This window comes from Oreochromis aureus, linkage group 8 (assembly GCF_013358895.1).
Source record: "Oreochromis aureus strain Israel breed Guangdong linkage group 8, ZZ_aureus, whole genome shotgun sequence".
Classification (NCBI taxonomy): domain Eukaryota; kingdom Metazoa; phylum Chordata; class Actinopteri; order Cichliformes; family Cichlidae; genus Oreochromis; species Oreochromis aureus.
This window is the reverse complement of record NC_052949.1, coordinates 22,668,543-22,790,438: the sequence shown is the minus strand read 5'-3', so window position 1 is coordinate 22,790,438 and position 121,896 is coordinate 22,668,543. Positions and strand designations below refer to the sequence as shown.

At 40.8% G+C, this 121,896-nt stretch overlaps 5 protein-coding genes across 6 annotated transcripts; all 5 read right to left on the bottom strand.

The window, feature by feature from the left end:
- Positions 1-4,161: 4,161 nt before the first annotated feature.
- Positions 4,162-44,295, bottom strand: antxr1c (ANTXR cell adhesion molecule 1c). Its single transcript, XM_031748878.2, has 18 exons — positions 43,664-44,295; positions 32,590-32,661; positions 31,277-31,348; positions 29,197-29,278; positions 29,040-29,070; positions 28,878-28,951; positions 28,662-28,730; positions 28,108-28,188; positions 25,494-25,554; positions 24,170-24,268; positions 23,938-24,007; positions 20,498-20,576; positions 18,284-18,379; positions 18,075-18,113; positions 17,863-17,961; positions 17,589-17,756; positions 16,398-16,478; positions 4,162-7,738 (listed from the first exon to the last, which is right to left on the bottom strand). The coding sequence occupies exons 1-18, from the start codon at positions 43,822-43,824 to the stop codon at positions 7,475-7,477; spliced, it is 1,698 nt and encodes a 565-aa protein (XP_031604738.1). The 5' UTR covers positions 43,825-44,295; the 3' UTR covers positions 4,162-7,474.
- Positions 44,296-46,095: 1,800 nt separating this feature from the next.
- rbp3 (retinol binding protein 3) lies at positions 46,096-49,455 on the bottom strand. The gene is made up of 4 exons (XM_031748813.2): positions 48,201-49,455; positions 47,852-48,042; positions 47,412-47,554; positions 46,096-46,917 (listed from the first exon to the last, which is right to left on the bottom strand). The coding sequence occupies exons 1-4, from the start codon at positions 49,392-49,394 to the stop codon at positions 46,583-46,585; spliced, it is 1,863 nt and encodes a 620-aa protein (XP_031604673.2). The 5' UTR covers positions 49,395-49,455; the 3' UTR covers positions 46,096-46,582.
- Positions 49,456-51,731: 2,276 nt separating this feature from the next.
- On the bottom strand, positions 51,732-54,497 carry LOC120441407 (retinol-binding protein 3-like). The gene is made up of 2 exons (XM_039616253.1): positions 53,516-54,497; positions 51,732-52,630 (listed from the first exon to the last, which is right to left on the bottom strand). Exons 1-2 carry the CDS (start codon positions 54,495-54,497, stop codon positions 51,732-51,734), a joined length of 1,881 nt encoding a protein of 626 aa, XP_039472187.1.
- A 2,363-nt stretch (positions 54,498-56,860) lies between these two features.
- On the bottom strand, positions 56,861-60,265 carry gdf2 (growth differentiation factor 2). 2 transcript variants are annotated; one of them, XM_039616196.1, is made up of 3 exons: positions 59,791-60,265; positions 58,993-59,029; positions 56,861-58,905 (listed from the first exon to the last, which is right to left on the bottom strand). In XM_039616196.1, the coding sequence occupies exons 1-3, from the start codon at positions 60,137-60,139 to the stop codon at positions 58,110-58,112; spliced, it is 1,182 nt and encodes a 393-aa protein (XP_039472130.1). In that variant the 5' UTR covers positions 60,140-60,265; the 3' UTR covers positions 56,861-58,109. The 2 variants fall into 2 exon arrangements, with proteins under 2 accessions (XP_039472130.1, XP_031604698.2); XM_031748838.2 differs by having other exon boundaries at positions 56,861-59,029.
- A 2,885-nt stretch (positions 60,266-63,150) lies between these two features.
- gdf10b (growth differentiation factor 10b) lies at positions 63,151-67,425 on the bottom strand. Its single transcript, XM_031748906.2, has 3 exons — positions 66,958-67,425; positions 64,697-65,607; positions 63,151-64,500 (listed from the first exon to the last, which is right to left on the bottom strand). Exons 1-3 carry the CDS (start codon positions 67,217-67,219, stop codon positions 64,309-64,311), a joined length of 1,365 nt encoding a protein of 454 aa, XP_031604766.1. The 5' UTR covers positions 67,220-67,425; the 3' UTR covers positions 63,151-64,308.
- Between the last annotated feature and the right edge of the window lie 54,471 nt (positions 67,426-121,896).

Genomic DNA, 121,896 nt, shown 5'->3' with positions numbered 1-121,896 from the left:
TAAAGTTGAACGGGTGTAGCTAAGTGGCCAGTGGGTATATATGATTTGGTTGACATAGATTCAGACACTGGCAGTTGTTACTGTGGGGCATGATTAGGGGTTAGTGATAATACAGTAAGTTATCAATACAGTGATCAATCTAAAGTCTAAATTTGCCAGTAAATGAAAAGAGTTGAATGAAAGCCTGAAATCAAATTGAAAGCCAAACACACACACACACACACAGTTTGCAGCTGTATGAGTCAGCAGTAGCCTCCAGTGGAGGACTGGAGCGGGCTTCTGTGACACTTGGGGTTTTCCAAAGTCCACAACATCACCAGTGCTGGAAAACTCCTTCAGAGTTGACGGCCAGGTGGTCTTTATTCAACCGATCTGCTGGATGGCTGTCGCAACCTTCAATCTCAGACTGAAAGCACAGATACTATCACCCCAGTGACATGCACATTTGATACATCTAAATGATTCATCCATCCATCCTTATCCTTTTAAGGGTCACGGGGGGTGCTGGAGCCTATCCCAGCTGTCATAGGGCAAGAGGCGGGGTACACCCTGGACAGGTCACCAGTCTGTCACAGGGCTAACAAATAGAGACAGACAACCATTTGCACTCACATTCACACCTATTAATCAATTAACCTATCCCCACAAGCTGCATGTCTTTGGACGGTGGGAGGAAGCCGGAGTACCCGGAGGGAACCCACGCAAACACGGGGAGAACATGCAAACTCCACACAGAAAGCCTGATGGTGGAACTGAACTCAGGACGTTCTTGCTGTGCGGCAACAGTGCTAACCACCGTGCTACCGTGCTGCCTATATGATTCATATTTCCAAAATTATGCAGCAAATCCCAAATTTTGCTTTCTTTCCTCTTTACGATGCAACCCAAGTTTTCAATGCTGAGTAAAAAAAGCGACATTAGAAATAAGCTATGGCTAGATCTTTGTAACAAACTTATCCCCACATGCCAGCAAGAATTGTGATTTAATCGGAAAAAATAGATTCTTGTGTTGCATTAACATTTTCAAGTGACTGTGCAGAAATTTTAATAAAGTTAAAATTAACTTTCATCCATCATAGTCGTGTGTGGAGGTTCAGAAATAGCGAATATGGTCACAACAAACCGCCGCAGTGCTAACGGGACAGCTTTCTATCTTTCCAGCCTGCTGTTTGCACTAACACCAGTTACCATGGATACTAAGGGCATCAAAATACAGGCACAATGACAAATACCAGTGTGTGTGTGTGTGTGCGTGCATGCTGGGTCAGTGAGGTTCAGTCTTGGTGGTAATGTGAGACCAAGATGAAACCCTCAGCCATCAGCACATTCCTATGGGCCTCGGTTTTCTTCTGCCTCGAGAGAGAAAGAGGGAGGGAGGGAAAGAAACAGCTGTAAACATGTCTCGGACTATAAATGATGCAGCTGCCATTTAGTCACAATCATAATCATATGGCAATAACTCATCCACCTCTCATTACTCTGTATGTTGCTTTACATTTTACATAAAGAAATGTTTCGCGGCAGCTTTACGCAGATACATTGTGGTGTTTTCGGGTGGGTGGGTTGCCGAATTTACTTGCCACAAATATCGTCTGAATATCTGTGAGCCAGACTATAAACAGAGAGCTATCTTGAAAATGATTGTTGTGGTGTGGCTGCAGGGCCGCTTAATTCCCACTTGTAACCCTGTGCAGCTTTGTTAAGAGTAAATTAGGATGCAGAGAAGTTTTTAGCTGTCAGCTGTAGGTTTGAGAAGACTGTGGGGAAAAATATGTTTCTTTTAATCAAGGCCACAAAGTTTAGTTAGAGCACTGCTATAAACCTGAGATATACTCAAACTGTGCTTTGATAGAGCATTGTGGCTGAGCTAATCTCTCAATGTGTGTCCCATTATCCAGACGGGATTTACGGTTTATTATTTTGAACAAAAACAAAAAAAGCAAAGACATAAACATTTAAGCAAATGTGAAGGATGACAAGGACGGAGGATCGAGAAGGTGATGCGACAGGAAGGGAGAGTCCCACCTGCTGTTATTCTCGCTTTTCTGCTTTCTTCATCTCCCTCAAGTCTGTTTGAGGACCGACTGCCTCATTTTCTCCATTCTTTTCTCCATTTTTTCTCATTCAGCCCTCCCCTTTCAACATCCCACATCCTTCTCTCCTCTGCATGCAGAGGGGAAAAAACGCAGACTCCACAGTAATTATCCAGCTGGATCTGCTCATGGGGACTGTTCAGGCTGTATTAAACTCATTACCAACCAAAGACAAAGAGATTCTGAGTATGCTCTGAGCGCACATTGTGTCTTCATTAATACTAATTTATCAGTGTGACATGCAGGGTTGTTGGCAATTTACAGAGCAGGAAGGTGATGCTCTGATACACTTGAATTCAGGTCTTCCTGTGACATTATTTCCTGATGTTTAGGGAGGCAGAGGTTGACAGGCTAGCAATAAGCTTATGACCAGGAAGTTGCCAATGGTGTATTCAGGAAAATTAAAGGGAAATCACTCCATCTGCAAAGCCACAGGAGAATGAAGGCATGTGGAAAATCCTCTAACACGAGTCTACTTTTCTGCTTCTGTCTTCCACAAACAGATAGTAGAGAACATGTGAATGAAAGTCATTAAGTGCAGGCTAATTAGATATATGGGTAACTTTATATGCAAAAGAAATTATTTTTTTTATCCTTAGTTACACAGCTTAGCTTGTTGTGGGTTACTTTGTAGACTCCTAAACCAATTTACAGTAATAACCTATAGAATAGAATGTTTTCGCTCTGATTTTGGTCTCCATCAACCTCTGAGAGTAATGATGAGGGTTTTTAGCATTGCTTAAGTTAGTGCTAGCTAGCATTTTTTCTGGCATTTAGTGCTGGGCAGATAGGGTAATGTTACATTGTTAAAGAGGTTTTGCTAGCACTACAACTCAAGCGACAATTGTGACTATGAGACAAGCTCCAGGCTGTAAAAACCAAAACAGTGGGCCTATGAGGAGCAAAGGTGAGTATAAAGGCACATTTTTACATCATATATGTATGGCCTTATAGTTTAATTAAATATAGTGTTTTTACAATTACATGTTGTAAAAGCTTAGGGCCATCCAAAAGGGCATGGAGACTGGTTGGTGACCTTCTGGGAACCACTGGTTGATAGGAAAAAATTGATATTTCCATACAGGTTGTGAATGCTTGCTGGCTGCTGCTGAGTGAAATTGACTGCTTAAGCTTAGACACTGGTTAGTGACCCCGTCTACCTCCCCCTGGAGCACTTGGTAATCGCCAGTTGGTAGTTGGCAACTGGTTTTCAGAGGTTGCTGGTAGTCACTAGGTGAAATTGGTTTCACTGAAAGACTCCTTGTCATTGGTGGGGCGATCGTGGCTCAAGAGTTGGGAGTTCGCCTTGTAATCGGAAGGTTGCCGGTTCGAGTCCCCGGCTTGGACAGTCTTGGTCGTTGTGTCCTTGGGCAAGACACTTCACCCGTTGCCTACTGGTGGTGGTCAGAGGGCCCGGTGGCACCAGTGTCCGGCAGCCTCGCCTCTGTCAGTGCGCCCCAGGGTGGCTGTGGCTACAATGTAGCTTGCCATCACCAGTGTGTGAATGTTTGTGTGGATGACTGGATATGTAAAGCGCTTTGGAGTCCTTAGGGACTAGTAAAGCGCTATATAAATACAGGCCATTTACCATTTGCTTTGGTTGCTATAGTTGCCAATAGTTCTCATGATAGATGCCGACCTGTCTGCAAACACTTTCCAACTGCCGACCAAATGATAAAGAAACTGTTCGAAAAGTGCAAACGGAGAAAGGAGAAACAGATAAAAGTTGTGCCTTTTACAACACGTTGGTTTCAGTGGTAATGCATTAAATTTTATTTTGAGGGGAAACATACTGTTTACATAGAGGCGCAAACTACAGGTGAACTCGTCCATCTGCAAATGACCAAAGCAATCACAAGGAATAGCCAGCGACCACGTGCCAACCGATCGGCAAATAAACGTTTTTCCCTAGTGACTGGAAATAGTACATCTTGGGCCTCTGAGTGAAGTCAAAATGTATGTGAAGTCTGAAAAGTCTGAAAGTATGAAACTGTCCAAATCAACACTGCAAAGAAAATAAGTAACACAGGCATTTATATGAATCCAACAAAGATCACAAAGATGAAACTTTCCTTAGAAGCTTAGGAGTCAACCTTTATTGATACTGTTAAAAAAATCACATCAAACAATAGAAAATCATATACGTCTTTCATATTTGCTTCAGTACTGCTGTTAATACTCGTATGCTGCATTTCTTATTTATCATTAAAGTTGAACTCAATTAGCAGAATATAAAAAAATATACCCAGTCTGCAAGACGTAAAAAAAATCTGTAATTTAATGACGCTCCAGCTGTTAATAAAGCACAAGGTTTGGGAGTCTGAATACAATTAACATTTCTAAGGCAGAATCTTATTTTTTGCAGTGGCACATAAAAACAAAAAGGTAATAGAGCTCCAATTTTAGAAGACATTAACATTAATAAAATTATGCTGGTGTTTAACAGTAATTTATAGCAGGATATCAAACGGAGCCATAGAAAAGAGGGAAGCTGGTGGTATAATCTCCATTTTCATCTGATGCATATACTGACACCTTGTAGGGCCATACAAGCCCTCCAAGCTACAGGCAATGCAGCCAAATGTGACGCTAGAAACTGCTGGCAAAGCATGTGTTTGTCTTGCTAATGTCACATTTTGTTTATGGACATTACAACAAACCAACTGGTTAGCACGTTGACATCAAAGGTATGAACTACAATGAGCTAACTGGAGTTTTTCAGCTGTTACCAATGCATGTAGCAACACAACGGTACAGGACATAAGTGAATGACGTACATTGAAATTGTAAGTATAAAAAAAAAAGATGAAGAAGAAGAAAACTTGAAAGGGCATTGGATATAGGAGGAATACCAGCAGTTTCAACCTCTTTCCTAAACCAAGAAATCTAAATGTTTTTGCTAATTTTTGGCAGGTTTTATCTCAATTATGTGAGTTAATGCTAAGCTAAAAAAATTGTCTTTTTATCTGCTAGCTAGAACCATTTTCTAATGTAGACAAAATCTTTTTAGTGTAGCTAAGGGGTTGATAAATGCTGGTAAGCCTAAAATGACCTTTAAATGGTTATCTGTTGTGTTTCCTAACTGTGCACACAGTGTTCATCTCGGTGATTGGACACCTTGTCAATATTCAAGTACTCTCCTCTATTTCTGTCGGGGAGTAAAATAAATTAGATGCGCTTTGAACTGCCCTGCAGTTGCAATGTGACCGGTGATGATATAACTGAAGACATACAATACACATAATAATGGTATTAAAGTACAGTATCAGCATTGTGTATAAAAATGTGAGGAGAGACATGAACCTGATTTTTGAATGCTCGATTTCATCAGTTTCACTGCTAAAAAAAGCAAATACACATTGTAATTTCCCAGCAGTCTATGTGCGCAGGTACAATAAACCAAAACCAAAACAAACCAAAAAACATAAATTGCTGTAACCTAAAATCGACTACATGAAAATGTGGTTAAGGACAAATTCCGAAGCCTCAAGATATCAACCAACAAAGTATTTAAAACATATCTCAAACATATATTGTAAAAACACACCTTCCACATAACCTCCGTACACTTCCCTGTCACAATAGGTACAAAAACCTGACCACAAATTATATAACTGGATCATCTCTGGACTATATAGTCGGGATTTGTTACTTTGGTACATTGTTGTTGGATAACAAAACATCACCAAATTGCAAATCTTTTTGAAGAAATTTAAAAAAACATATGTTTCTTATCAGTTACGTAACACCATTAAAAATACGATCAGCTAAGATTACTTGGAAATCCAGTTCTTAAAAACCCTTCATTGGTCACACAGCAATGGAAAAACAAGCCAATTGATTCTACCTAGCGCTTAACACAGTTACTTTGATTTTAACTTACATCGCACTTTTCACCTTATTACTCGTTAACAAAGGCCTAACTCAGTAGTTGATAGAGACAACAAAGAACTTTCATCCACTGCAGTAATCTTTTTTTGGACTTTTCCATTCCCACATGCTTTGCTGTCCAGCAACAATCCTCCCTGATTTCACAAATGCAAAGTAGAATGCTTTCCCAGATAGCCCCATTCACTTTATATGAGGCAGAATATTAAGTTGAACTGCTATGCAAAACAATTTTTTTGCTTATCAGCAAATAGTCACATAGTCTTTTTCACAGCCATATGAAAAAGAAAGGTTTACCAGGACTCTAATCAGCTCTGTTAAAAACTCCTTACATCCTTACTGGAGTTCATAAAGTAAGTAGAAGCAAGTCGCATCATCACAGCAAAGTCACACTAATGCCAGACCATGCAATGCTCAGAGAAACAGCAAAAATCTCAAGAGCTACATCTCAGACTCAACAGGCCTCGGTTAATATGTTAAGTACTAAAGTTCATGACAGTAAAATAACAAAAAGACTGAACCAGTATGGCTTGACATGACAGCATGACAGCAGGGCTTAGGTTTGTAACGTTGCATCTGAACAAATCACAAGTCTTCTGGAAGAACAATGGCCTTTGGACAGATAAAACCAAAGTGGAGTATATAAAGCATATAAACATAAACTTCCTAATACCAACTGTCAAGCACGGTGGTGGAGGGGTGATGATTTCAACTTGTTTTGTAGTTAAAGGACCTGGACAGCTTGTAGTCACTGAGTCAACCATGAATTCCTCTCTATACCAAAGTGCTCTAGCTTTGGTATACTGCCAACAGCTAAATCTTGGTCGAAATTGGATCATACAACAGACCAATGATCTCAAGCACAGCAGCAAATCTACAACAGAATGGCTAAAAAAGAACATAATGAAGGTGCTGCACTGGCTGAGTCAAAGTCCAGACTTCAATTTGATTGAAATGCTGCGGCAGGACCTCAAAGAACTGAACATAAATGAATGTCTGCAAACTTCAATGAACTTAAGCAATGCCATAAACATCCATCCATCCATCCATCCATCCATCCATCTTTTCATGTTATTGCTGCTAATGGTGGTTCTACAACCCTGGGTTGCACTTTGTTTTTCACAGAACTGCACAGAGGCCTGTGAAAACGTTCTTTTTCATGTGACTAAACATTTTCAATTTTTTGGAGGTTCGATCTTAGATTGCCACATAAAAAAAAACATACATACAGAGCTCAGTTAGATATCCTGTATTATGGCTTAAATGGCTTAATTGTCAGCTAACAGTTTCACTTGATATGCTATCCCATACCAGATGTGGCACACAGAACAACTGGCATTCAATATACTGCTGATCTTTGGGTTATAGTAGGAGTACCTTTGGCAGTGAGGACCACAACCTTCAAAGTGAAAGAACTAGTCAACAGGACGGTAATATCAATGTGATATCAAAGCAGGTGCATTGGTAAGGTGGGAGGAGTTTGTCTGTGTGATTTAGGGTCGAAGGCTTGGGGGAGGACGTGATGGCGGTGGACAGGGAAGCCCTGGGGGAGTGCGCGATGGCGGTGGTCCTGGGAGCACCTGGCCTGATGGTGGAGATCTGGCAGGGGGGCTGGTGGCAGTGGTAGATGGTGGAGTGGTGCAAGTCATGGGGCGGTAGTCTGGTGGTGGTGGCGAAGGGGTGTGGATAGGGGCACGAGGTGGGGCCTTGGCTGCCGCTGACTCCTCTTTCACTCTCGTGAAGTTGATGCATCGACCCTAAAGGAAAAGAAAGAAAAGTGGGATTAAAAAAGCTTTAAAATAATTTTTAAAATAAACATAAAATAATTAAATAATCCTGTTTTCAGGTCATTCATGTTGGTTGGACCCCAAATTTATTCCAGACTGAAGTATTAACAGATAGTCACGGTGATGAATGATATCTAATGGCGCCTAGCATTAGCAACCACCATGCTAATGTTTATAATGAATTATCTAACCAGCTGTTATAAGGCTTGTCTTGAAATGCCCTCTTTGTCTGATACAAAAATACTTTGCAAATGGAGTCATGCAGAGAATAAATGTAATTTTTTTCTACCTGCTAGCATGCTAACAGGGCTTTGAATGTAAACCAAACATCTACAAATCAGCACAGTCAGCATATTAGCATGCTAACTAAAACCACCACATGACCATCCTCACAGAACCTTTTGCTGCAGACTCCGACCCCTTCCTAAAATCACACAAATTGTATAATTTACCCTTCTATGCGTTCACACTGAAAAGCACAGCTGCATGAAATAAAGAGTAAAAATAGGACAGCAACCTCTTTGTGACTTGGAAAAGTTGGTGGTGGCGTTTTGTTTTGCTCTCTGAGACTGACTGCAAGTTGTTGTGGTGACCAACAGATCGCACAGAGGTTAGGGATGGAACGCCCTAAACTTCTGAGACATTTTGATTACAAGGCAACTGATCAGGTTACCTTGAGGAGATAATCCATCTCCAAACAATCACAGTTAAACTCAGATTCACTGCAATCGTTCTCAGACATACTGCCAACATGGTTACAATCAATCTCTGTCAGTCTGTCTGTACCAATGAGCTCAACTCATCTGCATCTCTTTGCAACTGGTAACAAAGGACCTGTGTCATTTTGCTGTTATTTTAGGGTAAATATGATCTTGGAGCAGTCTCCATCAGTAGGATCACTGCAGCATAGCAACAGCAGTAGTTTTCAGTCAGTGATGGTACGTGAGGTGGGTTTTTTTGTGTTTATGCATGTTACGTTCTCATCTTCAGGATAGAAAAATATAATATTACTTATGTTCAGCAAATGCAGCAGCTGCATGGCATTTATGATCCAATGCTGCTGTACTCATTTCCAGTAATCACACTACCTTGCCAAAATTCAAGCACTGCACAAATAAGTTAATAGAGTATTACATGGAAAAGTACTAAATGAAACATCTGAATTGAGACACAGAGTATGTGTTGTTAAAAGTGATATTTTTTTATGATAACATGGAAAATACTAAAGATAAAAAGAATCTGATGCAATATATAATACATAATCTATACATGAGAGTTGTTTTAGATTAAAAAAAAATCTGGAGGAAAAAAAATGCCCAAGTGTCTAATCTAAAGTAGGCTACATCTGGGCTAAGAAGGCATCCGAGCTCAGGTCATGGTACAGTCACTGCTCTTTGTATGCTTGTGTGTGCCAGTCTGTGTGTGGGGCCAGCTGGTGTTCCAGATTATGCTTAAATCCCCGCTTTTACGCCCCCACTCCAAATTATCCCTGCTAGTCCAATGTTCTGTACCGAGAACTGCAGGTCCGATTGCCGACGGTCCATATGGGGAGAGAAGATTAGGGTTAGAGGCTGGGGCTGAACTGTGCCAGAGGTGGTAAAAGTTAGCAGTGAGGCTGGAATACTTTAACAGGTTGACTTATCAGGCCGTAAAAGCAACAAATTTATTTTGACAGAAGTCACATTTTGCTTTTGAGCTACTCATAAAATGTTACACCAACCACTGGTTTCAGCGAGTTCACAGAGGTCACTGTTACCAATGAAACTCTACCCGCTGCATAGCTGCATGCGGTTGGCAGTCAGGGTGGAATGAAGTAATGTTAATCTGCTAATAAGCAGTATCAGCGACTTGAGCCGCAGGTCCCTGGTTTTACATAGTGGAAAATGAAGGAATGGGAAATGATGTCACTTGTAAAACTCTAATGAAAAAGACCTTAGGCATAAGGGAAGATGGATTTTGATCTTTAATGATAATATAATGTGACAGTGTTGCAGATAAAGCATGACAGTGAGTAAAAGTGAGACACAGATAGAGAAAAATAGCCAGAAAAGAAGAGACAGACAGAATAATCCAAACTGAACTGAGAGAATTTCCCATTCTAAAGTTTTTCCCTTTATTCAAGCCAACCAACCTCTCCTGCCTTCTTCCATTTAGCAAGAACATCTCTGGATCTACAACAGACTCCACTCTGGCACTGATGTTGACGTTCATCAGCGTAAATTAAAGCTAAGGGATACTTTAGATGTTATACAAAATAAGGTAAATATATTAAAAATGCATGATGCAGATTAAGCAGTGTCTTTTTCAGCAACACATACATACACTCATCAGCCACTTTGTTAGGTACACCTGTTCAGCTGGTTGTTATCGCAAATATGTAATCAGCCAATCTCATTGCAACAACTTAGTGCAGACATGTAGTTATGGTCAAGACTACCATTAGGGTTTGATCCACCATGCCATACCAAGAAAGTGTTTGATTGGCAATGGATTTTTTTTTCAGCACGATGATGATCTCAAATACTCCACCAATGCAATGAAAGCACATCTGGATAGAAATAAAAACACAATGGAGAACTATCAGTCGTGGATTGACCTCCCCAGAGCCCAGACCTCAATGAAGCAATCTGGCATCGTCTTAACAGAGAACAGAAAAAAAACGCAGCCAACATCCAAAGAAGAGTGTCTTTCAAGAAGCCTACTAATTACACTGTGGGAGGTTAAGATTTGTATTTAACTAAGAAACATTGACATTAATTGTATGTGAATTTTGTTTCAGTTTCTTCATCCTTAATCCAACTTTGCTTCTTGAACATCATTGTGTTAGCAGCCAGCTGCGGTTTGAACCTCTCAACATTTTCCTGGATTAAAGAAAGCCACACTCGCTTGGTCTTTTTCACTGACCTCCACCACTGTCTACAGTCTTACCAAGGTCATTAAATTGTCTAGCACAACGTGTGTGTGTGTGGGAGAGAGATTTGTTCGGTTGGCTTCTGAAGACGGGCCTGGCAGACATCTGCCAAAGGTATTACCTCATGTCCTTCAGCCAGCTCCCTGTGGAGCTCCGTGTTTATGTCAGTGAAAGACAAAGCGGGGAGGCAGTGTGGACTAGCTCTGCTTCATACTGTACACTCTGACGTCAGTGTAATGGATGTGGTTTGGTGACACACATTCGCATAATGGCTAACTCCGTTCTCCAGTTTAGAAACTTTTACTGTAACTCTTCAAGTACACACACACATTCTCACACACTGCCGCTGCAGTAATTTTCCATGGTTAAAAACAGGCCTTTAGGGATGAAAACTCACATATGGCAAAGAGTCAATGCTACTGCATTCGACACCAAGTCATATTTCTGTTATTTCTGATCATTCGAGAAACATAAATGTCTGTTATACTTGAAAAAAATAAAATACCAATTGAATAAAATGCTTAAAAACAGAGTGATTTATTATCACGCTGGAGATTTAGCTATGCTGCCGTCTCTGGCTGAAACCTCTTTGGGAGCACCAAAAATTCCTCAAACATCCCTTTGATGAGCAAAGTAAAGAAGCAGCGATGTTAGTAGGTTCATTGCTGAGCGAGAAACAGAGGACGGTAAACATCTGTCTGTGCAGTCTACAGCGTACAGGTTTAGACTTTGTGTCTTAATGACAGAAAATAAACTGAGGAGCAACCAAGCGAACTGTGAGTTTTCTGACAACAAATAGGAAACAGCTTGTGTACTGCTTGGTCATTAAAATATTTTGGGTTTTTTATCATCACAAAAAAATCAGGAAGTTGCATAACCGCAAAAAAATGAGTTCACTGTACAGGACTGCCGCTGAAGTCGGTCCCGAGGGTGACAGTCATGCTGTTGCAATCAGCATAAAGAAACATGCATGCAGGAATGCAGATTGAACTCATTTAGAGAGTTTTCTTATGGATTTGAATGTGTGCCAGCTTTGCAGTGTGAGACTATGGATCTGAAAACCTCAGGCCTTTCAGGTAACATAAAAAGAAATAAGGTGTCTCACTCTTGTTTCCGCTGTTTCCTCCTTAATAACAACACATTATTCTGCCTGGAAACGAACCGGCATGCTGGCCTGTAGGCCTGCTTCTTTTGTTACAAACCACAAATGACTGGTGGAGGCGACATCGTTGGAAAGAGAGGATTTCTTCGACAAAATAGGCATTGCGTCATGTTGAGCTTGCCTGAGCAATCATCATTAAAAAAGCTTTTCTGAGTAAGAGAAATTTGTCATTAAGGAAATCTCTTTTTATCCGAGTGCCAGGTTGTCTTTGGTGAAGATGGAATTCTAAGCTGAGGGTGACTTCTTTAGGTCTTAGGGAATCTGAATGTTTATCTGGCTGCAAATTCTATCTCTGCACCTGTTCGTGGTGCCAAGAAAACAGTCATAAATGTGGAATTCCTGCTAAAGGAGATCACTGGAAATTTTCTGCTAATAAGGCTGGATTTTAACTAGTGCTTTGGACGGGTCCCGATCAGCAGGAGAGTCAGCTATGGAAAGGAAAGAAAAGAAACAGGGAGGAAACAACTGGCAAAAGGAAAAAGGTGGAGAAGAATCAAGGGAGGGGGAAAAACTAATGTTAACAACTGTATAAGTCATCAAAATGGCTTTGAGTAAAACCATAGAGAATTTGAGGCTAGTGCACATTTAGGATCTATCATTGAATTACAAAGTGGCCCTTAAGACCAACAGAGTTGAAAATAATATGCAACACATTTAAACATTAAAACGGTCTTTGCTAAGATTGTCTGAGGGATTTAAAGCATCCCTAGAGAGCTTCCTCTCCCAACATTCAGCCCAAACTCTTATCTAAGGCTTTTTGATAGAATGGCCCCAGGCGTTAAAACTAAACCATGTGGCTGATCTGCGCTGAAGAAGAGAGAATTTTTACCAGCTTACACGCACGAACACATCACAAAACTCTCCCGTTGAACTACAAGGATGTGAGCTGCGGTTCGGTTTAACATCCGATTTATGGCGTATAATGTGAAGCAGGTGTGAGATCGAGGCTAGCTCAACAGCATGGAATGGGCTAGCTGAGGTGTCAGCCAGCACAGCCACACCAGGAGTGAATGAAGCGCGCTCCCAGATGGTGGAAGGGAGGGCAGGGTGAGCAAACAGCACAGATGAGCTGGACACTTTTGAAACTGCACCACTTCTCAGCCTATACAGGGAGTGCAGAATTATTAGGCAAATGAGTATTTTGTCCACATCATCCTCTTCATCCATGTTGTCTTACTCCAAGCTGTATAGGCTCGAAAGCCTACTACCAATTAAGCATATTAGGTGATGTGCATCTCTGTAATGAGAAGGGGTGTGGTCTAATGACATCAACACCCTGTATCAGGTGTGCATAATTATTAGGCAACTTCCTTTCCTTTGGCAAAATGGGTCAAAAGAAGGACTTGACAGGCTCAGAAAAGTCAAAAATAGTGAGATATCTTGCAGAGGGATGCAGCAGTCTTAAAATTGCAAAGCTTCTGAAGCGTGATCATCGAACAATCAAGCGTTTCATTCAAAATAGTCAACAGGGTCGCAAGAAGCGTGTGGAAAAACCAAGGCGCAAAATAACTGCCCATGAACTGAGAAAAGTCAAGCGTGCAGCTGCCAAGATGCCACTTGCCACCAGTTTGGCCATATTTCAGAGCTGCAACATCACTGGAGTGCCCAAAAGCACAAGGTGTGCAATACTCAGAGACATGGCCAAGGTAAGAAAGGCTGAAAGACGACCACCACTGAACAAGACACACAAGCTGAAACGTCAAGACTGGGCCAAGAAATATCTCAAGACTGATTTTTCTAAGGTTATATGGACTGATGAAATGAGAGTGAGTCTTGATGGGCCAGATGGATGGGCCCGTGGCTGGATTGGTAAAGGGCAGAGAGCTCCAGTCCGACTCAGACGCCAGCAAGGTGGAGGTGGAGTACTGGTTTGGGCTGGTATCATCAAAGATGAGCTTGTGGGGCCTTTTTCGGGTTGAGGATGGAGTCAAGCTCAACTCCCAGTTCTACTGCCAGTTTCTGGAAGACACCTTCTTCAAGCAGTGGTACAGGAAGAAGTCTGCATCCTTCAAGAAAAACATGATTTTCATGCAGGACAATGCTCCATCACACGCCGTCCAAGTACTCCACAGCGTGGCTGGCAAGAAAGGGTATAAAAGAAGAAAAACTAATGACATGGCCTCCTTGTTCACCTGATCTGAACCCCATTGAGAACCTGTGGTCCATCATCAAATGTGAGATTTACAAGGAGGGAAAACAGTACACCTCTCTGAACAGTGTCTGGGAGGCTGTGGTTGCTGCTGCACTAATGTTGATGGTGAACAGATCAAAACACTGACAGAATCCATGGATGGCAGGCTTTTGAGTGTCCTTGCAAAGAAAGGTGGCTATATTGGTCGCTGATTTGTTTTTGTTTTGTTTTGAATGTCAGAAATGTATATTTGTGAATGTGGAGATGTTATATTGGTTTCACTAGTAAAATAAATAATTGAAATGGGTATATATTTGTTTTTGTTGTTGCCTAATAATTATGCACAGTAATAGTCACCTGCACACACAGATATCCCCTAAAATAGCTAAAACTAAAACAAACTAAAAACTACTTCCAAAACATTCAGCTTTGATATTAATGAGTTTTTTGGGTTCATTGAGAACATGGTTGTTGTTCAATAATAAAATTATTCCTCAAAAATATAACTTGCCTAATAATTCTGCACTCCCTGTAGTGGGTCACTGCTCAACTTAGACACTCAATATGCACTTGGTAAAAAATGTGCAAGTAAATGGATACATGCAACATTACTGAGTTAGATTTGTTCCTACTTCATATAAGTGTTGCACTTTTATTGCAGCTGACCAGTCACAATGTTGTGATGTCATAATTTTGCAACAATTGGCGTGTCCAAATTCATGGGCTGCATCCTCCTGAGGACGCATTTGTAGGCCGATTACGTCACAGCGACACGACGAAGGCTGTCCAAATTCGTAGACTCCTCCGAATGCAGCTGACAAATGCGTCCTCCTTTTCCCCGAATTTGAAGGATGGGTCGGGTGTATCCTTCGTGGCCCACCATGTCCCAGAATTCATAGCGCGGCCCAGCCAAACTCCAGTTTTCAACAATGGCGGCCGCTACTAAGTTTTAAAATTACTTTTATTAATCTTTCTGGGTCACAAAATAAACTTTTAACATATTTTCAGGCGAGAAAGTAGCTGTGTAAACTTCAAATATCTGCTCGGTTTATCAAGACATCGCATATTTGCAAAAGTGCTCCGACGTTTTCGGAGACGTCTGTTACCCACCAGCTCGATAGCTAGCCGGGAGCTTGAGGGTCACTGGAGCCGCCGAGAACGGCACAACTCCCGGCACATCATTTTCAGATCACCGCGGTCTTTCGCTACTCAGGTTAAACGTAATATATATGTCACTTAGATAACATAAACATGTTCCTGTTCGGCTTTTTTCAGTGTTTTATTTGTTTGTGAGTAAATCGGTTTGGCTGAGATTAAAGTTATTAGATTAGATTAGATAAAATAAAACTTTATTAATCCCCCGGGTGGTTTTCACACAGCTGAATAAACGTCAAACAGAAAACTGATTAAACAGAAGTGTGAGATGGTCGAGAATTTGCACCAGTGTCCTGTTATATTTCAGATAGCAAGGAGCAGACAGCTGAGTTTATTAAACTCCACCGAGACAGCGGTGACGCAAATCTGAAGGCTGGACCGTCCAATTTCACTGCCGTTTACTTCCGGCCTACCCGACCTTCTGAGGCCGGGTCCTCAGGAGGATGCAGCCCATGAATTTGGACACGTCCAATCAATTCCAGTTTCTTTATATAGTACCAAATCACAAGACAGCAACAATCGCTTCAAGGTGCTTCATATTGTAAGATAAAGAGCCTACAATAATAGAGAGAAAACACAACAATTAAATGCAAGCACTTGGCAACAGTGGGAAAGAAAACAGGAAGAAGAAACTTCCAGCAGAACGATGCTCAGGGAGGGGCAGCCATCTGCCATGACTGGGTGGAGGTGATGGAATGGGATGATTTGTTCAGTCTACAAATCCAACAGGCAAACTTCATATGAGCCGTGCTAAACAAGGCTACTTCTGACTGCCCACTGATCTGCAAGCAACTTTGCAACCCAACTTCACCATAGCTCCTCCTTTTAAGCTGTATCTGCTTAATGAACGGTGTAGCTGTTGTCATTGATGCCTGCTCTCTATGCTAGGGTGCTGCTCTTCCACCTCTGGCTTTGCATGTGCGTTTAGTTGCCTTGGTAACTAGTGATGATTAAATCTATCAGCAAGGGTTTCAGTCGATTTACAGTTTTGAATTGAAACGCTTGAAAACCAAGGCTCTGAAATCAGGGGCTCATTATTCCTGAAAAACTGCCATGATTTATAATATCACTCCTCTTATTATTGGATGAAAAGTAAATCCTTTGTACTTTTGAATCCTCGCTGTCCAGTGGGAAAAAAAAATTCAACAAGATGACATATTTGAAAAGAACAGAAAAACATGACATATAATTCAAGATGGAGAGAACGCAGTGAAGGAGGGATGACCTTGCAGGTGAATTCTTAGACATCTAATGAAACAGAGACACTTACATGATCACCGGGCTGGGGTCTCATCAGAGAGACCTGGTCATACCCACGGCGGAACAGAGCCCAGATGGCATCCAGTTTCCCCTGAAAATGAAGGAGAGGAGCGAGATGTCAAACAGCTGGCCAGATGTGAATTGCACACTTCTCCACACTGCAATCTATCACCTAATAAAAGACTGCTCATACTGACTTTTCTATATCAGCAAACATTTGGTCTGTGGTTCTTTTTCAAGGCCGAGACCAGGTTTTAATCCCAAACAAACACCACTGCAGCTGATTTGACTGATTAGTTCCTTCCCCTCTGGATAAAGCTGCTGAATCACTGATTAGTCACAAAGACTGCTGGATATATTTTAGTTAACTCCGGTCATGAACGCTTTAACCTTTAGCAACATAAAGCAATTAATAAAGCATGATCTGCCAAGAATCTGAGCATGGGCTTACTTTTCAGAGACAGGAAAGAGCTGATCCCAGCTAAAACAACTTTAGGAATCCAGCGTGTATTTAACTGTAGACAGTATTTAACATTTGACAGAGCTGAAGGCAAATGTTTTGAGATAAAATCTTCTGGATTAACATGGATCCATGGATCCTAATCAGAAGTGCACTCACACATAAAAACAAAGTTTTAGAAAGATGGGGCCAGCCACAGCCCAATTTCCACATTCAGTGATCAATTTACAGTATTTACCCCACAGTGTTCACATTCACCTTCTGTACATGCTGTTACGCTGCTGTGAATGAATTATGAATGCAGCAGTGTGTACAGATAACAGTACGCTTACTGTATGAAAGGCGTCACACCGAGTGGTTTTATTTTAGGAGTAATATTTATGCTGTGCTGGCAGTCTCACTATGGGCATGTGTTGGTGCTATGGCACTATCAACTAATTACATGTATATAGTTTTAACTTCTGGCTATATACATGTGTGCTATGTGCTGGGAAATTTCTGCTGCCCTCACGTCTTTAAAAAAATCGGTGGGTGAAAACTCAAAAATGCAAAGTGGTCTGAGTGTAAACAAAGCACATTTTTGACTTTCTAAAAAAGGAGGGTTTTTATGTAAGAGCGGTGAGCGTGAATTCCTGAACTAAATGCAAACACTACAAGCATCTATACGGGATAACAGAGGGTGTAGGTATAGTTTACATTACAGTGTCCCATTGTGTGCTGATTCTGTGAAACTGTGTTTACCCGGATGGGCGTGTACCACTTCCGGCTCTGAGGTGGCTTCTTGCTCTGAGGTTTCTTAGGTTTTGGCTCATAGGGTTCGTACTCCTGCTCCGGCATTTTCACCACAGCGTTCTTTGGCTTTTCCAGCTTAGCCCCCTCCTCAGTTGAACCCTTCCCTCCCCAGCGCACCTACAAGACGGTAGACCATACAAAAACAGAAAAGGTCACTGCAATCTGTTGTCTACAGATTTAATCGTGACTTTATTTAAGCACCGTAAATGCATCATATTGACACCTCCATCCTCTTGATGCCCCCAATTCCTCTTCCTCCATAATATGAGGCATCCACAGTGGGCCATTTCTTTTTGGGGAGACCGTCGTCGTCATCGGACTCCTAAACACAGGTACACAAAAGAGTTTGTCTTTCACAGAGGAAATAGTCTTGAAGTATTACTGACTTAATCTGTATTTATGTGCATGAGTGTGTGTGTGTGTTTTTTGACTCACAGGCTCAGGAGGAGGTGGAGGAGGAGGCTCTTTGATCACCTTTAGACAAATAAGAGACATGCCATGATTTTAAAAAGCTCATCCATAACATTAATGCTCCCTTTTAGAGTTAATATATACATAGGAGTTGCTTACGGGCTATGCAGGAAAACCCTTTCAAAGCTAATTGTCATGCAAGTGTTTATTATTTGTGAAACAGTATTTCTTACCACGGTGCAGCAGAGCGGCCAGAACCACCAGAGGAAGAGCAGAGCGAGGAGGAGGAACAACGCCAGCAAGGTGATCAGGAGAATGGTGCCATCGAACTGGAGGGCAGACACAAGCACACGACGCTAGAACATTATGACAAGTGCAGCGTGCACAGGCACTCGCCTTTCGCAGGCTGGACATAGATGCTAGCTAAACAAAATGCTGCACTAGAAGAAGGAAGTTGGCAACTGACACAAGAACTGATAAAAGTAGTAGTAGAAGTAAGAAGTAAGGCATTTACCGCTGACAATTTTGAGGTACTTGTAAATTATTTTACAAGTCAACTACCAAATTTGTGGCATGTATAGGAATAGAATAGAATAGAATGCCTTTATTGTCACTATACAGTTGTACAATGAGATACAGAGCATCTCCTACTCAGTGCAAACATGCTGGGGGGGCTGTGTTATTGGTGCATGTGTGATCCATAGCTCTGATCTGGGACCTCGCTGCCCTTCTTCACTCATGCATAAGGTGCTAGCCTTCTATGTATGCGCATAGAAATCTTGACTTTGTGCTTGATTTACTTGTTATGTATAGTGTGATTGACAATACATATATAATAAAAACAGAAATAATAAGAATAAGTGCTTCAACTTTTGGCACTAGCTGGAAGATTTTTGCTTTTTGTTTTCAACTACAACTAATATTAGTACCAGCAACAGCAACTGTGACAGGAGTAGTGGTAGAACCAGATGTAGTGACTGAATGCTCGTATTATCCACAGTGGTAGTGCTGACAAGAAGAAGTAGTACAGTATTTTCAGCCCTAATAGCAGTAGCGACAACAGATTAATCATAGCTGTGGTATGACTGATTTGAAAGAAAATAGTAAAAGCATATAGGCTCTAATATTCATGTTTTTCTTTCTCGAGGACAGTGGTTAATGTGAGCTTTTGCCATCCCTGAGTGAATCCTTATGTTGACACTGCTCGCTTTAAGCTAGGCAGACGTCCGCTGGCCAAACATGGTTCTCATTAGAGACCGCAGATGAGGATCATATGTGGTTAGACTTTCCCCTATCTATCTATCTATCTTGTGGCAAAGCTGTGGAGGATTTATCTGAACTCAGCAGTGGGGCCCGCTGCAGAAAGCATGTCAGCGGAGCCAAATTATTATTTATTAAAAATCACCCAGGTTATGATTTCCTGTGACAACAACTTAATTTGCAGACAAGTTAAAACACTAGATGGTGGGGTGGGGGGGACGGGGCAGGGTTACTGCTAGCAAACAATGCTGAAAATTTTAATAGTGGCCACATCTGCATTTTGCTGCTTTTTCACATGTGAAGTGTGCGTTTTCTCCCATGCAATATGGGTGTTTTTTGTGGGCTAAGTACAAAGGCTGAAACCCCTCAGTGTGACACTTTGACAGATTCTGGGGAAGGGATGCAGGGGGTCAGTGGGTTTGTGGCTTTTGCTTTCAGCTTTGATTCAGAGACTCCAACTTGCATGTTGTTTATTGCACCAGGCCTTCCAATCTCCAGCTGACAACTTTCCGTGCCTTCTCGAGCCTGGTGAGACTTCAGTCTATATGTTTTAGTTTAGTGCCATGAGGCAGCTAATTGCAATGGTATGTCTAATTGAGCTCTCTATCGTGAACCACAACACAGTGATTTAAATTTGCAGCGTCTTCGTGGATATGATGCTGCATGGATCGAGGCGGTGCAGCTTCAAAGACTGCATATCTTTTCGGGTTTTTTTCGGCCTGTTTGATATGTTCCAACATACAAACTTCATTTAGTTAAACTGCTTTAAATTGCATTTGTTAACTTCTTTTCATGGACTAAAATGCTGCTCCGTTTCACACATGCACCACCTCTAAATAGTGGTACCAAGAGTGCATCTGTCACAGATGTTTCACCCACAAAACTAAAATATTAAACCCGGGAACTTCAAGGTCACCAAGCAGCTTCTTTAACCTTTTTTTGTGCCCAACACAAGGAGGTTCATAAGGTCTTTGTTGGGTGGCTCACTGCTACCAAAAAAGAAGGAGAAAAACAAAACTGAGAGTGGAGAAAGCGAGACAACAGACTAATAAGAAAAGAGAGAAATGTTGGAGAAAGCAGAAGAAGCACAAGAAGAGTAGAAACTACACAAACTTTTTTTCTTTCCATTTTTTCACAATTAAAATCTTTGCAGTGTCCCTGCGTGGATACATGAAGCTTCCACTTACACACTCTGTGGTGGTGATATGAACGTTGCTGCTGATGAAGGACAGACCGTCATTCATGCTCACTTGGAGATAAATCACCCTGAAACAACACACATGCACACAGATGAAGGAAAGGAGAGTAGATCAGTGTTTGGGTATAACATTACAATCCACACTAAGCGAATTTAGATCGGTTTATTTAGTCTGTCTGAAGTTTTTCCAGCTCAAGCTTGACTTTGTTTGATGGGAATGATGTCATTTAAACTTGGGTTCATGCCAAATAACGTCACCGAACTGTCTGCGAAAGGCGAGGTGGTTCGTTACATGTGAGAGCGAAATCTGAACCAAAAGGGAACGACCACAAGAGCAAAGGATTATGAGCTGAAAGTGACAGATTTTTAGCTTAGGAGAAAACTGAAATCTGAGCAATTTCTTTTCTGCAGTAACTCGAAAGAGGTTGCTTTCGACTGTTTCCAGCTGCGAAAATCTCAACCCAGCAGGAGGAAATGTTATTAAAAACTCTTCCTAATAGATGAGGTATGCGCTGAGTCGTGTGACTGGTGTTTACGAGCCCCGTATCGCTTGCAAATTGTGCAATCTGACTCCAAATAAACCAAACTTTTGGAAAAAAAGAAAAGAATCGGCAAGGGTTAATAAACAAAGAAAGTTTAGAGTGTTTTCATGTGACTGATTGTGCAACACAGCAGGCACGGCAGCCAATACAGGGAAGAACTGAAAACACAACCTGCTAGTTTGGGCTATTTTTCATGGTTCTGGACAGGTTGTGTGTTTTTTTGTTTTTTCCAAGAAATGACAACATGCTAAAAGCATCACGAGGAGTAACAACAACAACCACTTCTACTCTTTAAAGGCAGTTCATCATATCTACTTGGAACTACAAAATAATTTGTTCAACAGATCTCAAGTAAATATTTTTCTCACTTCAAAAATGGATAAAGTTGCCAAAAAGAGTACAGAGTACGATTTGCGTCTGTATTCCAGTGAAAACCATGTAGGTTTTCCTGAAGGCCTGAAATCCTTCTCCCTTTGAGAGGTGAAAAACAATTCAAGTGACCCCCAGAGACCTCTCCGAAGCCTGTTGTTATTCACTTCATAAAAACATGGATGAAAGGCATGCCTGGATGTGAAAGAGGTCTGACAGATGGAAAGAAGGGGGGTGCGGACAGAGAGGTGAGCTGGGTTAGTGGGTGAAGTTCATGATCAACAGCATATGGATTGTGCTGATGACAGACATCTGGACACGAGTGGATTGAAACCTAAAGATAGCCTAGACACCAGCATGCTTTTGATCACTTCTGCGTGGATGCCGACTCCGTCTCCTTAGTTCAGGTCTGGACATCTGTAGACAGAGTGTGGTATTAATAGAATCAGTCCACGTATGCATCCTAGCTGATCTCAGTGGCTAACTGACGGCATTTTAGTTTCCATATTACCAATAAAACCAATAAAAAATTCATTTATATAGCACCAAATCATAATGCTAACTAGAGCATTTGTTGAGGGCTAAATAGAGATTTAGTCCTTTTGATATGTGGTCATATCATCAAGTTTACTGCAGCAAAAAATGCTAATGGGAGTAAAAGACCAATGACCATCACTAATCATAGTGATCTGTATGATGTAGTTTATTATAATAGGAAACTATTACGAGAATAAAAAGCTAGAGAAAACCTGGGGAGGAAATGTAGGCTACTGTAGTAGACAGCTGTTAAGTACATACACAAACAATTTTAGATGTCCACAGAATATGCAGTATAGAAACGATAGGTCGAGTTTCAAAACCTCACTAAGAGGTTTTTACACTCTGCTGAGAATCAGGCTGCACAGAAACACACATGGCAAGGCCAGGGTAGGCGCTACATAGCTTTGATCAGTTGAGGCTGGATAAGCAGACAGCGCAGAGGAGCGATGATGGGATCAAATAAGGAGTTAATGATAAAAGACAGAAAAGAGACAGAAAAATAAACAGACGGGCAGGCAGAAGCTGTGGTGAGGTTTCACAGAAACTAGCAAATAGGTCAAAAAGAGCCTGCCTGGCACTAAAAGCTGCAGAAGTGGAGTGAAAGAGAGCGTCTGGAGGTGAAGTGTTTAGATTTGAAAGGACTTGAAAGTTTACAAGTGCTAAGGTAAGATCAGAACAACACACAAAGATCCAAATGAATCTGATCAACGCGAAATTGTGGGGATGTAATGCCACCACATCTGCTTTACAGTCCTTCTACCTTCGACTGAAGTTTCAGCGTCTGAGCCATCACTCCAGGTTTCCTAAATCTTTCTCCAAGGAAGCAAATCAACTTCTCTGTGCTACCGTACCACAGCCAGCACAAATACTCCCTCCAAATGTGATTTGCAACTGCTATTGTAGAGTTAAATGAAGGAATTTGTAAACAATTATAGAAATACAAGAAGGACCCTAAAAAAAAGTCAAGAAAGAAAGCGTGAGAAGAGAACTTCTGGTATTAGCTGACAAGGTCTCGTCTGCCTACTTTGTGTGTTTAAAGTCTTTACCACCATCCACTCAACCTTGTATTCTGTGGCCCAGTGTACTTTTCTTCCCATAAAGACTTAGGTTAGAGAGGTTTGTGGATTGTTGATGTTGGAGCATAGTTGGGCTCTAAAAGGAGAATACAGCTAGCTGATGAGAAGCAATTCTGGCCCCTTCTTGGGTTACACCGAAAACTTGTGTGACCGTCATGTGGTCAAAGTTCGAGAAGGCTAACCTCAGTTGTCTTAGTTTTCACAGCCCTTCATTGGCCTTTGAACACGGACAGAAACACTTCTTTTTAATGCCTTGTGATCCTGAACTTTAAAATGCAGCTCATTTTTTCTATTGTAATGTTAATCAGCTTCATGAAACCTCAACAAGCACAGAGGCCTGATTTGAATCTCATATAAACTTGGACTACAATGTTTTGAAAGTCATTATACCAGAACTGATTCATTTTCGGACACTTTAGAGCAAACCTTAAACTATTGACGTGGTATCGATTTACATGCAGATATGGAACGGTGTTAGCTTTCATTAGGTTTTTCTTCTTGAGGTAGTACTTTCTATCTGTGTCTACCAAGAATTTGCTTTAGTTTTCACTGCTCTGTTCTAATTTACGATAGAACTAAGACGTATTTATGAAGGGTTTACCACTGAATATGCCGCCACAGTGAGAGAGCCTCTTTTATTTTGGTAAGCTCTACTGGGATAAAGAACGGAGGAATCTGGCCTCAGATGGGGATCATAAACAGCTAATGTACAGCAGGCGTCTTATGGTCTGTGCACATATACACGCGAATATATTTATGTGTTTCTTGTCCCAGAGGCAAAGAATGTGGTCAAAGATGCACATGGACGACATTGAAGTATACGCACTTTCTCTTGAAAGGGTGATGACAGGGGATCTGCGTGACTAAATGAAGTCATGAAGTTATAAAGAAGAGGGACTTACTTTCCAACTTCATCGATAACAGGAGCTGAACACAGTAAGAATGTGTCTTCTACACCAGCTGGCTTTTCATCTACAAATTAAACAAAACATTTTGATCACGAAAGTCACTCTGAGCTATGTAGCATGTACAGACAACATACACGAGTGAAAAGTGAAATAGCTTGAGTTTGAGGATCTATTTTTTTTCTCTTGTTCGATTTATATTAAGGAAACAAAGCGTAGGTGTACTCACTGATGGTGATGGTGTCATTGATTTTGAAGCTGCAGAGCACCTGGTCGATGTTTCTTGCATGGAGAAACCCATTTCCTTTCACCACCACTTGAAAAGACTCTGGTTACACAAGGTATTTTTACATTTTAGACACTTGGCAAACAGTCTTTGCTAAGAAAAATCTGACACTTTATTACTTTATCCTACACGAAGCTCACTTTCCTGTTTAATGTGGCACAGTTGCACACCAGCATGGTGTGATGTCTCTCTAATAATGTAGCATTATTTCAGAAAAGCCAAGAAGCCTCCAGCTCAGCTTATCAGTCTCACACCGGTCGTTCTATTTAAACCTCCCCACAGTTTCTGCACGTCTGCAAGCTGCCTTGCAACCCACCCTTATTGCAGCTCCTGCTTTTCTTGCTGTTTCTTACTAAATCAGTGCCACATCTCCTGTTATTAATGTCCTCCCTGGGTTGCACTTATGCACCTTTGCAAATACAAGGGTTTTCTACATCTTATCCATGTCATAAGGTGGATGAGAAAATAACAATATCTTGACTGTAGTGGAACTGAGTGAAACTGAGCTTATTTTGCCACCATTGTCACGGAGAGAAAATAGCATGGGCCTTAGTCTCCTTACATTGCTTTAAAATACAATAAAAATTAACTAATGTCTCTGCTAGACCTTAAATAGTTACAATGTTTCCTGTCACAAATTGAAACTACTGTTGTATATCAGCCATATATGTATATAATAAGGTTAAATCTGTGAGGCAGCTTGCTCTAGCAGTAGGCCATGGTATAATATTCAGTGTGAAGTTAAATAATTTCCCTCTTTATGGGTGCAAGTAATTCATTGCTTCATAAAAGGCCAAGGCAGATGTGAAAAACAGTCAAAGTCCTTCTGCTATTGCCAAAAACTTTTAATCCAACCCTGCTTTTATCTGTTCATTTGTGGCTTTTAATGTCCATTTATTGTTGCTTTAACTGTCATAATCTTTCTCTTGGCAGGAGAGTAAAGGATGTTGTCTACTTTACATCATATCTGCAGGAAATCTCACCCCTGCCCCCCGTCTCACGGTCCCTCCTTTTAATGAGACTCTGTAATATTATTCCCTCCGTGTTACCCTGTCCCAGCAGATTTCCTGTAAGTGACCTGGATGGCCATAAATGGTCATTTCTTTCAGTCTGGGATTGTCATAATTCAAAGAAGCCGAGACCAGGCACCCACTAATGAAAATGACACAGTGGAAGGAGCAGTGGTTTGCTGGCAGATGTGTCGATGACTCAGGAGGGACTGAGTTCAAGCTGTAATTGTGAATGTGTGAGTTTTATAGCTCCTCACCTCCTGCACAAACACTGGAAGGCTCAGCTGCCAAAATTTCAATGCAGGATTTCTTGATGATCTGGGGGAGAAAAGACAGCAGTGATTTTTCCACATTTATTTTGATACTATCCTTGTTCATCAGCCAAGAGCTCAATTAATATGTTTTGGGTATATTTGGGAGTCATCTGATGTAAAATAATCCTTAATAATATTTATCAGTGTGTGTCTTAAAAACTTAAAAACAAGTTTGGGTTGGTTAAACCTCTTCCCAGAATACTCAAAACTCTCACTGCTTTGCAAATACAGCTGAATACTTTCATGTTTTGATTTTCTTATTATTTTAGTACAATAATAAGTTTTTTTCCTGGTGATGTTATTATTGAGTCTCTAATTTCTGTTTTTTCTTGATGACTGTTTTGTTCTGAGTTTCGGTTTTGCAATCCTGTGTCGTGGTTCATGTCTTGATTTTTATCTATGACAGTTACAGTTCCCACACTTTGTCTCATTTCTGTGTTTTTGTGTTGGTTCCTCTTTGTCCCCTTGTCTGAGATCTTGCTAAGTATAAGTAATTATGTCAGTAGTAGTGCTCTTTTAGTTATTTCCGGTTTCCTTTGAAAGATCTTATGTCTTGATTAGCTCCATCAGCCTCTAGTTCCCCATTCTGTTTCCAATCCCCAGTTAGTCATGTGCATATAAATAATCCTGTTTTATTTTTGTCACATGATCTGTAATGTTTGCGATTCATTCGCCTCTTTGCAACCCTTTGGGATCTTCAGTTCTCTTTATCGATTTTTTTTTTTTTTTACATCGATATACCTTTTATCCTAGTTTTTAGCAATTAAAGCTTTTAGCTGTTGGATCCTCCGACTTCTGAATCCTGCGTTTTATGACTCTGACTCTACGCTCTGCACATCTCATTGTGACAACATTATCTTAAATGATCAAAGTGAAGGGACTAGTATAACTTACTTTTCGATGGTTATGTTCTCCAATCTTAATACTTTTACATCAGAGATGTTCAAAGCATTAATAAAAGCAATACTTAAAAGTGATCAATCCTTTTAATAGGAAGTGAAAATCTTTTAAAAGAAATTCCAGCCTTAGATATTTTTCACAGGTTTTTTCCTTTTTATATAGCCTGCGTAATAAAACACAGTGAGAACACACGATGCATTCCATTAAGTTCAAGGAAAAATGATTGGGTAATTACATAAGCTAATGGTTTTAGCTATTTGACCATAATCAAACTCTTGGAGCGACACTTAGGTTTATGAGCTTGCTAGCTACAATGGATTAAATGTTCAAATGACAATCATTTCAGCTGGAAATGATCTGGTCACTGGCTAACGACTATGAGCCTAGTTTTGTTTATTACTCGCTGAAAGGACGACTGTAGCTGAGAACATTGGGCTTTAGAAAATTGTGATTTAGCTGAGTATATTGAGATTTCTCATGTGATGTCATTGCCTAAAATTGGATGTGATACAGCCACAGATTTCAAGGGAAAATTACATTTTCCCAGACTGATTGGCAGCCATTCCTGGATTTTGCTGGCTGTTGGTGTGTGAGAAAGAAGAGGGTGATAAACCAAAAATCTCCTAGTGACAGCTTTGTCTCGGATTATCATGAGTGCCTATAGATACACATCTGTCTGCAAACACTTCCAACTACTAGCTGAGTGGTATTCAACAGAAATGGAGGTTTGTCTCAGAGCTTCAGCCAACATGTTTCAAAAGAAACAACTTTCACAATGAAGGTCTCCAATTTCGGTTTGTATTGCAGTTCTTACATTTTCACTTCAGCTCAGAGAGCAGCTGGCCAGTGTTTGTAGACAAGTCCATCACTTCCATGCAAACCACAGGAGACTGCAACAATATCCTGCGACCAAAGCAATCACAAGAATGTTTCTGCCAACCAGCTGAAGAATACACATTTTTCCCAACTGACAGGTAGGTTGCTAGGGAAAATGGGGGTCACTGATCAGTCAACAGGACCATGTGACTATAGCTTTATCAGTCATTCTCCCAGTGACTGCCATCAACCTCAACCAACCACTCTCCACCAGTTGATGAATACTAATTTCACCCTCATGACCAGTGGTTGCCAGATGTTCATGAACAAGTCTCAAACCTGCATGACTGGTCCTTGATCCTACACTGTCACCGTGATTGTCACAGATCCAAAACTGAAAAAGCAAACTATTGCCCAGTGAGCTGATAAAAGCTTTTTTTTCACCATGTTAGCTGTAGGAGAGAACGCAAGTTGAAGTAGCTTACCCTGCTTGAACTGAACTCTGTGTGTGTTTCAGGCAGTATACACAAAGAGTTACAGTTCTGCGTGTTGCATGACAGAATACTGAGCAGAGAGTTGAAACCTAGAGAAAGTCAGTGCTCCTTTTAAAAGCTTAAAATTCGTTGTATTAACTGGTCTGAGAGAAAATAAAATCTTAAAGATATTCAGTCGTTATAAAATTGTACAATAGTGTTTTCAAAAGTCAGGTTTCGCTTTCAAATAAACAACTGTTTAAAATGACATTGCAGTGAAAAGGGATCTTATGTTGTATATGTAAATACGGATGTCTGAACGGAGCCTGTATGGGCTAGTTTCTCTGCAAGGAAAAGTGTTTATTTACCGAATCAATGACACCCCGCAGGGCGTGGAAGCCTCCCAAAACAGGAAACACATGTTCAATGGTGTCTGCAATGGTGGCCAGCTACAGTGGGAAAGAGTTCAGACAGAGGTACACAAACAGAAGAGAACAGAAGAAGGATTAACAAACTAAATAATCAAAGGAGGCTAAATAAACGTCAACAATGAAAGATGAGGCCGTGACAGGGGGAAAGCTGCCTCAAATGCACTCATACTCATGTGAAGCAATTTCAGATGGTTTAAAGGTAAAGAACTGTACAGTAAGAGAACACTTGAAGAGATCAGAGTTAAAAATCATTGGAGTTGGTTCACAGGGAAAATGATGGGTTAGCCAATATGCACAAGGGTCTCTGAATACACAGTAGTGAAAGCATTTTTTTTGTAATATTTCTTCATTTACAGAATAATGAGCACATGTGGTAGAGTACATGTCCTGTGGAGAATTTTTGCTTTTTTTCCTAATCAAATGTCTTATATTTGGGGGATTAAAGGGAATAAATTTCCATATACTGCACAAATTTGTCACATCTGAATTACCTGTGTCTCGTTGAAGTCTTTGACACCAACACAGTACACAATAGCTCCCAGAGATCTGGCTTCATTTGCCTGTTTGAACAACAAAGGCAAAAAGTTGAGCAAACTCCAGAAAACTGTCAGTGAAGCCAATGAGAGCAATTCTGCTTCCAGTTTAGCCCTGTTACTGAGCTCTAACCAGAGTCATCTGGAAAATCAGTGTTAGTGTGAATTTGTTACCTGATGTTGTGCATCTCTAAGCTGATGCTCATGTAGCTCTCCATCAGTCAGAGCAATAATCACGCTGGCAGTACCTGCAAATCATATACGCCTGTGTTGTAAATTCACCATGTGCTCCATTGTTGCCCAACAAATTAGATAATTATGTTTATTAATGCTTACCAAAGTTCTCCTTCTTTATCTGCTGATTTGCCTTTAAATAAAGTCACAGCACATTTCAGACTTAAACAGGTAATAGAAGGAGCCTTGAGTAGGTCTGTACTTAGCAGATTGATTTTGCAGTGTAAAAATGTATGGACACATTACAGCACACACTCACAAGCTGTAATCCGAGGTGCATGAAGGTATCTCCACCGGGAACCTCTCTGTTCAGTGCGTTCAAACCCTTTGTGATGTCGACTCTGCAGAAAGTAACAAAGCAAAATTGGATTCCTGTCCTACCTGAGCATTTCTGGAAGCTTACCTACGGTATTGATTAAACTTTTTTTAGTTATAGAAATACAGTATATAAAGCAAATACAGAGTTTGTACAGTTCTAATGAGCTTGAAAGTCAATATTTGGTATGAGCACCTTTATTCTTCAACACAAACTCAACTCTTATATTCAAGCTTTCTTATAATTTCTTTAAATATTCAGAAATAATTCTCCAGGGTCCTTCAAGGACATTCAATAATGTTGAAGTCTGGGCTCTGGGGAGGCCAATCCATGACTGACAGTGTTCCATTGTGTGTTTTTCTACCCAGTTATGCTTTTACTCCATTGGCAGTGCGTTTGGGATCATTGTCAAGCTGAAGAATGAAGCCGCTGCCAGTCAGATGCTTTCCTGATACTGCATTGTGGACTAAACTCTGACACTACTTTTCTGCATTCATAACTCCATCAATTTTTACAAGATTACCACCACTGACTGAAATGCAGCCCCAAACCATGACAGATCATTCACCATATTTTATAGATGGTTCTAGATGCTCATTGTTATACTTCTCAGCTGACCTCCTTCATATATATGTAGGGTGATATATAAATTTTTAAATTTCATCATTCCACAAAGACCTGTTGCCACTAATTTTCAGTCAAGTTCGTGTATAATTTGGCATACCTCAGCTTTTTTTTTCCCTGTTTCCTCTTTAAGAGAGGCTTATTGACTACCACCTTTCCACTGGGACCATTTCTGAAGAAGTTCACTGATTCAGTGAACAGCAGGTGGAAGTGCCAGATGCATCTCTCAGGTCTTTGTTGAACCAGCAATTAGCTGAATCACCTTGGCATATCACTGCAGAGTATGCCAAGGTGATCCAGCTAATCGGTATCCCAGTCTTGGTGCAAAAATACTATTTTATATACTATTTATCCACTAAACTATGTTATCTTTGCCATTTTTTTTGTAGATTCAACTAAGGAAATGAGAACAAATAATAAGATGCTAATAACAAAGTTATGTGTTATGTGTACACACAAAACTGGTTCAGAACTTTTTCTCAAAAATACTTTTAAAACACAACAAGACACTTGCACACCAAGCCAAAGGAAATAGTGCTTTGGGGATTCTCAGGGCACCAGTATTTTGCATCAGTCGCTGTTTACATTTTTGCTTATTAATTACTGACTCACTTGGGACTTCCTAGCACTCCTGTTTTCAGTTTTGTCTTTATTAGTTTAATTTACTAATATTAGGTTCTGGGGGATCCCATCTTGCTTATATGTATTCTGGGCTGCTTTTCCTCATAACAACCATCCCCCAAGATTTTCTCCATCTAAAGCAATGCATGGTCAGGGATTGTAACATCTAGTCCTTTTACTGAATCATTATTTGCATTTAAGTATTTTTTTTTAACTGCATTAAAATCGTTGCTTCTTATGTGTTGTGTTCCTTTGAGCTGTGAATTTATTGATGATGACATATTTGGGGGCTTGTCCGGGATTTTGACCTATTGCACCCAACGAGAGAAACGTACCTCTAATTGATGCAAAATTTTGAACTTCTTGGCTTATTATCCGTGAAGGACACAAAACACATTTATAATGTATTCACATGTTTAACGAAGCAAAATATCTGAACACTTTCACTACTTAAGGATCCAAGCTATAGCTACTTCTGTTAGAAATGAAACTTGTTTTACACAATAGCGGTTATCAGTGCTCTCATTATCATTCTTGTCTCTTATTCAACAAATGTTATTCTGTGACAGTTTCACAGTGACATGGGCTAATTTCCAGTTTTATCTCCATTGATTCTGATGCAGTGGATTAAATTTACTGTCGCATGAGATCACTTCGTCCTACAAAAACTTGCACATGAAAACACTCAGGAATGTTAGCTGTGTTTAAATACTGACATTAAAGGGTTGTATTAAATGACTGTATTCATTGTAAGGTTATATAAGAGAAATTAATTCACCTGTTTTCCGTCAGTTTCAAAATGATGGACGCTCTTGAGGAAAATGTTATGAAGGACATCCTCAGCATAGGACTATAAAAGGTAAAAAGAAAGAGCAAATAAAGCATCACACATATTATTAATGGTTCACCCAAAAAAGTGACCAGGAAGTAAAGATATTAGTATTCGTCCACTAAGTACAACAGCCTGTGTAAGCAATACAAACACTTCTATGTCATGTGAGATTAATCAGAAACAGTTATTCTAACTAATAACAATAAAACACAAACAATATAACAATTTTCCTAGAAAACATAAAATAACTCTTTGTATTCATGCCTTTTCTTTCTTCTCTTTTTTCAACAGATATCTTACTGGACAAATGACTTAACTGATTCACTCCAGCAATCTGTGTTTCTAGCTTGAGATTGATTATTTGTTTAGAGCACACAAAGAAGCCATATGACATGAAGTTGTTTCAGTGTGCAGGATTTGAACCCTTTGTTGCGTGACACAAATGTTGATATTGAGGCTGCATTGCTGAATCTTCAGATGTGGAAAAGTTCTGTTTACTGGTGAAAGGAATTACACACACTTCAACTTTTTGAAGCAAGAATGTGTGTTGCTTGTGTGACACAGTAAGTTAGGGCAGATTTGGATTGTTTAAAACTTTTTGCATAGTTGTTAAAAAAACTACAGCTTTGAGGAGGAGCTGTTCTTTGCTATGACTAGGTCTCATAAGCTCCAGGTGTTGTGACCTTCAAATCGTGTGGGGGAAAAGCCTTTCAGTCTAGCTGAAAGCTGGTTATTTATTGAAACTTCTTGCTTTCAAATATATGCCATACTTTAAGAATGATATTTCAATTTTGAAATTATAGATGCAATATCTGCATCTTAGAGAGATGAGAGAGATCTTAGAGACATTTGGAGGAAAAGGAACCTTAAACTAAAGACAGTCCATCAAACCAAGCCAGCTAACATACATAAAGACATTTGTGCCTGTAGCCACTGACACAACTACTGGAGACTGAGTGAATCATCAGCCCGGATACTGAGTGACTTAGCATGTGGCAAGCTGTAGCTGTAAGGACAGATTTTTTCACTTTACCAGAGTGACTGCTCTATAAAATGTGCTTTTCTCTTCAGTAATTTATATCTCTGGGCTCCAGGAAGTCGAATACGAGGCAACATGCTGTTTGGAGACTGACAATGTTGGTTCCAAATGTTGATCTTGCACTATACAGTGTATATCACCTATATTATCCCATTTATCTATGCAAATCTGTTGGCTTAATTGTGTCTGTTCACACACATATTCACTAAGTGTCTCTTACCTTTTAAATTTTTCTGCTAAGTTCTTCACAAACTCATAGATTTCATTCCAGTGATCCTTCACACTGCCAGATCTAGAAAACAGAAAAAGGGAAAAGCTCAACGGATGGCACATTTTTTTAAAAAAAGGTTATATCAAGAAAAATGTGAGAAATATGACTCTGTTTGATATCATAGTAAGTGACTGTAGCAGTTCAAATAAAAATAGAAAATTAAAACATAAAAAATAACCTCATAAGGTATGTACTGTATCAGTTAGACTCTAACCTTCATATGTTAGAGTACTCATACAAGAGGGTTAGAGCTTTGCTAGCCAAAAATGACAGGGGGTCTAGTCATTAGCTCCACAACATGAAGAACAAGCTGTGTATATGCCAGGCAAAACACAACTGCTCAACCTGTTAGCAGTGCCTTTACTGTGTGTCATTTACTTGCAATAAAAGTACCGTTTTAATTTATTTAATTAAAGTCATTCAATATGACTTTCATTCCTGAGCTGCCAAACATAACTATCATCCTATCGTACTCTTTAGCAAGAAATAGTTAATTTAATATGCCGTTTGTTAGTGTTCCTCAGAGGGGAAAATGCAAAACTTAATTTTGTTATGAATATGGATTATTTTGTAACAAAAATATGTGTGGTAATAGTCACTTGTGGCAGGATCGGGAGTATGATTTAGCACACTCCTGTATCATTAATGTGGCCCTTGAGGATGAGGAAACAGACCATGGTCTCCCTAGGTGATCCTCCATAAAAGTGAACTATCATAAAATGATACCCTGTGGAGCTGCCTTCATTTCCTCTAGCCAGACAGCATGCGTGTTGTGGGGCGATTTTATTAAGAGTGATCATTAGTGGAGAGAGCTTTGGGTATAAAGTAACCAGTCAGTAGGTCATCCATTAGTTAGGGAAGAAGCCAGACAGATAACACCTGGTAAATGTGCCAACTGATGGTGGTAATATTGGAAGAGGATGAAGCAGGAATTATTCAGTATTATTTCTAGCACTGATATGAGTACGTTTTGTTTGTTTGTTTGTTTCAATCTTTGTATGGGACAGAACAGCAACACCATTTTTAATTCAGCTTCTTCACTTGCATTTATCCATGCAGTTCTCTAAGAAAGAGACCAAACACAAAGCCATGCCATATGCTTAAAGTGGAAGTTTGTATCCTTGTGATGGGAGAAAATGGGAAACAGACTAAACATCCACGCTGTTATCCTACTTTCTAGATGAATTAGTTCCTTGCAAACTAATGGTCCAAATAGCTGTCTGAGACCTCTAGACATAACAAGGTGAATCGACCATTCCTTGCAAGCAGGTTTCTCATGCTTTAAGTTGATAATACTCATGTGTATTTGTATTTGTATTTGTATTACATGGATAGCTAAACTTGCAGGAACCAACTTAGCCTTTCTCATGTGAGCTGTTTTGGAAAACAGCACCAGTTGCATGGCCAATGGTTGAAATGGAAATGAATTGTGGCTCATGTTATTTTCCTGCAATAGCATGTCAAAGAGATTATAACCCCTGGTGTTTTTGTATTATTGCTTTGAAGCAGAGGGGTAATTACTGAATTTGGCCAGGATTTGGGGGAAGATAGAGCCAGGGAATACCAGGGAGTTTCCCATCATGCCTCAGTCATTCAAGGCTTTTTAGCCTGCCAAACCAGACCGTAAACCTTGATTAAATGCTTTGTTAGATGTATTTGTTTCATATGATTTCTGTTTAAAGTAGGAAATAATACTTCCACTGCTCGTTTAATATATCCAAGAGATCAGTACAGCTGCTCACGAGCAACACTGACGTGTCTGACTTACAAAGCTCAAGACTTATTTTCCAGCTACAGCACAGAAATTTCAAATAGTGTTGGCGTGGTTTATCAGTACTTCTTTGACTCATACAAAAACCTTATCAACAGCAAATTCTAGAAAAACAAACTGATTGATTGCTCAGATGAAGGCAAAACGCCTCCACAATATTATATACATGTTATGTAACTCTGAGTGGTTTTACCCTTTAACTCGGAATGGTTACAAATGCTGGTCAACTGGAAAAAAAAGCCTCTTCTAAGCATTTTCTCTGTGTTTTTACAGTTCTGATGACATGACTTGCTCCCCCCACATCAAGGCTTACATTCCTGGGAGGCTGACTGAGCAGAGAAAGAGGACAAGACCTTACAAGCTAAACAAAATTCTCCCAAAATAATAAGAAAAAAAAGGTCTGAGGTAGACTGTAGCGTTTAGTTCAATAAAAAGTGCAGCGCAAACAGAAAGAGCCCCACATACACATGCAGACGGGTTCAAACCTGAAGGGAAGGCAGCAGCCAGTTTCTTGTGCAAATTGTTCCATTATAGCAACAGAGGAGGGGAGAAAGAATAAAAAGTCTGGTGAAATTTGCAGCTAATAGTTGTGACGAAGTGTGGGGATCATTCTTGAGTTTACTTAACACGAGGGTGAATCTGAGGACACCCACGTTTGGTTTTTAGCTACTTCTGGACCACGGTGGCTCTTGTTTGCCTTGGAGCAGTTGTGATTGTCTGAGGTGGCTACAGTCGTGGGATTGAGGCCTAGCTTGCAGTTTCACTCACCTGTCCAAACAGTGCTGGCAGAGGAAGTGGTCGTTTTTATTCTGATTCTTGATGACACCATTTTATACGGTGTCTTATTCCCACCACAATCCCTTGATCTAATTTTAATGACCTGAGTTGAACACCGAAGTTTAGCGGTGTGCGGTCTGGGCTCAGAAAGCAAAAGTTCAGAAAGGTGAGGGGCGGCCACAGTTTGCCAACTAAGAGATGAAGCCCAACATCGGTGTGAAGTTGTGTCATAGCAACTTGTCATAGCCGAGCGACAGTGTTTTCTCTGTACTAATGAGATGAAAACCATGTGTCTGATTGTAAGCCATCTGAGAGCCGAGAAACAAAGAAGCAAAAGAAAAGGAAGGAAAGATGAAGAGGTTTATCTGTCAATTGAACTGTGGGAGTGAGATAATGGGAAAAACCTGTTGGCTCATATCGAAGTGCAAGAGAAAACATGCCAGTGATTCAGTGATTTAGTTCAACTTCAACGCCAAGTTTCGGACCTGCTTTGGTCTGTCTGAGCCAGCATGGCCACTAGAAGACCGAAGCAACAAGTAAACATTCTGTTTAGTCACTGTGCGGTTCACATAGTCTCTGTTTTACAGAGACTGTAGATCTTAATGTGCCTGTGTCGCTAAATAGCTAGTTTTCAACTGCTTTGCCAGATTTAAGACTACTCCTGGAAAAACACTGTAATCCATTAAAAAAAAAAAAAAAAGAGTATGCACTGCTTAGCTTAACATGAAAAAATACTGTGGCAGCCAATTACATAACACAGTATAATTTGCCATTAAAAGGACACTGAATGTACTATAAACTGATGAACATATTGCAGATAAATCAAGTGAAGGAAATGGTGTTTAATGTAGGTTTTGCGTAGGTTTATAATGAAAATACAGCTAAAAGGTGTCTGCCATATCACAGTGAGTTTGCAGCGTTGCTCTCAAGTGTAACGATGGTTGCCTTTAGGTTGTCCTGTAGGGAACCTGTAGGAGTTTTCTTGAATTTTTTGTCTAACAATTTTAGATGCAAGGACAGGAAATGAAGAAGAAGAATGTTGGGTAAGAGACGCCTTTAAGCTCTTTGTCCAAACTTACGTGAGATCTCAAGGATCTCACTTTCGATCTCTGAAGCAGTGCTTCAAACACGCTGGAATGAAGCATTCCAACAAACATCCAAATTACTTGTGGTGCATTTCCATCTGATTTTTAGGAGAAGTAAACTCCATTCCTTGTTAATACAGAAGATCAAATGTGTCAATATCTATTAAGACTTTTTCTAATGTTTTAAGACGTATAGTTTCAGGTTAGATTGCTGAATTTACAATCACTCGGTCCTACTTTCTTTTGTCACTGCAGCTGAGTCACTTCATAGGTGCTAAATTCAGGTTTTCAACAGTCTGAGGTTACATTCAGCCCTTAGACCAAGCCATTGTGCATTATACAGTATTGGAAATCTTATCTTCTGCAACATTATGCACATATAGCATTCTTTGTAGTGACCTTGAGTTTCCAAAATTGCTAAAAGCACAAAGGGAGGTAGTATGCATCATTACTGTTGACTGATGCTAAACATACTGTGACTTGTGGCTTGAAGTCCCCCATGGGTTTGAGTAGCCCTGAAGAATAAAAACATCTTTAATCATTCTCAGTAATGTCTTTTTCTGCTGACTGGGTAGATTTCGCACTGAGTGGACCTGCAGAAAATTACTCAGAGACTGTGTGTATGTCTGGAAAGCACAAAGTTCAGCGGGAGGGGAGGGGACAGAAGAACATTGTAGAGGAGACAGAACAAGAGGGTAGGGCAACAACAGCACAAAGAACTTGAAAGGTTTATGACCTTCTATGTTCACTGGCTTTCTTTCTAGTTCCATACAGTTTTAAAAACCACTGAACAGTCTTGACACGCATGATTTTTTACTCTTCATTCATCTCTTTGTAAGAGATACTTGCCATTTCAGTTTAGAATTTTAGTAATAGACTGCTAATATTTGCCAATTAGTATTAATGAGCTGAAAAGCTCAGAGCTTTAAGTGGGATAAATGACACACTGCAACACGATTAGCATTACGTAACAAAATACCAGTTTAAAGCTGCTTTGGAGAATATTTCAGGTTTTCACCAAACCCAGATAACTAACACACAGCTCTGCACTTTATTAACTTTATTAAGTGTTTTAGCATCTCTCAGCTCACCTCTCTGGTTGTACGGCTATTTTGCTTCACTGCTCTCATCAGCCATGTGAAGTAAGCAATAAGCCAATAAGCCTAACTATATAGCACCAGATGACACAAAGATTTAGTGACGAGTTTGACGATTAGCTTTGGAGCTGGTGGAAACCGACACAGACCTTAACAGCTACTTGACCATAAACATACATGATCTAGAAAAGGTATTTATTTTCTAAGAACAAATTAAATTAAGGGAAAAAAGTTAAAATTCTGTCATTGTTGCATCTCTTGGTTGTTATCTTACCTCCTGTTGGCTAGGTAATAATAAAACTGCTTAACGTTGCAGTCACAGTGGAGAAAACAGTGGTTGCAGACCACAGCATGACCAAAATTATTAAGACCATGTGCAATAAACTTTGCAATCTCATCTTCTATCAGTTTGCTAATGAATTGGGGTCGAGTACGGAATTCTTTGTGATAACACTGTGACATTGGAGAAAACCACAAATCTGTTCCCGTCTGTTGCAAATATGTTGCCATCTGCTTCGACAGAAATTCACATTAAACAGAAAATTCACATTAACTATTTACACTCAAATTCTAAAACACAAATTCCATTGCAAACACTGACGCAGCTACTTAAATATTCTGCATGCAACCAGCTGGAATGGGAAGTACAGCTGTGTGGTGGTTAGCATCGTTACCTCACGGCAAGAAGGTCCTGGATTTAAAACCAGGATGGGACTTTTCTGTGTGGAGTTTGCATATTTTCACTGTCTAGTGTGGGTTCTCTGGCTTACTCCCACAGTTGTTGGCAATCTCCCCATGTTTAGAAATTAATTGGCAATTATATAAACCTCCAATCTGCTTGAGAGTGATTGCAGCCAGTCTTATATGAGCCATGATTAATTTGTAAACGGGTTGCCTCCTATCAGCTGGTCTGTGCCTTGTGATGGAAAGTGGTCACTGGTTGCTGCAACAACTTGCAGTCTGTTGCCAAATGCAAAAAATAGAAAAATAAAAATGAAATGCAATCACCAGGTAACCACATGTTTTTTCCTAGTCTCAAGGAGGATGCCGTCCTATTTCATATAATAAAGTTAAGGTTATGAGATTTGTCATTTTGGAAGTTTTTAAACCGCGGAACCCTTTAAAGATATAGTGGGTCCAGAGTGTGGTGGTTTACAGATCCCCAGCGTGATCCTCGGAGGAGACACAAAGCCGTTCGGGGTTGTGTCTGGAAGGCCAGCAGTTGTAAAAATCTGAGAAATCAGGCATGTGGAGCCTCTTGTGAATAAGGGAGCAGCTGAAAGTCACTTTTACAACATGTTTGTTTAACATCAAACCTTTTCAACTGATTCTCCTTAAAGGAGTGTTTTTTTGTTCTTCATTAATTTCCCAGTCGTGTTGCCTTCTAATCAGCCGGCATTTTTCTCCCAGGGGGCAGCATGCATGTGGGAAAAAGCTCCCTACATCTTAAAGCTTAGTGGTGCAACGTTCTTCTCATGGTTCAGTGTCGAAGATGAAAAAACAACCCCAAAAAAACCAAACAACAAAAAAAAACTCCACTAAGGAGTCCATCTACCATTCCAACTGGGCCTACCCACACCACCCCAGCCTGCAGCCAATGATGCCGCACCAACTTAACTGAGTGGGAACAAGGATTTGTTTGTTTAAAACCACTAACCTACTTTTACAGCCACTGCAGAAGTCAGTCTTTACTGCGTGATTGCTGAGCTAATGCTGCGTGTCTATTCCAAAACCGAGAGGAATCGTTAGGTTTGAAACTACTAAATAACAAGCTGATGAATATTATGTACTCTACACAAAGCATGCTCTTCTTTCTGTCACTGAATCAATGAGTCCTGCATCAAATATTAGAGCTAAACTGAGCTATATCTACTTTTTATTCCCCCAGTCTTGCTTTTGCGACCCAAATTCTTGAATGACAGATAACACGATATCATGTCAAGAGGCATTTCTCCTTGCTGTTAACGTCAAAGCAACATGTTGTAAAAAGCCCCAGACAGCAAAACACAGAGCGGGTGTCATTCCACAGCGAGAACGTATTCAGACATTCAAAATGTATTCACAGACTGCAGCTGCACTTAAGGTTTTCCACTGACTCGTCTGGATTCCGGAAGCATGACCCAACGCCCAGCCGGAGCGCTAACTTGTGACTACATTAAAAACAAGAGAAACATTTTGCAAAAACAACGACAAGACTGAAATGAACAAATCACAGATAAATTTATTTTTCAACACCATTACTAAACTGAATAGTGTGTTTCGCCATCTGTAATCAATAAAAGTAATACTGTACAAGACTAACAAGAATACTGAAGAGTGCGGTAACAGAAGAGAAAATGGAAAGAGGATGTAGAAAAAATGACTAGTACTGCATATCACTATTGCAATGCATTTACTTTTGTGTAAATTCTATCACAGGATACTGTGGATTTACGATATTTGAATCTGCACCCAACCAAATGCCAACTTCATTTTGGGGTTGAACATTAACATGTACTCTATATGTGAATTCCTTTATCTGCTATGAACACACCCAAAACCATTCCTGAGGCAATGTGTTCCATATAAAACAGCAAGCTGCGTCCCACCCGGTCTGAATCAGCAAATGCACATAGTATGCAAACCTGCAGCTATATAGGACTTAAAGATATGCAGCATATTATCACTGAGGTTAAAAGGCTTCATGATTTTAGGAACATCATGCACAGCGCACCAAACTAACTTAAATTTTTAATTCAGAACATCATGTTTGGGAAGTCGGGACATCATCTGTTGGCTAGTTTAGTTTAGTTTGCATGCTGTTTGTAAGCCTGTAGGTCAGGGCATGTCATTATTGGTCTCTTTGCACATACGTATAATAAAAGTCTAAATCCTTTATTATTATCCAACACACCTCCAGGATGTATACGGGCTATTTGACCAAGAAGGAGAGTTACGGAGTGCTGCACCAGATGGCCTGGCCTCCAGAGTCACCTGACCTAAACCCAATCGAGATGGTTTGGGATGAGATGGATCGCAGAGTGAAGGCAAAAGGACCAACAAGTGCTCAGCATCTCTGGGAACTCCTTCAAGACTGTTGGAAAACCATTTCAGGTGACGACCTCATGAAGCTCATCAAGAGAATGCCAAGAGTGTGCAAAGCAGTAATCAAAGCAAACGGTGGCTATTTTGAAGAATCTAAAATATAAAACATGTTTTGAGTTATTTCACACTTTTGTGTTTACTACATAATTCCATATGTGTTCATTCATAGCTTTGATCCCTTCAGTGAGAATCTACAATGTAAATAGTCATGAAAATAAAGAAAGACCATGACTGGTAGTGTACATGTGCTGTTTACTTAGAAAATGACAGTCCCCAGTATGGGGCCCAGTATGGAGACGAACTAAGTTTTGATTTCTGTGGAATTGGCACAAGTTTGATGATGCCATTTCGCTGACCTTTATTTCACTAAACTTCTTCTTTTTTTTTTGCTAATAACAGATAAAAAATTGTTGAGTTTTGTCAGCATGTCAGCATGCTTACAGTGACATGTTAGCAATGTTTCTCAGCACAGCCTCGCAGAGCTGCTCGCACACGTCTTAGTCTTGTTTCTGTGTCAACTTGAGGACCATAAACCATACACCACAACAAAGGGATATGATGTCACATTATTAGTTATGGATGGTTACTGTGCCTAAAGCCCTTTTTTGAAACTTTTATTTACTAATAAAATTTTTATTTTTTGTCAGCGAGTACTCTTCTTTCATAACATTTCATCTGGACACCCTTTGTTTTCTACATATGTATACTGTAAATCTTACCATCATATATGTTGGAAGGCATCCATTTAAACAACCATCTGTATTATATTAGATAAAATGGCCTGTGTATTAAAGTAGAACTTAGACACTTGTGTGGTTTGGGGGCTTAAAATGAGACCCAACATCTATATTTACTGGATTTCAGGCTGTGACTGAATGCTCCAAGAAAATTTCACATATAGATCTTCACGGCACATATCATTTTAAAATAAGGTATCTTGCTACAGCAACCACTTTTTCCAAACACTGTCCCAGATGTTTCAAATTCAGCTGGCTGCCATGCAGCCATTAGCCACCTTGTCATCAGAATGCAACTACCCAGATGTCTACACAAGCAACGTCTCACAACTTTGAGCCATGACATGACATCATATGCTCAAGTCTGCAATAAATACTTTGGGAGTCCATTTTCATGATCCAACTCCTTCATTACTCCATTCTTCCTTCATTACTAACTTTCAATGCTTTTCTCCACTTACAGCACGCATTTCCTTTTTCTATATTTAAACTGATCCATCGTAATTTTCTACAAACTACCAATTTGATCTGCAGTCGATCGATCAGGTGGTTAGTCTGTCCATCACAGTGGTGAGGACTGAAACAGAGGAACCTAAGCTGTACTGTGTGTTTAGTATGAATTGGAAAATGAGCCAGTATCTGACTGATCTGAGGGTATAAACATTAACATTTACTTGCTAAACACCAACATGTCTTTGTGAGGATTTAACTCAACGTATGGCTCTGCTTAACTAGAGCCTCAGCGTTCCACTAGCACAGCTTTAGGTTTTAAAACTGATCTTTAAAAAGTGAAAAACAACAGAATTGAAATCTGTGAATCTGGCTTAAGCTTACTGTAAAGGAACTCAATACTTTAAAAAGAATGAGACACACAACATTGCACCCAGTGTTGCCTCACATATTTTAAAATGTGGGAATGACTACAGAACTTAACTATGTATTAATAAGCTAAACGATCTTTACACCTTTCATAAAGATAAACCAGGGTGCAGAGTTGAGACTATGTCTCATAAAGCAAGCTGAGGCCTGAGGGATCCAGGGTGAGCGACGGCTGTAGGAGGCCGACACCGGCCTCTAATGAGCTTCCTCTCGTTTGAAGTCCGCAAATGATGACTTGTTAGTCAACCTCGGAGTGGGCACCGCAGCACGCAAGAGCGCTAACAATAGCATCAGACACACAGAAAAAAATGAGCAGATTCTTTATTTGCAGCATGTGTCAGTGTTTACCTCACAGCACAAGACGAACGCAGCCGTCCACATCTGTGAAGCAGTCCTGTGTTTTGCGTGTGTGTGTATGTGTGTGTGTGTCTTTGCATGTGTTTTCTTGGGACTGAGTTCCAGGAAATAAACTACTAAGATTCTGTAAACTTCAATGGACATAGGAAGACCCTTTTACTGACTTTACATATGGAGTCTTTTTTTTTTCCTCGGAAAAAGCCAATGGCCACAGAGATGCTAAAAATCCCCCATGATGCACGCCCCCCCCCCAAAAAAGGTGCTGTGTGCAACATTTCCTTCACCAAATTAATACCACATTCTCCATAAATGTTGTTGTTTCCCGTCTCCTCTTCTTTCCCCTCCCATTTCTGGCACTGGTTCATGTTCGCAAATTAGACTGTAGGTGTTGATTAAATGTTTTTTAATCAAAGTAAGATTATCTCAAGATAACTGCTGGCAGTCAAAACATGAGAGCAACATCACTGCTTTAAACAAATTCTCCACAACATTTGTCCCATTTGTGCTCTATAATAAACTGAATATAACTGAATCACAGTCATGTTCATGTCTTCAAAGTAAATGCAGAAAAAAAGTCATGTTAGAAAACAGAGAGCAAGAGAGAGGGCAGGCACTCCAGAAGTTTCTCTGACATTTTATTTTCTCCCCAGCTGCTGAAGTCCAGTTCAAAGATGTCACTTAACCACAACATTTTTCCTATGTGGGCGTACAGAGTGGAAATGAAAGAGCGAACGGTGAGCAGTCACATAAAAAAAATCCCTTCAGAGTGGGTGGGAATAAAGGAAACCGCTTAAAAAGTTTTATCTCTTTATAAAAACGAATTGCCAGATATAGAAGACGAGGGTTAAATAATTTAAGCCGACATATATCGCGGGATTTGCTTCCAAAACCCCGCTCCGTGTTTTTGCTTATTCAGCAGCCTGAACTCTGACAGTCAGCCTCCTCTCCAACGTCATCACGCACGCGCGCACAGACACGCGCAGATGCTAATCTGCTAATGCAAGCTCTCTGGCTGGACTTTTTCTAACTTTATTTTTGTTTTCAGTCTTTTTTATGTTAAAAGTTAAACTTTTCTATCATTCCCATTCTCTTAAAACAGGGGCGACTGGTTTGTTCACACTTAGAGAATGACACGCTTCAAAAGAATATTAAAATAAAATAATAATAATAAAAAAAACTCTGACAACAAGAAAAAGTTAGCTTATTTATGGTGTATTGCTAACAACCTCCACTTACTTATCAAGCACGAAATACAGGTCAAAAGCACCCTGGCAGGAGCTCTCCTCCTCCTCCTCTTCATCCAGCAACCCCGGCTCGGCTCTTGCAGATGGAAAAGAGAGCAAAAATAATCCGAACAAAACCAAAACGAGACTCATGTTCAGCAAAAATCTTGCCATAATCTCTCCTCCCGGCGAAACAGCGTAATTCCTTTATGGAGAGGAAAAAAATGCCAAAACAAGCCAAAGTACTTCAGTGGGTCTTTGCATCCCACAGACAATACTGTAAGTGGAGAGGCAGGGATGCTACCGAGACAAAAGAAAGGATGCCGGTGATCATTCAACTATTTTGAGATCAGTGTACAATCAGGACCACACGCATCCCGGCCTGATTGCAGCAGGAGAAGTGTTTTGACTCAGAGAGGTTTATTATTTGTTTTAAATGCTGGTGGTCCTCAGGCTCTTTTTCGGATAGTTTTGAATCCACATGCAACTGACAGGCTAAAAAAAAAGAAAGAAAAGAAAAAAAACTGCAAAAAAAAAAAAAACTTAATTGAATGGGTGGTTCGTAAAAACGGATAATATTTTCCTGTCAGTGTGTCAGAAGTGATTTAGTTCTAAAAAAGCCAAATGGAGCTGGGTGATGCAGAGCTGTGTTTGAAGCCGGAGGAACTGAGAGCCCGGGGGACAGACTTGGCTGAAATGGCCCAGGTTTCAAATTTCATCTTGAGGAGGAGAGAGGAAGGGAGGCAAAAAAGAAAAAAGAAAAAAAATGGGTCAAGATCCCATTTTGCGCCTCCCTCACGTGGCAGACCGGCGCACGGGTGACAACAATTTATATCATTACAATTACACAAGGTATATGAACTTTATTGTGGCACTGCGTCCTTAAGCCACACCAGCGCGTTTATTTATCGACCCTAGCATTTTAGCACTTTGTCCTCATTTGTTTGTTTACTTTCAGCATGCTGCTGATGGTTAACTATAAGCTTCAATATCCACTGTAATTACAACTCAGTGAAGCAAAGACTGTAATGAGTGTGGCAGATATGGTGAAGGACACATTTAAAGGGTAAAGCAAACTCTCACATGAAGTGTGAGTGCTGCCATACATCAAGCACATGGGGTAATCTCCTTCTAAAAAATGTTTTTAGAAATAAATATGATTATTTTGAACAGCCATAAATACACTTAAATGATGACTTAATTAGAAATAATGGTGTCTTTTATATATGAGTGTTTTGCTTTGTTTTGTTTTTAATAAATCACCTGTTTAGCTTTTCTTTAAGTTTTAGAGCTTGAATGCATTTTGCCATCTGAGCTTTCATTAGTTAATAGGTAATTGCTCCACTCTATGATCAAATATGGTCATTTGTGGCTCCAAAATACCAATATGACCAAAGGTTTTTTGACACTTTTGAATCAGGCTGTGGGGAAATGAGGCATGGCTAAAGATGACACTTTCTTAAAGTAGCACAGATGCTACTTTTAACAGTGAATCAGAATAGTGTATAACAGAAAAAGAAAGGAGAAATGACAGTTAATAGAAACAGGATAGAAAACAGGAACAGAGATGTAACCATGAATATGAAAGGAGTAGAGTTAGTGAAGGTATATGAGTGTAAATACCTGGGGTCAACCATCCAAATCAACTGACAGTGCAGGAGAGAAGTGAAGAAGAGCGTGCAGGCAAGGTGGAGTGGGTAAAAACAAGTGTCAGGAGTGATTTGTGACTGGAGGATAGCAGCAAGAGTAAAAGGGAAGATTTACAAAATGGTAGTGACACCTGCTGTGATGTATGGTTTGGTGATGGTGGTACTGACCAAAATACAGGAGGCCGAGCTGGAGATACTAAGAGTGACCAGAATGGACTGAGTTAGAAATGAGTACATCAGAAGGACAGCTCAGGCCGAGTGGTTTGTAGCTAACAAAATCTGACAAAATCTAATCTAGTTGTTTTGTTCTTTCAGCTTATTTTTCCACTGATTTTTTTGTAGTAATTGCCAGGAAAAAGTCCTAGTTTTCTGGCTCTTTTCATATTTCCTCTTCGAGAGCCATATTTTCTGTGATCTATTATGCTGTCACTTGTACAAAAACCAGGCAGAAAAATAGATTCCTGAAAAGTAAACAGCAGCCTTGTTGCATCACTCGGACACTCTTGCTGTTCCCATTAATACCATGGCCCCAGGCTCAAAACATGTGCTCACTAGTTCTGCAGTTTCTCACATAACATGGTGTAATCTTCCCAACTGAATTATCACTGACAAAGAAACCCCACCATCTGAAAAACTGCACATCATCCTTTAAACCAAATGCGCATTGCTCTGCAGAGCTAAACATCATGTAATGTATAGTTTATTGATCCTCGTGGGGAAATTCCTCTCTGCAGTTAACCCATTCACTCAGTAAAGCAGTGGGTAAAAATGAGCACAACACTCCACGTCATATATTTCAGTTTGTTTTTTATTGTGTCTGATAAAACCCAGGAATGTTCACCTGGAATGAAGTTCGCTACATAGTGGACAAACGATGCATTTTGTATCCACAGTAAGAACATCACATGTGATGGTTTCTTCACCAGAGTAACAAATTGATTATTATACAGAGCTCCTAATTATAATTTTGCAAAGTAATTTTGATATTTTTTCCAGACATCTTTGACAAACATTCACTTCACAAAAGAACAGCATTGGCTTTTGAGAGCCATTCATTCTCAACCGCCTCAGCACACTTATATTTGACAGAAATGAAAACTACAGAAATCCCATTTAACCTTTGCTCTACATTAAGAACAGACTAAAAAGGTTTAGTTATGAGCAACAGATTATACTTTATTTTTTACATAAAAACTACATTGTTCACTTCTTAAACAAGCCTAGACTCTTGAGATTATTTGGCTGCCAAAACAAAGTGGCGATTGTGTCCCCCATGACTTTGTTCAGGACGTGGTCTCCTTAACTGCAAGGTGCTTGTTGAAGATGCCTTTGGCAGTGTCGAGGGCACCATCAGCTGGGACGGGAATGTGAGGTGCAATGCCGGCTCCCTCCCAGGCTGGCCCTGCAGAATTGTCGGAGTGAACAGTGGGGATGCTGAGGAAGATATCGGTCTCGCCGACCTGGAAGGTCTTGGGTGGGTGGGATGCCCCAGCTGTAGTTTCGCCAATGATCATGGCGCGGCCCAGCTTCTTCATGATGTAAACAAACTCTTCTGCAGCACCAGCAGTAGCTCCACTGGTCAGGATGATTACGCTTTTCTTGGAGCCATACCGTACACCTGAATAGGAGAAAGGTAGATAGAGATATGGCTGAAAGTCAAGTAAACAAGGCAAGTAATTTATTTCTGGACAATGGAAAGGATTAAGTTTGAGCATGATAACAAGCTGGTAGAAAAGGGATATGGATAAATGTATGCCAGAGAGGCTGGATTATATGGTGGGGTTCCAGGTGAGGGTACAGATGAGCAAATAGTTTGATACTTTCTAACCACAGCTGCCCTGCAGATAACTCTGAAAGACTGGTATTAAATTCAGACAGCTTTACAGCCTCCAGCACAGGGCCAGTTGGTCTGTTCGTCTTAAAAAGCAAAGGTGCCTTTTTGTCTGTTCATAAACCTTTGTATCACTGTTTTATCAGACTTGCAAATATACATAGAAATGAAGCAATGGGAACAATTTGGAGAATTGTAATCTATTGAGATTGAATCTATTGAATTGAAATCTATTGCACACATTCAAAAAAATGCACAGACTGGATTTTTTTTTTAATTACCGGTGAGTTCTGGCAGAGTTTGGAGCTCTGTGATGGTTCCAGATGATCTGTCGTACAGCTTGTCCAACACAATCTGCTTGTCCGCATCAAAGAAGTAAGAGCAGAAGCCTGCGATAGCTGTTGTTGGGCCCCCGAGATTGTTCCTGCAAATTCATTCATAGAATAATCATGGAAAGGTTTGATTCTTAATTACATTTAATGGTCATTTGTGATTTTTTTTATTGGTGGATGTCATCCCACATTAGGCTATCTCTGGACATCAACCTGACTTTTTTGTGGTGTATGTTTAAAGGAAAAAGCATTCTACATTCTTCAATAATGATCAAATCCACTTTATTAAGAGCTAGACTGTTGAGCTATAGCAGCTTTAGTGAGTGATTTAGACTCAAGGAACGTTTTTAATAGAAACTTGGACTGTCATGTCGAGTAATATTACTCACCTGAGGTCAACGATCAAAGCATCAGTGTTGAGAACTTTGTTCCAGACATGTTCAACAATAACCTGGGCAATAGGCTTCACCTCCTCAAAGTCTCCAAACATGTCAAAACGCAGATAGCCGATGTTGTTTTCAAATACATCAGTATGGAAGGAGACTTTGATCAGTTCAATGTACATTTCTGGGGTATAATCCTGTGGAAAGCAACAGGCACCAGCTTAACATGTATCATAATTGTGACCAATATTTCTATGCATTATTTTTTTAAAAAGCTCACGAGTTCATTTGCTTAACAGGAACTTTTGTCCATCAAACTGAAACAAAATAACAAACTCAAGTCCGAGTGTCTTACCATAGGTGGTAGGGCTGGAGTGTTGCTGGTGGTCTTCAGGGTCTTGTCCCCAGAAAGGGTCTGCAGATCAGCAGACAACTTCGATTCCAAACTCTGCTTGGAGACAACCATGTTGTACGTGCCACTTGCCAGCTGCTCTTTGAGCTTTGCTGCAACATCTGCCCCAATATTTTCAAACGCATAGTTGTCAGCAATCAGGGTTGCTGATCCCTCAATGATTGCTGGAACTTTGGCACGGAGGTTGATGATCTTGATAGCGGTAGCAAGGGCATCCTCAGCATTTACCTCCACATCTGGGGTGACACCTGTGATCTCCCAAGTGGAGCCAGTAATGGGGTTGATAGACTTAGCAGTTGGTACAGTGACATAGAAGTCAGAATCACCAACTTTGAATTTATCAATTTTCACCGAGCCTCCGGCTGTCTTCTCACCAACAATGGTGGCCCTTTTCAGATTCTGAAGACAGTAGGCAACGTCTTCGGCAATGCCCTTGGTGTTTTTGCTGGTGAGGACAATGATGGATTTAGTTGCACCATATCTCTGCCCAAGCAGATCCGGCATAGTAAAAAACGGAGTGGTGGTGTTCGAGGGACGGTCATAAATGCTGTCAATGTGAATCAGAGGCTCGGCTTCGGTGAAGTAAGACACAATGTAGGGGATCCCAGTGACTTCCCCACTGCCAGTGTAGCGCAAGTCAAAGATCAGGGCAGATGTAGGCAAAATTTTACTCCAGACAAGGTCTAGAAGCAAAGGACCAACCTTTTCAGCTGCCTCTTCACCAAGGATGTGATCAATCCTCAGATAGCCAATGTTGCCCTCCAGGATATCAAGCTTCATGGAGTTCTGGATGACTGCGATGAGCTGCTCAGGAGGCAGGGGAGGCAACTTTGGGGGAACTGCAGGAACATAGTTTGGCTGATAGGAGACCTTCAGGCGTGGGTCACTGACTGTATGCTGAACCCCGCTGCTGAGGACATTCGCCAGAGTTTCGGCATCTGGCATGTTGAGAATACCTGTGTTGCTGCTGGCTGCTTCGATTGCCTCCTTCATCCCCACCAGCTTCTCTGGTGAGCAGTAATTGTTCAAGATGATTGTTGCTATGTCTACGATGACACTGGGGGGAAAGGAGGCATGGCTAAAGAAAACATTTCCCAAAATTAGCAGAGATGCCACCAGAATGAGAGTCTTTGCCATTTTCTTGCCAGTTCAGCCTGACAAAAAAGCGAGCAGACACAAAATGCACGTTGTTGAACCAAACCTCTTTCCCCAAAGAGGTCTTCTGTCAAATGGCACTGTTTTGGCTGCAAGGTTTTTGTTAGTACACTCATAAGAGGATTTATTCCACATTAAACCTCTAATCGTATTATCCTGAGTGCTTCTGCAAGGTAATAACAATCTAGCTAAGTAGATGTAGTAATACAAGGTGCTGCTAAAGATACTGGTGCTACAGTTATGCAAGGTATCCTGGAGTGAAAGGTTCCTGTGTCAAATAAGGTCAGTTTTATAATTGATAAAGATCAAGAAAGGCATTAAGAGTAATGAAGATATATGACCTGGGAAAGTCACTTACCTGCAAAGGCAATATACAAATGGGGTCAACATTATAACTTGAATCTTACATAATATTTGAAGAAGGAAAACAATGGAAATGATAGAATAACTTTAAAAAGGTTAAAACTTAGCAAATGCCGAGTACACCATCAATAATGTTCCATCAATAACTGAGAAACACCTAAGTCTTTATTGTTTTTAGAAATTATACACATTTAACAGCAAAGCAGCACAACTGAAAACTAAAGAGGGAGATCTAGTTTAGGTTTGTTTGTTTGGTACTTGCTCCCTCTGCTGGACTGTTCTTTTGTTAAAGACCAAAAAAAACCACTTGAGCATTATTACACTAAACTGAGGAAGAGTACACTAAAACAAACAGGCAATCACAAACAAAAAACAAACAGGGATTTCACGTGACATGGTCGAAAGAATATCCACATTATTTTACATATAATTTAAAATGTGATAATTTTAAAGAGTATCACAGGAAAAAACAAGTAAAGAAGAAAGAAACAATAAGAAAACCTTTCCTACATTATGAATAACTGGAAGTTGTTTTACTTACACAATATACACACTTAAATGGGGCAAATGTATTGTAAAGGAATCATCAGCCATCACATGCTTTTCCCAGTTAAAATATCCACAGCTTATACATTCCCTTCTGTAATAAGATCAAATACTAATTCATGCTACTTAGTTACTCAAAGTCTCTCTAAATGGAATAACAAGCAAGTGCGCTTGGAGCTTAAAATTTCATATTGAAGTGAAGTTGAGTTCTTGTAGAAAGGCCTTCGAAAAAAGTAAAAAGACTGGATTACGTGAAGCCTAATGACAAAAAAGATATAAAACAAACCAACAACTAATGACAGTTTGGTATATTAGTTAAACTACTTAAAAAGACTGCCTTTAAATCAAGGTGTCAAACATGCCATTTGCTCAGTTCTGTCCCAGTGAATATCTTTGCAACTTGTGAAAATAGCAGAGAATTCATTAAAGTTTCTATTTTTTAAATAAAATCTTCTTGTGATTAAGCAAGCTTAACTGAACAGCAGTGAAAATGTATGGAAAATGTAAAAATATAAAAAGTTTAAAAATTATTGTAGTGGACTGTAATATTATTTTGAGGGCTGGATCTTTAAAAATCCAGTGATTTTCAATGAATGTAATTAAAGTGAACTGAAGAAATGTCGAGAAACTGAGACAAATTATGTTTATCAGTTTTGTAAATGAATGGTGTGCTAAATGTGAAGATTTCCAGCATATACCTGTGCTTCTTTACCCGTTACATACTGTTCATTTATGCTTTCATGGTATGGTCCAGGTCAGTAAATCTTTTTTATTTTTAAGCTGTTTAGTTACATTGCAGTTGCTTGTTCTTGCAGGATCTGGCCTCTGTATGACCTAAAGTGCCAGGAACACAGACAGTTCACAATGCAGGAACTCCAGCTTTTTCTCTTCCCTTAAGTGTTGCTGGAGTTCCTGCATTGTGAATTGTTTCATCCTCTCCATGCACCTTGGAAGTAGGTGAAGTTGTGCCAGAAATTTTTGCTGGAAAGTATCAAGGTCCCCATGAGTTTCAAGATTCTCTAAAACCACTGTCTTCCTTGAGTTGACCCAAAATTTTGGATCTAAAATCAATCTGAGAAAAGTACCCATTGACTAAAATGAGTTTGACACCCATGACTTAAAATAAAAATACTTTAGGTGCCAGTTTAGCTCAGGCAAAAACATATCACAAAAGCGTCCACTGAAAGCAGGGACCTTTGCTGCATGTCTTTCCCACTGTCTCTCGGCTTTCCTGTCTACCTTCACTATCTCTATCCAATGAAGGTAAAATGCCAAGAAAAAATTAAATGAAAAAAACAAACAAACCCGAAACATCTAATTGCAAGGCCACACATGCTACACATAGAAACATTTACATTGAAGTGATGCCTAGGCAGAAAAACTAATTAACTAGTCATTTTATTTGCATTTTTATTGTTTTCCTTGCACTCTCTTCAGCAACCTTGACTCTAGGATTTTCTGAGCTACAGATAGAGCCTCGTTTGCCTGGACAGCAATATGGGGCTCAACCCCCGAAAAGCTCCACATTTTTCCAGTGATGGCACTAAAAACAGCTTGGTTAGGAATGGACGCATACAGGACAGTGTCTCCGATCTGATGCGTTCTACTTGATAAAGACCCACCAGTTGTTGGCTCGCCAACAATTGTGGCCCGATTTAGGTCCTTCATTGTGCGAGTGAATACTTCGGCTGCTGATCCAGTCATATGACTGGTCAAGATGAATAGTTCCTTGGAGGATCCATATCTTTGACCCCTCACCTGTGGAATTGTCATGACTTCTGTCATTGTGTTTGTCGTTCGGTCAAAAACAGAGTAAAGATGGTGTAAAGGTTCTGCATCAAAGAAATAGCTACACAAAAGTGGAATAGCGGTTGAATAACCACCAGTGTTGTACCTCATATCAATTATGAGGGCATCTGTGTTCATTATCTTGCTCCAAACAGATTTTATAAGATGGGGCCCGATGGCTTTTACCACTTCTATGTCTGCCATCATATCAAACCTTAAATAGCCAATGTTACCTGGCAGAAGCTCAATTTTAAAAAGAGCATCAATTATATAGCCCACTTCCTCTGCTGTAGGAATCTTTGGAAGTTCATGAAGTGACTCAGGCTCAACATCACAGTGGAAAACATGCAGTCGGTGATCACCTGAAGTCTCTTGGAGATCTGCTGTCAGCTGTGATGCCAAAGACTCAAAGTCAACCACCGATCGGTATAATCCGTCAGCCCATTTACTTACCAGCACCTTGCTAACCTTTAGCGCGACTTCATGGATTGCGTAGTGATCTTCTAACAAATCTCCAGCTCCTTGTATAAGGGAATTTAGTCCTTTGTGAAATTCAGCAATCTCATGAACATGGTCCACTGCTTCTTCAGCAAGCACAATGGCATCAGGGACCACCCCACCTCCCAGCCAGAATTCTCCATTGTTGTCGATAAAGTTTATGAAAGGAACAGTGATGGCAATATTGGTCCCCTCTATTTTAAAGGTCTTTGAGTGCATTAGGGTACCAGACGTAATTTCCCCAATGACTGTGCCACGATGTAATGACTGTATCAGATATGCAAACTCTTCGCCAACACTTGCTGTGTAATAACTGGTTAACACGTAAATCTCCCGCTTTGAGCCATACACTGGTCCTGTAATTTTAGGCAAAGTGTTGTGTTCTGTTGTACTGTTCTGAATTCGGTCATATATTGTAAAAAAGTGTTGCTTCTGTGAAGTGTCCTGTAGATAAGACAAAATAATGGCTAGAGAGGTAGAGGACCCACCGGTGTTATAGCGCAAATCGATAATCAAGTTAGCAGTATCTTTGAGGGCTACCCATACCTTTTTAGCCATGGCCTCTTCTAATTTAGCAGATGACTTGACAAACTTGTCAAAGCGGACATAACCAGTGTTGCCTGGGAGAATTTCCACTTTGAGCAATGTATCAATGTATTCCATTAATAGTCCAGGATCATCTGGAACTCTGTCATCTTCAGGGCCTTCCTCTACATTGGCTGCATATTCTGGCATGTATTTGATTGTCAGTCTGGGATCTTCAGACACAGTCTGGAGCACTTGGTTGAGTCTGATTGCTAGATCCTCTTCAGATACGACAGACACGAAGTCTGTAGATTCCAAGAGTTGAAGAAGAGCTGGAACTCTTTCAGTAAACGTGTAGAACCGGTTGATTTTGTCAGAGATACTTTGGACAACCTTTGGAATAGAATTCCTTATAGCCAGAAGTGATTTGGCTTTTGCAACAGCTTCCTTGGCAATGACGTGGACATTTGGGGAAACACCAGTCACCTCCCAGCTCTGACCTGTAATTGGGCTGACAGATCTTGCCACAGGAACTGTTATGTAGAACTTTGACTGAGCAATCCTAATTTTTTGGACTTTCACCGACCCACCAGCAGACCTTTCTCCAACTGTGATGGCCCTCCTAAGTTTTTTTAGAGCATATGCCACTGCCTCAGCAGCCCCGGTTGTGTGTCTACTGGTCAAAATAATGACATCTTTTTCCTTTCCATACCTTTCCCCCACTATAGATGGGATGGTCCATAGCTCCTTGGTTGAATTTGAAGGCCTGTCATATACAGTGTCAATATGAATAAGGGACTCGGGGTCTGAGAAATAGGAGATAATAAAAGGAACTCCAGAGAGCTCTCCAGCTGTGCTGTACCTTAGGTCAAAGATTAGTGAGGATGTGTGAGCAATTTTATCCCAGATACTTTCCATGAGCTGAGAGCCAAACTTTACTGCTGTTTCCTCTCCAATGATCCGATCTATCCGTAGATAGCCAACATTGTTTTCCAAGATATCCGACTTGACAGAGTTTTTCACCAGCCGGATCAGCTGTTCTTTTGGAAGAGATGACAGAGCTGGTGGCATCACTGGGACAAAATTAGGCTCATAGGAAATGGTCAACCGAGGATCATTCAGTGCTCCTTGTACTCCAGCTGTGAGCACAGTTGCCAGGGTCTTCCTATCTGAAATCTGTAGGATTTCTCCACTGTTGATAGCTTGTTGGATGGCCTCTTGCATCCCAACCAGGTTCTCAGGGAAGCAGTAGTTTTCCAAAAGAATCTTGGCCATTTCTAATACTAGAGCAGGCTGGAATGACGAGTTGCTGGATAGAGTACATAGAAAAAGCATCATTAGAAGTGGCACTGTCGAATGCGCCATCTCTAATATCTTCATCAATGCCGATAGAAAGAGAACCACCTCCGTCTTTGCTTTTTCTAGGTTGTGTTAGTTGATTTGTGTTCAGAGACTGTGGATTTCACTGGAAGGAATATGTCATTGTCAAAGGTTTTTTGGGCAGCAACATCAACATAAGAGGCTTTTGTCTACAATAAACCTTTAATCGCATTATATGTAGTGCTTCAGCCTGCAGACAATAGCAGACAGAATGAAAAATGATAAATGGGAGGTGCAGTTTCTCACTGTTTTTGACACAAATGTAATATAGGTTTGGATTCTGGTACCTCTAGTTTGAACACTTGTAACTGAAAGACAGTTTACTGTTTATTAGAATTATTTTTCTATTTATTTTTCTATTACAGTCTGCTTCATTTACCAAATTCTCCCTGTGGAATACTCAGTACTAAAAAGGTGATAAATGAGGCTGCACTGATTTGTGCCAAAGCACCAATTGAAACACTCCCACTCCTTGTTCCATCTCTCTTCCTTGTCCTTTTACGAAAGCTTATGGTGGTGTATTTTGGTGCTGTTGGTAGCTTTAGTGGGTCATGTCTGGGTCATTCCACTGGTGACATGATTACACAGTTTACAGACAAAGCCTTCTTAAAACACATCCAGGATCAGAACTGGGTAACAAATATAGGCACGCCCACACTTTGAATAAAGGAACAAACAGTTGAGCAGAAAGTTTTTATGTCTATTATTTTCCCAACAAGGAAAAGTTTGGCTATAACGAATATAATAGAAAATTGATAGCTGGTAACTTTCCATCGTTTACACTGATTTAAACAGCAAGACATCATAAGACCAGCTCACAACTAATAGAGCCAGACATCAGCTTATTCCAAATACTAGACTTGCTAATCTTAACGTCTTAGCCTTTATTATGGCCTCATACCTTACATAACAAATTCCAGTCTCAGTCAATTCCCAGGGTGCTTATCGAGAACTTTGAAACACTGAATACTTCCTGATGTTGTCACTCTGTGTCAAATAAAAGAACAGATTATATCATTTTTGCTGATAATAAAATACCTAAGGGTTAACATTCTTGAATTATTGATTCAAAAAGTAGAACTGAAGCGGCGTAAGAGTTCAGATGTTAGCTGTGAGAGTCATGCAACAAAAACGTATTAATCTCAGCAAGATTTAGAGCTGAGCTCCCAACACACATTCAGGACTTAACAAATACATGAATCATCAGTGTCCATTTTATTTTGCCTTTCATGGCTGTTCTAATCACTGTTCGTAAATGATAATATTAAACAGTAGAAGCAGAGACTTAAAGGCTCTGTTGTCCCACGTTGTTGGTGATTGAAGGAACACAGTGTTATGAGGCAAAAAGTGATGGAACTTTTTCCTTGGTTCTCAGAAAACAGGAATTCTGACCCAGACACTGATGCTATTTTAAAACAAGATCAATTTAGTGCTACAGGACATGGAAGTGTTTGCACAAACTTGTCCCCTCATTGATTTCAACATGGTGGGTCGAACTCAGATAAGACTATGTCACTGACATTTAATATTTACACAGCTGACAGTATAGATTACTGTATGATGAGTGTGTGTAAGGGGATAGCTAATTGTTTTTTCCACAGTCTTTATCTTATACAGTCATTTTTCCACAATTACATTACAATGTATAACCTCACTTTCTCTTTGTGTTCTATAATGTGAGGACTTTTGGAAAATAGCATTCATCGAGACATTATACAGGCTTTTTTTGTCACGCTATTACTCTGTGCATTAAAAAGTCAGTATTTCACAATGTGAATAACTGTGATATTTCTTATTTCATCACCTGCTTCTAATCATCTTATTAGTCTTCCACTGTATAGCAGCAGTTCAGAGTTTCAGTACTTTATGCCTAATTGTCTTTGTGGATCAGCCAGTCTCCCCAACTGTATCTTGTGTTTTGAGTCCAATTGATATCGGATTTTTGAGACCGATGGTGATATCTGGTGATTAAAAATCGGATATTTTGGCTGTTTTTTCCTTTCATATGCATGTAAAAGACAGATTTCCCTGACATTTGTTATATGTATTTCTTTACAGTTGTTTTAGGAACATATTAATTAATTCATGCGCTGGACAGCTATGGTCACGTCAGCTGGTTGATGTGCTTGTGGTTTTCCAGACTTAGGGATGTTGCCAACAGGGAAGTGGCAGAGTGCCCTCTAGTGGACAAACTGTGCGCTGTTGACCCTCACAGCATTTCATTTATCGGCCATAAATATCAATGACAATAGACTGGCTAATAGCTAATATGCTAAATAAAATAAATGCAGTAATGAAGGATGAGGCGAGTAAGTAAAAAAGGAGACTTCTGGCTGAGAAGAGCCCAAGAATTTTTATTAATTTCAGCGTTGGAATGCCTTAGACACAAAATTATGACATCATGCTACATATAGGAGAGTAAAAACCTGCACACTGAGGGCAAATATTATTATTAATAATTATTTCTTTTAAATAAACATTTTTCTGTAATTTCTTTCTCTCAGGGATCATAAGTACAGATACACACCTATCAACTGCTGACTTTTTTTCTTCTGTCCCTCTGTAGTAGCCCATGGTGGGCATGTTTATGCTGCCCATGAATGCAATGTTAATAATTTACAGACTAATACTAGATATATATCAATATAAATAATCTATACATACAATATCAATATACAGATATGTTATATCAGCAGATAAGCAGTGATTATATGTGAATTTATGTTTCACCAGCTTATTACAAATAAATTCCATTTTTTAACTGTAATAGTAAACCTGTTTAACTTTGCTTTTTACATGCTTTTTATTATGTACTCCACACATACAGAGAAAACCTTTAATGTACAAATGATGAGAATTAAATATAATAAATGCAAAATCTGTCTCCTTCCTTTGTTCTTCCACTATTCTGTTCGTCTGACAAACTGTCACGCACATCTTACAATGAACTCTAGAAAGCAGCAAGTCTGTGATGCTGTTAGCATTGGGGTATTAATTTAAATGATTGCCACTTTTTTCATCTATTATGCATAGGACCTTACTTCCGACAACATATATGTATAGTTTATAGAACTTCTTTATTTGAATTTGATAGAAAACTTATTGTCTTAAAGTTTAGCTTCTTCTTAGCTTAACTTAAAACTGAACCTAGGGATGGGACATGTTTTGAGCATCATCAACAGACTCCTGCACCTTGTTTGAGATCTATTTTCACACTGTAGAAAGTTCTAGACACAGTTTTTCACAGCTTTTTTCACGGTAAGAATAAAATAATATGGAGAACTTAAAGCTAAATACAGGTGGTGCGCGTTTATTATGAACTTCCACGAGGGAGGGTGGCGTTCAACTCCCACTTGAAGCCATAGTTTGGCATAATTCTTTCTGCATATAAATCATATGCATACATCAGATCAATAAAAAAATCAGTAGAATTAATAGAAAAGACTGTTTTTTAAAAAACTCTGGAATATTTTACAACCTTTTGGACCAATACAGGGCATTAAAGTTGCCATATGACCTGTTATCCTTGAACATTGAAGTAAATGGAATAAAATTCAAATTTAGGATAATCATTACCTTTGCTAGGGTAAGGGCAAACTACCTGCAGCCACATTCTGCTACCTTCATCTCTTCATACAGATATCTTATAGTGATGCGCCCATTCTCCTGATACATGACTGTGATGGGGTCAAGTTTGATTGGGACGCAGCATGCCATGTTGGCCTTCTTGGGGTCCCTGATGTTCATCAGCGTCTGGATAAGGGCGTGTTTTGATGGCGATGACTCGTCCGTCAGTGGATGGTAACACTGGCCGCGACATTCAAAGGCATCATATTCCCGAGGCGCCACGATCCAGCTGTCCCAGCCAATGTCTTTAAAGTTGACCTTGAGCGAGGTCCGCCGGCAGTATTCCCTCGGTGCTCGTCTTTTTGTTCTCTGTGGGTGCTGAGAATCGGGGATCTCGTTTGGCAGCTGATATCCTCTGTTCCAGTCAGCCCCTGAATGCAGGATGGTTTCTTCTTCATGAAGGATCATCTCTCTTAGTTCCTTCTTCATCTCCCGCCTCCTATTACTGAGGTCATTTGAGAAGACAATCAAAGCCGCAGAAGTATTATCACCAACGGACACGCTCATGTTTAAACAGCTGGCCCCTGCCACTCCGCTTCCAGAATCCCCGCAATCTTTCATATCCACCGCTACGTCAAAAACAGTTGGTGCAGGGCCTGACTTGATCCAGCTCTGAATAGCCGTGGTCACATCAAACGTTGTCCATGTGCTCTGAGAGCCTGCCACCTCTTTGCCCACCAGCAGTTGGGCCGAGGATGTGAAATTGTTCGTATCGACTTCATAGACTTTAACGATGGTCTTGAAACTGTGGGAGGTGACTCTTGGCCTGGAGTTTGGGAAGAAGAAAAGCTGCAGTTCAGCAGTTGTGATCTTTTCATGGCTGGGGATGCTGATGTTGAAGTGCAGCCTGTACTTTGACTTTGTCCCATTCGTCATGGTTAGAGTAACATCTGTCAAAGAGAAAAAACACCCAGATCACTGATACATCTGAAACAGCAGCAGGGATTGTCATGGTCGGCCACAGACTGTGTACCTATTACAGTCAGAAGTGAAATCCAAGTCTTATTTCACTTTCTGCTGCAATAGTACCCTAACATTGATAATATTATGATATTTGATAGATTCAATATCTGTCTCAGGAGATACCAAAGATAGTTCATGAACACTAGAGATCCAAAGACCACACAGGCGGTAACCATAATACAGAAACTGACATGTAGTTCTCATTGGCTAATCAATCAAAGGAAATTATCTGAGGATACTTTCATCAGTACTTTACATCCTGCATCTTCACCAGAATATATAAAATCATGTAACAGCAAAGGAAAAGCCACTGATGAGGGCTTAGAAGTAAATATTCCTATATTTCTAAAAAGTTTCAGCTCATATATACTAGGAAATGTTAATATTACCCCAGCTGAACATTTCAAGAAACAAAAAAATAGCAATGTGGATTTATCAGCTAGTTGTAGCTCTCCAGAGGGAAACCTGTATTACATGTGTTAGCTGCAAAGATCTAAACCAGATATAACACAAATGTGCATTTTTCAAGGTGGCTTTTCCAGATATGAGTCTTGTTTTGGAATACTGGAATAAACAAGACTCATTTTCATGATCCATGATTGTCCCTCTGCCATCAGCTACATGTAACTCAGAGCTACATGTAGCTGATGGCTTACTTTTGCTGTCCAGTTAAATCCAATTCAGATACCTTGCACTGTGAAGCTTCGTATGACATCAGACTGAGGGGCTGCCGAGGTGTCCGAGGCATACTTATTGTACAGTTCCATCATGAACTGAGGGGGGATGATCTTGCTGTGCTCCTGAGGAACATCTGACAAGTTGAGCTGCCTCAGAAAACCCTCCTTCATGGTTCCCAGGAGGTTCTCCATCCTCAAATCTGTCTCTTCCTCTTCCAGAAGGTCCTCTGAGAGCTGAGAGTAGAGTTCCTCCATGTCCTCGCTTCTGATGTCATTGTTGATAGGCTTACAGTGGCAGGAACCAATGGTAGCCACCAGACTTAAACACACCTGGAACAGGAAGCTTCTGGAGAGCTGCATTTTCAATACGGTTTTCGCCGAGTGACTAAACTGGTGAGAACTTCACCGTCTCCCCTGCTCGAAAACAGACTTTGCTGTAGCAAATTTCGAAAATGGCAATTCTCAGTACACATATCACACTCCTGGTGTCCGCTCCCATGCTCCCAGAGTAAACAGGGGGACTTGTGTCAACCAAAATAGTAGCTTGGCCATGCTTATCACTGCAGCTGATGCTTTCTTTAAAGCTTTGTTATCATTAGAGGGGTGCCTGCTAATGAAGACACTGTAAACAGTTGACAGGGATAATGAAGGGGGTGCTGGAAATTGTGAGGTTACTGACAAACAGACATTCATAAAATTACTTTTCCCAGCTTAGACGTGGCTTCATAACGAAACCAGCCAAAAGAAAAAGAAAAAGAAAACAGAAAAAGTGATAAAATGTCAGCTTGAAGGCGTAACTGCCTTGTTTGTTAAAATCTGTAGCTAGATTAGCATTGTCGCTGTTGTGGTTTCAGTGCTGTGGTCAAAATGTCAAGAAATGTGTGGGTTTTTTTTTTTAATTATTATTTTTAATTAAGTAGCAGGATGCAACCAATCCTATTAGTGTGTACATCTCACATTTCACATCTCTGGCATCAGTTTTCTAGCCTCTTGCTCGAACACTGCATTGTTTTGTCCTCTCTCATTTGAACTGCTGTAATTGAGTCCTATTTGCAGTCTCTGAGAGAATCCTGAACAGGATGCAATGCAATTATATCACACATACTGGCATTACTCCAAACCAGGGCTGTTCTACACAAACGGTGCTGCTACTTGTCTTGCAAATGCAAAAGTTCGTTCCAATCACCTAATAATCCCATTATTTACAATCATTATACTCATGTTAAACTTTTGCTAGTCAGAGTCCACTGAGGATACACATTTTGGTGATTAAGTTATGTACAGGCAACACAATGGAGAGCATAACATCACATTCACAGGGGGATGATGAAATTAACATAATATACATGAAAAGCCAAAGAATTTGGATTTATAATAAATGTTTTTTTAAACATATTGACATTAATAATCACTGTGATTGTGTTTGTTTCATTCAGATTGTCCCACCAGTTAAGGAGGTGATAGAGTATGTACAGACATATACGCTACAATCATATTTATACTGATAAAATATTAATAATATAGTCTGTGTTTAATTTAAAAATGTATTTATGTTGAGTTTTTTTGTCTCAATTATCAAACGAGCACATGGAAACTCTTTCATAAAATGAAAGAAACTAACAATGAGATGCTGTGCTGACCTTATTATGTGAAGTTTTGGACAGATTTGATAGCTGTAATGCATTACTGTAAAAGTACTGATACTACAAAAATAAAATAAGAGATAGAATATCAGGCAAGTTCTTTATGTTGTGGACTAATCTTTAAAAAAGTGTGTAACTATATCTCTTGTTGTGCACTTCTTCTGTGCAAAGAAGAACCAGACGCAAAGCAGCATATGGAAGAATGTTGATGAACTGGTATAGGTTTTCTAGAACCTATAAAATCTGAGTGAAGGCATTATTTCACACGACTGGCAAGTGGAACAAAGCTACAGTAGTCTCAGATGGATGGTGGGATAGCAGGACTCTGCCCTATGTTCCTGTGGGGGGGTTGAGCCCAAACCACAAGCCAGTGAGTCTGGGGACGTTGGCTTACATCCGACCTATCGTGGAATTTCTTTCTTCTTCTTCTTCTCAATCATTCGGTCTCTCATTACTTGGTTCACACTGGGTTTAAAATGGTTTCGCTGTGGCCCTTTCATGGTCTTAAGAGGTCCTCTCTATGGGGTCCATCAGTGATGAAAGACGAGGAGTAAATGTACTGGCATGGGTACAGCAAACAGTGTAGGCATGCAGAAAGAAAAGAAACATAATGGGAAAACTTTAATATGATCTGAAGTGCAGTCACCTGATCAGTTGGTTGAAATCGTGAAAAGAGAAATAATAAAAATGTTTTAGGGTAGTGAGGACTTGATCATGTGTCATTATACCAGGAGTATGTTTTGTCCCAAGCTTTGTTTTCAAGGTCAGAAATTTATCAGCATACTTCATGTTTCTCAATTTTTTTCTCAACAGGTAGCAAATCAGTCTCCAACCTGAATAAAAAATCATTTTTAGGCAATTAAAACAATCAGATTAAAGATCTTAATGCTCTTCATGAGGTCTAGTTTTGTTTCTGCTATGTGGCGATAATTCTCTGTAGATTTTATACAAGTGACTCCTGCCAGATGACACCTACTCTGAATCTTCAAATCATATATTACATTAACAATTTGAGCTTTAAGTTGTCACTGGTGATGAGCCAATTGTAACCGTATGCTATCAAAATGTGCTTTTAAAAAAAAATTCTCCCAATTATTGGGGATAAAATAAAATAAAATGTATTTCTTTTTAAATACGTTTTTCTTGTCTCCAGACAACAGCGTTGGCATTTGGATTGTGGGATTGTGGTTATCATCAATAGTGACTTACATATCAGAGCAGTTTATATAAACCACCAAACAAAATCAAACACAAAAGTATTTCTGATCATTTTAAAAAACAAAGATTATCTTCTTAAATCAGTAAACCTACATATCAGCCTAACGTCCCAATTTGTTGAAAAAAACATCAGCAAAGTAGGAAATTAAAGGAAAAGTTGACAGAAAGTGTCTCAGGTCAGCGCAAATACCCTTTGGCACTGGTTCTTTAAGTGTCTGGAAATCTACTGGACACATGGAAACCATTACCTCAAAATATATTTCCTCATTTGATGATGATGGTAGTGTTGAGAGCAGATTTATCCAAACTTTCTAGTAGGTTTTAAACTGGACTGAGATCTGCTGATTATAAAGGTTATCGTCCGCAGGAAATAAATATTTCATCATAAAATGAAGGTGAACAATTCTGCACTTCCTCTAAAGCAAAATGTTTAATTTTTTCCCTCCGTCTTCATACATGTAATTTAATGTTACATGATGAGAAGTACTGCATGTTATGGTTAGGTATGACTCCAATGTATACATACTTTAATACATAAAAACCTAAGTTAACAAGTGTTTCTGACAATATGTACAATTCAGTTTATTTTTATACCAAGCATACACCAAGTCTGTAGTCTATTAAATCAACACATCCCATTAATATTTGATTACAGTTTAGCAATATCTCCTTTAGTTACTGTGGAAATCTACTTTCATTACTGTACACATTAAAAACTGTACATGTCTTTATGGATAAATAATGTTTTAGTGTTTAAGGGAAGCAGTGAATAAACACGGGAAGTACGGAAAGTTTGACATCCTTTCAACTGAACAAAATGCACAGCAGGTGGCAGCAGCGCACTGTTTATGTGTGGTCTGTGAACGGCTTAACCCTGCTTTCAATGCATTAACAGTCGCCGTATGACAAAATACACTCATTATATACAAGATATAAACAAATAGTTGCTGAAATATAGTTTGAAGAAGATATGACCTCTCATGCATGATAAAGAGCTAAACTCAAACGCCACATCACTAAGTACCACTTAGTGTCCATGTGTAATGATTTCCATGACAAATGTCGGGTAACTGAGAATATGAATATGCTGCCATGTAGCATCTGGTCCAAAGTTCTTCTTTATCAGTTTGACCAAAGTTCAGAACATTTGATTAGCTGCTAAAATCCGGCTTATTTTGAGCTCTTTTGAGGAGTCTGAGCAGATTCCCAAACCAAGTCCAGTTAAGTCTGAGTCCAAGGTGATGGCAAAACAAGATCCTTCTAAAACCTGACACAGAAAAAAAACTTTATAAACTGCTCCAAATCCAAAAAAAAAAGCTTTTTAAGGATCAATGGGAGCTTGATCTACTTTATAAGTTATACAAACGCGTGTTTCTTTAAGGGCACCTAAGCATTTTCAGAAAATCAACTTGGACGAAAGGCATCTATGAACACTGTTAGACAAGCAGAAAAATACTTAAGGCAATGTCCAATCCTGGCAGACACCAAACAAGGCCAAGATCTCGGAAGAAAATTCTGTACGTATCAGTTATTCTCACTGTTTCTCTCAACAACTGTTCTTCCATCTGACACAAGCTTCCTGTTACACGCTGAGTCTACACTTTCTTTGTCTTCATTGTCTCCTATCTTCATTGATCACAGTTTCCAGCAGCTCATGCAGCTCCGGCCCTACCGGCAGGCGCATGTATCCACAGACATGTTTGGGTAAACCTTTAGCACCATGTTCCTGCTCGGATCCAGGTAAAGGACGCTGAGGGGGCTCATCTTGTCTGGAACACAACATGGCTCAGGCACACCAGGGACAATTCCCACAGCTCTGACAATGCTCTGGATAGTGGCGTGATTGGAAGGACGTGCCACCTGAGGAAGTAAGGAGTTGTAAAAGGCTGATTATTAGTACAATAACAAGAGAACTTTCTTAACCTTTAAAATAAAGTCAAAGTCTACCATGTTTAGATGTCAGTGTGAATTTGGTAAAATAAAGAAGTATTCTACTGACTGAATTAAAAAATCAGCTAATGGTTGGAGTGACAATAAGAAGGTTTTTATGTCTTACTTTAGGTATGGGGAATCCACAGGTCCCGGCGCAGTAGTAGGCATCAAACGCCTTTGGCGCCAACACCCACTCGCTCCAGCCGATGTCTGCAAAGTCTACCCGGAGGTAGCGCCTGGAGCAAACCCTGGGCTCACTCCACTGTCTCCTCCTGGCCTTCTTCATCGTCCTCTCATCAAAGCTCAGCACTTGTGGCTTGCTCAGGCCCTCGCTGCTTACCAGGCCCTGCTTTCTTCCCGTTTTGACCACGGTTTTTGCTTTTGCTGGGAAATATGTGCTCTGCCACAGTTCGTGGTTCTTCAGGTTATTGAAGTGCGCCTCCGGGATGTTGTTGGTTTGAATCTGTAGATGAAGCTCCCTCCGAATCCTCGAGGCTGACGTTGAGACGGATGAGTCATCCCCTGCTGGAAAAGACCCGTACCTCTGAAGTGACATGGCCACGCTGTTTGGTTCATCTATAGCTCGATCATCGGCATACACCAAGATATATGGCAGGTTGGCTGGTGAGAGGCGTTCTTGGCCATGAGGGCTCCTCTGCTGTACCCGAGCCCCCCCAAATCCCATATCAAACTCCACCATGACCACAAGCTCTTTGACATCTCTGGCATGTTTCAGCACTGCAGTTACATCCCGCGTTTGCCAAGAGCTTTTCTTGAAAGGAGACAGAGTTATGTTTCCCAGAGGCGTCAGAAAAGCCGAGTTTAGGGACGACCCATAGAAGAGGAGCCGCGAATGAGCAGGGTCGGGATGTTGGACGCCTCCAGACGGGAGGCGAGGCGTTCGGAAACGCCACGCCGGTCTCTGGTGGTGGCGGGGCCTCTTGTAGAGGAAGTGAAAAGAGGCGGAGAGGATGAGCTCGGAGTTTTGGATTGAGGACAGGTTGAACTGGAACACATCTCTGCCCTGTGAGACTCCTGGGGAATTTGAAAAGGAATCAGGAGACAAATGAAAAGCTTGGCAAGAAAAAGTTCCTCAGGTTACAAAATGTCTGAGAGAAAAACATTTTCATCCCGCGCACAGTGCTTTTTATGATCTGAATACAGGAAATACACACATAAACAGTGATGTGATGATCTCAGCTATACAGATCTTTTGCTGAACAGATGCTACAGCCCTGAGGGAGCACCTCTCTCTGAAATGAACAATAAAGACGAGTGAAGTGATCGCATTGCTGCCTTGACCCTTTCCCCTTCTCTTCTTTGCAACTCCTTTATCATGTCACACTGGCACGTTTGACTGAACTGAGTAACAATGTCAATATATCACTCGCAAAATGTTGCTCAACACATCTGACGGACATAAGCAGCAGCAGCAGCAGCATGGAAAATATTAAGCACGGCACAGTTAAGTTCCTGCCTCGTGCATGACCAAAAAAACCTCACCCTCGATAGCTATACTATTGAAGTTCAAATCTTGTCTCCTGCACTTCCACCGCAGCCTGAAAGACAAACACTGGGTCGGTCCAGCAAGTCTATCATTGGCATATGGAAATGCTTATAGCAGAAAGAGCTCCTCTGAGGCTTTATGCAGTGCAGCCGGTGTCTGGGTGTGATAATGGGCTCTTGTCTGATACCTAGGCTGTTACAGCTACCGGGGAAACAACAGTGTTTGAGACTTAAAGTTTCCTCAGTTCAGTAAATCACAGCGCAGATGGAGGTGAAGACGTTTGGCACAAAGGGAACTGAGGGCTGCTGGGCGATTGACAAAACACCTGTGCTGAGGATGCTTAGGATAAAGAAATGAAAAGTAAAAATTTAAAAGATTAAAAGTAATTCAGATCTTTTAGTCTCTTATCTACTTAAGTTTAATTTGGACATTTTTTCCTCCTGTATTCTTTTTAAGTTAATTTTTGGTGAAACAAAAATGAAATTAACCCTACAGTGAGAGAACTGCACTTTTATTTAAGGACATGTCAAAGATAAATACATACATGTTGGTATCCAGATCCACATATTATTAGTTTTGTTGCTCCTGTAATTTCCACCCCTTTTTTCCAATGCGACCTATTGCATTAATGCGCTGACTTAGTGTTCGATTACAGTAATTATGATATCAGCAACAACAAAGCTGCTTCATTTTTAGCTAAAACATTTTAACATATTTACCAAATAATTAACGTCATCCAATAAAAAAGTATAACTGTATATTTACTTTGTAGTTTTATCAGGACACGCATGAAAATCTCGTTAAACAAAACCACGCGCGGCTCTGCTCTGACCTGTTTATCCGTGAACTTCAAAAAAAATATGCGTGTTGTCACTCACTCGGAACAGCTTTAAAACTTCTCACGGTGTTTCCTTCCTTCTGGCTCTGCGGTTCTTTACTGTACTTCTCGTAAACTTTGAACATGTTGATGGTGACCATGTCCCGGTTCACGCTTTCTTGCGCAAAGACGCGCTGCTCTGCAGCCGGAGAGACTTCGGCACCTTGACGCACGGCTCTTTCCTGACCTTCAGATTGAAAGTGACTCCAGCTGGACTCCAGGACCGCCAGTAAACACAGCGTGTAAAAAATCCGGTTCTCCATCGTAGCTGATGTGGAAGCAGATTCTATTAAAATAATCTTCAGTCAAGAAAATTATTTATCTATTTTTATTAATTAATTAATATATATATAAATAAATATATATTTATATATATTTTGAAAAATGACGCTTTCTAGTCCTGCCAGTTTGCTGCCCACCCAGACTTCAAGTCGATGCCCAGGTTATCCGTGTCAGATCCGGACTCCACGGTTCATGGTCTACAGCTGTTTCTACAATGGGAGGAGATCCGCGCAGACGCCGCTGCTGCTGGATGACAGATGGTGACGCCTCGGAGCGCGCAGCCAACGAGAGCATTGCAGCCCATTATGTGAAGTGCTCATAAGTACTGACAGGCGTCAAAATCCAAAACTCCTTAAGACGGTGACCTTTGACAGAAAATGAATCAACACTAAGGACTACATGCTGAACATCATTCTCCTCCATCACGGAGAGTTTCATGAGGGCGTTTTTTATTTAAAAAATAATTATAATGGAGTGGAATAATAATTTTATTTGATCATGCTTATAGCACTGGAAGACTACTTTGAAAATCCAACTAAAACTCATCCATCCATCAATTTTCTTTACCACTTAACCAAATCAGGAACCTATCCCAGCTGTGACAGGGCAAAAGGCGATGCACACCCTGGATCGATTGCAAGTATACTGCAGGTCTACACCTTTTTTGGTGTCACCGTTAGAACTGGTTAAGTCTTTAAAAATGTAAGTAAAACATATACATATTGCTACTTTGATATCAGACAGATTTCTTGAGTTCTGATGCTTTAACCTGAAAAAAACAACTGACATCATGAGCTTCGATCTGACTGACAAACTGAAGAAAGCAAAATACCCCCATCAAACAATAGTTTACAAAAATGATCATCATGTATTAAGTGGGCCTTAAACTAGTGATCAAAACTATAAACTCATCAGGAAAATGTTTACTGTGGTCATAAATAAACTGAGAAGCAGGGATGTTTTGTCAGAGATTTAAATAAACCTGGACTTTTTTCTGCAATTAGAGGTCTGGTGGTCATTAGCTAGAATGCAGCTTTAAGGCACTTTCTTCAGCTGTATTGCGCAGACTGTAAATACATGTCCATGTTTTCATCTGCACTCTACAGTCAAGCCAAACACTCACTGGTCCTGGCTTACAAGTCATCCCATCATATTCATATATCGTCCATGTCATTCTTGTAATTAACTTCTGTACTGTAACTATCTGCAAGCCATTACTCATTTTGCAAGCAGTTTATACTCAAACAAAGGAGAGGCAATAAAAGATGGTGCAACAACACCTTCTTCATTTCTTCTTCCCTTTGAAGTTTGCCTGGAGGAATTTCTTGGACGACTCCACCATTGCAGCACAGAAAAGGTAAAAAGTCTTGAAAAGGGTCAAAACCCCAAGACCTCTTGTGACGTTTGCTTGCTTTAAACAGCAACAGCATGAGGCAGATGCTCATCCCTCAAGACTGTGGATCGGTTGCAGATTTCTTTCTGTTGAAAGGGAGAAAGTGCCAAGTGCTTTCACAAAGAGAGGCATTGGAGTTTTCCTCTATAATACTGTAGGGACATGATCTTACTATCTAAAGTGCCCTCAGAAGACTAGTGTTGGGGCTGTTCTAATAAAACTGAGTTTTAAAACAACACTTGCACTGCAACCATGAAAAGCACATATTTGAAACAACAACCTTGTAACACAGAATTAGATACTATCACTGTCTTAGTGTTTATATGTTCACTTCAGCTGCAGTCAGTTAGTCCTGGGTGATCAGCAAAATTGGAAGCCAGATATATTACTAAAGCTAGATCTTCCAAGCTTAGAAAAGCTGAACCATGATGAGTGTTCAGACAGGAACTTCACTGACTGATGGCCAAGTCTCAAGGTGAAACACTTTGTTGCCTGACAGTTTCTTTTAGACAGCGAGTAGCAGAAAAAAAGAAGAGCGACTTCTGCTTTCTGTGTTTCTGCTGCAGCACAATGGTTTCCCTGTAAGAGACGTGCTCTCACCACCACGGGTCAGACATCCATTAAAATACCTCCTGCTGGTCCTTGAGAGGGATCACAAGGCACTCTTTGACACCACTGTGTCCTACATCAGAGATAAAGTACTGCTGGGACTGGGATCCCCTTCAGTAAAACAGTGGCGTGTTAAAAGGTCGTGGCGCTTCAAGGAAAGAGCCAGATAGCATCAGCCTCCTCCCAGGGAGTAATCAAAAGATGTTATCACTCAGCGTGGGGTAGTCTAATTGGTTATAATAGGGTTTGAAAAAGTAACATTGCTCTTGTGAGTCTTCTTTTTGTGGTGTTGTGGTTTTTGTGCCCAGTTTCAAAGTAAGCTGACTGTGAATTACGATGGGCACAGTTGTGTTTGTCCTCATCAGAAAAAACCTGAAAGCATTAATCATTTGACCAAACACTTATCAAAACCCATAAAAGTGAAGAAAGAAGTAGCCTTGGCTGGATTACTATCTGCCCCCTCTGGGATTTGTAACCCTGGAATTATCTGGAAGTTGTTACAGTGCCACAAAACTGATGAAGAAGCTGATCAGTTAAGATGAATGGGGGCACAAAGGGCATGCTGCTGATATTCGAGACTACCGTTCACATTTAATCTGTTATAAAGAAACAGCTGACCTGTGGTTTCTTTGAAAAATGACTGCAGTCGTTTCCTACTTTTTGCCTCGTAGTCTTGGTCGTGCGAAGGCTGTTTTCCATCAGGCGGTTTTTGGGTGGCCCCAACCTTTATGTGTTTTCTCACCGTGAGGTTGCCTGTTGAACTTCTTACAGGGCCATCTAAAGGTATGCCTGAGGTTTTTTTGGGGGGTGTGATTGGTGGAAATATATGTCTTTGTGCTAAACCTTGTCAGACGCTCCTGGCTGCTGCTTTTAACTTAGAGTAATGAATAATATAAAATAAACCCATTTCCAAAAATGGAAAAGAGTTGGCTGGTTTTTGTTTTTTAAGTTAATGGAACTTCATAATAACACTTCATTCTACAGCGAAAACGTTCCCTGTGCTGATAACAATACATCTAGAAAGTTCTTGCCTTACCCTAATGGTGTTTATTTATTTCATGCGTCATGATCATTGGCTTAGTGATCTGGTCGATAGTCATTTATCGTCCAATCTAAGTCCAGCAGTTTCATCAGTTTTCGTTCACCTGGCCAAAGAACTGACGAGCTTGCGCCATGGACAGGCACCGTCATCCATCTACTCAAAATTCACTACTCCAGTCATTAGTCACTACCCTTCCTTCAGTGCTGGTCAGATTCCAGTGAAACTTGCACACAGTGATAACCTAATGGGTTTTCATTTAAACCCTGCTCAGGGTCAGTGTCAGATGATTTCTTTTTGGCATAAATAATGTCTTAAACTCGGATAAGGCTGCTCAAAAACCAGGGCTGTGATGTGATTGACATACGATTGTCAATGTTGATACATTTTTCATACACAAATGGTAAAGAAAAAACTTCATAAAATACCAAATCATATAATAACTTGAAATATCAATTGTCACATACTACTTGTATGCAACATGCCTATAGAATATTCCTACAGCCTACAGAACAATTGGTGACCATCTGGCATACACTAGGGAAGCACTGGGGAAAAATTCTACAACCAGTTGCAAGTGGTTTCTGTAAAACCTCAATCGATAAAGCCCTGACCTCAGGCCTAGAGATCAGCAATTGACCCTCTGATAACCAGTTGTTTGGGAAAAGTATTCTGCAGCTGGTTGTCAAGTGGTTGCTGTTGGTTGCTGCCAGGTTGCAAAGAGGTGTACAATGTTGCACCAGGAAACCTCCTTACAACAGAGCAGGTTGTTTACCAGTCAGAAGGTCAATGGATTGATTCACTGGCCTGATCAGTATCACTCCGTTGGGCAAGATACTGATCCCCAACTTGATAAAACATCAGGGCATAAGTAAAAAAAACACTGGTTTGTGTGCTCAGAGTAGAAAGATGTTACACCAGTCGATTGAGTTTATATGGGGCAACTCTTGTTTACCTTCAAAGTAAAAATTTTGCTTCACTACTGGAACCAAAACTTTTAAAAGGCATAACTTTTACTTTGATGCAAATTTTCTCTGTTTCCTGTTTGCACTTTTATCAAGTTTCACTACAGCTTGAAGAGTAAATGGAATAGTTTGCATCTTTCATGCAAAATATGTGTGACTCTGGCAATTTGCTAGTGACCAAAGCAATCACTAGAAGCATTATCTTTGTGACCAATAGTGACAGCCATATGACATATTTTCCTTCCTTTTCTTTCTGTACTTCACATATAACCTGTGTGATTTCATGTACTGTGGGCTGAATGAGCTGCTACATAACTGATATTCTATTTAATTTTATGCTTTTGTCAACTAATGGTTCTTTCAGGTAAAATAACACAAAGAGAGAAAACTGCACTCTGTCATAGAAGCTCAGTAAGTTGTGTTTAATACTCACCCGTGTTATTACAGGATCTTTCTCTATCTGCTGTCTTTCACGTCATGATTTGTGCCTTCATACACCGAATACAAGGTGCTCATTGTGCTCCTCTTTTTATTTCTTGGTGAACCCTGGCAGAAAGTGAGTCATTTCTTCTGAGGAGCATTTACGGTTGATGTTTTGACAGTTTTTGACTATGAAACTTTAAGCTCTATATTGATGCTTCTGCACTGAGCCAGGACTGCTTCAGCACAGTCATTAGCCACACATTTAAAGGTAATTTAAACCCCCACCAGTATTTGAGACACCTGCAGCAAAGTCTGTAAGAATCCTCATTCAACACCTTACTGCCATAGGAGAATTAAGAAAATCTTAGAGAAGACATACCTCTTCATTTTCTGTATTTCAAACTGTTCTATCCAATGAGCATAAATTCTCAGTGATTATAAAGTCGCCTCGTTACTGTGGATTTGCTGCCAGACGTCAAAGGCTCAGTGTCCCACACACGTCATCCTTGTTAGCAGTAAGGCCGCTAATAATTAGGTGTTGAAGCAGAAATATTAAATGGGTTGACACTCTATATTCCACAAGGACTTATTTGTACTTGATATATGAATAAAGCAGTGGAATAAATGTCCAAAATGTAATTTCCATTCTTCGTAGTTGTGGTTTTGGCTAAACAGGGGAATAGCTTGAGTTTTTTAGGAAAAAGGCTAATTGGCTTTCTCATCAACAGTTATATTAGAACACAGATCCTAGTTTAACATCGATAGAGTGGTGCCTTAAACATGCTTGTGTTTTTCATGAACATGAATGAAAAACTTTTTGCAACAAAAGTGCGTGAAAGGGAACGCTATTAATATGCATGGTGAAGGTAACTAGTTCAGAGTTATAGGGGCTTTAAAGCCTATCACAGGGTGAGCGGTAGGGTTCACTCTGGAGAGTTCTTCAGTCTGTAAGGATAGCTTTTGTTTAAATAAAAAAATCATGTTGTGAAGTGCTAAACTGAAACATGTTCAATATGAAGCCTAAAGCCTAGCCTGGCCTAGCTAAGCATAAAGGTTACGTGTGAGGTAACAGCTCATCTTGTCAAATCTGACAAACTGTGCCTGTCAGCCTATATGAAGTCCAATAAGTATGAATTTATATGGCTTTTAATTTATTTGTGTAAAAACAGAGATGCAGAAAAGTCAAACTTCATTTGTTAAGGGTACCCAAGACTATGCTGCATAAGCATCCACTCAACATATCTGACAAAAGTCCAGTTCTACATGTGCAGGTGGTTAGGCTAAACTTTTATACACCATAGTATAGCATATAGCATATTCTGGTTCTTTTTTACAAGCACGGGGGTTATTTTTCTTTCTGTCCTGACCATTTACCTTCTTAATCCATACATGTGGATTGCACTGACTTAGTATACCCTTCTACATATACCCTGTAGTATAAATATAATCATGTTGAAAGTCTGCATTTCATGCATGCGTTAAATAGCCTTAGAATAGTGCTAAGCTAGCTTCTCCTCGTTTCAGTCTTCTTGCTAAGTTACGCTAACTAGCTTTAGCTTGCAGAAAGAGAGCAGTATCAGTCCTTTTATCTAGCACCTGAAAGACCTCGAATAATTGTCACCTTAACGTTTTGCATGTACCTGTGCATTGTAAGGCCCTTTGGAGGTTTTTTCAGCAATATTGTAAGTAATAATTGTACAGTAATATAACTACCAGATGAATAAGCAAGCCAAAATTCACATCCTCTATTGCACACTGAGACTCATTTAACATTTTTCATTTGTATGACATCACCGATGAGTCACCTCTCCGCCACCTCCTCCTCTTTCTTCTGTGCAGGGTGAAATTGAAGTGTAGCTCCCACAAATATGCTCTCATTCACAGAATATTTGCCTGGGGTGCTCATCAGGACACAGGGAGGAGGACAGACGAGCCCACCATGTTTCTTTTGGCGTGAGACCCCATCCTTCATCCTCCCCCTTTTCCTCCCTTTGACTTGTTTTCATACTGCTGGCTGGCGCTGAATGACCATTCATGCTCACCGATGCTGGATGTTTGTGTTTGAGTGTGTGAGCGTCTGAGGGGCATGGCATCCCTTCATCTCATGTCTGCCAAGCCACACACAAACACGCATTCACACACGCAAACACCATAACCCAATCCAGTCTGGGCTCTGTGTCATACCTCCCTCATAGCCAGCCAGAGTCATGCCACTTCAGCTCACATCAGCATCACTCAGACAAGAATGACAGGTCCACACACACACACACACACACACACACACACACACACGCACACACACACACACACACACACACATGCATAGAAACCTCTTGCTCTCTGGGAGATATCCGGTTGTCTCATGCATAGTGGTGCAAGTAGGTGCAGCAGTGCCAGCTGGAGGAGGAATGTCAGCTGGAGTCAGAGGGGAAATTTGACCATGACAAATTTATGACTGCAGATCGCGGTACTTTGCCAGACTTTATGGTAAAAAAAAAAAAATAACTGCGGACATGTGAAAAGGATTAAATGGCATTTGCGCATTCCTGTACCACCTTGCATCTTGACAGAAGAGTTATCCTCCGTGTGAGTCTGATGTTCACATTGCATCCACAACATTCAGTTTAACTGTGTTTGTTTGACTGCTGTATTTTACAGTGTAATCAGAGAGAACATAAATGAAATTTTAGAGTAGGCACAGTTGGAGGGGAAACAAATGGGATGGGACAAAGTTACATGATCTTCACAAGTTGAAAGGTTTTCAGTTTAATTAAAAGATCTCCCTTTTGCATGTTAAGAGAAAACAGAAAACATCAAGAGACGGTGTTTATGCCATGTTCTCTAGTCAAGAATAAGCTATAAGCTGAATAAAACCCAGAAGAACAGGGCACTGTTTTCCAGTTTAAGGTCTAATGATCAAAAGGCAATACGCTGAAAATTTAATTATATTCAGTTTTATTTATATAGCACCAAATCACAACAGCACTTACCTAAAGACACTTTATTTTGTAATGTAAAGACCCTGAAATAATAGAGAAGAAACCCCAATGATCAGACAACCCCCCTGTGAGCAAGCACTTGGCAACATTAGGAAAGAAAAACTCCCGTTTAACAGGAAGAAACCTTCAGCAGAACCAGGCTGGAGGAGGGGTGGCCATCTGCGGTGAGAGTGAGGGGAGGAAGCCAGGACAAAAGCTACACTGTTGAAGAGAACAAAGAGTTACGTATAGCTCCAAAACTGATTTTTAGCTTGGTTCAGCTCAATAAATCTTATCGTTATGGTTGGATCAGGTGACCCTAAACCATTCCCTAATGGACCTCCCATGATGCACTGAGCACATATTCGACACTCATCTCTGTGTTCATCCCCAAAGCATTTACATACTACGGACAACTGCATGTGGTTTATGTTTGTCTTCTCTCCCTGATAGTGTGTGCTTTGATGGCTGGATGGCTACACCTCCCTGAGCCTGATTCTGCTGGAGTTTTCTTCCTGTTAAAAGGGAGTTTTTCTTTCCCACTGTCGCCAAGTGCTTGTCAAAGGGAGTCATCTGATTGTCAGGGTTTTCTGTCTAATATTGTTGGGTCTTTACCTTACACAAGTATTTTGTGAAGAGTGTTATTGTGAAATGGTGCTATATAAATAAAACTGAATTACAACTAAATAAAACTGAATTACAACAAAATTGTATTTTTTTGGCCTGTGTATCCTATTAGAGTAATTCATGACACATATAAAAGTATATATATATATATATATACATATTTCTGAAATGGAGTTATGCTGAATTAGTGATGCGTAACAAGTGGGTGTCCTTACAGATTTTCTTTTTTAGCTCAGCTGTATTAAAAATCCTATAAGGCATCACCTGATTATCCGCTTTTTCTATTTATAGTTAACCAAAATTGCCATCCAGTTCAATTTGAATTGCTAAACCAAAATAGCGGCCCAGTTTTGCCAGTTTAAACCACTCCCGCTGGTATATATTCACAAAACAGCTGTATTTAGCTCACCAGGTTCTGCAGATAAGCTAGCAAATAGTTCTTACCACTAATTTAGGCCATTTTTCATTCAAACTTCACCTGCCTTAAAGGAAAATTATGGCTTTCTACAATGTGGACTGTGATTATACAAGTAATCTGACAATTTTGCCAGATGAGCTAACACTTACAGTATATTACACAAGTTATATTACATAATCTGGACCTGTTTTGGCAGCTTTTTAGTAGTAATGTGATAAAGTAAATATAAAGTAAAGGGTAATGAAGTTTTTTCAACATTTATCAAAATACCAAACTGCTCATTCACAGATAACCAATGGCTTAGTGAGCAGTTCGATGTTGAGCAGTCACACAACCTCTGCTGCCAGAAAAGAGTCCATTATACTGACTAAAAGTTGTGGTTGAATTCCCAGAAAGTCCTCCCATCACAGGTTCTCTGAACTGTGGTTGCTTCTTGTTCAGCCTGCGCCCCACGATCAATGTCAGCTTAACCCTATGCCACGGGTCTGTCAGAACCACACATGCAGACGGACTCATTTATCATCCCACTGGAGACAATGGGCCTGATGACTAACCAAAGTAATGAGCAGCTCTCGGCTGCGCAAGGGCTTCCCTCCTGAGATCCAACTAGCATGTGCAGAATCCAAAACCACAAGAACCCCAACACACCCCACGCAGCACCACCGCCATGTGGCTCCACGCAGACAAGGCCAGCAATCAGCGTGATGGATTTAAGCCCTGACACGCTTTTCCTCAAGCGACCCAATTAGAAAAAAAAAATACTTTTGCGGGTTGTTTTTCTCTTTTTTAACAAAGCTCAAAGTTCTCATTGTGTCTTCCTGTCTGATCCAGTGGTAAATGTGCTGTGCTGGAGGAAGATGGATTGACTTTAAAGAGGAAATTAAGTTTCATTATGGTTAAGAATAAGGAGTTGGGGAAATCCCTTTGCACAAAAGGAAAGTGAGAAAGCAGATTTTAAGCTAGGTGCTGAGCTCAAAACCAAAGAAAGACAGGCACAAAAAGGCTTGAAAACTTGCAGACAGACCAACATGCAGTTTTGAAAAATGAGTCCAATGTGCCGTCCAGCAGCAGATTCCCAGTGAGGAGTCTCTGGGATTCACTCACTCTCACTAAGAAGACATGTCATAAGGAGTCCCAGACCTTATAAACTTTATCTAAATCTAATCTCAATCTGTGACTGCATGACGGATGAGACTCAATGTCTCCCCTGAGAAGACCGTTCATTAGTAAATGATGTTCACTCTCCTTGAGTGTTGTCAGGCCTGCAATTTTCTAGAAGGGAGTTGTTTTGGCAATTCCTCCTCAGAGGCCCCTGTCTGAGAACAATCATCCAAGATGTGTTTGTCAGTTATTTGAAAAATTCACAACCATCTCAAATTGCACCTATTATTCACATCTTAGACTTCTGCACCAGCTGCATAAAAAAACAAAACAAAACAAAACAAAACAGCCATGATTGCATCTCTCTCTCTCTGCCAGTAGGGATGTTTGGTACCATCAAGCTGATCTCAAACTGGCTCCGCCTTCACATTAAACTGTTCTTTTGTCAGTATGAAAGATAGGAATGGTTAATGCTGATGGAGCATGCACTGTGAAAGCCAGTATTATATATACATATATATATGTGTGTGTATATGTGTCTATCAAATATTTCTGTTTTTAATTCGGTAATTAAGTGATGCAGTTTAAATTCTTTAATGATTTGTGGTTGAAACATAAAACATGAAACAAATGAAAATCTGAACAAAGAAGTTAAAAAGCAAAAATATAGAACAAAATATAGTTTTTTGCATTATTGTGATCATGTTGATTGAATGGAATTTAAAGACAACCGAACATTGTTTGACATGCAAAATCCAAACTACATATGTATCAATTTCCTGTTAAAACAATTACATTAAATCAAGTCCACGCAGCTCTAGCTGTTTATTTGACATCACATTAATGGTAAGACTCAATCTCATGTTACTGTGGCAGTAGAAACTCAAGTTGCAGGTTGTTTTGTCTACCCTAGTTAGGCACCAGTTTTCATTTGAGATATTTGGCTGTACTTTATATGTTTCCCCTCTGAATGCACTGGAAGTGGGGACAACCACATAAATTTCCTTTGTGATGCACTGTGATTATTTTGGATTCACCCCGTGCTGTTAAACTGCTAAACTGGCTCTGGATGTTAAATAAGTGTTCGTTTAGAGGAAGTGTGCTCTTTGCTGTGCAGTGAGATGATGAACAACCCAGGATATTGGAAGTGTGCTACTGCTGCTTGTTCAGCAATCATCAGTTAAGAGGTCTTTACACAGCATCCCAGAGGAAGAAAATATAGGAATTAGTTAATGGCTGAAATTTATCTTTGGAGTCAGTCTTCTACTGGTGACCAGTGCTTAAGGCCGCAGTAGATAAAAACCCTTTTACTTTGTTCAGATACTTAGACATAATCATACCATGATGAAACATTCTACTCAGGTCTTAAATGTGTAACACCATACTTAAGTTTAGAGACTATGGTGGTGGACCAAATGGCAAGCACCTGGCAACCACTGGTTGCTAGGGAAAAATGAGTATTCCCTCACAGATCATGAGCAGCTGCTGTGCAATTGATTGCTAAGCCCCAATTGAGACCAGCCTGTGACCTCCTTGTAAGCACCAGTTGTTAAGGAAAAATGTGTATTCCCCAACTGGTTGTTGAGTAGTTGCTGAAGGTTGCTGTAAGAGAGTTGGAAGAGTTGCAAAGAGACATATGGTCCTTAACCAAAAAAAACAAACAAAAAAACATGCAATTGCCCTGGTTGCTAGCCAATTGCTGTTCATAGTTTGCATGGAAGATACCAACTTGTCTGCAAGCACTCACCAACTACTCACTAAGCGATAGTGAAACAGTAAAGAGTGCAATGAAGATTGGGCAATTGGCCTTCAGAGTAGAGATTCCACCTTTTGAAATAAGTTAGTCTTTTACTTTAAAGATGAATGGTTCAGTTTCCGGTTTGTGCCACACCTTTCCAAGTTTCACTCGTCACGTTTCACTAGCAAGTTTATGAAAAGCAGTTAGCATCTTCTATGCAAACTCTGGGCAATCTGCTAGCAAACAGGCACTCTCTTTGCAACCAATATCACCTATTAACCATAGCCACTCGCCAACTGTTTGGGAAACATTTTTCAGTCGTGACCGAAGGTTGTCGGGGGCCCAAATCTTACTTGCCCTTCAAGAGCTTCTTGTGTTAAATATATGACAAAAGCAAGTTATTTATTTGGTGTTCTTACTAGTTTGTGGCAAACCTGAGGTCATATGCACCCATCCAGTCCTACAACTGATGTGCCAAGATCTACCTCCATACTGCCACTTTTTCCTATTTCTCTGGGGGAATGGGGAGATCTTCTCAAGCTAACTGTTGGTAGTTGTGGGACACACCAACAAACCTCACCTATGCGGCGCCTCAAGACACACCTTAATCAAACACCTGAACTACCTCAACAGGCTTTTTGTAGAGTACCAGTGGCTCTAGAGTGAGTCCTGAATAACCACGCTCCTTATCCTATCACAGAAGCTGAGCCCAGACAACATTTGGTGGAAGCCAGATTCCACCACTTGTCTCCATGATGTCGCGACCCACAGGTTGTGACCACAAATGACGGATGCTAGCTCTATATTATTTAGTTCTTCTCTACTCTTAGTTATTTAGTACTACTTTCTTATTTTGGAGACAGCAAGTCATGCATGTACACACATGTACTGTGTTCAGCAACTTAAGAAGTAAACGGCGGTTTTGTTTAGTTTTTCCTGTTTGATCAATAGCTAGGGAAAGGCTGCTGTTTAGTATAGCTTTCTCACTCATATGGTGCAGCGGTTAGAGAGCTGACTAATATGTTTGAGGTCAGTTGTCATGTTCTAACAAAAGTGTGCATTAGTTTTATCCACAAGGGCAGAAACAACAGCCTGCATTAACTGAAGCAGCAGCAGTTTTTAACAGACAAATGTAAAGTTATCGGGCTAAAACAGTTCATCCGCTTTGTTGTGTTTGCTTTGGCTCGGTATTGCGAAATTGTGCTGTCTTTACCCAAAGACCCCGCGATGTTTATGCAACTGATGAGCTGAGAAAGAGGGAATGCTGCACTCTATCCACGCTTCTATACATCACTTCGAGGGCTACCCTACCAAAAGGGGCCATTTTCCCATCATCTCTCAGTCAGTGAGGCAGTTACTCTCCACATTAATGGACCAAACGGACCTGACGACTGGCACCAAGCGCTCTCAATCTTCCTCTCTCCCCTGCTCAGTTTAATACTCTATCTTTGTATACTTTTTTTCTTTCTTTCCCAGTCTGATTATGGCTCTCTGCCCCCCCTCTCGCATTTTCTCTTTGTCCTGTTTTCAGCATTTTGGGCCTGCTGTCCATAAATCACTTGTCATATCACTGTGACATACTCCGGCCCCACTGAGGCAGCCTGTGGTGTGATTTAGCCTCAAGTTGATTTTCGTGCCGAGTGATACTTTGTATGTCAGTGCCTCTGTCAGTCGCACACAATTCGGACGCAGCGAGTTTTCCAGCCAGCGCTCAACTTTTTATTCTCTTTTCATGCGAGAGAATGGAATTAAGTCGGTGCATTACAGACTTCAGTTTTTCTGGCCAGGCATATTGTTTTCCTTGGCCGCTGCACTTAAAGTCTGTTGAAACAGGCTTTTTTTCATGTCTATAAATGGGCTCCTTTCATGAATCCATGAGGGAATGCTTGCTTTTTGAAGCAGTTTAAGAGGATACTGCACCGTACTCAGTCAGGGGCCCTAGATTTGCGCTCCGTATTCACACACTCCATCATATTGAGGTTAATATAGTATGGCAGGCCCACTGTATATGAATTGTCATGGTATTTATCAAAATGGCTTGCCAAAGTGCTGGAGACAGGAACAACTGGAGTGGTGATGAGAGGAGTTAGTGAATTGCTTCCTGTCTTAGAGAGCTGATGAGTGAAAGATAGGAGGAGGCACAGAACACAGATAGCATGTCCTATAGTTAAAACAGACAGCTCAGCTCGAAACAATATGAGTCTTCTCTGAAGAAATTAATTTGTTACACTACTAGTTAAAATATTTTGGTGATGCTGTGTTGTGTTGGTCCCCCTCTAGTGGACCCGTAGACCTGTCCACTAGACCCCAGAAGGTGTGCTGTGGTATCTGGTACCAAGATTTTTCCAATAGATCCTTCGAATCCTGTAAGCTACGAGGGGTGGCCTCCATGGATCGGGCTTGTTTGCTCAATTAGATTGCGATATGGAAAATTTGGAGGCCATGTCAACACCTCAAACTTGTTGTTGTGCTCCTCAAAGCGTTCCCGAACTCTTCCTGCTGTGTGACAGGGCGGATTATCCTGCTGAAAGCGGATACAGCCATCAGGGCAAACTAGTTCCAAGAAAGAGTGCACACAATCTGCAACAATGCTTGGGTAGGCAATACATGTCAAAGTAACATCCACTGAGTGACCTGTGGCTATGCAGCCCTGTACTCAAAAACTGTGATGCATTTTGACAACTTTCTATCAGAACCAGCGTTTGTCAGACTCACTAAAATTCTTACATTTGTCCATTTTTCTGCTTCTATCACATCAACTTTGAGGACAAAATGTTCACTTGCTCTCTAATATGCCGCTTACTAACAGGTACCACGATGAAGGGATAATCAGTGTTATTGACATCACCTGCCAGCGGTCATGATATTATGCCTTCTCAGCAGGTACATGTAACAATGGAGGCTACAAGCCTCACTCCTCCTCATCACCTGTTGCAATTCAAGCTTTGGCTGCTTAGCTGTGCCAAGTTAGAAGAAATGGATCTGTGCTCCTGGCCTGAGTGCAGATTTCACTTTACCATCACATTCAAATCAAATCAAATCAAATCACCTTTATTGTCACGTCACATGTGCAGGTACACTGGTACAGTACATGCGAGTGAAATTCTTGTGTGCAAGCTTCACAAGCAACAGAGTTGTGCAAAATATAATAACGTGCAACAAGCAAAATATAAAATGGTTAATCTAAAAGTAATAAATATATGTACCATATATAAAGGTATATACATTACTGAATGTGTGTACTAAATATGTTTTTTTCACGTGTGTGTGTGTGTGTGTGTGAGTGTGTATATACATGTTTTACAAATGAAATAGAGTAAACAATAAAATAAGATATATAAAATATAAAATATACAGAGGTTGGTATGTGCAAAACAGTGGCATTAATGTACAGTATGGAGTGCATAATGTTGAAGTTCCAGTAGTGAGGGTGAGGTGTCTATGACGTGTTCAGCAGTCTGATGGCCTGGTGGAAAAAGCTGTCTCTCAGTCTGCTGGTACGGGACCGGATGCTGCAGAACCTCCTTCCTGATGGAAGTAGTCTGAAGAGTTTATGGCTGGGGTGACTGGAGTCCTTGATGATCCTCCCCGCTTTCCTCAGGCACCGCTTCCTGTAGATGTCTTGGAGGGAGGGAAGCTCACCTCCAATTATCCGTTCAGCACACCGCACTACTCTCTGGAGAGCTTTGCGGTTGTAAGCGGTGCTGTTGCCATACCAGGTGGTGATGCATCCAGTGAGGATGCTCTCAATGGCACAGCGATAGAAGGTCCTGAGGATGCGGGGCTCATGCCGAATCTTTTCAGTCTCCTGAGAAAGAAGAGGCGCTGCTGCGCCTTCTTCACTGTCTTGTTTATGTGTACTGACCACGTAAGATCCTCAGCCAGATGTACACCAAGGAAGCGGAAGCTGCTCACTCTCTCCACAGCGGCGCCGTTGATGGTGATGGGGGTGTGTACTCCTCTGCACCTCCGGAAGTCCACTATCAGCTCCTTTGTCTTTGCGACGTTGAGGGTGAGATGGTTGTCTTGACACCAGTGGGTCAGGCGCTGACCTCCTCCCTGTAGGCTGTCTCATCACCGTTGGTGATAAGACCCACCACTGTAGTGTCGTCCGCAAACTTCACAATGATGTTGGAGTTGTTAGTGGCCGTGCAGTCGTGGGTGTAGAGTGAGTACAGGAGAGGGCTCAGTACACCCCTGTGGAGCACCAGTGTTCAGTGTGATGGGGATGAGGTGGTGCTGCCCAGTCTGACCACTTGGCGTCTGTCAGACAGGAAGTTAAGGATCCAGCTGCAGAGGAGCTGCTCAGTCCTAGATCCTGCAGTTTCCTGTCCAGCTTCGAGGAACGATGGTATTGAATGCTGAGCTGTAATCTACAAACAGCATTCTCACATACGTGTCTCTCTTCTCCAGGTGTGACAGGGCAGCATGGAGTGTCAGGGCTATGGCATCATCAGTGGACCTGTTGTGGCGGTATGCGAACTGTAGAGGGTCCAGTGAGTCGGGTAGTGCGGAGCAGATGAAGTCCCTGACCAGCTTCTCGAAGCATTTGCTCACGATGGGGGTCAGGGCTACAGGTCGCCAGTCGTTCAATGAGGAGATGGTGGAGGATTTGGGTACAGGGACGATGGTGGCCATTTTGAAGCAGGCTGGGACTACAGACAGAGAGAGGGAAAGGTTGAAGATGTGTGTAAACACTCCAGCCAGCTGAGCCGCGCATGACTTGAGGACGCGGCCGGGAATCCCGTCCGGACCAGTAGCTTTGCGTGGGTTCACTCTCCTGAAGTACCTCCGCACATCCTCCTCAGACACAGTGTGCGGTGTCCTTTGTGTAATAAAAATGAAAGTAATGTTTCAAATCTTCCCTGCTTGGAATTTGTAAAGCGCTCTACCAATTTTCCCCTCTGTCCACATGAAATGAAGTCAGCTCACTGCAGCGTAAGTGTGTGGCCTCTCGCCCTATGACAGCTGGGATAGCCTCCAGCGCCCCCTGCGACCCTGAAAAGGATAAGCGGAAGCAAATGAATGGATGGAGGTATGATAATGCTTCACATTACTGTGGAAAAATGTAATAAGATTACATGAATGCTTTATATTTGAACACACACAAACAGACTCAAACACAAATTACACACTGCAGAATATTCCCAGAATTTCCCAGCCCAAATCATTTTTTATGTCTTGACACATTAGGAAACATCGATGCTCATAAAACACTATAATTTCGCTAATGTATGCTGATTATGACATTGAGGATTTATTAATTTGTTGATACTTGTTTCCAAACAAGAATAGCAATACACCTTAGGAGGAAATCAATATATGAACCACATGCACCAAAGCTGCTTATCACAGTGATTGCTACCAGTTAGCTACTGATTTCATGCTAAATTAAAATGAATTTTAAGGAACAAGGCACAACGATGAAATAAGAACACATCTTTTAAAGAAAGGACAGAATAGCAATGACCCAATCCTGTATGTGGGACTTCTTATATCACTGTCAGCTGTTGTTGTTGATTTTTATACATCACCAAGCCTAATTAGCTTAATTACTACTAAATCACGTGTAGTTTTAAAGCAGTGTTTAAAACTACATGTTTACACAATGCTAAAAGAGGTAAGGCCATGACTTCCATTTTGCTACAGGTCAGACACTTTAGGTATCAGTTATAGGGGCATTTAATTCTAAACATGGGAATAAAGAGGGAAATGACTGAAAAGGTAAGGAAATCCTTTACCTCAGAGGAATGAATGGCCACGGTTCTTTGGGTGTAGCATACGAATGTCTCTTTGGTACCTTCTTTGTCTTTCACCCTCAGTTAATCACATAGAATAGTAAATGTTTACCAGACAGGAAATAAAAACTTGGCTACTTGCTTAAAACTTAAACCCTCTGGTCACTGTTAAGATGTGCTTGTCACGTCCATGCAAGGTCCACATTTACGTGGGTAAAACTGTGTAGGTTCACGACCTGCCTCGATCATTTTATCTTAAGTAAATATTTTAATCAATCACCACATAGATGTTTCGAGTTTTCAATCAGAATTCATTCAACACATTGTCTAAGGCAGGGGTGGGGAACTCCAGTCCTCAGGGGCCGGTGTCCTGCAGGTCAACACACATGAATCAAATGATTAGTTCATTACCAGGCCTCTGGAAAACTTCAAGACATGTTGAGGAGGTCATTTAGCCATTTAAATCAGCTGTGTTGGATCAAGGACACATCTAAAACCTGCAGGACACCGGCCCTCAAGGCCTGGAGTTCTCCCACCCCCTGGTCTAAGGGGAGCTTGGGAATGAACATGAGCCATGCATGGCATTAAAGTATGATGATTGAAGCCCTATAAATAAATCTAAACTGGAATCTATTCTCATGACCCTTTCCATTGAAAACATAGTCAAATATATACAGTACATATTGCTAGATTTATTCTTCATCCCCACAGGGCCTCATTTATTCTGAACTATCTCACCACAAAGAAATGTTTTGCGTGAAAGGTAAAAACAACCAGCTAGCTTAGGTTATCAAAAGACTGGAAAGAGGGGCAAACAGCCAGCTCGGCTTTGTTCTCTAACAACTGAGCAACAACTTGACACATATTCTGGGCTTTATGAATTTCTCCCATAAACGTACATAGAGCTGTGATGGACTGGCAACCTGTCCAGAGTGTGCCCCACCTTCTGCCCTGTGTTAGGTGATTCAGGCTTCTACCACCTCGCAAACCCAGAATTAGATAAGAGGCTGTGAAAATGGATCGATTGGATGGAAATACACACAAAAGTAAGTGTTGCAAAATACGTTTCTGGTAAGTTCTGATTTTTTCTGGGAGCTATGTTCATTTTTCACTCCACATTTAATGTTGTGTTACAATAATTAGAAAAATGATTTCCCAAAAGGTGCAAATTAATGTAAACGCCACGCCAAGGCTGAACAACTTGGAAAGTCAGCAAACCCTTTGGGACCTGCTTTGCCAAGCTGATTAATTGTGCAAATTCACATATATGTTTTGCTAACATTTCATTTGCAATATGGTGTCAGGATGCCACCGTTCACTGGCATCCAGGTAGATATCGATAACGCACACAAACAAGCTGGTCAAAAAGAATTACTGCTCATTGCAAAGCTTTTAAATCTGGACAAGTAAGCTAATAAGTGTATTTTTTACCAAACAACAAGCTGTTCCTTTAGGGAGAGCATGCCACAGTGCATGAAAATGTCTAACATTACATCTGTCATCTTTATTGTTGAGCTCCACTGTTGGCTGGGAAAAAAGAAACTTAATACTTTTAATAGCCACATTCCTGCTGGGACTACTCCAATTGAACCTCTCCACAGAGACATCATTTAAGTTGCTGTTATATTAAGATAGGATGAACAACTGTAAGTCTGGCAGCGTTTTGAGCTTTTGTGGGAGTTTGTTCATCTCCAAGTGCACAAAGTCTGATGTGATATGTTTTCCAGACTTCCTGTTCCTGTTGTCTGTCTGTCTCTCTTTAGACACTGCCTTTAACTGCTACGTATGTTCATTTTTATATACTGTTTGAATTTTAATACTTACAATTCACAGCTATTGGGCATTATTAAAGGTTTCCATATTATCTGTAGTTAAAGCTCAAGGTTTGACCCTCTGTTATTGTGGAATAATAGCGCATTAGTTCTTGCTTTATTTGAATTTGGAAGATTTTACTATTCTAATGTTAGTTTTTTATCAATTGTAGAATTGTGAAATATAGAATTTTTATGACTTTGTTTATTCTCATGAGTTTCTTCCTTCCGTCTCATCTTTGCCCTCCCCTATCCCGCCTGGTATCTGGCATCCTGTTTCGTCTTTGTGCATCGGTGTTTTATTTCTGTTTTACTTTGAAAGTTGGTTTTCTTTCATGCTTTGCATTAGTTTTACTTCCACCTTTGTGTTTGTACTGATTGTCTTCAGCCGTGGATAATTATTTTCACCTGTTTCTCCTGAACGTGACTTCCCTTTGTGGAGATGTTTGTTAAACTACCTTTTGTGATCCCCACTTATGCTCCTGTGAATTTTGCCTTTGTTATTTTTACTATAAATGCATAAAACCTCACTTTTTGGCATGCTGGCTGCTAGTGTTCTGCGTTTGGTTCCTCTATGTTGTACAGTTTAGTCTTAAGATTGAGGAACTCTTACTGACTCAAGTGTTCTAGGAAAAGTTCATGATTTGTTTTAAAACACAACCTTAATGTGTTTTAAACATCATTTTTCTAGATCACCAAGGTAAGAGTTTACCCATCCATCTTACTGTCATACTATACGGCTTGTGGCCGTCGATCTTCAGCATTTAAAGATAGACAAGTGTAAAACGGACCATTTCATCTGGGTGGTGCTCAAATATACTTGGCATGCAGACTGCAGCAGCCACGGTTCAAACCACCAACCTTCCAATTAGTAGGTGACCTGTTCTAGCTCCTGATAATACTCATACAATCAGTTTCAGATGAATTGCAGCTTGGGTAAATATGCTCACCACGATAACTATGGTACTGAAAATATGCCATTATGTTCTCAGATTTTTGCTATTGAAAGGTATTTTAAGTACTGGTTCTGGTGACATCCCTACATGGTTAAGATTAGGCATTAAAGCTACTTGGTTAGGTTTAGTTTACAGTTATGGTAAAGAGAGATCTACTTGTTTGCTGGGATTACACCATTTCACATTTCTTGCCACAAAACCAGGCTGGACTATCCGTCCAGAGGTCTCCTACATGCTCTGAGGTACTTTCTGCTTATCAGTGGCACACTGGTTACAGGAGGGGACCTGCTAGCCATATGCATATATACCATCACAATACGCATACTGACATGATATTATTTGAAGAAGGTACGTGTTTATCACATAAAGACTTGCTACTCGACCCTTTAGCATCTTTCAAAGAACTTTTTCTGCCATCTTTGTAGTTTTGTTTGACTCCTAACTCTTCTTTCATTCAGAAAATACTTTCTGAATCTGCAGCACAGAGTGACAGTATTTAAAGTGATATCACTGTAGGGCTGTTTGTCGCCTTCTGCATCTGTAACTTTGTTTTTGTAGTTACTATTCTGCACTTTCACTGACACTAATTAGCCAGTGTTGCTGTTGTCGTAGATGCAATAGTATGCAAAAGAGCCTGAACACATAATCTAATCCTTACGCCAGAACTGACTTCAGCTGAGAGAAATTCTTGTTCCAACCAAACTCATAATCAGACTTCAACTTCACAGTGCTGCTCTCTCTGTTTCTCTCTCCTTCTCTCTCAGGTTGCCATTAATGATCACATGACCCCGTCCTGAACCTTTGATACTGAATACTCCAAATGCAGTGTGATGGGGCAGTAAAACCACAGCAGACTTTCCCTCACTCCATTCTCCCCCCTTCCTCTTTCTTTTCTTTCATACTTCCTGTCAGTCACTCAGTTTTTCTGTGCGTCAAATGTGTGTTTAGAAGTGAGGTCAGCCTGCCGCTTTCTGCCAAACACCTTTAATTAAGACATTTGATATTGCTACCTCATATTACTGTGGGAGAATGGAGAGGGACTTAGCTTAATGTGTCATTTCATAATTTACCCCACCGTCTGTCCCGTCGCGAGCCGAAGGCTTGAAGGGATGGAAAATTCCATCAGAAGCATTAAAGACTAACATGTGTAACTAGTGTGGTTCAGTCTAAAATGGTCAAATATGATGAAAAACACTAAAACATAAGATTAATTAAAAAAAGAAATACAAGTGTTACCAGGTAACATAGTATACCCTGCCAGCTCTTCCATGTGGTAAATAGGACACACATGCAAAAATGCAAACAAAATCATGAGTGTTCGTGTTGATGTTGAGCTGTCATCAATTTAAAACCTTACCAAGAGTTACAAATATAACAGATTTTATCTCTAACACCAAAAAATGTTTCATTACTCTTAAAGTTGGGATAAAATGTGATTCGACACAAAACAGCATCTTCCAAGTGTCGAACACAGAAATGTGTGCTCAAAAACTACAGATGCTAGCTAAATGCAGACTGTGTTCTGAAGTAAACAGGAAAACCTCAAGTTTTCCACTTAACACATTAAAATGAGTGAACTGGTGCAACAGCTTACTATGATAGATGAAATCTCAACTCTTGTATCCTTTATGCACGTAATGGTTTTAGATATTTCCACTTTGCCAAAAAAAAAAAAAAGACTTGATACAGTAGCAGAAATGAAAGATTTTCTTATGTTTGTGATTGGCGCCTTCATAAAAAGATAAAACAAAGACAGGGGGAGGCTTGGAGAACAGTAAGGGACCTCCTGGTAAATTCCTAAAATATACTGCTGTAACTTGATCCCAAAGATCAGTTGTACTCCTTCTTCTCTCATTGGCTTTTATGGGCAAATATTTGAGGTTTTCCAAAGCTGTATTCAGGAGTCTGAACACAGTTTGACGGTCAATAAAGCATACCTAGGAGATTGGATAAAAGGTTAATAATTCATTAATGAATGCTTTATTAAACTGTTATAACCCCATTGGTTGCCAGATTATTAAAAAAAAATCTGAATACAATTGCATTTGTATTAACCAAGAAATTATTTAAAGCCCATTTTAATGGATATCTTAGCATGAAGTAAATATTTCTGATGGGACTTGTCACTCGCATTTTCCCCCCAAAACCTGAAAGCTGACAAGCCTACAGAGAATTACACCACTCCTCACAACACTTTAGCATCTTTCAGCTCAATGTTTTGGTTTTATTAGCCTTATTTTCCAGGCAGCAGGTAAAAAAAAACTCAATATCAATGTGGTGAACAGCCTATTTAGCAGTTAAGGAGCCAAGGACAACAACACTGAATCGCGCCAAGGACAGAAATGGTTTGCTATCATGCACTGTTTGCACCACTTTTCCCCCTCATAATTTTAAGTTTTCCACTGGAACTCCAATTTCAAAAAAATATTAAGACGTTAGGGGTGATTTTGTTGCTCAGTGTATCAGATTCAACAATGGTGTTGCTCTCTAAATCAGTTTTTCTCCTGAAAATGAGATCATTTTTTGTATCCTGGGGACACAGGTTAAGATCCCCCCCCCCCCATCGTAAAATATGAAACCTAGTCGCTCAAGATATGCAAAGTAAATGTGGTGTGAGGAACACCAGAAGCCATTGCCGTCTGCCTCCCCCTGTTAAATCTGTAGTTTATCCTTATTTATGAGCACAGGTAGAGGGGGTTTAGGAGATGACAGAATATGAATATCAGATATGGACGCCGAAGCTACGCTCGGCAGGCAAAACCGACATCCACGTGGAAATGACCCAGACGCACCCTCTTCATCAGACGTCCAGGATGAATCCCACAAGCAAACATCTGTAAGAAACTGAGCATCTGTGCGTGCGTGTGTGTGTGTGGTGAGGATGAGAAAGAGAGTGATAGCGATAACAGGAATGTTTCTGATTCATCAGCGAGGCTTATTTTCAGGCTTCAGATGCCAGAAAAAATATTTGGTTATTGGGTTTCAGTGAAGGAGACTGACAGAGTCAAACACAGTTATCCTAAAGAACGAGAGAACATAAAAAGAGAGGAAAGAAGGAAGAGAGGTGAAGAAAGAGAAGGAAAAAAGAGAGTCAAAAAAGACAGATGCAAGCAGAGGTAGAGAAAGGAAGGCTTCCGCTCTTGCTTCATCTCATCAGTCAGACAGGTTCATGACTGATAGCAGCCAAAAGACCGAGCGAGCAGCCTGTCCCCGCCGCCGTCCGCCCTCTGCTTTATTTCATCGTGAAAGTTTTATACGTGGAAAAATAACAGGACGTGGAGCCAAGCGCTCAATGGTTGAAAGAAAAGAGAAAAAAAAGTCTCAGCCCTGTGAGACAAAAGGCTTCTGTTGTTTCTAAATCAACGTTAATTTTTAACTTGGCGATCCCCCGCCTGGAGGAAGCTTGTGGTAAAGAAAAGAAAATGAGGGGGGTTATTTTCCTCACATTTGCCATCTGAGGTCCGGGGTTGTTTTTTATGCAAACCTTGTGGCTTAGCCCTAAAGTTTTGGATTTCACCTCTGCGCCCTCTAACACCCGCGCCCCTCCAAGCCCAAAACGGCTTTTTTTGACCATGTGGGAACGAATGTAGTGATGGCAATGAATCAGAGCGAACGCTTCATCCTGGGATTTGTCCACATCACGACAGAAGCCTCGGTGGAAACCTTTGTCCTGCATTTGTCCTCCAGATGATTTGTTCTTAAAGGCCCAGAAAACAGACAGAAGTCAGTGTATTTTAAACTCAAACTCTCGGGCGCAAATGTACGGTAAAAGGCAGGAATTGAGCAGTCACAGAACATTTAACTTTATGGATCTTGGTAGGTTTCACAGAAGCAACAATAACAAAGAAAAAAAGATAAGCAGAAGGAAAACTGGAGTTGAAAGCGAGACGTGAAATGTGCATATTCCATATCTACATCTTTCCCTGGCAATGAGATGGCTGCTTTGACTTTCAAGCAGGAAGCATTGCTGTTTTAGTTGGAGAGTCGGTTTAAGTTAAATTAACTAGATGGATTAATGGACTGGTATTGGCTAAAGTAAAGATAAACAAAATCTGATCTGCATTATTCGCCGTACACTACGGCAGTACGGGCTGGTGCGTAAATCTAACCTTTAAGGTGGGTTTGTCCAAGTCTTGCTGCGCGCTGTACCAAAACAGACAATGAAGATCATACACTGGGAAAACTGACTCAAAGGAGCCAAAATGAATATTTGAACACAACATTGTCTGAATTTTAACATAACTTTGCTCAACTTTCTGCGATGAAGAAGTTAATCATTTGACATATTTCCATCTTTCATGAAGTATAAAGATAATATACAAAGATACAGTTCTCATTAGAAAACAGGAAGGAACCTCACATTTAATATACTTTAAGTCCCCTAAGTTGATAATCGCTGTCATTAACCTCTGCTTAATTTCTCCAAAGTGGTCGGAGAAAAGAATCAGATGATAATTGCCTAAAGATCTGCATTCTGCCTCCAGGTCACTAGATGGCGATAGGTGTGGCTTTCTGTCTTGATGTTGGGGAAACACAATCACATGATTATACGAAAAAGAAAAAGAAAAGTCTCTTTTAAATCTTGATTGCACCATTTTTCAGAATGGAGACTCATCTGTGGCATGAAGCTGCACAATCAGTGGTTAATTAAATGTCAGTCACAAGTCATCAGCCAACATGTTTGAGTCAGAGTCTTCATTCACTGTTTCTTTTCTCCAAACAAGATGGCGATGTCTGACGAGGTTTCAAAACAGGACTTTGGAAACCAATAGCTACCTTCACGTTTTATACTAACATTTTATTACATCACCTGTTGATGTATGTATATTTTAATTTAGCTGTTAATTCAGAAGAATCATTTTCAGTTTAGATTTATGTAATTACTGTTACACAAAATTACATTACAGAACCAAAGAAATGTGGCCATGCGAGATCACGCATGACAAATCTTAAGTATTACACCCTAAAACTGCTTGGATTCAAAATCGGGCAATTTAGTTTAACTCAACCCAGCTGACACTTTACCAGTTTAGTTCTAACCAGTATTGGTCATTTGACCTTACGTTTAAAGGCCATTGGGGTAAAATGAGTGTTGGGTTGAAGGGTTCTTGGAGGCTCGAAGTAAAAGCAGGGGAGACACACAGTCCTGCAGGCTTTGGCATCTCTAGCACTCTGGGAAGAAACCATAAAGAATTTACATATTTTTTTTTTAACAACCAGAAATAAAGTGACATGTAATAACAGTTGTAAAGAGTCAAAATTATCTTGGCACTCTATACAAGGATATCCTTTATACTCTGTACAGTCACCCTGGGTATAGCTCTTAATATAATCTCCAGGTCAATGACTTTTCAGTATTTGTAAGATGGAAAGTGGTATTGGCCATTTTAAAACTTTCATTTCCTAATGACTTCCTCAACATCATTGTCAACTCAGTCAAGACCGACTATGTTATAAACTGACCTAATTACATTCACACTGTCGTCATACTGTTGGGTAATGTCGATGTGTTACCCAACAATTTTATTAGAATACAATGACTTGGTATTAAGATTTAAACATCAACCATCAGTTTGATCAATCAGATGGAAAATCTGGTTATAAGTCAGCTGACATATATAGTGTTAAGGCTATACTAACCTAAACTTAATATAAAAGTGTAGTTAGGGTCTTCTTATATAGATTAGCAGGGTGTAAACATGCTTTAAAAGCTGGACATTTTAACATGGGATTCTATGGGGACTGAGTTTCAGGTGCCACCTAGTAGAACTTCAGTTTTTGTCACTTCATCACTGGCTTCATTCTTCAGCTCCAAAGGTTGCCCCTAGGTTCAACCCTCGCAGCCTAAACCATAAAGTGTTTCCAGTCATGCAGTATTGGAAGCTGATTGCTTCCTCCTGTGTGAGAAAGGAAAAAATCCCAAACTGATTCTCCCAGAATTTATGGCTGTTCAACAATTTTGAGCGTAAACGCTAACAACGAGCCGGTAGATTGGCACGGCTGGCACGCCAGCTCAGTGAATAAGTAGCCTAATTTAATCCATAAGTGACTGAAGGAAGGACGAGATCAAACTTGATTCTCAGTTACTTCCGCTTATCATATGACAGCCAGTTTAGACATGATGTAGATTAATATGTATGGTTTGAGAATGAAAGCTAAATGGTAACAGCTCCATGAGAGGTCGCTATCCAAACATACTCTGTGTGAAAGATGCAAAGCATGACAGAGAGACAACAAAAGTTCAGAAACGTGAGACAGAGTGGCGTGAAAGAAAGCAAATATCTCGCTCCGAGTTCCGCTCTAGTTTCTTTAAGCTTCGAGGCATAAAATGAGAAAATTCCACCCATTGCCGACGATAAAGACAATGTTATTGCAAGACTCGCGGTGTTGCGTTACATGATGTTTGTCTCCCTGGAAACGAGCCCGTTGGAGAGGCGGATGGGTTAGCAGCAGAGCTGAGATCAGAAACAGGTGAAGACTCTCTGCTGGTCATACTATCTCTGCACCTTCTGCCATATAAATTGGGAGCAATTGCGTTCAATATGGTCAAATATGACAATTTTCCTGTCAAAAGCAGATGTGTTCAGTCTGCGTTCTGGGTGAAAAAGCATAAGGAGCAGCATTTACGTCACGAAACACTAAAAGGCAACACTGAAAATCTGATAAAGTTCATATTTGGAGGCTAAGCAGATGTACAGAGTCCTGACTTTGTGTGACTGAGCTCGGCGACTGAGAGCTTTACCTGACTGCCATTGATCTCCATTTAAAAGGCAGGTCTGGACTTGATTGGGAGGTGAGCAGAGAGGCGGCCAATTTGTCATCATTTGGGTGACAACTTGTCTGACTGACACACTCCCTCGTTGACCTCTCTGTGCTTTGAACTGATAACAAAACTGCACGTGTGCGAGAAAAGGAGGGAAAATGAGGAAAAATGACAACATGGAGGGAACCGGAGACGTTAAAGAGAAAAACAGGGCTTCTGGGTTAAATTGTACAATTTCAAACTTTTCCAGACCTTTGCATCATGATTTCCTTTGAAGGTTTTGATATTCACCGAGGTCTGCGTTGACTTCCATCACATGCTTTTTCCCCCCACAAAGACAGATATGAAAATATGACATCATTTGCATTTGACACCACATTCAGTCACATTTTGGTAAAAATGTTTCACTTTCTAGTTTAATTTTATTTTTTGTCTGTTAATTTCCAGACTTGATGCTGTTCCATTTTTTTTTTTTTAATTTAGCTCTAATTGATTAAACACTTAATAACCTAATGGCTTAAACATTATGCCACATTGTGGCTATGCTTAGACTGTATACAAAAGATGGAAAGAAATCATGACACCACCCTTTGGTTTATGGATATTTAGAGCCAGAAGTGACCATATTTGAATGAGGTGAAGTGCTAAGTTATCGGCTAAGGCCAGCAAGCTCTCTCCAAATTTCACACACTGAAACTAAAGCAGTTTTTCAGCCCAGGAAGCTGCTGCTCAGTGCTACACACAGCTGCGCAGACACACATCTACATGCTGTAACTGTGTGCTGCCACTTGAGGGCAGTATCAGAAATATGTGGGGCAATGCATAGCCTGCTATGTCTGTGCAGTCAGAGAAGACAGATGTTACAAGATATACAAAGGAGTTCTTTACAGTGGATTAAAGCCAAGTGCTAAACACAATTTAAACTGTCCACTGCAGTCATTGCCTGTCCTTTAACACCAGGAATGTTTCATATCTGTTGTTTATGGTCTTTATGGTGATCTCCACTGTTTTCATTCCCTATCCTGTCCAAGCCAACTTCGCAACCAGTCCACAGTGATCCTAAGCATAGCATACAAACAGGCTGATGTTGGCTCACATGTGGAATACACACACTCAAGTCTCTCTGATCTTTGTGTTGGTTATATTCCCATAATGGTTTTTTTCTGTGTAGGTGGAAAAGTCTACAAATTGATGCCAACTCAGACCATAAATCACCCTTAAGGCAGATAGAGGAGGACTGGGAAAACAGTATTGCAAACGCTGGAGTCCCAAGTTAACAAAAAACGTTTGGCTTCAAGTTTGTATGAGTTTGTACTAATAACACTATACGTTTTGGTATATGAATATTATGAACAACTGACATCTTAAAGGCTGGAGTTTTACCGTAATTACATTTTCCAACAAACTGATGCGTTCTCATACACATCACATCATCTCATCATCTTGGATACAGTGGCTGAGGTGAACATCACTGTTCTGCCTAATCACATTTCTTTACCAAACAATTGAAAACATGATGGAAAGAGACAACACAATGGATAAAATGCCATCGTCTTCATCTTTAGCCTCATCTCCTGAAATGACGTCAGGGCTCTAACTCATGGAAATGTTCACAAACATGGGTATTTATTCCAGATATTGTAGCACGTGCTTACTGTCAGCAGATTAGACATGTCCATCTCCGAACAGCTGACAAAAAATCGGCTAAACAACAACAACAGCTGGTTATAAGATAACCAACAGTCAGCTGTGGCTGTTAGGAGATACAGTCTAAACTTCATGTTTTTGAGCTCTCTCTGCAGTGGCCACCATAGCACTGTGGACTTGAATTGGGAGGATTTAAAAACAATGTTAATTTAACTGCAATCTACTGACATTTAGTGGTAAAAGTTTTATACATAGTAGCTTTAAACCTGCACTCTTTCCAACTGCCAGCATAAGGCATCTTTTCTGGTTGCAGAAAGAAGCTAAATGATAAAAACAGTGTGAAATCAGTTGCCCAGTCAGTCTAAGAACAAAGCCAGTCTGCTTTGTTGGCTTACCATCCTCATCCTTGACCTGCGCCCGTGCTGACGAAGCAGCCCGCCAGTTGCCGTTGGTTCTCCATCTATTTTTGTGTTAAAGGTGGGAGGAAAACGCTTTACGCTCTTCAGCTACTGGTCTCTCACCTTCCGAAGTATCTCTAGGTTAGCCTTGCCTAGATCCAGCCACCCAGCTTGTTTCATTTGCTAGTTTCAAGACTTCTTTCAACACAGCACTCTTTTAATACACCATGAAGTTGATTTTACAAATTAAGAGTCCAATTCAGAGTAAAATTTGGTGTCCTTTGTGTAACAAATCATATGGGCAGTGTCCTGTTTCTCAGTTAGATCAAAATATTCAAGATTCAAAGTGTGTATTGTCATGTGTCACAAGAGAAAAAAGGCATTTCTCTGTACAATGAAAATATGTCTTGTTCAGTGTTCAGTTGTATTTGGAGTTACCGTAAGGATCTGAATATTCAGTTTTTTTTCCCCTATTAATATTATCACACTTAATAATAGCTTGCTACCCAAGCTAGCTGGCTAATTTGCTGATCATTTTCAAGCTCATCCAAATATTTAATTCAGTTCAGTTCAATTCAGTTTTATCTATACAGTGCCAAATCACACAACAGTTACCCTGAGGTGCTTTATGTTGTAAGGCAGACCCCACAATAATACATACAGAGAACAACCCAACAATGAGCAAGCACTTTGGCAACAGTGGGAAGGAAAAATTCCCTTTTAACAGGAAGAAACGTCCGGCAGAACCAGGCTCAGGGAGGGGCGGCCATCTGTCGCAACAGGTTGGAGTGAGAGAAGTAAGAAAGAACCAAAGACTGGATCTCATCTCATCAAGACAGCAATGGGTAAAACTTAGTGCTAGCAGGCCTGAAACTGAGGGGTGAAGTCCTCTTTTTTAAAAACTTATTGACACAATCTGTCTTATTTAGGCAACTTAACGATAGGGATGCCAGTGACAATAGCAATGAATGTAAATCAGAGATCTTATAATTGCCTAATTCTTCACAGGAACTCTGTGTAGAAGCTTTATAAATACAGCGATGAAACAATTATTAACATAGCACAAGCCACAAGAGCACTGCTGAGAAAGTCCGTGTGAATGTATATGTTCTGTGTGGCTTTGTTCATATTTGTAATTAAACTGTTTATGCATTAACATTTGCGGTTTGTGCTTTTGTTTGCTTTTTATTTTTGCCCATTTACTTCTTATATCAAACACCGCGCTCAGTCACTGTTTAGTTTATTGCCTGTGATTAAATAAACACATGCCCGTGCCCTATTACTCACACAAACCGTTCAGGACCGTCAACGTCTAAATTAGAAGAAGATGACGACCTGGTTTTCATAACGCCACGAAAAAAACAACAGTTAATAAATAAACCAAAATCTGAAGTTGATTACAAAAGTAATGAGTTGTTCTGTTTCAGAAGCAGCTTTTGTATTTTTGATTTTTTTTTTTTTACAAGCAGTTGGTAGCTGTGCAAATAACCCTACACGGGGAGCCAGCCAGGTACTTAGATGAGGTTGCAGGCATTGTGAAAGCGGAATAATTACATGGGATAAATGTTTTTTTGGCTAACAGCATGGAATGGAAGATTAGCTCCCCAGGGAGAGAATTAAAAAGATCCAACCTCTCTAATACTGCTGGCTTGAGGACAATTGCTGAGGCAGACAAGATGCAAGAAAAGAGCCTTTTTCTGCATTTCAATCTTTTTTTCTCCTTAGATTTGGATGGATGAATAATTTAAAGAGAACGGTAAACAAGAATCGTGTGTGCACCAGCAGCTTTAAGAGTTTCCCACCTCTTTAAATTGCTTCACGGGTCTTTAGCGGTTGTTGCAGGCCAGCAAGAACGACTGATGAAAAGAAGGCAAAGTTCAGCTACAGCCAGTTGTGAGTGACTAAAGCAGCAGTCAACAACCGTTACTATCAAAAGAGCCGTTTTTGAGCAATTTTGTATAAAAAGAAAAAAATCTGTTTGGAGATGCAAACCATCTGAGTCTTACAATTAAAGTAAAATGACCTATTTAGTATAAATTTGCCTGTGAACATTTCTAATGGTGTAAAGATTTAAAATCTGGGACTTCAGAATAGCCATTTATGTGTATACGCCCGTGTTTGCCTCTGCTGCTGATAATCAGCAAAATTATGAGGATAAGGGACCAAGCGATAGGCGTCAGCTATGAAATTTGTATAATTTCCTGTATAACTGTTTTAATTCTCAGTGGCGTAGATTCAGCAGGGTGCTGGAACCATTCCTCACAGAGTTCGGTCCATGTTGATATGATAGCATCACACAATCAATGCAGATTTGGTCCGTTTCACATCCACGATGCAAATCTTTCGTTCCACCACATCACGAACGCGCTCTATTGGATTGAGATCTGGTGACTGTGGAGGTCATTTGAGTACGGTGAACTCACTGTGATGCTCTTTGGTCACAAACAGAGATTCAAGAATGTGCCGCTACACCACCAGCAGCTTGAACCTTTGATACACGGCAGGATGGATCCACGCTTTCATGCTCTTTATGCAAAACTATTGGAATGCTGCAGCAGAAATCGAGAGTCTTCCATACAGGGGCAGTTTTTCTAAGCTTTTGTTGTCCAATTTTGGTCCCAGTTTCCCACTCGATGGCGTCTTCTTCTGCTGTAGCCCACCTACTTCAAGGTTGAACATGTTTCACATTCAGAGACGTTCTTCTGTACACCTTCAAGTGATTATTGCTGTCTTCCTGTCAGTCTGAAGCAGTCTGGCCATTCTCCTCTGAGCTCTGGCCCAGAGAACTCACCAGATATTCTCTCTTTCTCTGTTTATCTCTTTATCTTTAAATTGTTTGTTTGCTTTTTTGGACCATTCTCTGTAAACCTTTGAGATGGTTGTGTGAGAATATTCCAGCAGAAGTTTCTGTAGGTATGTAAGTGAGAACAATTAGTGGCTGCAAATACATTCAATGCAGATATTTATTTTTGATATTTAGTCTTGATATCATATTACGCTTCTATGTTGTTGTTATCAGCTTGACAATTTGTCAGCTGCTTGATTTACTTGGTATTATTCTGTAGCACTAATAATTTTATGGAATTCAATTCAATTCAATTCAATTTTATTTATATAGCGCCAAATCACAACAAAAGTCGCCTCAAGGCGCTTCATAGGTACAGAGAAAACCCCAATAATCATTTGACCCCCTATGAGCAAGCACTTTGGCGACAGTGGGAAGGAAAAACTCCCTTTTAACAGGAAGAAACCTCCGGCAAAACCAGGCTCAGGGAGGGGCGGGGCCATCTGCTGCGACCGGTTGGGGTGAGAGAAGAAAAACAGGATAAAGACATGCTGTGGAAGAGAGACAGAGACTAATAACAGATATGATTCGATGCAGAGAGGTCTATTAACACATACTGAGTGAGAAAGGTGACTGGAAAGGAAAAACTCAATGCATCATGGGAATCCCCGGCAGCCTACGTCTATTGCAGCATAACTAAGGGAGGATTCAGGGTCACCTGGTCCAGCCCTAACTATATGCTTTAGCAAAAAGGAAAGTTTTAAGCCTAATCTTGAAAGTAGAGATAGTGTCTGTCTCCCGAATCCAAACTGGAAGCTGGTTCCACAGAAGAGGGGCCTGAAAACTGAAGGCTCTGCCTCCCATTCTACTTTTAAATACTCTAGGAACAGCAAGTAGGCCTGCAGAGCGAGAGCGAAGTGCTCTAATAGGGTGATATGGTACTACAAGGTCATTAAGATAAGATGGGGCCTGATTATTTAAGACCTTGTATGTGAGGAACAGGATTTTGAATTCAATTCTGGATTTAACAGGAAGCCAATGAAGGGAAGCCAAAACAGGAGAAATCTGCTGTCTCTTTCTAGTCCCTGTCAGTACTCTTGCTGCAGCATTTTGAATTAGCTGAAGGCTTTTCAGCGAGTTTTTAGGACATCCTGATAATATTGGTATCAGTATTGGTATCAGCTATGTTAAAAACAAAGTGTCGTAAAGGAGCAGAAACATTCTGGAGACTGTGGTAAATGTCCTTTTTTAAAAGGTGTTTTCTTGAGAATTTTAGTGCCACAAATCATTTTTATATAGTATTAAATATATATAAAAAATCTTGGTCACAAAGAATGAGGTTTGTGTTTTCATCTTTGAAATGTGTGAAGACTGGGATGTACAGCACATTAGGAATCGATGCATTTAGCTGTGACAATCAAAACGTACCCGTTTAGCAAGGACATCAAGTGAAACTGCATCAAAGTATAACTCAGTCACTGCACAATAAAAAGCTCTAATAACCGAACTAAAACCTGACAAAACTAGATTTCTATTGGCCAAACATTATTTAATCAATGACAGTGTGTTTGGATTGCAGATGATCCTTGAAAATCCTTCATTAACTTTAATTATTTAACTTCAATAACAGCAACAACTTTTACATTTGATGGACCACTGAGCAGTTCCACTGGGTTTTAATAATAACTCGCACAATGTGATCTAATCTTTAGAAAATAATACAGACAAGCTGTCACAGTTCATCCTACTTGGCTCAATTTAGCAATGAGATCCCTGTCAGGTTCTGTGTCTGACTGGATCTAAGGAGTTCCCTGAAAATCATGTGCAAACACGCCTGCCATTCACAGGTCTCTCCAGCATCCCTCTTAATGACCAAAAGGTGCCCTGACCTTCTGTGGATATGTGCATGCTTGACACTTCACTGCCAGCCTCCTGCTTGGCACCTTTAGGGGTTCTTCTTTCATCACTGGTCACGTCCAGCCTCCTTCACCTCCACCCATTCTGTCTTCTTCTCTTCTTCTGCCTCTGCTGCTACTCCAGCCTCTGCAGTCCCCGTTGTGCTCTTCTACATTCTCACCTTCACAAAGCTGAACAAAAAGTTCATAGTTAATATTGATCTCAGCTTTGATTTTACATAAAAAGCTGAACGTTTGTTCCACATGCTATCAAAAACGCAGAAGCAGAAAGCACCGCTTTTCTGCACAGTTCGGTGTGCTAGCATATTGAACAGTGGTTCTTTGTTAGAAGACAGAAACATTCTCCCTGTGTGATCACCACAGGCCTCACACACACACACACACACACACACACACACACACACACACACACACACACACACATACATACATACAAACTAATGGAGCTCATGCCTCAGAATAGTTGCCCTCCTATGAAAGTTTAATAAGTAGGGAGAGGGGCCAGTCAAAATTCACACACACACACACACACACACACACACACAAACTTAATGAGGGGTGTCTCACACGTAGTGGTTCAACTGACGCCAGCAATGGTGGGAGAAAGGAAGGTGTCTGAGTGTGTGTGCGTGTGTGTGTGTGTGTGTGTGTATATACATTGCGGTGGGGGTATTTGAAGGTGTGAATCAAACACTTAACTAAGCTTCTCCACTCGCGCTCTCCCAGGACTTACACAAACACCTTAGGCTGCCTGTCATATTTCTGTACACTGACTATATGAAGCAATCCCTGACTACATCACACCCCAACCACAGTTTTTAGTAGTATACTCAGCTTATGCTCAACTAAGCATAAGCTTAGAATAACCTGCAGTAGATGCACTACTGCACATTTCATTCACTCTTTTCATTTCATACTCTGGCAGCGTAGAATAAGACTACTGGAGCATTTATTTTTATTCCAGACCATTCATTCTCTTTCCTTCTTAGTGGACTATACCTTCCTAACTTTGACAATTACTGAAGCTGGTCTCAAGTATTGCAACTGTATGATAATTAGGAAAAGGAATATCAGAAAAATGGCAATTTCCTACACTGTCCTCCAAACAGACTCCATCTAAAACGCACACATCAAAGCTTTAACCCTTGAAACATGAAATAATTGTCAGAAAATTCCAACTGTTTTTTGAGCCTTCTGACAATTGTTTTTTAATAATTACATTTTATTTAGCAGTTTTAAATTTTTATCATATTTACTATATCTGATATTTTTTGCATTTTATTGCTCAAAATTGTGTTGTGCAATTTATTCTTTTTTTCACAGTGATGATGTAGAAATCTCAAAACTCACAAAAACTGAAACTATCAAATATGATACACTAGGCATTAAGGGGTTAAGCAGAGCTTCCAGGGGTTGTGGGTGATCCTGATTTAATCCTAGCTGAAGCCAAAGCCTTCATGATATGCGACGATAGGACTCGTCCCTACAACGCTGTGCTGCTCCAGTTTTGCGTATTATGAAACAAGCCAAATTGAAAGTTTGATATGATGAAGTGTAAAACGAAAATACAGAATTCACTGTCTGCGAACCAGAGACAGCTGACTGAAATTTAATGGCATTTTTGAGTCTGGATCAAAGCGGCGGTCTGACCAAAGCGCAGGCCAATACTGCTATATGAATCCAAGCTACAGTTATGTGAAAGAGAAAGTTTTCACAGGAGTCTATGCTGAAACTAAGCACACGCTCAAGTCTAGAAATTTGGAGGGTAAGTAGGAGCCAGGTGCTGCTCATCAGATGCACTTCATTAACTGAGCATCAGCAAGTATGAGCTCCTATATAAAAGCAGAGGTTTTGGTAGTTTGCAGGTCTGGAGCTCTCAACTGCGTGTTAGCACAATGCCACAATCAGTAGTGGACAACACAGCAAACTGTGCAATGCTCAGAGAAACAGCACAAAACCTCAAAGCAAGACTGCACTGGCGGAGGGGTAACGATATGGGCTTGTTTCACAGCTACAGGGCCTTGGCACCTTTCAGTCACTGAGTCAACCATGAACTCTTCTGTATGTCAAAGAATTAAAATATGAAGACATCTGTCCAAGATCGAGAGCTTAACTGTGAAGGCATTAACTGTGTGCACTGGGACCAGAGATGGGCAGATCTGATTACTTTTTTTAAAGAAACGAGTAAAGTAAGGGATTACTATTGCAAAAAAGTAATTCAATTACTGTTACTTTCCCGTAAGCATGCTGCGTTACTGCGTTACTAAACCGTTGTGATTCTGTTTGTGAGAGTGTCTCATGACAATGACGTATGAGCGTGCGACATCCGCTGCAGAAACAGACGTGTGTAGATCAACAATGGATAATATGGAGTGTGGGAGAGAGTACGACCATGCAGCATTTAAAGCTTTGAAGTACTGACATTACTTTGAGTTTTATTCCGTAAAAAGTGACAGAAACATTAGCGTCCGCTGTTCACTCTGCGTGGGAATAAAACTTCTTTCTACAGCGAAAAATTAAACTTCAAATCTGAGCAAACACAGAGCACGCTGCCACGGGAATGTGAAATTCACAGGAAAACCCCCAGATCCCCCCACTGACATGACCTCAGCTGCACCGGGCAAACCTCCACCGGCCCCACTCCTGCTAACAGGTGAAAATAGACTTAACAGGACTCAGTGTTGCTAAATCTTTGATTTTATTAATTTTTTGCTGTGTTTTACTTGCATCTATTTGAAAGAGTGTACACACACAAAATTATTTTATATAAAGACTGTTGCATATAATTTAATTTTTGCTTAATGCAATGTGCATAAAATTAAAAGATTAAAAGTAATAAAACAAGTTTTAAAAAGAGACTTTTTCATTTAATTCAATTTTACATGATGGATTATGCATAAAAAATAGAATTGGGCTGAAATAGAATCAGTATTGTTAAAACTCCCAGAGCAGAGAACAGTAACAGATTTTGAAAATGTTCAATCATCAAAAATATTTCAGATGCTATATAATATCTCAGGATTACCACAATGGTTTTTGGGACCTGAAAAAAATTAAATTCTTTATAAAAGTGTAGATTTTTCTCATTTCTTTATTGTTTACCTCTTTCAGTCGTCCTCTGATGAGTGTTTGCCTGTTTGATATACAATGCGGTGACTCGTGACGTTATAATTTCAAACACATAACATCAGTGCCCAATTATGTATTCACTGGTTTTCAAGCAAGCAAACAAATTTGGAGTGAAACCTGTCGACATCTAGGAGCTCGTAGCCCGGAGCTTCTGGCGCGGTTGCATTTTATGGGAACTGAAATGATAATAATTAGTCAGCAGAAGAATTTCTGATCTTCCAGAGAAAATAAGATAAAAGCTTTTGGAGCTTCTGTAAGGAAGCAAATAGAAAAAGAAAGCGCTACCAAGTTCAGGTTTGTATATTTTGAAACCCTAAATGCATGTCACTGCTCCTGCTTCTTCTCCTGTCAGAGTTACTTGTTGAGTATGTGCCTCTCCCTCAGGCCTGAGCTGTTGCTGCAGCTTTCAGGATGTGTTTGTTGTTTCTTGAACTTGCTCGGCCAATTAAGGTTAATGTGACAGACATGATATAAGTACATGAAAGCATCTGTGGCTTCCTGGTAAAATACCTCAGTGGAGAGGTGTGTGTGTGTGTGTGTGTGTGTGTGTGTGTGTGTGTGTGTGTGTGTGTGTGTGTGTGTGTGTGTGTGTGTGTGTGTGTGTGTGTGTGTGTGTTAGGTAAGACACACAGAAGCTAAAACAAGCCCCAAGGTTGTAAATTATCAACGATCTCGGGAGAAAACCCTCTCTTTGATATAAAGACATGGCACCCAGGATTTATGGAATGCACTGTCAAAAGCTGCCTGATACATCCAGACATGTTTACTCGGTTCATGTCTTTCCACAAACCAATCAGCAGGCAATAATGTTTAGGCCCTGGGTAAACTGGGTATAGTGTTTCTGTTCATTTAGCTGCTGATCAAATGCAGATCTTGAATTTTATCATTAAAAAAAAGACTGTTTTCCATTTTCAGCATTTGTTTTAAATTTATGGTAAACAGAGTCGTGGCATATTGAGTAAATCGTAAAACATGACAAAAATAATATTAAAAGATGGAAGAATACAAAGAGCTAACAAATCTGTCCAAGTTACAGTGGCTAGCTGCAACTGGCCATACTGGGGTCTAAATGAGCTTTGCAGGGAATGTCCAGTGGCCCATTTTCTCATAATGAGCATGGTTAAAAAAAAAGAAGAAGAATTTTTGAAAGCAACATAAACTGATTTACAGCTGTAAAGTTGCAGGTTTGTGAGCAAGGTTTGCATCCTGTATGGACCTTTTCAGTTTCCAGTTATTTTGCACTGCATAGGTTTGGACACTTTCCCTAACTGATTGGGAAAAGGCTGTTTGGGTTAAAATACATCCCTTTAGCTCTAGATGACATAGCACCAGGTTATATCACTGCCAAAGGACACTGAGACACACCAGTGGGTTTGGCATAACAGTTCCATTTAGACGTCAGGAATGAGCATGGCTTTGGTTCTTCATCATCAGACTCTGGTCCATTCATTTACAAGATAGTCTGTGTAACTTCTTGGTGTCTGTGCTGCCATGCTCCGAGTGTGATCTCATCTCTGGCATTTGTTAAAATCACACATGCAGACCCACCACATGTCCAGAGCAATGGTGGTCCGCCGTCTGATGATCTGCAGCACCCGGTGGGAAAGTGAATCCTACACGGTGTGCAGGAGATTCGGGTCTAGTCCAAGTTCTCACCTATTAAAACGAAACAAATCACCCCCTCAAAGAGAGGGCAAAATCCCCGCTAATAGCTGCAAAGGCCTGTCGTGGACCTGCACATTCAGTCACTCACACATACACACACAGAAAATAGAGACAGTGATGAATTGTACTGGGAAAATCCCTGCTGTACGGATCCTTCAAAGGCTAAAACCTGCAAAGCTCTTCAAGCAATAGCCTCACAGCACTCAAAGTGAGCTTGCTTTCCCCCAGTAAAGGGAATTAGGCTGAATGAAAAGCACTGGAAAGTCATTCAGACACTTTATTAAGATCTCAAGTCATAAAGCCACTGGAAAGCCATCGGATCCATGGCCATTTGGACTCCGTCTCCTATGGACAGCAATCAAAACGCTTGATGCATAGCATACATCTGGGATAGTGCTTCAGTACCGTGTCTCCTATATTGGGGTCCAGTTAAGAAAACAATTGCAGAGGTGAGTTGCAACCAGTGTTCTCTGTAAGCCAGTGGAGTTCAGCTCACCTAAACAATCCAGCAGCTGAAACCTGGAAACTTTACCACAACACTCAATTGGAAATGCTGGGCACATAAAAATTTCAGTTAAAATCAGGCCAAAGAACTCTTGGACACTCGAAGAGTCACTAGATACAGTCATAAAGCATCAACATATTATATCATGCTGATTGAGCCAGCATGGAAAGCCTGTACAGATAAATCCAAGAGGCTGGTAAGTTAAAGGAATGGCAATAGTGTTTTGTGTTTCTTTTCTGTCAATCTGAACAATATATATAAAACATCATGGCAGTCATATACTACATGCTAAGTGAAGTGAATAACACTTATTATCTCTTCATCATGGTACCTGTTAGTTGGTGGGATATATTAAGGAAAAAGCGATATTTTGTCCTCCAAGTTGACGTGTTAGAAGCAGGAAAAATGAGCAAGCATAGGGATTTGAGAGAGTTTGAAACTGTGTTGATTAGATGACTGGGTCACAGCACCAGAACTGCAGCTCTTGTGAGATGTTCCTGGTCTGCAGTGGTCAGTATCTATCAAAAGCAGTCCAAGAAAGGAACAGGGGTGAACCAGCCACAGGGTCATGAGCGACCAAAGTTCATCGATGTACATGGGGAGCAATGGCCGGTCCGTGTGGTACTCCCATGCCTCGACAGGTCAGGGCTGTTTTGGCAGGAAAAGGTAACCAACACAATATTAGACAGGTGGTTATAATCTTATTTCTAATCAGCATATAGTTCCTGTTTATTACACTTTTTAATCCACTTCCCATACATTTGTAATACAATAATCATTCTATCTGACAATTGGCATTGAAAAAAATGTATTTGGAGTACGATTAGTGGTACAGTTAACAGCATGCACAGACATCAAAGAGTTACATATGAGTAAACTGTGTTAAAACTGTGGAAACTGGCGACAACTATTGACGGCAACTCAACTAATCAAGTGTTTCTGGTAGCACAGGGTGGACCAACACCTCATTAAAAAATTTGGAACAAATGCAAACCCCCATAATCCATAGTTTTTGTGAACAAGCACACGTCTATACTGCTCAATTAACTTTAAAATAAGAAAAAATTCTGAATTGCTTAAATTTAAAGCCCTATTCTATACTTCCTGTACAATGCTACACTTCCGTAAGTCATCACATTGTTCTATCCCACCGTAAATAAAATCCTTCTATCCAAAGTCTTCTGACGTTCGGGGTGATTACTGTAAAACAATATCTAAGCAGCCTGCATTTACAAAATGACTCATCTTCAAAGACTCATGCAGAGCTGTGATGGGAAAAGTCATTTCAGATCCAAACAAAGATTACAATAAAATGCAACTGTGATGTGATCCTTCACATATGTTCAGACCGTCAATATCATGATGTTTCTTTCCATTAATTTCAATTTCAACTTTGTGCATCTGGCACTGAGTCATAAGAAACATACAAATCAACAGACAGCACAGCAATAAGTGGAGATACAGTTACAGCGTCTCGTGCTTGCACAGGAAGTCTGTGCTGCTTCGGCTCCACTGGCTGACTGAAAACCTCTCATATCCTCGAGTAACGCATTTTATCTATCAGAGGAGACAGGATGCCTTTGCAGTTATGTAGTGGCAATCTGAGAGGGTGGGTAAAGAAATAAAAATATCCTGGTGAACATCAGGCGTCAGACCAAGTCTCACTCTTTGTTTACTTAAATAAGATGAAGAGGAAGAAAGACAAGAGGAAGTAAAAGAAGAGAGCAGAGCAGATAGTATTGACATTATGTTAGAAGTATAAAAAACACAAGGCAGATGATATAATACGAATGATAGAGGTGGAAAGATCGATCCAAATATCAATAAATATCAATTAAAAAGTTGGTATTGGTATCGGCTCGATACTAAAATGATAGGATTGACATTTTCAGTACTCTAAGTTTAGTCTGTAGTCCACTAAATTCTGTTGATTGCTTTTGTCTTGTCTTCCTCCCCTCACCCCTAACTAGTCCCAGCAGATGGCCCCGCCCCTCCCTGAGCCTGGATCTGCTGGAAATTTCTTCCTGTTAAAAAGGAGTTTTTCCTTCCCACTGTTGCCAAGTCCTTGCTCAAAGGGGGGCGTCTGATTGTTGGTTTCTCTGTATCATTATAGTCTTTAACTTACAATATAAAACACCTTGAGGCGACTGCTGTTGTGGTTTGGTGCTGTATAAAAATAAAATTGAATTGAATTAAATTATTTTTCATGGAAATAACATGCCGTATGAAAAATGCCTGAACCTTTTTGTGTTGACTGTCACATCTATTTTATTTATAGGCTATGACACATTTAAGCAACAGACGTTGACCCATATTATTGCCTGTATAGGATAAAAGTATCAGTATCAGATCAATACCAAAATTTGCAGTATCGCATTGCACTTACAAAAGAAGTGCCTTTTAAATTTCCTGAGAATTACATTCATTAGAATTAAAATAGAACATGTTAAATATGAAATTATGAATATTAAAATATAAAAAATGTAATAATAATAATATTCAGTATAATAATCAAACAATTTTGTCTCAGTAACCCAGCATCTCTGCCATATGGACAACCCAGAAGTCCGAGGAATATCAGTGGTGAATCAGTGACCAAAAGCAGTGACCAACTGGTTGACTAGACATTGAGCATACAACACCTTTAACCTCTGTGTGACCACTTTCGGTTAAATTTTAAGGAAGTTGCAGGAGTTGCCTGGTGGGAAGCAACTTGTCTCCAAACAATTGCAGTCTGACTCAGACTGGCTGGTGATGGTTTAAATGGTAAATGGCCTGTATTTATATAGCGCTTTTCTAGTCCTTAAGGACCCCAAAGCGCTTTACATATCCAGTTTAAAGACAAGTTGCAGTTGAATTTTTAAACCCAGACAGATGAGTGCAACTGATGTGCAATGTGTCACTTCACAATATGCAACCAGTTCTGCAAGGTTGCTTAAGGCCTGCATAATTTTGCAGTTAAATTGCCATTCTGCGACAACTACATCGATATTTGTCGTAGAATATCTGTTACAAATCTACACGTTTTTAACTAGACTCTAAATGCAAGTTTATGTGAATTGTTGGTATGTTGATACCAACAGTTTCCCAAACACAGGTGTAGTTTTCATCGTACCAGTTTATCCATGTATTATCCCAAACAGATTGCATGTAGTTGGCAAATTTATCCCATTCAGTCTCAAACTGATGGCAGACTGACTCTGTCTGATTGCCATTTTGACTTTGATGGCAGCTGACCACGAGTCGTCACACACACTTGCAGTCGTTTTGGCTGTGGTCTTGAACTGCGGTTTCTTTAGTGAGGCTGGAGCATTAATGAAGATTTATAAAACAGATGAAAACCCTTATTTATCTTGAGAAAAATACTGCAGTTTCAAGAATACATTTCAAAAGTACAAATATCTATTACAAAGCTATTTTACTTCTTTCTCCGCTCTCCGTGAATCGCTACCTTATCGTGGTGGAGGGGTTTGTGTGTCCCAGGGATCCCAGGGGCTATGTTGTCTGAGGGCTTTTGCCCCCTGGTAGGGTCTCCCATGGCAAATTGGTCCTGGGTGAGGGACCAGACAAAGAGCGATTCAGAAGACCCTTATGAAGAGAACATCGAGGGAACAGTTTACCCTGCCCGGGATAGGGTTACGGGGCCCCGCCCTGGAGCCAGGCCCGGGAGGGTGCCCGAGGGCGGCGTCTGGTGGCGGGCCTTAGTCCATGGGGCCCGGCCGGGCACAGCCCGAAGAGGAGACATGGGCCCATCCTCCCGCAGGCCCACCACCCGCAGGAGGTGCCATAGGGGACGGGTGCATTGTGTGCTGGGCGGCGGCCAGGAGCGGAGGCCCTGGCGGACTGATCCCCGGCTGCCAAGACTGGCAATAGGGACATGGAATGTCACCTCTCTGGTGGGGAAGGAGCCTGAGTTAGTGCGTGAGGTTGAGAGTACCGGCTAGATATAGTCGGGCTCACCTCACGCATGGCTTGGGCTCTGGAACCAGTCTCCTGGAGAGGGGCTGGACTCTGTCTCAGTCTGGAGTTGCCCCTGGTGAGAGGCGGCGGGCTGGGGTGGGTATTCTAATATCCTCGGCTTGCTGCCGGTGCGTTGGGGTTTTTCCGGTGGATGAGAGGGTTTGTTCCCTGCGCCTTAGGGTCGGGGAACGGGTCCTGACTGTCATCTGCGCTTATGCGCCGAGTGGCAGTTCAGAGTACCCAGCCTTCTTAGAGTCCCTGGGGGGTGCTGGAAGGTGCCCCACCTGGAGACTCTGTTGTCCTGCTGGGAGACTTCAATGCTCACGTGGGTAACAACAGCGAGACCTGGAGGGGCGTGATTGGGAGGAACGGCCTCCCTGATCTGAATCGAGCGGTGTTTTGTTATTGGACTTCTGTGCAAATCACAGTTTGGCCATAACGAACACCTTGTTCGAACATAAGAGTGTCCATAAGTGCACGTGGCACCAGGGCGCTCTAGGCCGCAGGTCGATGATCGATTTTGTAATCGTATCACCAGACCTGCGACCATATGTTCTGGACACTCGGGTAAAGAGAGGGGCTGAGCTGTCAACTGATCACCACCTGGTGGTGAGTTGGATCAGGTGGCGGGGAGGACGCTGGACAGACCCGGTGCACCTAAACGTGTAGTGAGGGTGTGCTGGGAACGTCTAGCAGAGGCCCCAGTCCGCGAGATCTTCAACGCACACCTCCGGCAGAGCTTCAACAGCATTCCGAGGAGGAGACGGGGACATTGAGTCCGAATGGACCATGTTCAGCGTCTCCATCGCCAAGCCGCTGCATTGAGCTGCGGCCGCAAGGTGGTTGGTGCCTGCCGTGGTGGTAATCCCGAACCAAATGGTGGACACCAGAGGTGAAGGAGCCACCAGACTGAAGAAGGAGTCCCATCGGGCTTGGTTAGCCTGTGGGACCCCGGAGGCAGCCGACAGGTATCGACAGGCCAAGCGGAATGCGGCTCGGGCAGTGGCTGAAGCAAAAACTCGGGTGTGGGAGGAGTTCGAGAGGCCATGGAAAAAGACTTTCGGACTGCCTTGAAGAGATTCTGGCAAACCGTCAGGCGTCTCAGCAGGGGAAAGCGGTGCTCTACCTCCACTGTGTATAGTGCTGGCGGGCGCTGCTGACGTCGACTGAGAAAATTGTCAGGCGGTGGAAGGAATACTGAGGACCTCCTTAATCCCACTGACACGTCTTCCGAGGAGGAAGCAGAGTCTGGGGATGAGGGAATGACCCGCCAATTTCCGGGCGAGGTCACTGAGGCAGTTAAACAACTCCTTGGTGGCAGAGCCCTGGTGTTGATGAGGTCCGCCCGAGTTCCTGAAGGCTCTGGACGTTGTAGGGCTGTCCTGGTTGACACACCTCTATAATGTTGCGTGGAGATCAGGGGCAGTACCCCTGGACTGGCAGACCGGGGTGGTGGTCCCCATCTTTAAGAAGGGAGACCGGAGGGTGTGTTCCAACTACAGGGGGATCACACTCCTCAGCCTCCCTGGGAAAGTCTATGCCAGAGTGCTGGAAAGGAGAGTTCGTCCGCTAGTCGAACCTCGGATACAGGAGGAACAATGCGGTTTTCGTCCTGGTCGCGGAACACTGGACCAGCTCTTTATCCTCTCAAGGGTACTTGAGGGTGCATGGGAGTTTGCCCAACCAGTCTACATGTGTTTTGTGGACTTGGAGAAGGCATTCGACCGTGTCCCTCGGGGTGTCCTGTGGGAGGTGTTGCGGGAGTATGGGGTGTCTGGCCCATTGCTATGGGCCATTCGATCCCTATACAACCGTTGTAAGAGTTTGGTTCGCATTGCCGGCAATAAGTCGGACTCGTTCCCGGTGGGTGATGGGCTCCGCCAGGGCTGCCCTTTGTCACCGGTTCTGTTCATAATTTTTATGGACAGGATTTCTAGGCGCAGCCAAGTGGCGGAGGGCTTTCGCTTCGGTGGCCTCAGAATCTCATCTCTGCTTTTTGCGGATGATGTGGTTCTGTTGGATTCATCAGGTGAAGGCCTCCAGCTCGCACTGGAACGGTTCGCAGCCGAGTGTGAAGCAGCGGGAATGAGGATCAGCACCTCCAAATCTGAGGCCATGGTTCTCAGCCGGAAAAGGGTGGAGTGCCCACTCCGGGTCGGGGATGAGTTCCTGCCCCAAGTGGAGGAGTTCAAGTATCTCGGGGTCTTGTTCGCGAGTGATGGGAGAAGGGAGTCGGAGATCGACAGACGGATTGGTGCTGCGGCTGCAGTGATGCGGACGCTGCACCGGTCCGTCGTGGTGAAGAGGGAGCTGAGTGTAAAAGCGAAGCTCTCAATTTACCGGTCGATCACGTCCCTACCCTCACCTATGGCCACGAGCTGTGGGTAGTGACCGAAAGAACGAGATCGCGGATACAAGCGGCAGAAATGAGCTTCCTCCGAAGGGTGGCTGGCCTCTCCCTTAGAGATAGGGTGAGAAGTTTGGCCATCCGGGAGGGGCTCAGAGTAGAGCCGCTGCTCCTCCACATCGAAAGGAGCCAGTTGAGGTGGTTCGGGCATCTGACAAGGATGCCCCTGGGCGCCTCCTGGGTGAGGTGTTCGGGCATGTCCCACCGGGAGGAGGCCCAGGGCAGACCCAGGACACGCTGGAGAGATTATATCTCTCGGCTGGCCTGGGAACGCCTTTGGTGTTCCCCGGATAAGCTGGAGGAGGTGGCTGGGGAGAGGGAGGTCTGGGCTTCTCTGCTTAGGCTGCTGCCCCCGCGACCCGGCCTCGGATAAAGCGGATGAAGATGGATGGATGGATGGATGGATGGAGAATTAAAATAATTTGACAACATGTAGAAATCATTTCAATTTATCATACATTCCCGCTCTTGTGGAGTAATGCTTGCACACATAAAAGAAAGTGAATTGATTTTTATTAAAAACGATATTAATATACAGCAATCAATTACTGATTTCTCTGGATATTTTTCATTAGACTCCTTGGCAGGTCAGTTCTACCTACCAGCTGCATGTTTGTCACAATTGCCAAAACCATCTGTTGGCATCTACATTATCAGTGAAAACAAATGCTTTAGAAATTCACAATTTTTAGCCAATACAACAAAATAGGATATGCAGTTCTAAGAAATATAAAAAGTATCTGTTCACGTTATTCAGCACATTCTGAGTCACACATAAGCAGGAGGGGGACTGGCTCTGGTTATTTCTGCTTTACTAATCCAATTGGTTTTAATGTTAAGTGATCGGTCATATCACAGCAATTAAAAACTTGGCAATTTCAAACAAAAGAAAACATGATTGCAGGAACTGTGGTGGGTAAAATTCTCCAGGACTTACCACACATACCTGTGGTTCGCTTTCTAAATTGTTGACTTCATGTTCGACAATGCAAATCTCATTAAACGTGCTGAGCTGCACAAAGACAAATGGGCTGAAGTTAACAAGGCAGAGAGCATCTGGTAAAAGGAAATCTTGGATCTTAACAAGGCCAAGCCACACAGACAGAGCAACGTGGTGTAAAAAGACGTTATATGGAGATAGGAAGAGGATAGCTTTATGGGACAGCTGTTTAACCCAAGAGCAGAAGGAAGTGTTAAAGGATGCTACCAAGGCATGCTGGCATCAACAGTCCTTCATGACTTTATTCTGCATCCTAAAGAGTTTGTGGAATAGTTTGCCGGGATAATTTTATCAAGACCTTCCAGGATTAAATTTGAAGTAAATGTCAAGTCATTATCTGCTTTATGAATCTTACCAAGTGAAATTTCAAAGGTGTGGAACCTATAAAAAAATATATGGTAACTGTCTGCTCTGTGTGTGTGTTTGTGATCAAGACAGCACGTGTTTCTACCTGCCTGTGTGACTTTGTTGAAGAGGGAAGACTCTAATTTTAAGTGAAATTACTGTAATTGAGAGTGTTGTTGTTTAAAACATTTGAATGAAAATGATACTGATCTTCATGACAGCGTCAACATGGCTTGAAATGAATGATTCACGTCTGCCTACGAACTCAGATGGCTGGTTTCTCTCGGTAAATCTAACTTGAGGTAACCTGAAATATTTTGGCTGTTAATTTTACCGTCGCTGATTAGCATAACCCAGCGTGCAATTTAGCACGCAGGAGCAAATCATTACAGCTTAACAATTTCCAGACACATTCGACATCTTATCGCACTTGTACGCGCATAAAAGTGAGTCTTCGGGATCTTTGGATCCCATAGCATTCCTCATTTCTTCGTGGGCACTGTAGCTGTTGTCTCCGTCTTTCCTGACTCATGGGGGCCGGCTGGCTGCCATGAAAGGAGGGAGGGTGCTGTCCTTCTCGTTAGCATTGGGACCATTTAAAGCTGATTATATGGAGCTGGCTGTGCTATAAAGCTTCCCTTCATGAGAGATCACCCAGGCAAACCGCACGTCCGACTGTCAATATGATGGCCGTTGCCGGGTCGGCCAAACGCAGATTGCTGGAATGCGGGGCTGTTTAATCAGAAGACAAATGCCATATTTTGTGCAGTTTGTTTTTACGGCCCAGCAGGCGGGTGGTTATGTGTCCTTAAATTTGTGCTGTTATATAAACCTGCATTAAGCACATTTTTCTCTCATGCTTCTGTACTTACTTCATATTAATATGCATACCTGTATGTGTGTGTGTGTGTGTGTGTGTGTGTGTGTGTGTGTGTGTGTGTGTGTGTGTGTGTGTGTGTGTGTGTGTGTGTGTGTGTGTGTGTGTGTGTGTGTGTGTGTGTGTGAGAGAGATAATTTGTGGATGATTTTCTAGAAGTGAGAGAAAGTTAATGCACACGTGCATAAGTGCACTGTGTGTATACATGTGAAAAAGCATAGTATGTCTAAGTTTGTGGAAGAGAGATATAAAAAAAAAGAAAGTACTTTGGCCACGTTAGCATTTAATTATATGTGCATGTGTGTGCGTGCATGCTGTGCCAATGGCCCAGTGTGGCCACCCATGCTGACTGTGGGGCCTCAGAGTAACACAGCTTGAAGCAACAGTGAAACAAAACACACTTGAACCCCGATGACTTTCTCTGTAAGTAGCCATTTAATGGTGCTGCCCTGAAAATACAAACAGCACAGTAGCAACCATTGTGTGAGACTGCCTTCATGCATCTAGCCTGTTTTGACACTTCTGTCCTCCATTCAGCAGAATGCATAAAGAAGGGCCATAGAAGAAATGTTCTCTGTGGGAAAACTGACCACAATTTAACTGCTGATCTGGAGTCAGATGTGCTCCTTGGAATTCTGTTTGTTATGCTAGCTAGCCAGCAGGGTTCGGTGTTTATGGCACTTGGATATGTGCAGCATAGAAATGTACATTTAAACCAGTATTTTTTAATGGTTTAGAGCGCGTCGCTTCAGGGCTTTGATGGAAATGATAATGCTGATCCACACGTAATTTTCAATTTTAGTGATTTACACTGCTATTCAAATATAGATTGAATTCCTAAATACTGGGCACTTGCTTGCTATGGTTTTATGGTCCCTAATATTCCAGTTATAACCAACATAAAGGGATCTTAATGGTTTGTGGACCATTCTTAAGCCAAGAGTTTAGCATGTTGGCCATTGCCTCGGATATTTGAAACCAAAGTAACTAGTGGGATGAGAGGACGCAAACTCACGCAAGATAGATTGGTAGCAAGGTTCAGCCGTTGCTCCGTTGCCCAAAACTAGGAAGGATTTTTTTAGCTGAGCTGAACACCAAACAACAGGAGGGACCTGACTGAGAACTTGTGAGAGCATTAGTTATTTTTCACATGGTGGCCACAGCCTAAAGCATTGCCAGCTTTACTGTCTGTTCAGCACTAAATGGGACCAGAAATTAAATCAGCATCATACTTGATCATAGATGACACATCAGAGCTGAAATTTGTAATCAAGACTGTAAACTGTTCAGTGTGGAGTACATTTTTTTAGTCTTTAAAACAATCCTTCTTCTTATTATAAGCAGAGAAATCATTCCCCGACATGCAATTTGCACCTTGGAAAAATTGGCGGGCTTTTGCTCACAAGGTGATTGCACAGGTTGCTTTGTGGGAGGCAACCTGTCTCCAAACAATCAGGGTCAGACTGAGTGCAGTCACTCCCAGACAGATCGGTAACGGTTTGAAAATAGTCTGATTTCTAAACACAAACAGATCGCTAAACATGTTGCAATCGATGGCTGGTTGTGTCATTGCAATGCAGCAACTATGCCTAAATTTCTTTTTCAAGTCTATGAGGTTCTGGCTGAACTCTGAATGTGTGTAGTTATTTTTGTGAATTTCTGTTTAATGTGAATTCATTTTTATTATTTGTGTATACACAGCAACAAATTTGCTACAGGTGGCAACAGTTTTGTGATTTTAACCAATTTTTCTCAGTGAATTGCAGGATTATCACAAACAGATTGGATGTAATTGCTAGCTTGACCCCATTCAGTTGCACACTGATGGCAGGCTGATTTTGGATTATTGCCATTTAATCGCAGTCTTGACGCACCAAACTCCCTTTGAAGACAGCAACCGAGCCCATTTTTCAGAGGCAATGGGATAGCAAGTTTATTGCACATGATTGGAATCATTTTTGATCATGCCGTGGTCTCCACCACCATAATGATCTTCTGTTGAGAGTGTCCTTTTTAATGGAAAAGTTTGCCATGTGTAGATTTTGTCCTTTTGTGCATGTTAACACTGGACTCAAAATCACATTGTGTGTAAATGTCTAATCCAAAATCTTTAATCAAAAATGAAAAATGAATGATGCAACTGGAGCCAAATTTGCAATCTGTAGCTTTCCAACTACAGAAATGACGACTGAACATCATTACAGAAAAGCCTCAGAAAAGCTACAATTACTTTTACTTTATTGTTTTAAATCCCTGTGCCTGGCACAGCTGTCATTTTCTTCACTCCCAGTGAACCAGACCTTGGCATTATGCATTTTCTGAAATGCATTTGCACTGGATAATAAAGTCGAGCATTTATCGCTCACGCTCATGTTTCATACTTCGTAAATCTCTGCGTAAAATGCATTAGAAACCCGCGGTTACGTTTAGTTTTAAGACATCAATAATAGTAACTCCATGTCCTGAAGAGAACTTAAAAAAGAAGTCCTGTTTTCGATTTGTGTGGGATTACTTTTAACAAAAGACATCTGTCTTTAACAAAAAATGTGGAGCACCATTTGGGCATACATGTTTTATAAAACAAACAATAAATAAGGTAGATTTACACTGGATTAAAAACGTACATGACCTCTCCAAACACTAAATAAGAGCCGGGCTTTTGGCAGAGAGGCATTTCGTAGGAGACTGTACATTTTGTTCCAGGCCTTATGAAGGATGCAGGATAAATAAATGCATGAAGGTTTTCATGGCAGTTTTTCCTTAAACACATTTAAAAGCCTGCGGGTGGTGGTGCCAGGTAGCCTGGGCTGGCTTCTGGAGATTAGGAAGGCTTGTTATGTCTACCATTCTGACTTTTTCATACCGAGTAGCTGCATTTTGTTCTGTAATTGATCGCTGGTTACTTTGATTTGGGGCAGACCTTTGATGACGGCATGGAGAAATAAACCTGAATTTGAAGTAAAATTTCAACTGCTACCTCAATTACAGCCAGAGACTTAGAGAAAATATGCATTAAAATCAGTTCCATGGTGAACATATAAACAGTATTTAGCATGATTAGATGCACCAACTCTTGAATGGATGTGGATAACTCAGGGCTTTACTGTAGAGGATTTTCTGTGTTGTCCAAACCTTGAACTCTACGACGTGATAAGACCACATTCTGGCAAAAGACAACTTTTACTGAAAATCTTTGTTGGAAACGATCCGGGTCAGTCATTCTTGGTCTCCTGGGGCTCCGGAGTACTCTTACCAACCACCACTTTGTTTCTTAAGTGGGGAAATAAATAACCAAAATTTGTGTCTTCCGTGTCGATAAGCTCAAACCATTTAACAGGAATGCTGTTTTCCGCTTCTCGCTGGACCTCAGCGACCTCTGAATATTCTCAATGTGCATGAATCAAAAACCACGGGAGTTCAGCCAGACACATACAACCATCAGAAATATGTAGAGGGAGACACACCCCAAATCACTTGGAATGTCCTGCATTTGTGGGTGCAGTGTTTTGAAGAATGATAAATGAATGCAATCTATAAATCTAATACTCTTTCTGTATTTTTTTTGATCAGCGCAGCATGATATAACAATATTTTTTCCACCTTCAAAAGAATCCATGTGCTCCTTTACATGGTAGCTCACTGTGAAAACAAATGTTACAGTGTCAGAATCTAACAGAATAACCATAAAGTGCACGAGTTGTGTTTTCATATCAGTAAATCATGAGATTACACTCTGCTTCCTGCCAGTCATTTGATGCCCACAGGAAGAAACCGAAGTGCTACAGGGAACGCTCTGTCAAAAATGTGCAACTTTATAGATCCTGGCACGTCAAAGATCCAACGGGGCCATATTTGTATTTTAACATAAACCTGCAAATGTTATCAAGTTATTACAGAAAAAAGCAGCTTTGGTTCAGATGCTGTGCAGATGTACTTCCTTGTTATATAATTGGATGCAAGCAGTTAACACCAATCCCCATGTAAATGCCTACACAGCATGGCTTGATTTCTATTTCAAAATTGGGTCTGATATCAGCAGGGCATCAACCCTCTTAGTGCTTTGGTGTTATCCCCCACAGTAACTGTATTTGCATTGTTTCGTGTACTTTGTGTGGTACAGCTATACTGTGCTATGCACATTACAAAACCGCTGTGAGATTGCACTTGTTCCACCACTTAATAGAAGGCTGCTGCTTTGGAAAAACATCTTTTTCTTCACTGAGTTGCAGAGTGCCAGTCTTAGTAGCTGCTGTAACCCTGAAATATACTTTTTGAGGGGCACACGTTCGTTACAGCATTGCTTAATTATGGGAAGCATTTGATAGCTTTCTGTGATGTGTGATTTGGAGACAATGGCACTAGTAAAAGACAGGAGGCCAAGCTGGAAATTAGAAATGAGTGCATCAGAGGGACAGCTCAGGACAGGTGTTCTGAAGACAAAGTTAAAGAGGCAAAGTTGAGATGGTTTGGGCATGTGCAGAGAAGACAGAGTGGATACACTGGACAACGGATGCTGAGTATGGACCTGCCACGCAGGAGGAAAAGAGAAAGACCACAGAGGAAGTTCATGGAGGACATGCAAAGGGTTGGCGTTACGGAGAGGGATGCTCTCCCCTAAAGGCAGCAGCCCAAATAAAAAGAAGAAGAACAGCAATTTAATCCAAGTCTTTAAAAGGACGTATGAGAAATATGTGAGTGAGTGAATGAAACTCTGGATGTGCCAGTAAAGTCCAGTAAATGGGCTGTAAAAGACCCAAGATGTTATCCTTAAAAAGGGAAAATAAATGGCTTTGGTCATGTCTGTTCAACATTCGTCTTCCTCTTGCTGCTGCACTTTTACCCAGCCGGGAAACCACATGCATAGTCTATATGATCTAGTCCATATCTAAAGACAATACAGGATGGGCTTCCGTCTGGAGTGCCACTGGGGTTTTTGTATTGGCAGTCTGAAGAGATCATGTTTTGTATCCCACTTAGTGGTTTTGGGAGAGGAAAGACACTTGCGGAAATTAAAGAACTATTTTTTTTGTGGAAACAAAGATCATCTGTCTCTCGTCTTTTTCTCTTTTGACAGGAAAAAGAATGTCTGAGGGTGGTGATTAATGAAACCATGGCGAGGGTACAGTAAGTCAGGAAACATGCTCACACGCAGTCAAACAGAGCCCAGGCACCTGGAAGAGGCATGGATATAATATCCATCACAGTGAGAAAGGATGACACATTTTATGTAGTGAAACGTTAGCCTCCACCAGCCGGCTCAGCTGTGTGTCCTGGGGCATATGTCTTTGGCAGGGAAACACACACACACATATGCTGGAGCTGAAGGAGCTTCAACTGTCATCAGGAGTTAAGGATGGAATCATAGTTAGAGAGAATAATGGTGTCATTATTACAGTGAGGTCATCGCAGATGGAGCAACCAGTGTCACATCTACACACATTCATAAACACAGAAGCAGACAATAACCCACTACACACCTATTCACACGGAAAGACATACGCACCCTTACACATATAGACCTGTCCACAGTCCACACACATGGGCTGCAATGGAAATATCACTTTTTACTGCCCCTCACAGGTTTGTGAAGCATCATGAAATGTTCAGGAAACAGAGCAGCAGCAACTGAGCTTGCTCCCAACCGCCAACCGCTAGGGTCTGGAAAAGCTGCGGTCGCTGTGGCTATCCATTGAGGTTTGGTTGAGAAACAGCAGCTCAAGATCAGTGACGTCAGGTTTATTTTCACCAACCGTCGTGTTTCAAGTGTGTCTGATTCTGAACAGAATGCTAGAGGTTGTCCTAAAAGGGAAAACTCAGAGAAGCCTGTTAACCTCACTCACATGTATAATGTAGAAAAGCCTTTCTAAGGCTCTGGGACTCTAACCAATCGAGAAAATTTGGAACAGTATGGGTGGCTGTAGGCGGTAGAGCAGGTCATCTACTGATTGGAAGGTTGGTGGTTCGATGCTGCCTCGCTTTCTGATGCATCATCAAAGTATGGAGTTATTGAGCACTTAAATTCACAGAAGAGTGTGATCAGGTGAATATGGCATGTTGTATTAAGCGCTTTGAGTACTCTGGGAGAGTAGAAAAGCGCTATATAAGAATCAGTCAATTTACCATAACAGTGGTGAACCTTCCCAGGAGTGGCCAGCCTACCAAACTACTTCAAGAGCACATCAACGACTCATTCGGGAGGTCACAAAAGATCCCAAAACAACATCTAAAGAACAGCAGGCCTCATTTGCCTCAGTTAAGGTCAGAGTTCATGATTCAACAATAAGAAAATGGCATCCATGGAAGAGATCCAAGGAGAAAACCACTGCTGACAAAAACAACATCATCTCATATTTGTCAAAAAACATCTTGATGATCCCCAAGACTTCTGGAAAAATATCCTGTGGACTGACGAGACCAAAGGTGAACCTTTAGAAAATTTGAGTCCTGTTAAAACTGGCATAAAACTAACAGAATTAACAGAGGATTTAATAAAAAAGAACATTATAATAACAGTCAAACATGGTGGTGGTAGTGTGGCGGTCTATGGCTGTGGTCAGGATGTGGACGACTTCCTGTAATTGATGGTCTCTAACAGAAATGCCTGAAAGAAATGTTTATGCCTTGAAGTTCATGCTCACTTGGGTTATGCAGCAGGACAATTAGAAACAAACCAACAAGTCCACATCTGAATGTTTCAACAAAAAACTAAATTTGGAGTGGTCTAATAAAAGTCTGGATTCGAATGAGATTTAGATGTATTGGCATGACCTTAAACAGGCTTTTCACTCTTGAAACCCCCCCCCCCATGTGGCTGAATTACAACAATTCTGCAAAGAAGAGTGGGCCAAAATTCCTCCACAGCAATGTGAAAGACTCATGGCCAATTATCATAAACGCATGATTGTAGTTCGTGCTGCCAACAGTGGCACAACCAGTTATTAGGTTTAGGGGGCAATGACTATCACTCACAGCCAGGTAGGTTTGCAAAACATTTAACCTTAATAAATGAAAGCATCATTTAAAAACTGCATTTTGTATTTATCTTTGTCTAATATTCAACTTTGTTTGATGATCTGAAACATGTAAGTGTGTCACTGAAATTTTAGATTTTGAAAAACTCCAGGGTGAAGATTTTCTAAACTCTATTTCTGCATTTATATGTGGAAGGAAAAACATAGATTGCAATGTCAAAGGTGTGCACTTGGTTTCCTTTTTGACATCAGACAACGCTACATTAGTCTGACTGGCAACACTTCTCTATTTTGCTTTGCTCTTAACAGTACCTGACATTGGTTTTTGGGTGTTAAAGTGGCTGGAGATATTTTTCAAAAGAATACCAGAAAATGGTTTTATTTTAGCTATTCATTCATTCAGCTAGAGTTTATTACATATCATTAACATTACTTTGGCTAACATATATGCCATATGTACATACTTTTAATTCAGTATGTTTATTTTTATGTGA

What these genes read in the sequence shown, in the direction of transcription:
- antxr1c (XM_031748878.2), bottom strand. Translation starts at nt 43,824, where the DNA reads ATGGCAAGATTTTTGCTGAACATGAGTCTCGTTTTGGTTTTGTTCGGA. An exon ending in AAGACTTCAACGAGACACAG is followed by an intron (nt 28,189 to 28,661) that starts GTAATTCAGATG and finishes TTCCCACTGTAG; the next exon opens with CTGGCCACCATTGCAGACAC. An exon ending in TTCCAGTGTTTGTGCAGGAG is followed by an intron (nt 24,269 to 25,493) that starts GTGAGGAGCTAT and finishes TTGTGTAACCAG; the next exon opens with AGTCTTTTCAAGTGGTGGTG.
- rbp3 (XM_031748813.2), bottom strand. Translation starts at nt 49,394, where the DNA reads ATGGCAAAGACTCTCATTCTGGTGGCATCTCTGCTAATTTTGGGAAAT. An exon ending in GCTTTGATCGTTGACCTCAG is followed by an intron (nt 47,555 to 47,851) that starts GTGAGTAATATT and finishes ATGAATTTGCAG; the next exon opens with GAACAATCTCGGGGGCCCAA. An exon ending in AACTCTGCCAGAACTCACCG is followed by an intron (nt 46,918 to 47,411) that starts GTAATTAAAAAA and finishes TCTCCTATTCAG; the next exon opens with GTGTACGGTATGGCTCCAAG.
- LOC120441407 (XM_039616253.1), bottom strand. Translation starts at nt 54,497, where the DNA reads ATGGCGCATTCGACAGTGCCACTTCTAATGATGCTTTTTCTATGTACT. An exon ending in TATTCCAAAGGTTGTCCAAA is followed by an intron (nt 52,631 to 53,515) that starts GTATCTCTGACA and finishes CCCTTATACAAG; the next exon opens with GAGCTGGAGATTTGTTAGAA.
- gdf2 (XM_031748838.2), bottom strand. Translation starts at nt 60,139, where the DNA reads ATGCAGCTCTCCAGAAGCTTCCTGTTCCAGGTGTGTTTAAGTCTGGTG. An exon ending in ACGAAGCTTCACAGTGCAAG is followed by an intron (nt 59,030 to 59,790) that starts GTATCTGAATTG and finishes TCTCTTTGACAG; the next exon opens with ATGTTACTCTAACCATGACG.
- gdf10b (XM_031748906.2), bottom strand. Translation starts at nt 67,219, where the DNA reads ATGGAGAACCGGATTTTTTACACGCTGTGTTTACTGGCGGTCCTGGAG. An exon ending in AAGTTTTAAAGCTGTTCCGA is followed by an intron (nt 65,608 to 66,957) that starts GTGAGTGACAAC and finishes CAAATTCCCCAG; the next exon opens with GAGTCTCACAGGGCAGAGAT. An exon ending in GTGGATTCCCCATACCTAAA is followed by an intron (nt 64,501 to 64,696) that starts GTAAGACATAAA and finishes TTACTTCCTCAG; the next exon opens with GTGGCACGTCCTTCCAATCA.